The following is a 143,214-nucleotide window of genomic DNA, read 5'->3' as shown; positions in this document are numbered from 1 at the left end:
CACCCCTGTAATTGGAGGCAGGGGTGCCATGACGGCCAACACCCAAAGAAGGAGGCAAGCCTCCAGTGCCTGCTCACAAAATGCTATTGTCTGTTTACAAATGTACTCTGGTTCTGAAAATCTATTATTATTTGTTTGTTTGTTTGTTTGTTTGTTTGTTTAAATTTGTATACCACCCTATACCTGCAGATCTCAGGGTGGGGCACTACATAAAACCACAGTATAAAAACACAAAATACATAATAAAAACAAGAACAACCCAATAACACCCCCTTATGCCTAATGTTAAATAGGGAAGCATTTAGTTGTCTTCTTTTTTTTCCTTTTTTTTTTTTTGAAGAGCCTACCTTATGTGGCAGGTGAGTGACGACCCTCGTTATTGGAGAGCTCTCCTGTTTTAGGTGTCATAGTAGTAAAATATGGAAGTGTGTGTTTTTAGTTTATTTAGCATAAGGAGGTGAACCTGTGGTCTGCTGGCCAGAAGTGGCCCACCATCCCCTGGGAACATCAGTGACAGCTTTTCTTCCTCTTGTGTCCAACCCATGGGCTGAACAGAAAGCCATTAATAAACAGAACACACAAAAATTTTTAGCAGACTTTTGATGCCCACTGCCTTGGTGCTTTCTGTGCATGTCTGAAATCTGTGTTGCCCTCCCTCACCCCGGGCCTCCTAAATCCTCTTTTTCTTCTTGCTGGGGTCAGGACAACCTCAAGCCCTAACCCTTCTGTCTCCACTTCACCCCTCTGCCCAGGTTCCTGAAAGGTCTGGCTGTGGGGTCAGCAACACCCTCTGAGGAGCTGCTGTCAGCTGTGGTGAGGGATCCCACGCCAGGAGCGATCCAGTATATGCTGCTCACCAAGGTATGGCTGGATAAGGGTGGCCTCCTTTCAACGCCCCAGCCACCAGGGATGTGGCCTGACGTGGCTCATAATGCAGCAACGCAAGCTGTTCCTAATCTGTCCCTGGAAGTCTTGTGTCTTTGCTACCGCTATAACTCCTGTCTCAGAGCTCCCTTTGCCCAGTGTGTAGCCACAAGTGCCATCTTTTAAAGCTGGTGCCATCTTTTAAAACTGGCAGCATTTTAAAGGCCGGGCACCTCTCTAAAAGGTTAATTTATGGGTTGGGGGGAAAGTTCCAGAAATAATAAAGTGCTTCTGGTTTCACTGACGCAGCCACCTCACTGGAAATCTTTCTTTATTTTTAACTATGTGAGCTCTGCTATTTGCTGTGTTCTCAAACCAGAAGTACTCCACTCCCTATTAAAAACAACCGTTTCCTTGTCGTTGTTTCTCTTCCTTAAACACATGTGGGCTGGGCTGTTAGCTACTCTCTTTTCCCTCAGGGTGGGGCAGAGAAGGAAAAGGAAGTCTTAACAAATATTGCCCAGCGGTGAATGTCTTGTTTTGGGGCAAGGTGCTTCAGGCAGGCTTGGAGGAAATGGATTTACCTGGACCTACATCCTCACTACATTTAAAGCACTATGATTCCACTTTAAACAATGTGTGGTTCTTGCCTCCTAATCTCTTTCATCCCTTATGTTTTTGTTTTCCTTCCAGCCGGGGCCAGGACCAGCACTGGTGGAAGATGCAAGCTGTCATCTCCTGGGGGCAGACGGGTTGCCCCGAAGCAGCAGCTGAGCTGGGTCCCATATTTGGGGCTGCTCCACTCCCCACTCGGGGCCAAGTGACTGGGCAGGAGGACTGTGGAAACATTTGGGCAGGAAACACAGCCTGAAGACCAGTGGCATTTGTTAGTTGGGGAATGGGAAGAGGCTGTGTCTTTATGGGAAATACGAAATTGATGACTATCTGGCGGTTATTTGCATAGGATACTTTGTCTTGCCATTCTTTCAGCGGTGGTGGTGGTGTTGTCCGTTGTATTATTTCAGGGACTCCTGCAAGCCAAAATCCTCACAGGAAGGGGCAGCACAAGCTTCCTCTTTTCTCCCTGCCCCACAAGCCTTTTTCTGACCTCTTGGGGCTGGAGCTTCTTTCCCTGTAGCTCAGGACTAGGCAGAAGGTCGATTGTGGTAGCTCATTGACCAGTTTCTATTGTACTTCCTAATGCCTGTGGGCACCTGGGATTCTTGCAGAGAATGTTAGACTCTTGCAGGCCTCAGCCCCTGATCCAGCAAGATACCTGTTATCAAGGGGGTATGTACACATTATGATCAATGAACAAAGATGAGTGATGCCTTAACCGCTAAGAGTTTCTGAGGAACTGGAAATGTTAAAGTTACAGATGGGTAGCCGTGTTGGTCTGCCATAGTCAAAATAAAAAAATTCCTTCCTGTAGCACCTTAAAGACCAACTAAGTTAGTTCTTGGTATAAGCTTTCGTGTGCATGCACACTTCTTCAGATACACTATCTGTATCTGAAGAAGTGTGCATGCACACGAAAGCTTATACCAAGAACTAACTTAGTTGGTCTTTAAGGTGCTACAGGAAGGAATTTTTTTATTTTGGAAATGTTAAAGCACAGCTGTGGGCTGTAGAAATTCTAGTAAACGTTAGCCCTTCTTTTGCTAGTCTGTTCTATTACAGCTATGGTTAACTTATGCCAGGGGTTGCCAATGTGGGTTCTAGGGGCTAGATTCTTTCCCTAGCACCCACAAAGCCTCAAAGCCCCCATTCACTACTTGCTTGCTTATGAGTCTGTGGTGGGTGGTTACCTTTTTCTCTCTTGAAAAAAGTACATAAAACTGAAGGAGGAAGTCAGAAGAGTGACAATCTTTCTCACTTCCTCTTTCAGCTCCATTGCTTTTCTAGGCTCCAATTATAGTTCTACTGACTCTTAACCTGGGTCACTTGAAAAAGTGGTGTGTGCCCACAAGCACTCTTTCTCTCACAGGGTGAGGTGGGAAGTGCCTAGAGGGGATGGCACCCACCCAAGCTGCTAAAAAAAGTGGGGGCTTGCTTTTTTAGAAAATACAATTGTGGGGAGAGGTGTTAATGGTTGCCTTGTATTCAGGTAAGCCAAAGTATATCCCCCTCAGCATCTTTTGCCTCTCTTTGTTTTTTTCCCAATCCTGTGGGCTGGTTTTATACCGCTGTCTTTTATACAAGATCCCATTTGGGTTTTTCCCACTAAGGTTTTGCTTTCGTTGCTACAGAATGTCATTTTTAACTTGTGGTTTTAAAGATAAATGAAAGTGATCTTCTGAACTGTGCACGCCATCTTTCTCTCTCACATCTTCTCTGTATGTACCAATTAGCCGTTTGTTGTCTGTTGCCATCTTCCCCAAACTATTGGCTGAGCTGCTAAGCATTCCAACTGCGCTGAGTGAAGCTGTTGGCTATAGAATACTGGCAAACAGTGCAACTTCAGCAAGGGGAATTAGAGGTGAATTGAGCAAGTTGAAATCCATGCAACCTGGGCTCAGAAGGTCTATGCAGTCCTCGCAGGACAGTGATAGTAGGGCACAAGTTGCAGGCCCAGGGGTGGGTGGGTTGTAGGGTGAGATGGTGGGGGCGGAATTGGGATTGACTGAGTTTACTTGTATGCCGCTTTTCCACAATTAGCTGTGCTCAAAGCGGCTAACAACAAACATTACACAACAAAAGACGGAGCACTGGAAATACAAATGTGCAAAATACAGAACATGTCAGCAAATTGAAAAATGGCCAAAGGTAATCAAGCACAGAATAAAGACAATAGTACATAAATACAAGGCAAAACAAGAGTTGACTGACTGTAAAGTTTCTGGAGCTGGTCTTGCTGCACTCCAAGGGTGTGGCTTAAATATAGTTCAGAGGAGACTTTCACCATGCTAGATGACATATAGCTGGCTCCCATCTCTCTCCTCCACAGGAGCTTGACAGCAGCAAAAGGCAAATGTAGGGGAGGGCAGTGATAGCAGGTCTCTCTCCCCACCTCTTGGAAGTACCATCTGCTGGTGCAGGTCTTACAGCACTTAGGAGAGGAGCGAACGAGACAAAGAAGGAAGAAGCAGACAAAAGGAATTGGAACCATTGCCACACATGGAGTAGGGGAGGAGAGAGGCATGTTGTATGGGAAAGAGTGAAGACGCCATGCAGACTTTGGGGCAACTAGAGAGCATTCGGTTTTTCAAATGCAGCCTTGAACGAGCCAGGCAAATTTTGGGCTGCAGATCCCCTGCTGCCTCGCTGGATCTCTTGAACTAGTGCGGTTGCTCTACAACAACACACGTGAAGCTGGCTTTTACTGCACCCAGGCCACTGGTCCATCTAGCTCAGTCTTGTCGACACTGGCAGCAGCTCTGCAGAGCTTCAGATAGCACATTCCCAACCCTACCCGGAGATTCTGCTGACTGAACCTGGGACCTCCTGCAAGCAGAGCAGATTCTCTATCACAAAGCTATGGCCCTTCCGCCTTCAGTGTCCCACAATTCACCCTCCTATTTGGATGCTGCATTTGGAGGTGAATACTGATCTTGGTCAATCCAGGTCCTGGCAGCTGAGAGGAAGTCTCTTTTCCCCTCTGCTTACAGTTAGCAGCAGAAAGTCTCCTCCTTCCCCAAGAGCCGTTGCACAAAATTCCTTTCTTGTCTGATTCCCGTTTATACCTGCCAATTTTGAAGCACAGCTTATGTTCTCTTTGCCTTATCCTGCAGCTTGCAGCACTTGATTCCCTACTTTTGGGGTGCAAAGCTTAGCATCTCCTTTAAAGTTCTTTGTCTGTCCCAACTTCTCATTGTTTATTAAATTCATGTGTCATCTTTTCTCCCAAGGGATAAAACACTTAAAATATCTTAAGTAAATAAAACGGATCCCAATGATGTGATGGGTTCTGGATATGAAGAGGTTAATAAAAGTAGATTATTGGAATGGTTTCAGTTCTACAGTGTTCTCAACTGCATCTAACATCCCACTGCTTTTTGGGGGGCGGGGGGAATCAGTTTTAAGGGGCTGCGTTCACGTGGTGCTTTTACACTATGCTGAGGATGATTAGCGTGAGTTGTGTGAACTTTTTTGGCGCAGTCTTCCCCTGCACGCCTCTTGAGCTGAAGAATCCTGTGTAAGTCGAAAGCTGGCGCCGTTTGGAACTGGAGCGAGCCGTAGCGGCGCTTGGTGGGAATCGGGGCGGGAGGGACGGCCGAGACGCGTGTCTGGAGGGAGACACTGGCGGAGGCCGGGCTGTTGTGGGGCGTTTCTGGCTCAGCCCGCAGAGGAGGAGCAGGAAGGGACGTAGGGGAGTTGGGGGGGGGGAGGTGTCCGCCCAGCAGCCGGCTCCCTCCTTCACTTTCTCGGTGCAGCTGAGCGCGGCGCGATGGGGGGCATCGAGTGGGCCATGTGGGCGAACGAGCAGGCGCTGGCCTCCGGCCTAAGTGAGTTTTTTGGGGGGATCCGAGGAGGGAGGGGGATGGACACCAGCATCTCTTCTTGCCAAGTGGAGCCAAAGGGCCCCTGAGCAAGTGCAGAGTGTCCTTGTTGCCCCATGCAAGGAAAAGCGGGCGATGCCAGGTTAGAAACTGTTCTGAGCCCCATCCCGAAATCTTTCCTTCGCGAAAGGATTCGCGTCCCTCCAGCAGGTTTGTGGCCCGGGAGTCCTCTCTTCCTCCTCCAATTCCCCTCACCCCCACAGTGGTGTGGTTAAACCAGAGTAAATGAAGGAATCTGCACCTTGCCCATTGCAAGGGGCTCCATAGCCTCAGTCCATTTGCTTTGTGCCTGAGTGGGTGGAATTAAAAAAATTGGGGTGCATCTTTTAGTGGAGTAGCTTTGGCTGGGGAAAGCAGGGGGAGCAGGTTAAATGTGAGCGAGAGAGAGCCTGCCTGTGAGTTTTCAGAGCCAAGACTGAAATTCTCAACCCCTTAAGTTCTCCCTTCTTTTAAAAAAATACAGAAATAAAATGTATTTGTTCCTAAACATTGAGCATTCCAATTAAACGTGCTTTTGTGACATTCCCAGTATGTCAGTGGCCAGCAATGATATGCCCTATTCCCCAGTAATCTCAAATTAGTCTTGATGGAACCGAATCTTAAACTTTGAATTTTCATAGTGATGACAGCAGTTTTTACTCGCCTTGCCATCGGGTTTGTGTGTGTGTTGTGACTCTCCTGGAAGTATTGCCTTGCTGTGTGGGAGAGCAGTTCACCTGCCCTGTGGTGGTTATGTTAAACACATAATACCCCCCCCCTTTTTTGATGGGGGCATCCTTTTTAATTGGGGCAGGAAGGAGACTTCTAGATTTTTGGAGGGGAAAGGACTTTAACCTGGCTTGGCTGTGACCATCAGAGCCAATGAGATTTTTGTGCTTTCCTTTTGAGGAAGTGCAATGGATGAAAATAAGGAAGGAAACTTGATGTTGCCATTAGCCCAGGAGTGATCTGTGCAGGCTAGGGCATTTGCAAGCACACAGTCTTCCATTTTCCTGTTAGTTAAGGTGGAGTAATCAAGAGCCATATTGTGTATCCATATTCAAAATCATTAGGGCTGATTAGTTGGCCAGCATCACTCAATAGGACTTCTTGCAATAAGGAAAGTGACGGGGAAAGTGTGTGGTAACATTTGCTTTGATGGACTTCCCTGCACACAGAATAAATGTTCATTAAATAGTCAGCAACATATAATCTTCCTACAAACAAATCAGGTTGATTCCTCAATATATAGGTTGTTTGGAAGCACCCTGAGACTCTTATCAAAACAGACAGTCCACAAACATCCCAAATGAGTTTTGCTTTTTACTGGGCGCATTGCTTAGCATCCTGCATCTGTTTGAGACAGCCCCTATACACAAGCGAAAGGGACCCAGGCATTTGGTGGCTGAAGGATACTGTTCCTGACAACCCTGAGATCCATAAATGAAATAATATTTTTAATTGTAACTGGGGTTTAAAAAAACATTTTAACTATTTTAGAACACTTTAAAAAAATGTGTTTGCCAACCTGGGCTCCTTCAGGAGGAAGGGGGGATATAAATTCAATACATAATAAATAATCAGAACCCAGGGGACTACAGCTGAGCACTCAACAGAAATGTGTAAATGTATCCAACTTGTTGTCATTATAGACTTAGTGAAATTATTTCATATTTTATACCTTTGATAGCACCAATTCTTTTTTTCAAATTTCCGCACCACGTTTAAAGCGTGTGGCTTCCTTCAAAGGATCCTGGAAGCTGCAAATTGTTAAGGGTGCTGGGAACTGCAGCTCTGTGAGGGAAGAAACTACGTTTCCCAGGATTTTTTGGAGGAAGCAATGTGTTTGAAATGTATGGTGTATACGCAGCCCCAGTCTAAACATTGTACTGTTTGCTTTGCATCTGTCAATTGTTATGTACTGTAAGTACATACGGTACCTAAAACACGTACTCTCAACATAATGGATAGTTTTGCCTTGAGGCAATGTGAAAACTGGACGTATGTTTGTGTGCACATACTTGCACTTCTGGCTGCAAGTGCAGTTGTTGAATTTGAGAGACATAACATCGGCACATAGCCTGTGTTGATTTACGTGTGACCCTTAGCCTTATTTTTATGTAAAACAAAAGCCAAGACTCAGAAAATAAACAAATCTAGTTCACAGATAAACCTTTCAATTAATTCTGGGATATCATTTAGCCCCTAAACAGACAGCATCGTTAAAAAGAGAGAGTTTCATGGTACCATAAAGATAAAAAGATTTCTTGCAGCATAAACTTTCATAGTGTAAGTGTAGTGTTTATTTGTATGGTATGCTACAGTAAATCATTTTGTCTCTAATTTCCCACAAGACCCTTCCTTGTTTTCACTGCACCATTATTTGGATCTTTTGAAGCTGGTATCTTAAGATGACGCGGAGCTCGGGCTTCTTTGCCAACTCCTTTAATTCCTGCATAGTTCGGCCTTCGTGCTGTAATCACAGCAGTGCACAGAACATCCCGTTTGCTTCCACAGGCCTGCTGGTTCAAGTGTGCTCGAATGCGTCCATCTGGCGCTCTGCTTGACGCATCCCAGATATCCGCCCAGCTCCTTTCAGACAAGGAGGGCCTGGTGGCACGGCCATGACAAGTTCTTGCTTTTTAAAACTTCAGTTGCCCTGTGAACCAAAACACAAGAGGCAGCAGAAAGGAGCTATTTCTGGCTGCTTTCTCGAAATGACTTTGCCGCTGGGAGCCTCACATGCTCCCTTGAGAAAATAAGAAATGCTGCCCAAGTCAGAGAAACCAGCAGCTCCACCCTTGAGTGCCTTTGCTGCAGAAGTGGGCTTATTGTCCGCACATACAGAGAAAGTTCCTTTAATCTGGGTTAGTGTGTTCACACAGACGGAGGAGGGCTTATGGCCTAGCACCTTGCAAAAACTTTTTCATGAAATCAGTGCTTGCTCCTGTTCCACACCCATCCAGAGCAGTCAGGTGGTGAGGCAATGACAGACTGGGAGAAGGTTTCACTTCTTGGTTCTTCTCCCTTGCAAAGATCTGATGGTGGTAAACTGGCCTTGTAGGAATTTCCCTGCAGTCAGGTGACCTAGTAGGAAGTGAGGCTCTAAAGGAAAGAGGCATATGAAGAGACCTGTCTGCTAGATCAGGCCAAAGGGGACCCATCTAGTTCAGACTCCTTTTTGCACTGTGGCCAACCAGATGCCCCAATTGAAACCTGGTCTTTCACCTGCACCCTGTGCAAGACCAAAATTTGGCATGTCTCCACCCATCGCCTTCCATTCTACACATGCACTACATTATAGCTGTGACTCCCTATGGTGCCCCCTTGGCTCAGCTCTCACTCCGGGGGAACCGGCCGTGCTGCCCTAAATCTACATCTATGGGAACTGCCCCCTCCCCACCCCCACAAACTTGGTTTATCTAGCTCAATATTGCCTACGCTGGCTGGCAGCAGTTCTCCAGGGTTTCAGGCAGGAGTCTTTCCTATCTGGGCTCAGAGATGAAGGGGGTTGAATCTGGCAAGTGCTCTGCCACTGGGTTATGGCCCTTCCCTGAGCTTATATCCGCCCCCTGCACCCCCACCCTAAAGATTTCTTCCACTTTTGCAAACATTGGGGTTTCCCTGATGCCTCCTTCCCTCTTGCCAGTGACGTAGTGTGGGGGGTGCAGGGGGGGCGGGCCGCACCGGGCGCAACATCTGGGGGTTAGGGTTAGGGGGCCCAAATCCACGGGTTAGGGAGCGCAAATTACTTGCCTTGCCCTGGGTGCTGACAACCCACGCTACGCCACTGCCTCTTGCACCAGGAGGGTGACATTTTTGACTCAACAAGCACCAGCAGAAACTAAGGATATGAGCTGATCTCGGAGGCAGTAGCATACAGGCATTGTGTGACTCTTAGCCACTGATAGACTCCTCCTCTGTGAATTAGTCTAATCCTCCTAGAAGGACATGAGAAAAGGGTGTGTGGAGCAAGACTAAGGGAGTTCTTAGTTTTGATCTCATCTTGTCCAGGAACACAACCAGATGACTTCCGCCACAAGGACATAAGAAGAAGAAGAAAACACCCTGTCAGATCAGGTCACCAATGTAAATTAATACAGCCTCCTTCTTCACAAGTGGGGCATAACATGTGGCTAAGAAGAGATGTTTCATTTAGGTCAGACTAGAAGCCTAGCTAGGGAGAAGTCCTGAAGCCCAGCCTCTCACAGCATCCAACCAGATAGATGCCTTTGGGAAGCTCACAAGCAGAGAGTAATGGGATAAAAGCCCTCTTCTGCTTCCCCAGCAGCTCTTTGTGTGTGTGTGTGGGGGGGGGGGTAGCCTGCCCTTGAACCTGGAGGCTCTATTACCGTAGGTTGTGATCTGCAGTTGATATAAGTCTCCCCTGAATTGGCCTCTCCTCTCCTTTTAAAAGTCATTGAAGTGAGGGGCCATTTCCACACCCCCTGTGGTTCTAAATTCCACAAATGAATGACGTATTGTGTGTGTGTGGTGGGGAATCCTGCCTTTTATCTGCCCTGAGTCTACTGCTAATCATTTTCACTGGGCAACTCCAAGCAAGTAATTCTTTCTTAACAAACAGCTCCCCATCCCCATTCAAAGCTGGGCAGTGTGGAGCCTGAGGGAACATTAAGAGCGTGGCTGAGATAATGTGTGAAAAGTGCTGTGAGCAATTAAAGAATGCCTTGCAGCACCAAAGATTATTATCTGCTGCTATGGGTGCTCCTTGCCCTCACACGTTTTCAGTGAAATAGCAAAGACGAAGTTTCCTCTGAACATGCACAGAGTATCATTCATGGAAAGCGAAAAGTTAAGAAGCAGGAATTCTTAAGGTGGGGAACGGCTGTTTCTTTGGGAGTTAATCTCTGCCTCTGTCAAAGGCCCTTCCTTTATTTCTCAACCTGCCTTTTTGCCAAAGAGCATTGTGCATATTTCTGTGCTGCTTTTATCCTCACAACAATCCTGTGGGGAAGGCCACACTCCCTGAGCTGCATGGCTGGGTAGGGAACGGAACCTGGGTCCCTCTGGTCCCAGTGCAACACTCTCTGACGGATGAGTGGGGAACATTCGCCAGTCCAAGGGCCGCATCTCCTTGTGGGAAACCGTCTGAGGGCCGCATGCCAATGGTAGGCGGAGCCAGAGGTAAAAGTGGGCAGGGCAGCAGATGCAGATTTTACTCTGGGCACAGCAGGCTAGTTTTTACATACACACCTACCCATCTCTCTCCATCCTCCATGTAGGCAAGTAAGAGGCATTACTAGAGATCAAGGACACATTGCAGCCACTCAAGGAAGGAGCAAAGCAGGACTGGGGAACGGTGTGGCCTGCAGAGAATGCTAAGGGGCAAACGGAGAGGGCTGCATAAAGCCCCTTGGCCAGAGGTTGCCCACCCTGCTCCAGCCACTGCACAGCATCACACGGACTCTCTAATTTTAAGTGGCTTTTCTGCTCTTTTAATTTATTTTTCTCCCGTAATAAATACATCAATAAAAGTTGGACCATGAATTGTGAGCTGTGGGCTAGTTACATTTGTTGTGCATGTTGGATTTTATTTTTTTTAATGTTGATTTGTGGTGGATGGTAGGTAAGCTTGTCTCCCCCCCCCCTTTTAGTTCTAGTGACTGGTGGGATCGTGGCAGTTGCTGGGCAGTTCAAAAACTGGCAGTTTGCAGCCTATTCAATGTATCCTTCCATGTGATTTCTGTCTCCTTTCTTCTCCCCCCCCCCAAGAAAACCCCTGGATTCTGTAGCCGCAAGATGCCTTGTGATTCTGTTGGTATCACAGAATCAAACAGGTGGGAGGCACCTCAAAATCCATCTAGTCCAACTTCCTTTTGACCAGTTCCCCAGATGGTACAGCATAAATAAATTAGGGTTTTGCTTAATCTGGTTGTGTGTGTGCGCGCGTGCTTGCAGAAGTCTAGTGATTACAAAATTGGAATTTCTGTGACTGAACAATTTGGTCACTTCCCAGCACTTAACAAGAGGTGGAAGCAAGGTTCCATTGGCCAAATGATGTCAAGGAAATAAAAAATAGTCGCTTTGCTTAATGCAGGCGTTCTGCAGAAGTATGAGGATTGCAAAATGTGGAATTTCTGTAGCTGCAGAAAAGAGGAAAGAAGGTAGGTTCTGTTTGGTAAATGGTGTCCAGGAAGTTGCAGTTCCATAGCCAGTCACTGTGGCTGCTGGTGAAAGGGCAGAGCAGAAAGGACTGAGTTGGCTTGTAGGTTGTGCAAAGGAGCAATGTGCACATGGAGTCCCATCCTTCTGCTTGTGGGTTTGAGCCTGCCAGTCAGTGAGATCAAGCTCTCCCCCAGTTCAACCAGAGACTCACCAAATGCCCTTGTGCAGTTTGGTACTTCTCAGACTCCGTTTCCCACATGTAACACAGCAATCAGAGGGGCTTTGTTTGCAGGAGCTGTTGAAAGCGTGAAATGGAAATGACCTTATCCTCCTCCGATCTTTGGGTTATAGTGGGGGGATAAAAGAGAGCAGAGAATTTGCAAAGATTTGGCCTGATGAGTTCAAACCAATATGAAATCCAGCCTGGTCTGTTCTCTCTCCTGTCCCTGGACCATGTGTCCAGTTTTTCTGCTCTTCTACGTCCCTCAAAACTTTGGTGTTTGCTTAAAGTGGTTTTACTCCACTCTTTATCTGAAAAGACTCCCAGAGCAACCTAGGTGTGATTAATAAAAAACACGAGCATCCCTGCTCACATACATTCAATTTAAAAGACATGGCACAAAAGGAAAAGAGGGATGGGATGGGAAAGGAAGAGGGGGAAAGCAAATTTGACAACCAGTTCTTAAAGGTACAAGGGCCATTTTATTCCTTCATCTGATTCCTGGTGCCTTTGTGAGAGAATCTCAGTCTGATCCAGGCTATGCACATACAGTAGTACCTTGGTTTACAACCATAATCAGTTCCAGAGGCCCATTTGTAAACCAAAACAGGTTGTAACCCAAGGTGCACTTTCGCCAATAGGGCCTCCAAAATTTTTTTGTTTGTAACCCAAAAAAAATGGGTTGTGATCCAAAGAAAGGTTTCAAACTGGGACACGCACTTCCGGGTTTGACATGTTTGTAATCCAAAACGTATGCAAACCAAAGTACCACTGTAGTCACATTTTGAAGGCCACACCCACAACATACATTTAAGGCACTATTATATCACTTTGTCAGTCGTGGCTTCCCCCAAAGAATCCTGGGAACTGTAGTTTGTTAAGGGTGCTGAGAGCTGTTAGGAGATTCCATCTTCCCTTCACAGAACTATAATTCTCAGAGTATTCTGAAAATTGTAGCTCTGTGGGGGAAGAAGGGTTCTCCTCACAACTCTCAGTACCGTTAACAAACAAACCTCCCAAGATTCTTTGGGGTAAGCCATGGCTGCTTACGGTGGCATAAAAGTGAGCTAAACGTGCAGGTATGACCCTAGTATTTGTCTACTGTTTTCTATCTGCATGCTCCCCTACAGATAACAGGTCTCGGTCTCAAGGGGCCTACAGCCTGAAATAGCTTGCAGCCGTTTCAGTTTTGGTATTTTGGGGAAATTTTTGTGTTTGCAACCACAGTGATTGCCGAAAGAGATGCAGACTTTACCTCAGCGTACAGACTGCTTCAAACAGATCTCTCTCCATGCCTCTTCCACCCCCTCACACAGAGGAAAGGTTGTGTTGAGACAAACATGTGTGCTGCATGTGTGAACTGGCTCTTTGGGTTAATATTGCTAAGATACAAACTTCCTCCAGGTCACTAGTGGGACTTTGGAAATATTTTTTCTGTTGGAAAAACAGACACACAAATTGTATAACACCATAACATAACATAACATAACATAACATAACATAACATAACATAACATATATACATTTTTAAAAACTCTTCTCTCATTTCCTGGGACTGAGCAAAGGAGGGATTCTGGGCTGTCCTGGATATCAGTGGCTACTCAGGAGAAAGCTTTCCTAGGATAATGGGGCACAAAAGAGATACCCCCCCCTTCCTTAACCCTTTTCCCCAAAGAGCTGCTGGAGTCTTTATATGCCTGCTGGAGTACCCGAGGGGGAAGCGGAAAAAGGGATCTACAATGGAGCGGTGGTAAGTGTCTTTTTTTTAAATGCTTTATTTTTATTTATGATTTTCAGGTTTATACATTTCAATAATTTTACAGTCATTCTAACATTTCAAAACTTGACTTCCTTCCCTCTATTTCTGTGGCTCCTTAAATTTATTTTTAATATCTTCTGCATATCCAAATTAACTTAATTTGATCATTTTTTTATCTACTTTAAATATATGCTCTTATGAAACTGCATTACAATAATCCTGCCAATGTTCTTAACTGTTTACAATTTGTAAATATTCAATAAACCATTTCCATTCTTTTATAAGTATGGTGTCTAATGCCTTTTCATTTTTGACCAAGATTGTTATTGACATTGGCTTTCAAAATAGGCATTCATTTTAGTTATGCAGCCTTGTACCTGGTGTTGCTTGGGAATTCTAAGAACCCAAAACTCTAGCACACTTTTGAAATCAATGGTTACGTTCAGCACATTTCCAAAAGGGTCAGCCTGCCATCTTCCTTCAAAATGGCATCCAGTTGTATCCAAACATAGACAAAACCCTGCTCCTTGAGCTCGGGAACTGGCTGGTTAAAATCAATGTAGTTTCAAAAGGTTAGGTCTGCCTCCTTCGTTCAGTATGGCTTTTGAGCAAGCTTCTGGGTATCACAGAACCCTTTGACAGCTAGAATCTGTGTTTGTCATTGCACTCTCTCTTTTTACTCCCATTCCCAACAGTGGCCAGAAGTGCTTCACAACTGTCGTGAAGGCATTTGGACCCCTCACTAGGAATTACTACGTCCGTGCTTTCCTGCACATATGGTAAATAATTCATTCCACTTCTTGACTTGTCAGCCTTTTCAGTATTTGAGGGGAAAATTAGACAAAACTTTCTGCTTTCTCTCTCCAGTTAACTGATGCTCATGTCTCATGGAGACACCAGTGTGTTTCTGTGTGGCCCACATACATGAAACTCACATGGAAGTCTTAACTGGATGTGGTCGGGGGGGGGAGGGGCATTACAGTGGGTCCCCTTTCCTTGGTTCTGCAATGTGGGTGGGTGTTTTGTTTACTCAATTGAATCTTAAGACGGTCATAAGATGTTGCGCTCGCCTCCTTCCTACAGTGCATTCTCCCTTTTTTAATAATAAAAAAGCAACACTGTATATCTGAAGGCAATGTAGCTTATTTATTTAACAAGATTGATATAGCACTTATTTCCCCCCAAAAAAACCTTTTCCCCCCCCACAATGTTCTGGTTTATGTAAAATAATATAAAATACTCAGAAGAAAATAGCAATAAACTCAGCAGACTTTTTAAGAAGGTGACATAATGAAGCCATCAAAATGTAGATAAAATGGACAGTTTTCGAAACAATATGCATAATAAAATGATCTGTCTTGGGAGGCTTCCCAAACAGAAAAGGTTTTAGCAGGGTCAAAAACTCTACAATGAAGGTGGCTGCCTAATAGGAAGCTCACCAGGTGACCTTGAGTCACTTGCTTCCTCTTAGTGTAACCGACCTTGTTATGTATTGAAGTTCTCACCCTGGCCACCAAGAGTATCATGTATATAGTTTTCACTCAGGTCCACGTCAGTTACTTTAGGCGGGAAACCCTGGGTTGTTGTTGCTACAAGCAGGCCAGCTGAGCTGTTTGCTGTTCAGTTCTGTTCCAGCTTACAAATAAAGAGCTGCTTTGGAGAAATCGCTGCGTCTTCTGCTATGTCTACCCACTATTTAACAGACCTCGCAGGATCATTAAAAGGGGGAGAACCACGTACGCCTCCTTGAACTGCTTGGAAAGAAATGTGGGTTATAAATGCAATGAATAATATTAACAGTTCCTTTTCAGATCCTGGCCAGTCAGCTGGCAAGACTGTTCTTAAAGTAGGAGGGTCGGGCACAAGCTCCTGCTTTAACTTGCCAACTGCATTTATCTTATTCAGAACAAAAGATGTATGTCACAGGTGCAAAACTAACCTCTTGACCTCCAGACCCCACCAGCCCTGGCCAGCATGGCCAGTGGTCCAAGGATGATTGGACTCATAACATTTGGAGACCTGTTGGTTCCCCATCCCTGACATACAATGTTCAGAAGAAGTGTCTGGGCAGAAATCCCTTAAATGTCTGGGGGTGGGTGGGGAGATTTTCACCTTTCGAAATTTGGGAACCCTATTACCAGCATCCATTAGAGCATCACAAGACGGCATTAAATCATTCCACACATAAATCCGGGCATTGGGAGGAGACTGCCTAGCTGGACTGCTGGGATTCTTGGAAGGAATGGCGCAACACGGGTGATGCTCTGCATATTTCATTGGTGGCTGGTGCCCATTGAGACTGATAGGGCAGAAGGCAGAAAGGTCAACAGTAGGTGGCGCCAGAGCCAGCTAATTCTATCTTTGTCCCCATCGTTCTTCTGCTGAGTTCATTGCATTATGGTTTATATGTAAATTGATATGATAAGCTATCATAGAAGTGAGAAGTGGCTTATAGATTCTCTAAAACAAATACAAATAAATCTCTCTCACTTATTCCTTTTGCAGCTTGGCCGTTCCAGCAGCATTTTTACTGGCCACGATCCTCGGCACAGTTTGTCTCGCCATTGCAAGCGGCATTTACTTACTGGTAAGTAGCCCCCGCCACAACCCCCATTTGACTCCTGAATTAACAACAGCAACAGTAATAATATATACAAAGATGTCAAATAGTTAAAATGATTTGTAGCTAATGGATCATCCAGTGTTTGGTAAACTGAATGATTGATGAGTTAAATTTAAATAAATGTGCATTTTACCACAGTGTCACTCTAGGTGTCCTTTTAAGATAGTCAAGGAGAAAATGGAAAAAATATTTGGTTTTTGTGGGGAGGATGGTCTTTGAGGGTTATTAGGTCCTTGTCCTGGGAGTTTCTTGTAAAACAGAGTCGCCCCTGTTTTAAAGCTTCAGTCAGTTTGCACAAAAGTATTCTCCCCTAATATTTTTTGCAAAGATCCAGGGCTCAGCTGTCTGATGGTTTTAGGCTGCAGGATCTGCAAGGCAACCTTTAGTTCCTGCAATCCTTTGCTTCAGAGCCTAAGAATGGCTAGCAGCCCTCTAGCTCCCTCTGCTGGCCAGAGCTCATGCTACCTTTAAATACAAAATATTGTTGTAGCATATTCCAGTATTTCATGTGGAGCAAGAAATGATGTTGTACATCCTGGGGTTTATGATGCCTAGTGTGGCGTGGCAATTAGAGAGTTGGATGAAAGAAACCTGGGAGACCAGGGTTCAAATTCCCACTCAGGAGGCTTACCATGGGCTAGTTACCAACTCTCAGCCTAACCTACTTCACAGGGTTATTGTGGGACTTGAATAAGGAGTAGGAGGAGAAGCATGTGTCCCACTCTGAACTCCTTGGAGAAGAAGGTGGGATATAAAAGCAGTAAAAATATGATGATGATGATGATATTGTATTAGTATCTCATTTTCTTATAAGTTTTTGTAGAATGTGTATAATTTATGTGGTGTAAAAAGCTTGTTTAATCTTAACTGGGCATTTGCTATCACTTATTTGAGTCTAACAAGATATTCAATTTTTAAAAGTGCTGAGGCCTCAGCTTTTTACCCCGGACTTTGGCACCTGGGAGAATATATTTTTAGGACTCACACTCTTCTCTTCACAATGACATTTATTTTTAGATTCTTGTAACCCATCCTGAGACCTTATGGTGAAGGGCAGGGAATAAATCAAGTAACCATAATCAGAAATGAATAGTGAAAATGTTTTGTATCCAACTGACATTTACTCAGAGTAGACCCATTGAAATAAATAGTTACATCCCTTAATTTAAATGGTTGTACTCTGAGCATGACTTACATTGGATACAACATAATAAGTCTCTCCAAGGCAGAAATGTACTCATTTTTCCTCTAGTAAAGATTCAACACATTTTCCCCCTTCCTCTCAAATCATTATTATTTGTTTTCAAACGTGATACAAAAGTAAAAATAAAATAAACATCGAACAAAAATACAATGCAGGTCCATCGATGCATAAAGGGCATCAAGAAAAATGGAAACAACTTTTTTTAAAAAATACACAGTTTCTGTGCAATGAACTCAGTGAGGTCAGCTGGCTGGCTTACATTGCCATCAGACCGACCAACTGGGGTGGGAGGGATGTGACTTGAATGGAGGCTATGGGCAGAATGAGTCTTTGACAGAACAGGGATTTGCATCAGGGTTTAAATTCTGCCTTGAAGTATCAGTCGCTGGGAATTGCTGGTGTAGAAAGCGCTGTTAGACACTCAGGTTGTGCTTGAGGATTTCCCAGTGAGAATAGGATGCAGCAAGGCTCTTCTTAGGTTCTTTATGTTCTTATGCTGAGTCCAACCATTTATTCCTCTAGTTCAGCATCATCTACACAGATGGGCAGCAGCTTTCCAGGGTTTCAGGCAGGGGACGATTCCCAGCCTTACCTGGAAATGCCAGGAGCTTCTGGATGCAAGGCAGATGCTCAACCTCTGAGCTATGGCAAGGTCAATATAGGGAACTTAGGAAGCTTCTTCTGCTGACCCAGGCCATTGGTCCAACTAGCCCAGTATTGTCTACACTGACAGGCAGTGGCTCTCCAAGGTTTCAGGTGGGAGTCTCTCCCTGCCCTACTTCTGTGGTAGATCATCTGCTTTACATACTGAAGTTTCCAGGTTCTATATGTGGCGCCTCCAGGGAGAATTAGGAATGTAGCCTTGCCTGAAGCCCTGAGGTGCTGTTGACAGTCAATGTGGACAATACTGAGCTAGCTCAACCAATCTCGTCTGACTTTGTGTAAGGCCTCAGACGCTCCTGTGAACCTGGGACCATGTGCATGCAGAAAATAAAAATAAAAATGGGGTTTTCCCTTGAGATACCCTTTCCCCCCTCATATCTCTCTGGGCTTTTCCCTCCAGGCTGCCATCCGTGGCGAAGAGTGGCGTCCCATCGAAGTGAGGCAACGGGAAGCGCTACAAATAGGAGCCACAATTAAACACCCTCCAACCAACCCACCCCCACGGCCTCCAGCCGAGGCTCGCAGAAAGCAAGCGGGCGAGGTAGAAGCTGCAGCCCAGGATAACCCTCTGCCTGTTGTCATTGAGGCCGAATGAATGACAGGCCGGGCTGGTGTCCTCGAAGGAGCCTGAGGGGGCTTCTTTTGCTGTGCTCGGAGCAGTGGGGGAGGAGTGGCCATTTTGTGGTTGATCTTCGGATATTGTCCTCCTCTTCCAGCTCTGTTGTCTGCCTCTACAGATGCTTCTCCACAAGCCAGATTCTCCTCAGTCCTGTCACTTCCCCCAGTTTGTTCCTGGCCAGGTAGCTGCCATGCTTGTTTCACGACAGGGCCCAGCGGCGGCCATATTGTTCGTCTCCAGAATACCCATTGGAGAATTGTGAAGCTCCAGGCAGGGATGACTCCAGCCGGCATCCTGAGAGTGGCCATGGCTTTCTCTTTTCTTCATGGGGAATCTTCCGTTCTCTCTAGGATTCCCCATGTTTTTACTTTGTAATAAAAATTACCTGGTTGGTTGGTTGTCTTCTTTGTATGGTTGCGTTTCTTTGCTCTGTTTCACTTTCTCGGGGTTTTCTACATCCGTGGTTTATATATACATATGCATGATCTGGTTGGCTTGACTGACATAAATTGGCAAAGGAGTCTGGCTCTCAAGCGATTACAACTTCAGAAATGATTTGCCTCCTAAATTAGGCTGTGAGAATACCTGGTGAACAGCCACTCAAGTGTAGATTTGTACTTGTATTTCCAGGTCATCTCCGGGTTAATGTGTTTGGGTTTGTTTGCTTTTTTGTGAAGTGAAGGAAGTAATTGGCTTCATGCTTTCTGAACCAGCATTTTGCGACTGGCTCCAGGTTACCGCAGTGGAGGTCAGACTTCAAGCTTGAGGAAACTAATTTGTCTTTTGCTAGATCCCTGAGGTTATTTATTCATTTATTACATTTCTGTACCACCTGTTCCTCCAAGGACCTCAAGGTGGCGTACATGGTTTCCCCCTCCTCACTTTTTCTTCAGAACAGCCTTGTGAGGCAGATTAGGCTGAGAGACAGTGTCACCCAATGAACTTCATGACTCAGGAGGGATTCAAACTCTGGTCTTCCAGGTCACACAGTCCAACACACTTTTCGTTACACCACACAGGAACAAGGTGCAAAGAGCAGAGCGTAAAATTAAAAGAACGTGGTGCTACCAAGCAGTTCCTAAACCCAGACATTTTTTTTTCCAAATACCAGAACTGAGCTGAACTCACACACCTGCCATACAACTATCCTTTATTGGTTAACCCATGTTTTCTTCATTTCAGCAATCTGATTTAAGTCCCTGTGTATCATATTCTTGCTATCCTTTTTGAACAATTGAGTGTCAGAAATCTATCTATTGCAAATAATCCAGGGATCTGCCCATCTCTGAGTTAGTGGACCTTGGCAGATGTAGCAAAATGCAACTTAGCTCTCCATATGCCCAATGTTTACCTGTGCGTAATGTTGGCTACCTGTTGTAAATAACATACTCGGGAGGATAAAGCTATCAGCAGCTATGAGCCATCATGGCTACATCCTCTGTTGGAGGCAGTATGCCTCTGGGGGCTGTTTACTGGGAATCCCAAGTGGGGAAGAGTGCTGTTGCTTTAAGGTCCTGCTTGTGAGTTTCCCATTGGGGCATCTGGTTGGCCACTGTGAAAACAGGATGCTAGATTAGATGGCTCACGGACATGACCCACAAGATTCTTTTTAAGTCCTTAGTCACACAGTGCATAGCTAAAACTTTGACATTCTCTCCCACAAGAGGTAATGGTGGCCAAAAAGGCTTTAAAAGAAGATAGACAAATTCATATAGGAGGAGGTTATCAATAGCTACCTCCAGTATTGGGCAAGAGGCTGCTTAGCCACACCCACACCATTCTTTCAAAGCATTATGATAGCACTTGGCTTCCCCCAAATATTCCTGGGAACTGTTGTTTGTTAAGGGTGCTGAGAGCTGATAGGAGACCCCCTATTCCCCTCTCAGAGCTATAATTCCCAGAGTTCCTTGGGACAAAGGGATTAACTACTTAAGTGTGGCTTAATTTCCCAGGGCAATTTATTTTTGGCGCCTGAAGGTGGTGCTGCAGAATCAATGTGGCTCTATAGCATGCGCCATCTCTACAATTGGAAGCAGTAATGCCTCTGAATACCAGTTACTCAGAATCACAAGTGGAAAGAGTTCATATTCACCAAGTGCCCCAATTTTCCGGGGACAGTTCCAGAATTACAGAAGCCATCCCGGTTTCTGATTTGATCCTGGAATGTCCCAGTTTTCCTTTTTCCTCCTTTCCACATCTTGGAGAACAATCGAAAGCATACCCTCCAAGTGTCCTGATTTTCCAGGGACCGTCCCAGAATTACAAAAGCCACCCTGGCTTCTGATTTGATCCTGAAATGCCCTTTTCCCCCAGCCAGCACCGCAGCTGCCAAGCTCAGAGGGGAGGATGAGCCAATGCTTGTCCCAAGCGACGATGGTGGCGACTGTGGCGGAGCATCCTGTAGCCTCTCCCTGACCGCTGCTGCGGAGTTGAGGAGGGTCAGTTGGGGTGGGGAGTGAGAAATGCCCCTATTTTCATCTGAGGAATGTTGGAGGGTACGGAGAGCTCTGTCATGCTCCTGTCTTGTGTGCAGGCTTCCCACAGTCATCTGGCTCACTGTGAGAACAGGATACTGAGCTAGGCGGACCTGTGGTCCAATTCAGCAGCCAAGCTCTTACATTATTAGATTAGTTAAAGGGAAATTCTCTGGCAGAGCATCTTGGCTGCATGCAGAAGGTCCCGGAAGGAAGGAAGGAAGGAAGGAAGGAAGGAAGGTCTGGAACTCTGGAGAGCGGCTGCCAGTCAGTGTAGGCAACACTGAGCTAGATGGACTGAGCAAAAGGCAGCTCCCTATTTCCCCATGTACCATATTTTCCCATCTATAAGATGCCCCCATGTATAAAACGCCCCCTATTTTTGCGGCAACAACCAGTTGCCAGTCCACCTTCAGCACTATCTGTGTATAAGACGCCCCCTAAAATTTGATATTATTTTTTAGGAAAAAAACCTAGTCTTATACAGTAAAAGTCCAAATTTTTTTTGTGTGTGTGCGTGCACGCGCAATTTACAGGTTTGTGTTTTACCTTGGCTTTTCAGTGATGTAATAAAAGTGATTAGTGCTTTGTGAGTCTGTGCCCTGTGGTGGATGTGGCCAGATGTGTGTGTTCACAGCTGCAGTCAATTCAGGCCACTTTCCCACCATCGAATTGATCAGAAGGGTTGGCACCAGTGGGAAACACTCCTTAGCACACTTTTACTGAAGCATCTCAAAAAGGATGCATAGAAGGGCAGCAAACACTGTGGCAGCTTTCCTACAAGGAAAACTTTAGCTGGACCATAAAGAAGTGAGAGCTGGACCATAAAGAAGGCTGATCGCCGAAGAATTGATGCTTTTGAATTATGGTGCTGGAGGAGACTCTTGAGAGTCCCATGGACTGCAAGAAGATCAAACCTATCCATTCTGAAGGAAATCAGCCCTGAGTGTTCACAGGAAGGACAGATCCTGAAGCTGAGGCTCCAATACTTTGGCCACCTCATGAGAAGAGAAGACTCCTTGGAAAAGACCCTGATGTTGGGAAAGATGGAGGGCACAAGGAGAAGGGGACGACAGAGGACGGGATGGTTGGATAGTGTCTTCGAAGCTACAAACATGAGTCTGACCAAACTGCGGGAGGCAGTGGAAGACAGGAGTGCCTGGCGTGCTCTGGTCCATGGGGTCACGAAGAGTCAGACACGACTAAACGACTAAAGAACAACAACATAATTATGCATACTGTGGATAAAGTAGACAGAGGCACTGTCCCCCCCTTCCCATACTTACCCTCAAGGTCATCTCCATGATACTGATTGACAAGCAATGGTGTAGTTGTGAAAATTTAGGGGGAGCACAGCTCTGGGACTTTTTTCAGAGCAGGAGTGAAGTCAATGATGTCAACTGTCTTAAGTGTCAGGGAAACCGCTCTGGCAAGTGAATAAGGAGGCTTTCAAGTTTGCTTTTCTTTTTTGAAGTTAGTCTGTGGTTCCAATGAATAACTACAGGCTACATGCATTTCAGCTGGCTGAAGACCTTTTCGTTGCAGCTCAGTGTGTGTTTTGCAAATGTAGCCAGTCAGAAGCAAGCATGGCTAACTTCTGTGCAGCTTACTCTTAGGTAATTATGCACAATCATACCAATTCTGAGCAGCTGGGTCTAATGCTTTGTATGTTTACCGTGTGCGCATGTATATAATGTTTGACAAAGCTGCTTCCATTCTGGAGCTTTCCTTGTGGGCGGGGGTTGTTATTCTGAGCTAGTATTTCAAAATTCACCACTGTTGGTGAGAGATGCAGAGTGAGAACAGGTAAGTGATTTGCAGAAAACAAATTCACTGGATTTTCTGTCATAAGATGGGATGGTGGTCAACAGAGGAGAAGGAGGTCTTTCAATAACTATCCGCCATTACTGAGAACATCCGGGTTGGCGCCATCGGCTAATGGCTGAATTCCTCTGACTAAGAGGAATTTGCTCCATGGAAATCGGGTCTGGCCGCCACGACGAAGGCAGAGACCCTTCAGAAATCACAGGCGGGTGAAGCCTGTGAACGCGGGATTCAGCGGGCACCCTCAGCGCCTCCCCTACTCGCGGGGAAACCCGTTCGTGGGATCCGTAGCGAAGTGGGGTGAGCAGCGCGGTGCTGTTAATTGACTGCTCTTTCCACAGAGTGAAGCCGCAGAGCCGTTGCCAGAGAGCGCTGACTTTTTCCTGTGAACAATTGGACTTAAAAAGACACTACCCGTGAGTAGAACAATTGGATTTCAAAGATATCATTTAAGAGCAATTATATTGGAACTTTTAAAAGGAAGAAATTTGCAATTTGGAACTGTAGCGGGGAGGCATAAACAGGAAGTCTGCCTTCCGCTTTTGTAGACAGAACAAAGCAAAGAGGCTGCAAGCTAGAGTCTTGGAGAGCCGACTGGAAAGGATTAAAATCCCAATTTCTAAATTAGAAAACTCCCCCCTGGAAGCAGGAGAAGAGGGGGGAGAAGTTTTGGACTTTTTATACCTGCGAGAGAGAGGGAAGGAAATTAAAACTCTACTGCTCAGACCCTGGGAACGGGCTGCAAATAGACAATAAGGCTGCTGTATTTGGAATGCGTTCTGACTGTTAGCTGTCAAAAGAGAGATACATTCTGCTTAACTGTTTCTAACTGCCCTTCTGACTCTTAAGGGGAAGAAAAAGTAACGGAAAATTGAAACTAAATTTCTTTTTTGAGCTACGTTTCAAAAGGAGTTATTTTGGATAATTATAAGCACAGATTGCAACTGTTTCTCCCTAGAGGCAGTAGTGGAAACTGTTGTAAGAGCCGGGCCAAGGGAATTTTCCATTAGAAAGATAAAACTGTCTGACTGTGGGATTGACCTTGGACTTTTTAAGTGTTATGGCAAATGGGAAAGAGAAAGTAAATTTATCAACAACGAGATCTGGGAAGCCTTGGCAGCGAAGAGCGTCAGCATCTGGTCCTTCTGTACCATCTGCAGCTGTGCCAACTCAATCTAAACAAAGAGGAATGTCATCAGAAGAGGCTTTAGCGGTGGTGCTGGGTAAAATAAATGAATCTTTGGAAAAACTCAGCAGGAAAGTAGATGAGACAAACATAAAAGTTGATGCATCTAATGCGAAGGTGGATGCCGCAAATGCCAAAATTGACATTAATACAGAAAGTATAAATAGTCTGGGACAAAAGGTGAATATTAATATAGAAGCAATACAGAAATTGATACAGGAGTCTGCCTCGACCCGTCAAATTGCAGAGGAAGCAAAGGGAAAAGTGGAAGTTGTGGAAGCCAAAGTAACACAACTGGAAACAAAGAGAGTTCCAGATATTCAGAGACAGGTTGAGGATCACAGGCTGATTCTTTCTATGGTTGAGCTTAAGGAAAAACAGACGAACTTGAGGATTAGAGGTGTACCTGAATTGGAGAAAAATACTTTGATAGAATTTCTTACGCAGGAATTTGCAGAGTTTTGGAAGTTGGACTTGGAACAAGAAGGAGTGAAAATCGTGAGTGCCTTCAGGCTTGGAAGAGGAGGGAAGAAGAATAGAGTAAGAGACTGTTTGATTACCCTCCGATCCAAAGAGGAGAGAGATAAAATTTTGGGCTGGCATTTCCAGAAGCCTTTGGGAATATTGCAGTCAAGAGTGGAAATATTTAAAGATATCCCGAAATATCTTTTGGACCTTAGGGCCAATTACGGACATTTGGTTGCTCTGCTGAGAAGGAACAGTATCATCTTTAGGTGGGAATTTCCTCAAGGCCTATCCTTCAGTTTTAAAGGAAGAAAAATAAAAATAAGATCAGTTGAAGATAAAGACAAATTTTTGAGTACCCACAAAGAGCATCTACAGAAGGGACTTGGAAAATAACCAGGAGTACTGGACAGAAGATCACCAGACAGAGTACTAGAGCAAGGACTACTGGACAAAAGATCACCTATACTGGACTTAGCAAAGTTAAATTTTGGATTGGACTTCCCAGCGCCAGCGCCACTGTCAGAACAAGAAGAAGTACTGGGCGCAGTTGGAGGTGACTTAAAGTAATTACATTATGGCACTGCAAATATTAAGCTGGAATATTAATGGGATGAATTCCCCCGAGAAGAGATGAAGAGTCTTTCATGTATTAAAAAAGGAACAATTGGACTTGATTTGCTTACAAGAAACACATGTGATAAGGCTACATAGGAAATTACTGGTAAATAAAAGATTGGGACAAGAATTTATTTCATCAGACAAAGTTAAAAAAAGAGGAGTAGTACTTTATGCAAAGGAGAGCCTATCACCGAAATTTCTTTTTAAAGATGATCAAGGAAGATTTGTAGCAATTGAAATCCAATCGCAAGGAGAGAAGCTTTTGATATTAGGTATTTATACACCAAACGAGGGGAAATCGGAATTCTTTAAGAAGCTACATGAGACTCTGATGGACTATATGGATTATAATATGATCTTGATGGGGGACAGGTAGTTACTAAGGATGGCAGATTGCCAAAGACTTTCTTTGATATGACTGACAATATGGACTTAGTTGACATTTGGAGAATTAAAAACCCTTTGGGAAGAGAGGGAACCTTCTTCTCCGAGGCCAAAATGACATGGACAATAATTGACCAAATTTGGGTAACTAGAGGACTGGCTCCAAAAACTAGAAAGGTGGAAATATGCCCGAAAACCTGCTCCGACCATAATGCTGTAAAGATGGAATTGAAACTAACACCAAAAGACATTTGAATTGGCAAACAAATGTGGAAAACTGCTGGCTTGGCAAATGAAAAAAAGACAAAAACTTAACACCATCACAAATTTGGAAGTAGAAGGGAAAAATATACAGAATCCAGTGGAGATTAGAAAGTGTTTTCAGAGGTATTTTAAACAACTATATACACAGGAAACTTAGAAACAAATGGACATTGATTGTTTTCTGAAAACAAATGGATTACAAAAAATCTCTCAAGAAAATAAGCTAATGTTGAACTATAAAATAACGGAGCAAGAGATAGAAGGGGCCATCCAGAATATGCAGTTGGGTAAATCTCCAGGTCCGGATGGACTAACTTCAAGATACTATAGATCCCTGAAAGAATGGATAATACAGCCATTAAAAGAAGTTTGTAATGGAATATTGGAAGGGAAAAGGCGCCAGAGTCGTGGAAGGAAGCTTACATTACACTTATACCGAAAGTAGAGTCTGAGAAGACACAGCTTAAGAACTACCGCCCCATATCTTTGCTTAATGTGGATTACAAAATTTTTGCAGATATTTTGGCTAAAAGATTAAAAAAGGTACTAGTAGAAGAAATCCATAAAGACCAAGCCAGTTTTCTCCCGGGCAGACACTTGTCTGACAACACGAGGAATATAATTAACATTATAGAAAAGTTACAAGTGAATATTAATACTAAAGCAGTTTTGATTTTTGTGGACGTGGAGAAAGCCTTTGACAATATTTCTTGGAGTTTTATGAAGAAAAATCTACAGGGGATGGGGGTTGGTCAAGGTTTTGAAAATGGTATAGGTGCAATTTATTCAGAACAAAAGGCTAAATTAATTGTGAACAATGTAGTGACGGAAGAATTTAAGATAGAGAAAGGAACACGATGAGGTTGCCCAATCTCTCCATTGCTTTTTATATCGGTCCTGGAAGTTCTTTTAAACATGATTAGGAGGGACCAAACAGTTAAAGGTATACAAGTTGGAGCTAAACAGTACAAACTGAAAGCATTTGCTGATGATCTGGTATTGACATTACAGGAGCCAGAATCTAGTACCAAAAGAGTACTGGAACTGATCCAAGAATTTGGACAAATAGTGGGATTTAAGTTGAATAAGATGAAAACTAAAGTTTTAGAGAAAAATTTAACAGTGACGGAGAGAGAAAGGTTTCAGAAGGAGACAGGATTAACATTGGTTAAGAAAGTGAAATACCTAGGGGTTAACATGACTGCTAAGAATGTGAATCTGTTTAAGGATAACTATGAAAAATGTTGGACGGAAGTGAAAAAGGATCTAGAAATATGGTCAAATCTGAAGTTATCATTGCTAGGCCGAATTGCTGTGATAAAGATGAATGTATTGCCAAGGATGTTGTTTTTGTTTCAAACATTGCAAATATTGGATAAAATGGAGTGTTTCAAGAAGTGGCAGAGAGATATCTCTAGATTTGTCTGGCAGGGCAAGAAACCTCGAATAAAATTTAAGATATTAACTGATGCTAAGGAAAGAGGTGGATTTGCCCTGCCAGACTTAAAACTTTATTATGAATCAGCCGCTTTTTGCTGGCTGAGAGAATGGATGCTTCTTGAGAACACTGATGTGTTGGACTTAGAAGGCGTTAATAATGTCTTTGGGTGGCATGCATATCTGTGGTATGATAAGGTCAAAGCACATAAAGCGTTTAAAAACCATATTGTCAGAAAAGCACTATTTAATGTTTGGATAAGATATAAGGATTTGCTTGAGAATAAAACCCCAAGGTGGTTGTTACCAATGGAAGCGAAGGCTCAGAAAAAGCTCAATATGGAGGCTAAATGGCCGAAATATTGGGAAATTTTGGAACAAGAGGGAGACAGATTAAAACTGCAGAGTTTTGAAAAATTAAAAAATAGAGTGCGAGATTGGCTTCATTATTATCAGATAATGGAGGCATATAATTTGGATTAAAAAATTGGCTTCCAGGTGGAAAAATCAAAATTGGAAACAGAACTGTTAGATTCCAAAACTAAGAATTTGTCAAGAATGTATAATTTGGTGTTGAAATGGAATACTCAGGATGAAATGGTAAAATCTGTTATGATTAAATGGGCACAAGATGTTGGACATAACATTATGATGGCTGACTGGGAACAGTTATGGACCACAGGTATGAAGTTCACGGCATGTAATGCCTTAAGAGAGAATATAATGAAAATGATATACAGGTGGTACATGACAGCAGTCAAGCTTGCGAAAATTTATCACTAGCCCGATAATAAATGCTGGAAATGTAAAGAGATGGAAGGTACATTCTTTCACCTTTGGTGGACATGCCCAAGGATTAAGGCTTTCTGGGAGATGATCTACAACGAAATGAAAAAGGTATTTAAATATACCTTTCTGAAGAAACCAGAGGCCTTTCTCCTGGGCATGGTCGGCCAATTGGTGCCAAAGAAGGACAGAACTTTCTTTATGTACGCCACAACAGCAGCAAGAATACTTATTGCAAAGTATTGGAAGACACAAGATCTACCCACTCTGGAAGAATGGCAGATGAAGGTGATAGACTATATGGAACTGGCGGAAATGACTGGCAGAATCCGAGACCAGGGAGAAGAGTCGGTGGAGGAAGATTGGAAGAAATTTAAAGACTATTTACAGAAACATTGTAAAATTAATGAATGTTAGAATGATGTTGGAATGAATCTAGGTGATTTTAGCAAAAATGTATCAAAGTTAAGAAAAATAGACTGTTAAATGGTGAAAAGAGGGAAAGTAAACTTATATCAAGATCAAGATAAATTTTCAGGATAAAAATGTTGAAGAGAGGGAAAGGATTTGCTGAAATGGATAATTGACTTAGAATACGAAAAAGGGAAGTGTGAGGAGGTCAGGGAAACAAGCAAATGAAAGATAAGCTATGGGAAGGTTTGATTTGTCCCCCCCCCCCTCTTTTTTCTTTTGTTTTTAATTGTCTTTATTTTTTATTTTTTATTGTGATGTGTTGGTTTTGTTATTGTTCAATTTGGTGTTTTTTCTTTTGTCTTTTTGAAAACTTAAAACTTTAATAAATACTATTTTAAAAAGAGAGAGAGAACATAAAAGAGCTGTGTTGGATCAGTCCAAAGGCCTGTCTGGTCCAGCCTCCTGTTTTCAGAGTGGCCAACCAGCTGGCTATTGAAAGCCCACAAGCTACAGCAATTGCCCCACTTGCAATTCCCAGCAACTGGTATTCAGAAGCACTTCTGCCTGTGAGAATGAAGGTGGAACATTGCCACCACTGATAGCCTTGTGCTCGATTTATTCACCCAATCCTTTTTTTTAAGTCATCCAAGTTGGTGGCCATCACTGCTTCTTGTGGGGGCAAATGACACGGTTTATCTATGTATCGCTTGAAGCTGACCTTTCTTTTGCCTGCCCTGAATCTTCCAACCTTCAGCTTCGAGTGGAGCTTGCAGTTTCATAGGCAGTCTACCTTGTAGTGCCACAATCTGGTTGAGCAACAGTGGGCGAGGGATCTTGTCTTCAAGCGCTGCCTTGGGGCTGTGTGGAGACACCTGACTGACCACTGCTGGGTGGTGGAGGAGGAAGAACCTTTTGTTTTATTTCTGAACTTTCCTTATGTTTCTGATTCCCTATGACCCTATGAAAATTGTGCTTTTCACTACAGCAGGCCCCTTGGTTCACACATACATCCTGGTCGTATGAAGCCATTTGCTCAGCATGGCTTGTGTTCTGGATTGTGTTGCTCAGGGGGCAGGGGACCTTTTTCACTCCAAGGTCCTTCTGGGTGACTTTCTGGGGGGTCACACACCAATGGCAAAAGTGGGCAGGACAACACATGCCAAGCAAGGCCAGTGACGGGTGTAGTGACCTGCAGATCTCCCAGGAGAGACCTGCACTGTAAACAAAACAGCCAAGAGACCCAAATGCTTTCATAGAGAAATAACATTTTATTTTAATGCAATTTATTAAACAATTTCACACTGGAGGAAGCCTCTGCATCCCAGTCTGGGTGATGCCTCCTCCTATCAGGGGTTGTTTGTTTGTTTAGTGTCACAATAAATACATTTGCATAAATAACTTAATAATTTAGACATATAATTAGATATTTAGAGATAAAAACATATCAATTAAAAGCACCACAAGACATCAAATAAATAAGAGCACCTATCCATTAGATATTGAGACCAAAAATAAATTAATTGATTGGAACTCCCTGAAGCAATTCAATAAATAAGAGTTCCAATCCATGGCTGGAAAAGCAAAAACGAATCAAAACCACACAGTATGCATCACTTGTTGTTCCACACACCCACAGCCAGACCGTGCAATGTTGAAACCTGGTGTGGGAGGTGACATCCAGCAATTGTCAGAGAGAAAAGTCACGGGCTGCTGGCACAAGGTTAGAAATGTATAGGCAGTGCCTCCCATCATCTCTGAGAGCAGCACTTTGGGGAAGGGAGCGCAGGGGTTGCTACCCCTGGGAGAGTAATGGTGAAATTTATTGATTTTTAATATTTAAGCACACACAGGTCTTACTGGAAAAGCCAAATAACTTTGGTAGCAACAGCTAAAGCATCTCACCCTGATGATCTGTTGCAGGTTTCCTGAACTAGTAAGGAATGCAGAGCTACTGAGAGTTTCCTCTCAAGCAAACTCCTCACCCAGCGCCTTCCAGCTAAGGAACGCAGCAAGGTTCCTCAAAGACTTGAGTCCTGGGCATGCCACACAGTTGCACAGCAATGTCAAGCACCACTTCTCTTTTTAGTATGATGCTCGGCACTCTGGAATTAGACAGCTGTAAGACAGGGTTGAGCTGGGTCTTCCACCTACAAGGCCCATTTCTGCCACAAGAAGACATTGCGACCATTTCTGTTATGATGAGATTGGCAGCTCAGCATGCTGCACACCAGCACCTAGCTGAAGCTGACAATCGCACCAGGCCACAGGGTTGGCTGTGCTGATCAGCTGCAACAGACAGCCAAGCCATGGGATCCCTGCTGCAGTTTGGCATATTTGGTCAGGCTGTTTGCTGGCACACTTTTGCCAAGATTGTCCCTGCTGTGCTGGGGGTTGGTGCTGTCCTGAAAAATGTCTCAACTAATGGGGGGGAAAAAGATATCACAGTTGAGGTTTTATCAAGGAGGACAGAAAGGCTCAGTGAAATCCTGACAGCCTGTGCTGGGTTTTTGAAGCATTTGCCTTAATCTTTGAGGTGGCTGAGGGGGAGTTTCCTTTCTTTCATTCCACAAATTACCTCAGGAATGGTCTGCACTCTGCAGCCACCCCAGCTGCCAACGTGTCAGTCAAAGCTCAGGAGAAGACCTCATGAGGTAGCTCCTCCCATGGGGCTTTCGCAGATCAGAAAGTGTGGGCAGTTGGTGGGTGCTGAGGAGCGCTGAGGAAACGTTTTACCAGTAAGTAAGAAAGTAAAAATGTAGTGGCCTCAGCCACCTCAGATGGATAAGGTAAGCTCAAAGCCCCACGCCCAGAAAAAGTTCTAAAATGCCCTGAGAACGAAGCAGGAAAATGTAAGCTTCTATTCAAAAGGGAAAAAAGATTTTCTAGGGAGTGGGGGACACATTTCAAGACAGCACCAGCAGCAAGAGATCACAGATATGGACTCAGTAAATTCTCGGCAAAGCCTTGGAGAGCTACTAGGGAACAAAATCAATAAATAACCAGAACAAGCACTTGATAACTTCAAACATAAATAATATAAATACAAACACGAATAAATAAATAGGTCAAAAACAATCATATGGGGAGGAGCTACCAGGATCAGTCCCTTCCATCAATGCACATTTTGCTGGTCCATTTGGGTGAATAGGGCGCTGCCTGCCTACTTACTTGCAATCAATCAGAAAGTGGCTCTGCCTGTCATTGGCACCACCTTCTGTCGATTTCCCTGCCTGCTGCCTCACCAGCGTCAACTGGCACCAGCCACCAGCGCATTCTGCCTGACAGGTAGAGAGTAAGGAGGACTTCAAAAGATACTGTTGCCTTAAGCACCTCTACCACTGAGCTACAGCCTTTCCCCTTATTCTTAGGATGCAAAAGGGTAGGCAATGTTAGTTTGCTACAGCAAAAGCAATGCAAGAGTCTTGTGGCATTAGAAGTGCCCATGGAAGCTACTGCCATTTTTAAAAGAAAAATCTTTAAGGTGCCAAAGGTTTTTTGTTTGTTTGTTTTTTGCTCTTAGGACTGCAGTTTCTCCATTGCTCCCTCCTGGTGAAAAAGTGCTGACATGTCCCAAGACTGTCATCTGATGGGTGGGACCAGGGGCTCTAGGCTATGAGGGGGAGTAGGGATAAGGGAACCTGATTAAAATCCCTTCCTGACCTCCAGGGATGACTCAGAGCTGTTGGGCAGCAATTTTGTTATCATCATTACACTGATACCCCGCCCTTCCTCCCAAAGGGGCAGGACCACAATAATCCTTAGAGTTGAAATGAACAAGTGCTTTAAAACAAACACAATGACTGGGACATGTGATGCTGCTGCATTCAGAAAAACAGATTTAGATTTGGACCATGCTGCATATGAAACTGCTCCATAGGAGCATTGGTTGCGCAGACTGTCACCCGCTCAGCTGCTGTATCGGGGGAGGACGCAGGCACAGGCCACGGGCACATCGATGTACTTCACCTCAAAGGTAAAGCCAGCGGCCTCGTCGTTGTGTTGGCACGGCTTGCGTCGCAGCACCATCATGTTCTGGAACACCGGCACAGAGTTGAGCGAGGTCACCTCTTGTCCTGTCTTGACATCAATGCATCCTTTGCAGAGACACTCTGCAATGGACAGTTTGCGTGGATAGCGGTCCTCATCTTCATCAATACTAGTTAAAAAAGAATGGAGAAAGAAGAGTGAGCGAGGCGAACTCAAAACCACAACAATAGCCTTAATAGCTGTCTAACTGTCATGACTTCTATCTTCCCACCCTCAAGGAATTATGGAAATTATAGTTTGTTGCAAATTCTTTTCCTTGCACGACAAGCCGCTTTTGCTAAGACTTCTCCTTCCTCTAAGACTTCTCCTACATCTCTGGCTCGCTTGTATAAACTTGATCCACCTTCTGTTTCAACTTTTAAACACCTGCTGAATATATTTCTATTCTGTCAGGCTTAATCTGGCAATCAGAATATATATCTCCCTAACAGTTGGCTGATTTCAGATTTTATCATTATAACATTTCATATTTTTATTGTAAAATCTTACATATAATTGTTGTAAACTGCACTGATTTTTTTTAAAAACACACAAATATAAAGATCTTTATAAAATTAAAATGATAGGATGCACCTTATTAGGGGTGTTTGGGAACAGACCCTAGCAAGAGTCAAAGAGTTGCCATGTGGGCTGGGGGACTACCGTTTGGTTGTGGTGTTTAGTACACTCACATTTGTCAGTGGCAGACTTTGGGCTCTCAAATTTCAGCAGCGCCCTGTGTGACACTAAAATCTGGCGCACCCCCCCCTGCACCTTGCGCTCCTTTCTACAGCAGTGTGGTGCCCAGTGCAGCCGCACTGGACATGCTACCCTAAAACTGCCTCAGCACCTGTCCACTTGAGATGCTCACCCTTGCTTTTTATGTCTTGTGCCCTTACCGGTATGTCCATGGTGAGATGGAGCGCTCGTGGATTTCTCTGTTCAGAGTGCCCTGGACCTTCAGATCGGGGCAGGTGGTCTCATGGTGCCTCCGCTGCCTCCGTGGACTGGCCTCTTCACCCTCCACGTAGGGCACCAGCTGCACGGGAGCTTGGCGTTCCCACCGTGTGGCCCTGCTCCGGAACAGCGTGGGCACATACCCTTCCTGCACATCCTCTGCGGCAAAGCAGTTCTGGTGGTGTCGGTGGTGGCCACCCAGTCGCTTGGCCTCTGCCCAGGCAAGGAGAATCAGTGCAAGCAAAAGGGACCGCTGGAAGGGGAAGAAAGAGATGCATATAACTATACAAGAGGGATTGAAGATGGTGGTTGGAGAGAAAACATTGTTCATCCATGCTAGGATTAATTAGGAGACACCCTTAGTTCAACTAGTTTTGAACTTCTTTCTTACAGTACACTTAAAATAGAAGGGAGAGAGCTATAGCTCCATGGTAGGGCATCTGCCTTGTACACAGAAAGCATCAATCCCCAGCATCCCAGGTAGGGCTGGGAGAGACTCCCTGTCTGAAGCCCTGGGGAGCTGCTGCCAGTCAGTGTAGACAATACCAAGCTAGATGAGCAAGGGTCTCACTCGGTACAAGGCTACTCCCTATATTCCTATGTCCCAGCCCAGAGAGAGAACTGAAGTTTTCAGATATTCTTCCTCTTGAGTATTTTTCTGTTTCCCCCCTTGTGTAGAATTTTTAGATTGTAAGCTAGTTGGGGCAAGGACCCATTTCTTTATATTCCGCAGAGCACCATGGGCACAGGTGATGCTATATGTATGTATATGTTTAAAATCATGTCTTTAGCCAAATGTGACACTTCTTTATCTTCTTGGTGTGATGTTCTGTTGGGCCTGTGAGATACTTTCTTTCTGTGTTCAGAAAAAAATAGTAACCGAAAGCTGCAATTCTAAGCACACTTTCCTGGAGTGAGCACCTTAAGGCTTAACTTCCTCTGAGTAAACACACATAGATCATGGAACTGTAGAGCTGGAAGGGATCCCGAGGGTCATCTAGTCCAACCCCCTGCAATGCAGAAATCTCAACTAGGTCACACATGGCAGGTGGCCATCCAACCTCTGCTCAAAAACTTCCAAGCAAGGAGAGCCCACCACCTCTCCTGAGAGTCTGTTTCACTGTCAAACAGCTCTTACTGTCAGAAAGTTATTCTTGATGTCTCCTTTCTTGTCACTTGAATCTATTTGTTTGGGTCCTAGCCTTCAGAGCAGGAGAAAGCAAGCTTGCTCCCTCCTCTGTGTGACAGCCCTTTATTTGAAGATGGCTATCTCCTCTCAGTCTCCTCTTTAGCTGGCTAAACATACCCAATTTCCTCAACCATTCCTCATAATGTTTGGTTTCCTTATCATCTTGGTCACCCTCCTGGGCACGCATTCCAGCTTGTCAATATTTTTCTTAAACTGGAAGTAGTACTCCAGGTCTGAATAAGGCAGAATAGAGCAGGACTATTATTTCCCTTGATCAGGACACTATACTTTTGCTAATGCAGCTTACAATAGCATTAGCTCTTTCTTTTTGCTGCTGCATCACACTGTTGACTCATGTTAAGCCTGTGGTCTACTAAGACCTCTAGATCCTTTTCGTCCAGGTGTCCCCCATTTTATATTTGTGCAGCTGGTTCTTCCTACATTTGTCCCTACTGAAATTCATTTTGTTTGTTTTGGCCCAGTTCTCCAATCTGTTAAGGTTATCTTGACTCCTGATTCTGTCTTCTGCGGTATTGGCTACCACACATAGAATTCACTGCACTTCATTTTATCATCCTACAACCCCATACACACTTCACTGGGAGTAAGTCCCATTGAACTCAGCAGGTCTTACTTCAAAGTAGACATGTACAGGATTTCCCCCTTCAGTCTCTCCTCAAGATCTTCCACCTGTCTTTCTCTTTCTCTCCCCCCTTCCTATTTTTTCAGATGTCTCTTCCACTGTCCCACACTAAGGGAGAATGAGTATGTTCTATTATAACATTACTTATCCACATTTTTAGGTCCAAGGTTATTTACTTTGTGGCCATTTACCAACACACTAGACTTTATCATATTGAAATAAGCCACAAATGAATCAATACAGCATATGCTTAAATGTTACAGTCCTTTGATTTTAAGACAACACTTTCTTGTGAGTAAATCTCAGTTTGAACGGAACATACACATTCTATCGAGATACAGGAACATGCCGCGAGGGTGCTTAGAATCACAGCTTTAAAACAGATATCGTTCATGTACTTGACTGAGTACAAAAGAATAATGTTCTTCAGATAGCAGTTTGACCGCCAGCCCTGTCCACACACAAGTCATAAAAGCACTTTAGCAAATCACAACAGATAAGAAAGAAAAATAGGTCCAGACTAACGCTGAATCCAACCCATCCCGTTTCCTTTCTGAAAGGCTGCTTCTTCTCCCTTGCCCTCCTCCAGCAGAGTGGGAACTGTAAGAGAGTCCCTGAGCATTTCCCTCGGGCACCTGGAGGTGGCAGAGGTGGCATCCTTACCATCTCGGCTGATTCGAAAGAGGCAGTGAGCAGGTGCTGGTGATGCTTAAGGTGGATTGTCCACGAGCTCCTCTTTCTCTGCCTCTTGGGCTTAGCTTCCCTTGGAGGGTGATTGTCAGTTGCAAGGGACAGGTAAACTGACTCCAGCTTGACACCTGTCTCCCATTTATATGCTGGGGAACAGGGATGTTACTTACACACCTGGAAACTCCAAGGCTCTCCCTCCTCCCTCCTCCCTTTAGGGAAATAGTTGAGTCTACTCACTTCCTCCTCCCTTACCTAGCAGGGTTTCTTTATTCTGCAATCCTCTGGCATTCGTGAAATAGTTCTGTTATACTATGATTACTTATTTAACGACAGTGGGCGGGGAGCTGAGTAGTCAGGCTAACCTAGTCTTTTTTTTCTTCTTCTAGCCCCTGCTAATGGTCTATTACTAATAATAGATTTTACTGTAAATATCTAAACAGTTGTTTGATAGGATTTGTAAGGAGGGGGGCATCCTTGGATGACGTGGGACAGGGAAAGGGCATGTACGCAATCAATGATCTTCTGTACACAACAAACATTGTTGACTGATCTTTCTAGTCTTCATCCTTTGTAGATGGGGAAGCGCATGCTCCATTAATTGAGAAGGCATCCTGTATCAAAAATATGAAATTTGATACTCTGTTTGTTCCATTCTTTAATGAAATAGAAATGCAGGCACCCAAGTGCTACATTTTATTTTGAATTATGCAGCAGGTATAATATTCTCTCTTTGCCGGGTGGGGGGGGGGAACTCAGCATATTTTGGGGAATGCACCAGCTGGTGGGTTCCACAGAACTCTCTGTCATATGGAACGGAAACACAGAAGATTGTACAGAGACTGAGAGCAGGAGGGGGCCATACAGATCAGTGGAGGAGAGAGGTCAGTGGAAGTTTGGCTGCTTTTTCATTCCATTCATTGAAGGGTTCTGTGAAACTCTAAAGCTGGCATACTCTGCAGCCAGCATAACTTGGCCCAATAAAGAAATATATACCTGACTGGAAGAGGGGGTGACTTTGTACACACCATACACTTAAAGCACATCACCTCACTGCCCAAAGTATCCTGGGAACTGTAGGTTATGAAGGGTGCTGGGAATTGTAGCTCTGTGAGGGGTAGATATTTTTCAGTTCTTTGCTTGAATCCTTCCCGGAAAATGGTGACAGCTTTGAGGCATCCTACCGTTGTCCAAATCCCATAACATCCTGTAGTGATATTGGGAAATCTTAGCAGGTTAGAACTTTGGCTCATGCAGAAGAGCATTATGGGAGAGCCAAACTCTATAGAATCCTGGGAATGTGCATCTAGTTCTTTAATTTCAGACTTTCTGTCTTTAAGAGTGTGAACTGGTCATCTCCTTCCTACAGGAAAAAGAGTTTCTAGCTGATTTGTGGTTCTTGACACCTGCCTGCCTGGGACACAGATTCAGATTGAGAGGGCTTTCTGGCTAATTTACAACTCAAAGAATCTGGTTTGTTCTGGGGATGCTTTAATCTTCAAGGCCTTTTGATAAACAGGATTCAGCTGTTGAGTCTCCTAACAAGCCTGAGTTATTGTCCCTCTATGTAACCATTGGCAAATTGCTAATTAATCTAAGGAACTGATTGGCTTTTAAGTTTTGAATCCACCTGGGTTCAAAGGGGAAAAAACCTTAGGAAACTAACTTGCAATTCGCAGCCCACCTGGCCTGGCACACCACCTCAGCCGAGAACTTCTTTGAAACTATTATGCTTGTGCTTCTGTTCTTGTTGAGAGTATAGTTAGCGATATTAAATCATGTTTTTATTTTCTGTTTGGGATCTGTAACTTTTGTTTTGAATACCCTTTCTTTTTAATAAATTTGGAAAAAGGATTTTTTGTGCGTTTCTGCCGGGGAAGCTGAACCAGTGCCTAATCTACTTAGTCACCTACCAGAGCCTGTTGGATTTCTGTCTGTGTCACGGTAAAGTGACATAGAGTGGGGTTGTCTGGTAAAGACTGAAGAGTAATCTCCCTCCTTGGGTTACTCTTTGGGGACTGTTCTGGAAATATGGGGGTGGTGGCAGCAAACTACTGTTTGGTTTTGTGTTTTGAAAAAAGCTTTTGCATGCTTTTCTCTCTTCCTGCCGGATTTGGAGGACGGGTTGGAGAGGTGGAGAGCGCGTGTGAATTCTACACATCCTCTTGCTTTAACACTTTAACACTAATCACTGTTCTGTTAGTCACTGTTATGCTTAGTTCTTTAATATCACTGTTATGATAGTCACTGAAATATTTACCCTACTTTTTGGGGCCCTTTCGGATTGGTGTTTTATTACGTGTGTATTCTGCAAAATATTCTTGCCACAAACAATAATTGATGTCCAGAGAGGCTCTAGAACAGCAAAAGTGGGACAAAAAATAAACCAGAACATTTGCGGTATTAAAGTTGTAGGAATTCAGCAGGAAGTTATGGGACAAGCACTGATTGGAAGCAAAGCAGTATATCTGACCCCAACTCCTGAAGGCAAAGACAGTATTGAAAGAGGGATTGCATATAACCACCCTGATCCCAACACGAGCACAATCATGACTGCACAATATTTATCCCTGCAGAAGGAAAGGCAACACATCACTTTTCCTTTTAAAAAACCAGGTGGAATATTCTAAGGGAGAATATAGGAGGATTGAAATAATGTCTCTGCCTTCATCACACATTTACTCCTTTTTTCATTTTTTTTAAAAATATTTATTTATTGCCCACCTTTTTTCTCAAAGGACCTCAAGGTGGCGTTCACAGTTTTCCTCCTCCTTTTTTTATACCCACAACCACCCTGTGAGGTAGGCTAAGCTGAGAGACAGTGACTGATTGAGTAGGGATTTGAACAGTGTTAGAAAATGAGATATGAAAGCTAGCAGCTAAATGGCACCTTAAACCTAGGCTATGGGCGCAACAATAGAATGTCTAAGCATGCTTTTTTATAACGAGAATACAAAGCTGAAAAAGAATGAACTGCAGCTAAATTATTACGTTCATTTTTCACAGAATCTAGTCCTTCCCCTGCCCACCCCCCTAATATTCTTAAGAGGGTCTCTTCTCCAGTCTTCAGATTAGCTGGAAACGGGGAGGCAGAAAAAGATCCTCTTTTCCTTCAACTCTGCAGTTTTAATCTGAAATCTTAGGCACAGTACTGCGCTCAGAGCTCAGAAACTGCTCGCACTAATGAAATTCTCTGTCACATAATGCGCCTGGAACAATGGGAGTTTTGAACACTGGATTTGAACCCTAGCCTCCCAAGTTCTCATCCAACACTCTTACCACTACATCACACTTGTGATAAAAATGCAAAGAATTAATAAATACATTGATCACCCATGGAAAATATTTTCTTCCACTTTCTCATAGATTTTATCCTGATGGTCAGTTCTTTATGCTTCTTTGTAACTCTGAAATGCAAATATGAAAGTGAAAAAAGTTGGATTCGCAAACCAGGGAATTGTGTGAGACTTTCCATCCTCTGGGTGAAAAGGGTTTGTTTTGTTACAGTTTGTATTTTTCCAACAAACCCATTTTCAGTTTCTATATGAGTGTCTTTTTTTTTTTTTTTTTTGCAAAACAGGTTTGTTCATTCATTGATGTTTGATATGTCCATATTTGCTCAGTTAGCTCATTCATTTATTCACATTTTATTCCATTGTTGGCTTGTGTTGTGGGAAAACAAACACATCTGCAAGGACACATGAAAGCCACTGTGGTGATGGGCACTGTCTTTCAGCCTAATCAATGTCGTGGGGCTGCATTGTGAGGTCAGACTTGGGAAGGCAGAACCACATCCACCATTCTGATCTCCTCAGAGGAAAGGCAGGACATAAATGAAATAAATAAGCAAAAGAAATATAGAATGGCCAGGCTAGATTGGAGCAAAGTCCTGCCTAGTACAGGGTCCTATTCCCAACGCTGGCAAGCAGGGCAGGAAGACAACAGCCCTCCCTATTGTTTGCATTCCAGTAGCTGGCATTCAGAGGCAGACTGCTTCTGAGTGTGGATGTTCCATACCCATTGACAGACTTGTTCTCCATTTTTTTTATCCTGGTAGAAAGGATAACCGGGATCCACTTTCCAGTAGCAGGTGAAACCTGACCCACACACAATCACACACTTTAAATACACAAATAATAATACAGAAATAGAAACACATGTATTTATTTTTTAGTAATTTCGCTTGAAGCTCACTTTCCTTTTCTCCAAAGGTTGTAAATATCTGTTTCTTTTTGACATCCATTGTGGTTTGATGTGGTTTAAAACACCTGAGTAAAACACATTAACTCTGAAACGTTACCATATCCAATAACAAGGCAGCCATGAATAAATTCAGTGTTATATAGGTTGGACATGGGACATGGCTAATTCCTTATTCAGAAGGGTGCATTCTATCTAGCTTCATAGGCATTATAAACATCAATAATGTTTCAACAGTAATACATTATAAGTCATCTGGCATTGTAGATTCTCTTTGCTTATGTGGTTCAGTACGCTTCTTTCTCTTGTCTGGGATCTGAAAGCATGACCAGTCGGATCCAAATGTATGATCGTAAAAAAACTAGACAGGTTAAGAGCTAAATCCATCAGGAGTATATTTCCCTCACCTCACCCCCGGTCTGTAAAAGCTCCTATTCTGCTTGCATTTAGTCACTTTAATGCTATTTTCCCCAAATCTGATCTTTCTATCCCAAAAGTTAGTGGTGACCAGATGGGGTTCAGAATGGGTGGGAAAGGAAAACTGAAATAGTATTCCATTCTAAACTGAGGCACTAGTACGTTCTCAGTTTCTCAGTGCTTATCTTGTTTATCAAGGCAGCCACTCTGCAATGTGGGCTGCCAACGTTTCAATTGTACAGATGGAAAAGAGAGGGATATTGGGATTTGTTATCTGCCCTTCAGTCAAGAGTCCCAAGGTGGCAAAAAAATGACATTAAAAATTGCAGTCAACTATGGAAATGTGAGACAAAATTAACCAACCAACATTGTAAAATTGGTAACGGTCACAAATAAAGCAGGTAGCAGAAACAAATATAAAAATGAAAGTGTATGTATAGCTGCAGATTTAGAAATGACGGCTATAACTTAATGGAAAGGCAGAGCTTCTCACCATAAGGCGAGAAAGCCGTGACCAAGAACCCACCTTCACTATACATTTAAAGTGGCGCTACAATTCCCAAAGTGGTTTAACTGTCAATCCCTCTTCCCAATGAACTCTGGGAATTGTAGTTCTGTGAGAGGCAGCCTAACAACACTCAGCACCCCTAACACACTATACTTCCCAGGATTCTTTGGGGGAAGCAAGCAATGCCTGCTTGAAGTGGCATCGTAGCGATTTAACTGTATGGTGTGGAGGCGGCCTTGGCAAGCTATGCCTGTTGCTCACTGCGGATGTGGGCAAGGCGCTTAGGCGGAGTCCTTTGGCAGAGACAGTGTGGTGTAGAGGTTTGAGCACCAAACTTTGGGGAAAGTGACATCACAGGAAGCCACCTTATATCAAGCCCAACCATTGCTCTATACCAGCGGTTCTCAACCTGTGGGTCCCCAGATGTTGTTGGACTACAACTCCCATCACCCCTAGCTAGCAAGGCCAAGCTCAGGGATGATGGGAGTTGTAGTCCAACAACATCTGGGGACCCACAGGTTGAGAACCACTGCTCTATACGCTTCACTGCTGTCTCTCCAGGGTTTCAGGCGGGGGCCATTTCCAGGATGCCACCTGGGATTGACCCTGGGACCTTCCTCATGCAAAACAGGCACTGAGCCACGGCCCTTCCTTGCTTCCTTCCTTCCTGCAACACACCCACCCCACTTCCTCCGCAGCCGCTTGCTTGAAGCGGCTCCCGCATTGCGGTTCGCAGGTGAGCCCGCTCGCCGGCCGTCACTCCGTTTCCTGGATCAGGTTGTGGTGTGGCGTCAGAGAAGAGCCTGCAGAGACAGGCCAGGCCGCTGCGCAAGGGGTTAATGCTGCGCTCGGGCGGTGACGAAAGTAGGTGAGAGTTCGGCTGGAGCCGCAGCAGGTGGTTGAACTCTCTTGGGTCACGGGATCCTCGCAAACCGGCTGCGCAAGGCTAGGCGCACTCTCTCCGGCTGCGTCGTTCCTCGGCCTCGGTGTGTCATTCGCCTCTCCAGTGGGCGCGTCACATGCTCCCGCCAGGCCGGCTCAGGGGAAAGCCCCTCCACGTGGCCCGGCCCCGCTCCATTCCGTCGCAGTTCAGCCCCGAGTCATGAGGAAGAAGAAGGCGTCGAGGGCTCGTGATTGCAAATGATGGCGCGCATCCGAAGAGATTCGGAGCCTCCCAGTTCTAAATATGCTTAACCTTGTGACCTCTTTCCTGGAGGAGATGCTCGCGCTCTCGGCGCCCGCTCTCCTGCGTCTACAAGATGGAGAATGACAACGCAGGCCTAGCTTGCAGGGCTGTTGTGAGCAATACCATATGTGTGAAGTGCTTGGAAGGCTCTCAGCTAAGAACGCGGGGAGAGCCGTGCTGGGCCTGGATCAGGCCAAAGAGGGCCACCCAGATGCCCCATGGGGAAGCCCACAAGCAGGAGCTGAGCGCAACATCAGCTCTCCCCCATTTGTGATTCCCAGCAACATGCCTCCCAACAGTGGAGGTAACAAGTCTAGAAGAATACTGTAATAATAATAGTAGTAATAATAATAATAATTTTGTATATTTATCTATCTGTGCAATCAGGAGGGTCAAAACAAACTACAACTGTGTCACTATAATTTGCTTTTAAATTCTGCTCTTCTTGTTTGATTCTATAAACTGCTCAAAGTGATAGACAATAATTTAAAAAACCCCAGTATAAAGCAAGGGCTAATAAGGAAACAGCAACTACAGTGGTGCCTCGCAAGACGAAATTAATTCGTTCCGCAAGTTTTTTCTTCTTGCGAGTTTTTCGTCTTGCGAAGCACAGTTTCCCATAGGAATGCATTGAAAATCAATCAATGCGTTCCTATGGAGACCGTCCGGGGACAGAGGGGAAGCACACGCCTTCCCCTCTGTCCCCGGACCTGTTTAAAGCAAGGGGCGGGGAGAAGATTGCTTTTCCCTGTTGCTGCCCCTTGGTTCAAAAGGGATCCGGGGAGAGAGGGGAAGGCGCGCGCGCGCCTTCCCCTCTGTCCCCGGAGATTGCGGGGCTGGCAATGGGGAGAAACGATCTTCTCCCCGCTGCCCCTTGCTTCAAAAGAGGTCCGGGGACAGCGGGGAAGACGCGCTGCGCTTCCCCGCTATCCCCGGAGCTTGCAGGGCAAGCTTCGTTTTGCGAAGCAAGCCCATAGGGAAATGCGTCTTGCGAAGCGGCTAAGAAAACGAAAAACTCCTTCGTCTAGCGAGTTTTTCGTCTTCCGAGGTGTTCGTCTTGCGGGGTACCACTGTACTGTACTATCATAGAGAAAAGTACAGTGGTACCTTGGGTTACAGACGCTTCAGGTTACAGACTCTGCTAACCCAGAAATGGTACCTCGGGTTAAGAACTTTGCTTCAGGATGAGATCAGAAATCGTGCTCCAGCGGTGCGGCAGCGATGGGAGGCCCCCATTAGCTAAAGTGGTGCTTCAGGTTAAGAACAGTTTCAGGTTAAGAACGGACCTCTGGAACGAATTAAGTACGTAACCCGAGGTACCACTGTCCAGTGTAATCCCATCCCTGTTTCTCAGAAGTAAGTCCTAGTCAGTCCATCTCAGTGGCTGCTCCCAGACTTTGGAACTCCCTTCTTAGAGAAACAAGACTGGCTACTTTCCCTTCCACCTGCAGATGAAGACTGTTTTATTCCTGCAGGGTATAGTGGTACCTCAGGTTACATACGCTTCAGGTTACAGACTCCGCTAACCCAGAAATAGTGCTTCAGGTTAAGAACTTTGCTTCAGGATGAGAACAGAAATCGTGCTCCAGCGGCGCGGCAGCGACGGGAGGCCCCCATTAGCTAAAGTGGTGCTTCAGGTTAAGAACAGTTTCAGGTTAAGAACGGACCTCCAGAACAAATTAAGTACTTAACCCGAGGTACCACTGTATTGGGAACTGGCTGCTTTTAAGGAAAGGCTTTTAAGAGTGCTGTGCTGTTTTTATCTGTATTTTAATGGGTTTGTTTTTATATCCATTTAACTTTGCTATATTTTAAATCCCTTTTAAGCATCAGCTTTTATATATGTTGTTAGCTTTCTGTGTTTTATTCATGTTTGCTTTAATTTTTGTGAGCCGCCTTGAGTCCTGGTTCTGGGAGAAAGGCAGGATATAAATAATAAAATAATAGTAACAATTCTGTGAGTCTTCTGGGTAAGTGAGGTTAGGACTGTAGCCTTTGCCATGGAGGACGGAGGGAACTTCAAAGGTTACCTTCTCCAACCTCTTGCCAGTGCAGGGAATCCATGACACCAACCTCCCTGATGGGTGGTCTGCCTTAGGCTCTGCTCAACAACTTCTGAGAAAGAAGAGGGCCACCACTTTGGTGGTGAATAAGGGCGAGTTACCCAACCGTTCATAAGAACATTATTTAATAACCACTCAGGCTTCCGCTCTCTCTCCTTTGATGACTTGCAGACTATGTGAGAATAAATTAGCACCTGGTCATGTGGTTTATTCATTCATTGAGAATGTTATCTTGATCACCAAGTACTAATTGCGTATTAATTAGGAAGCAGAGCCATTTGAGCAAGAGATTGGGATGGGCTTTTGTAACGTATCTAATAGAATGTTTTGTAATGTATTTGTCAGAATGTATTTAATAGAATGCTTATTTTGTTTATGTCTCTGAGGCAATCACTGGCTTGAAAATCAGCGAGTTCCACTTGAAAAAAAACTTCACTTGCGCCTTCTGGTGCCACTTCAAATGGATTCTGAAACGTTATCATTTCCTTTCTGTGCTTCTGGCAATCAGTGATCCTGTTCTGAAACCCCACCTGCAGTAGGTTCCATCTTTCAACATGGAATTGTGAATTTCCGTCCTCAGATTTTAGTTTGTTACTGCATGAAATGTTTGAACAGCTATGTTTACTAACGTGCTTCATAAAATAAAATAAAAAAATCGTTTTGCTTCCATAGCTTTCAACTCAGAATACATGTCAGACACAGTAGGCTTTCCTTTTCTCTGCAACCTTATATTAAAGGCATTCAGATGCTCTGTGATATCAGGAAAGGCAAATCAAAAATCCATTTGGGGTCAGAAATTAGTACTTCTCGACCTTGTATTCTGCCCATGAGTAAGACATCAACTTCATAAAAAGACTAAAATACCACCTGAGGAATACTAAACCACCTGACTTCTGCATGGAGCAACGGATCTCCGTATTCTGCTTTTATCTCTGAGAGATTTTTTTTTGAAACTGACAGTAATCAAGGTCATGATGCCATAAGTGATTAACGCTGGATACAACCAACATACATCACACTGGGAGAATCTTACTGCGGAAAGCTTGCTAGTGGATGATGCAGTGAAATTGCACGAGATGTGTGCCATTTAATTTCATTCTCTCTTGACTGATTCTTGCAGCTGCACCAGTTTTACTTTCCACCAAATTTCTTGCACCATCAGTAGCAATGCCTCTCAAGTTATACCAACTGAGACAAGATTTTCTACTGATTCACACACATTCAATAATAGATTTGTTGCAGTGCTCTCAACTCTTCTGTAATTCTGAAGTTGCAAGATATCCTGCTGCTAATAATAGTAGTTGAGCAGTGTCTATAATGTTACAGTGGTACCTCAGGTTACATACGCTTCATGTTACAGACTCTGCTAACAGAAATCATGCTCCGGCAGCGTGGCGGCAGCAGGAGACCCATTAGCTAAAGTGGTGCTTCAGGTTAAGAACAGTTTCAGGTTAATAACGGATCTCCGGAACGAATTAAGTACTTAACCCAAGGTACCACTGTATTGTTCTCAGCTAATGCCAAAGAAAACTATTCAAAAGTTTTTGCCTTGTCCTTGATTTAGCAATAGTTAATAGTCCATTTGTGTGCGATTTTTTGTTTATTTTAAACAGTGCCGCCATTTGCAGACATCTTACAAAATGTTTAACAGAGTAACAGTCGCAGGGGTTCAATATAATCCTTGAATACGTAAAATATAAAAAGTGTAACTTCAGGGGCCAAGAGAATCATAGAATTAAAGAGTTGGAAGTGATACCACGGGTCATCTACCATGGGTAGGCAAACTAAGGCCCAGATCCGACCCAATCGCCTTCTAAATCTGGCCCGCAGACGGTCTGGGAATCAGCGTGTTTTTACATTAGTAGAATGTGTCCTTTTATTTAGAATGTATCTCTGGGTTATTTGTGGGGCCTGCCTGGTGTTTTTACATGAGTAGAATGTGTGCTTTTATTTAAAACGCATCTCTGGGTTATTTGTGGGGCATAGGAATTCGTTCATTCCCCGCCCCCCAAAAAAAATATAGTCCGGCCCCCTCAAGGTCTGAGGGACAGTGGACCAGCTCCCTGCTGAAAACGTTGTTTTGTTTAGTCGTTTAGTCGTGTCCGACTCTTTGTGACCCCATGGACCAGAGCACGCCAGGCACTTCTGTCCTCCACTGCCTCCCGCAGTTTGATCAAACTCATGCTGGTAGCTTCAAGAACACCATCCAACCATCTCATTCTCTGTCGTCCCCTTCTCCTTGTGCCCTCCATCTTTCCCAACATCAGGGTCTTTTCCAGGGAGTCTTCTCTTCTCATGAGGTGGCCAAAGTATTGGAGCCTCAGCTTCACGATCTGTCCTTCCAGTGAGCGCTCAGGGCTGATTTCCTTCAGAATGGAGAGGTTTGATCTTCTTGCAGTCCATGGGACTCTCAAGAGTCTCCTCCAGCACCATAATTCAAAAGCATCAATTCTTCGGCGATCAGCCTTCTTTATGGTCCAGCTCTCACTTCCATACATCACTACTGGGAAAACCATGGCTTTTACTATACGGACCTTTGTTGGCAAGGTGATGTCTCTGCTTTTTAAGATGTTGTCTAGGTTTGCCATCGCCTTTCTCCCAAGGAGCAGGCGTCTTTTAATTTCGTGACTGCTGTCACCATCTGCACTGATCATGAAGCCCAAGAAAGTAAAATCTCTCACTGCCTCCATTTCTTCCCCTTCTATTTGCCAGGAGGTGATGGGCCCAGAGGCCATGATCTTCGTTTTTTTGATGTTGAGCTTCAGACCATATTTTGCGCTCTCCTCTTTCACCCTCATTAAAAGGTTCTTTAATTCCTCTTCACTTTCTGCCATCAAGGTTGTGTCATCTGCATATCTGAGGTTGTTGATATTTCTTCCGGCAATCTTAATTCCGGCTTGGGATTCATCCAGCCCAGCCTTTCGCATGATGAATTCTGCATATAAGTTAAATAAGCAGGGAGACAATATACAGCCTTGCCGTACTCCTTTCCCAATTTGGAACCAATCAGTTGTTCCATATCCAGTTCTAACTGTAGCTTCTTGTCCCACATAGAGATTTCTCAGGAGACAGATGAGGTGATCAGGCACTCCCATTTCTTTAAGAACTTGCCGTAGTTTGCTGTGGTCAACACAGTCAAAGGCTTTTGCATAGTCAATGAAGCAGAAGTAGATGTCTTTCTGGAACTCTCTAGCTTTCTCCATAATCCAGCGCATGTTTGCAATTTGGTCTCTGGTTCCTCTGCCTCTTCTAAATCCAGCTTGCACTTCTGGGAGTTCATGGATCACTTCATGGATCACTGCCTTGCCGTGGCGAAGGGGCTTGAAGAACTCAGAGAAGCTATGAACTATGCCGAGCAGGGCACCCAAGATGGACAGGTCATAGTGGAGAGTTTTGACCAAACGTGATCCACCTGGAGTAGGAACCGGCAAGCCACTCCAGTATCCCTGCCAAGAAAACTCCATGGACAAAGACAACAGGCTGAAAACGTTAGCTGACCCCAACCCCTTGCAATGCAGGAATCACAACTAGATTCTTGGGTTCAGACTACATGTGAGGCAGAAACTGTATTTTAGTGCTCAGATTTACTCTTTCTACCCTGTGCAGGTAGCCTGATGTTGCTCCTGGATGGCTGCTTATGTACTGTCTCTCAAGTTTGAAGCTGATATGTCAAGCCTTGCAGCTGGGAACAGTGGTGTGATGGGAGGCAGGGATTAGCTCTTCCCTTTCCTGATGTGTTCCCAATGAACCCCTCCCCCCATATGCTATCAGCAAAAAAGCACAGGCTAGGAAGAATTAAAAATTGGATAAAAAAAATCTGAGGATCACCTGGCAGAGCAGAGTTGCAGTCCTATGTAAATGGACCTTTACTGGGCTCTATGTGTTTATTCAGAAATGAAGTTTAAATCTACAGGTGGTTAAAAGGTAAAGGGTCCAGTCGTGGCTGACTCTGGGGTTGCAGCGCTCATCTCACTTTATTGGCTGAGGGAGCCGGCGTACAGCTTCCGGGTCATGTGGCCAGCATGACTAAGCCGCTTCTGGCGCAACAAGAGCAGCGCACAGAAATGCTGTTTACCTTCCCGCTGGAGCGGTACCTATTTATCTACTTGCGCTTTGACATGCTTTCGAACTGCTAGGTTGCCAGGAGCAGGGACCGAGCAATGGATTTGAACTGCCAACCTTCTGATCGGCAAGTCCTAGGCTCTGTGGTTTAACCCACAGCGCCACCCGCTGTGGTGCTTAGGTCTCATTAAAAAAAATATTGGGGGTTTCCCTCCATGCGAGAGCAAAAAGGGGTGCATAGGCAGAGCGTGAGTGTGTTGGAAAGAGCAGCTTCCCACTTAGGAAAAGAGGATATTCCATTGCTATAAAGTTGGCTCCAGAAACATATGCAAGGGTATACATATGCAACACTGCCAGCCAGCTCAGTCATGGGATGAGGAGCAAAGGGGCAGCTGGGCAGGCTGGTGGCGGGGACGGCAGGGACAGGACATGAATAGAGGAAGGTGTGGAAAGCGGAATCCCACAAGCTTCCCTGCTCCATAGTACGTTTTCCTATGTACGTGGAAAAGCCAGAGAAATTAATGCATTCTAACCAATACTCTAAAGCCTATAGAGCTCTGAGTATGCACTGGAGCCTGGCGCATCATCAGCTAATTAATCAATCTATTTGTTAATTGGCAATAACCAGCTAGCGATTGGAGTGGTTATGAAGCATCAAAAAAATTATTTGGAGCTTGCATACAATAGCAAGGAGTCAGGGATGCATGAAACACAGGTATTATACCACTTTTTTCAAAAAGGGGGAAAAGGAAAGGGTTGTAACTGGATCTTAAATAAGAGATTGCCCAACAACCTGATTCGGTGCAGTAAATTGCACAGTCTAGCAAGCTCTGAGGGCTTGCACGGAAGCATCCTTCCACCCCACCGCTGCCCCGCCTCTTGACAATTCTTATGCAAGAAAAGGCTCGCCTGGTATGTGGCTGCCTTTTGTTAACAGGCAGAGCACGCCAACGAGTGAACAAAGGCACCTGGGGGAAAACCAAGGCCGGATAGGAGGAAAAGACAGCTCCCTGGGCCATCATCACATGCGCCGTCATGTTGACTCGTGATTTTAAAGGCCGGTGGCCGGGTGGCTTAGCTAAAGCAGTTTGTACTGACTCCATATTGACTTTCTCAGAGTGCTTGGCCAGGGTCAGACCCCAAGGGAGGCCAAGGGAAGTAAGAGACTTCTGAAAAGTGCACTGAGTTTCAAAATCTCAGATAAAAGAAGTGACTTCTTCACTTCATACAGTGTATAGTTAAACTATGGAGGCAGTGGCCAGCTTGGAAGACTTTAGAAAAGGCAAATTCATGGCTATGCTCTGCCTCCACTGTTTGTCAGAGAGAGGAGAGTTCTCACGTTCTGCTTGTTGTCTTCCAATAGGCCTCTGGTTGGCCACTGTGAGAACAGAATGCTGGACTAGATGGCCTGTTGACCCGATTCACTAGGGATCTTCTTAGGGTCTGATTCTGTGTTCCTCGTTGGGATGAGCCCTATAGTAGAGACTTGTTATGCTGATGAACCCTGGTTTGATTTGTAGCATCTCCACATGAGAAGATCTTGAGCAGTGGAGCTTGAGTGGAGCTTGAGAGATAGACAACAGCTTCACAGGTTCAAATAAAAGCATATTGTGTCTTAAACAGCCGTGCAACAGGCAGACACTCAAAGGTGAAGCTTTATCTACCATAGCATCTCTTCCTTGAGAAAGCTGCAGTTCTTTCATTCCCATGCTGGCTAGGGCTGATGAGAGAAGATACAAGCAGGTGTGAGGAACCTTTGAGCCCCCAGATGTTGCTGATCGACAACTCCCATCTTGCCTGGCCATTGGCCATACTGGCTGGGGCTGATGGGAGTTATTGTTCAGAGGCTTTTGGAGGAGAGGACCAAAGGTTCTCTTAACACCTGGTGTAACCCAACAACATCTGGCTAGATGCTCTAGCTCTGCCCTGCTGGAACTACCTCAACTTAAATGTATGCACATTATTCTCCTGCATTATCCCCCACACCGTCCTGCTCACCCACTGTCTCCCCTGTGTTGCATTTGAAATTGCAAGACCCTCAGGACAGAGACCTGCATAAAATGCTATTATGTACAAAGTGTGTGCTACTTAAGTAATAATCCAATTGCTGTGGCCGCCCAAAAGTTATTAGCCCAGAGTTGGAAAGAGGCTAAAAAGTCCCTACCAGAGAAGAATGGCAGACGAAACTGATGGACTATGCAGAGATGGCAAAGTCGATTGGAAAACTCAGAAACCAAGAGGATAAAAACTTTATAAAAGAATGGGGAAAATTTATAAGTTACCTAGGAAACCACTGTAAGCAGAAGGAAACAAGAGCAGGATTTTGACTCACTTTTGGTATAAAAAATACTATGGACAATATGGTTTTCTATAAAAATTAGAATATGTGTGAATATGCAGTTGCAGATTCTTAAAATGAGACCCCATGGAGGGAATGGGGGGGGGAGTCCTGAGATTTGGAGAATTTATACAGGTATGTTTTTACTAATTTGTGTTTATTTGTATGTTGTATTTGTAAAACCAGTAAACATGATTTATAAAATAATAATAATCCAATTGCTGTGGAGGAAAAGTGTCACTTTGATTTAGGGTTGGGGGCAGGGAAGAAGTTCCTGATTACCCCAGGACCTGTTCATCACCTAGAACCTCAGTATTAATGACTTAACACATGCAAAAGTTCTACTTCTTTTTTCAGTATGGTGAACAGGTGAAGAGGACACTGTCCTTGCGTCCCTGTCGTCTGTTGGGGCTGGTGGCCTTTGTGAGTGGTACAGCAGAAGGCAGGGAACCCAAACCGCAGGTGGAGCCAATGACAGGTAAAGCCGACCAACTCTGGATTTGTGCTTCTTGAAAATAAAATTGCTGTTATATAAATTGAGGTTTGGACCACATTCAGAATAACAGTGCATCGTTCTGGTCACCTCGCCTCAAAAAGAATATTGTAGAGTTGGAAAAGGTTCAGGAAAGAGCAATTAAAATGATCGAGGGCGTGGAGGAAAACATTTGGGACTTCTTAGTCTAGAGAAAAGGGGTGTCTAGAGAAGAGGTGACACAAAAGAAGTGTATAAAATTATGCACGGCACAGAGAAAGTGGATGGAGAAAGGTTTTTCTCCCTCAGAATGCTAGAACTAAAAGTGAACGTTGGAAGATTCAAGGCAGATAAATAAAAGTCCTCCTTCACTCAGGGTGAAGTTAAACTACAGAATTTGCTCCCACAGGAGGCAGTGATGGCCACCAATTTGGCTGCCTTTAAAAGAGGAAATGACCAGGGGCGCCGACTTATAAAAAATATTGGGGGGGCCCATACCGGGGTCCTGCCGCTGGTTCACTCGGGTAGCCGGGAGAACGCAGTTCGAGGTGGCGGTGTTGGGGAGAGACCCTCGCTCAGGGCGCCACGAGACTTGGCGGCCGGCGGCCTATCTGGGGGGTTTTGGAGCGTATTTCGGCGGAGCGATTGGGGAGGAGGGGGCTTGTTGCCGGATTCTTCAGCTGAGCCGGAGATCCACTGCTTGGGGTCCCTGGGCCGAGTTGTGAGCACGGCCTGCTGAAGGGAGATCCAGCCGATTGCGCGATGGGGACGGCCGGGGCTCTCCGGCTAGGGCGCGGGGCTGGCTGGCTGGCTGGCTGGCGAGGGAGCAGGTGGGGAGGAGGCGGGGGTCCTCACTCTCTTAGGAAACGCACCCGCGCGCCCGATTGCCACGAAGTCCGAAGGGTGTGTGTGTGGAATTAAAAAGCAAAAACGAGATACGGGCAGGGCAGGCAAAGAGTTTTCTGCAAGAGGATGGAGGGCAGGTTGAAGAGAAAATCACTCAGGATGAGACAGTCAAATCAGCCATGATAAAATGGGCTCAGGATATTGGGTATAACATCATGTTTGAGGACTGGGAAAGGTTATGGACCACCGGAATGAAATTCACGGCATGTAATGCCTTGAAGGAAAATATTATGAAAATGATTTATAGGTGGTACATGACCCCAGTCAAGCTTGCAAAAATATATCACCTGTCTGATAATAAATGTTGGAAATGTAAGGAGGCTGAAGGGACATTCTTTCACCTCTGGTGGACTTGTCCAAAAGTGAAGGCCTTCTGGGAAATGATCTATAATGAGTTAAAAAAGGTATTTAAGTATACCTTTCCCAAGAAACCAGAGGCCTTCCTCTTGGGCATTGTTGGCCAGAAAGTGTTAAAGAAGGATAGAACTTTCTTTATGTATGCAACTACAGCAGCAAGAATACTTATCGCAAAATATTGGAAGACACAAGATTTGCCCACACTGGAAGAGTGGCAGACGCAATTGATGGACTACATGGAACTGGCTGAAATGACTGGCAGAATCCGAGATTTGGGAGAAGAAACAACGGAAGAGGACTGGAAAAAATTTAAGGACTATTTACAAAAACAATATAAGTTGTATGAATGTTAAAAATTTACACGATTCGGAAACTATAGCTTCAGCAATTAGATTTGGGAAACAGGAAATTATATTTTAAGTAAGAAAAGGTCAAAATCTAAGGTAATACTATGTTTAATTTAAGATATAAGTAACTGATGAAAAGTATGTTAAATTTAGAGGTATAGTATTTGAAAAGTACAAAATAAGGTACGAAACAAGGTAATAATTTGCTGATATCTTTATTATAAAGAATGCAGGGTAAGGGAGATGCGAGGAAGTCCAGTTAGTTATATAAAAAATGTGTTGAATGGTTGGTTTTCTTTTCTTCTTTTTCTTTTTTTCTTTTTCTTGTTCTTTTACTTTTTTCTTCAGTGTATGTTTCTAACTTTGTATTTGAAAACTTAATAAAATATTTATTAAAAAAAAGAAGAGAAAATCCTTTCGCTTTTCTGGGGCGCAGGGAAGTCTCAGAGCCGGAGGTTGGGGAAGGGACCCCCTTTGCTCTGCCCTCTTCTCCCGTCTTAGATTCGCATGGGGGTCCCCGCCCGAGCTTGCCTGGCCACCGGGCGCCCGCTGCGCTGCCAATGACAAGCGGGCGACGTTGCGGGCGGGGAAGGCGTCGCTTTCTTTCCCGATCCTTCATCCTCCCAGTCTTCCAGCCCTTTTTTGGGTTGGAAGCTCGTCTCGTTCGCCCTTCTCCTTTCTTCACCCTGCGCGCAATTTTCCTCCCTCGTCTCCCTCCCCATTTCTCCTTCCTTCCTGACTGACTGATGGGCTTGGGCTCGGGCTCAGGCTCGGGCTCGGGCTTCGGGTAGGGCTCGGGCTCGGGCTCGGGCTCGGGCAGCCACAGCGTCGGCGGTGTTGGCGATCGGCGGCGCGGGGGGATGGCCCTCCCGGGGGAGCCGGCGCTGCTCAATGGGGTTGCCAAGGAGACAGGCCGGCCGCCCCCCGCCCCCCGCCCGGCGCCCCCCGCCGCGCCGGTGCCCGTTATCGAGCTGGTGCGCGCCGGGCGCCCTATAAAAGCCGCGGACGCGCCCACCGCCGCCCGAGATTATTGGGGGGGCTGAGCCCCCCCAAACGAATTTTTGAGGGGGCTCGGGCCCCCTCAGGCCCCATGGAGTCGGCGCCTATGGAAATGACAAATTCATGTAGGGCACGGCTATCAATGTCTGTGCATAACCCTTGATGGCTATGCTCAGCCTCCACAGCCAGAAATGCTTCTGAGTGCCGGTTGCTGGAAGCTCCAGGAGGGAAGAGTGCTCTTGTGCTGGGTCCTGCTTGAGCACGGGTAGGCAAACTAAGGCCCGTGGTCCGGATCTGGCCCAATCGCCTTCTAAATCTGGCCCGCAGACGGTCTTGGAATCAGCGTGTTTTCACATGAGTAGAATGTGTCCTTTTATTTAGAATGTATCTCTGGGTTATTTGTGGGGCCTGCCTGGTGTTTTTACATGAGTTTTAAATTTTATTTAAAATGCACCTCTAGGTTATTTGTGGGGCATAGGAATTTGTTCATCCCCCCCCAAAAAATATAGTCCTGCCCCCCACAAGGTCTGAGGGACAGTGGACTGGCCCCCTGTTGAAAAAGTTTGCTGACCCCTGTGCTTGAGGATTCCCACAGATATCAGCTTGGCCACTGCTGGACTAGATGGGCTACTGGCCTGATTCAGCCATTGGCTTTTCCTGTGTCCCCTGCTGAGAGCCATAAGGCCACAGTGAAACTAAGGAGGACAGGCAGGGCGACCCCCTGGACTGGCTGTTAAGTAGGAAGACAGGCAGGTAGGGGAAGACTGAGGTTGGTGGTGGTTGCCTTAATTGACCAGCCTCTGCTAGAAGAAGAGGCTTCATTCCAGTGGCTTTATTTGTCTTTACCCCTGCATGCCCAGCTCTCCTCTTCTGTAGAGCTTCAGAGCTTCTCTCTCTCTCTCTCTCTCTCTCTCCCTCCCTCTCCCTCTCCCTCTCCCTCTCCCTCTCCCTCTCTCCCTCCCCTCTCCCCCCCCATCTCAAACAGAAACTTAAGGAATTGCATGATTGTTGAAGCTGATGAACTGATAAGCACCTGAGCTGAACTTCCTCTTTGGTTTCCCATAGGAAGGAGGGACTCATCCAGGGCAGGGCTCTTCACTGCCAGCCCCTGAAGCTAACAGGCACCTTCAAGTGAGCTATTTCTGTTCACTGCAAGTGTCACTGTTGCAACGATCCAATCAGGGCCCAGTAAAGGCTACACACCTCTTACATAAAGAGACCCAGGGTGACACCGCCAGTTCCCTCTCCAGCACCAGGGTCACATCTTATGTCCTGGGCTAGCTTGACACCTAAAGCCAAGGCCAGAACTCCAAAATTAAGCAAGAATGGAAAGGTCTCAGATAGCTGGCCGATACCTTTTGCCACAATATCAGTTTTTAAAATCATCCTGTAGGCCCTGAGTATGAGGTCTATGCATGGATGTGCTTTAGTGATCAAAACAGAGTCCCAGTTGCACACCTGCACCATCAGCAGGTACATAAAATGCAGAAATTCAGCGGGTGCACATTTGTTGATCAGAGCATCTCCTCGCCAGAAAGTGGGGGAAGAGAGTGCCTCTGCTCATTTAATTTCAGCTTATTAGGTATTGCTCCCAGGCAGGTACTCTCTGGGATAGTGGCAACCCTTAAGACTTTGGTGACATTAGTATTGCCCTACACAGCAAGGAAGGGACGCGGGTAGCGCTGTGAGTTAAACCACAGAGCCTAGGACTTGCCGATCAGAAGGTTGGTGGTTCAAATCCCTGCGACGGGGTGAGCTCCTGTTGCTCGGTCCTTGCTCCTGCCAACCTAGCAGCTCGAAAGCATGTCAAAGTGCAAGTAGATAAATAGGTACCACTCTGGCAGGAAGGTAAACGCCGTTTCCGTGTGCTGCTCTGGTTTTGCCAGAAGCAGCTTAGTCATGCTGGCCACATGACCCAGAAGCTGTATGCCGGCTCCCTCGGCCGATAAAGCGAAATGAGCGCTGCAACCCCAGAGTCGGTCACGACTGGACCTAATGGTCAGGGGTCCCTTTACCTTTTTACACAGCAAGGAGGATCACCTTATGTCCTCCAGATACTTACGGAAGAACATGAGCCTGAGTGGGTGGGTGATAAAAGTGATTCCAAGCAACTGGTATTCAGAGGCATCCTGCCTTCAGCAATGGGGATGGAAAATAGCCATTGTGGCAAGTAGCAATTGATAGCCTTGTCCTCTGTCGCTCAGGTTTTTTTAGCAAGTCCATAATCTTCTGCCCACTGAAAATGCAACTGTTACATAAGAGTACCAGACTATGGGCCCATCTTGTCCACTTTTCTTTTCCTGCAAGGGCCAGCTAAATGTCTCCAATGACACAATATTCTGCCTTTACAAAGGGACATAGAAAGCTGCCTTATTCCAAGTCAGACCACTGGTCCCTCTAGCTCAGTATTGTCTACACTGGCTGGCAACAGCTCTCCAAAGTTGCAGGCAAGTAGGACCCATTGGGGATTAAACCTGGGACCTTCTGGTGCAAGGCAGATGCTCTAACAGTGAGCTATGCCCCTTCCTCCAAATGAATACTGTTTTGTTAAATATATATTACTTATTTCCGGCTGTTCTTGTTTTTAGTGTTTAACTCACTTTCAGTTTAATTATTTTGAGAAGCAGCAAATATCATAAGCTAATTGCTGGTGGACTTTGGTGCCATGTTGCAGAATACCAAAGCTTCCGGAAGAACATAAGGCTATTGTATATTACATCTTGTAAGCCTTGAGTGTGGAAAGCAAGACACAGGAAGAGTGCTTTGGCCTGACCCTACAGGTATTCCTTATATTCCCTTGAGGTATTGTGCTATTTTAAATACATAAGCATTCACGATGTTGTTTTAAACAGCTTTTTATTACAAGTGTCCAGTGTAATTTGGGAAGTCTCTGTAAGTGGCTTGTAATAAGCATAAGAACCAAAAACTGCATAAATACAAAAAGAATGTAGTTAAACCGAATAAAAATATAAAGCCCATAAACATCCACCCAAACTTCAGCACAGAAAATGGCAATGGACAGCTGAGCGTTTAGCAGAATTTGTCAAATTACAAAGACACTTGTAGAACCAGAGGTGGATAGGTGAGTAGTGTGTTAAAAGGCTTAAGGGTACTTGAAGTGAGGTCAGCAGCTTTCTGGTCCCAAGATGTGTGGGTACTGACCTTTTCTCTTTTTTGTGGGGCTGGGTGGGTGGGGGGATTATCACTCTTTGCGTCCCTTTGCTGCGTGACTAACATAAAATGGAGGTGTAACTGATTTCAAAGCACAGGTGATGCAATCTTGCCTGTTGGTCTGGCTTCAGGCATCAGTGACCAGTCCAGCGACTGGAAGTGTGTAAAACACACACACCCAAATTGCTGGTTTGATCAAGATAGGTTTAAAAAACTGACAAAAACCCTAAGATGACACATTTCTTTATCAGTGAAAGTTAATAGGCCAGTGTGCATGTCATGCTGACACGCAAGAGCTTTATTTACGTATTTCTCTGTCCGCCCCCCATGTTTATAGGCCTCTCTTCAATTCAAGCATCAGTTTCTGGCAAGTCAGTAAGACATAGTCAAGGCGGGAAGATGGGAAGCAGAGCCTGGAAAGGAGTTAGATCAGTGGCCTGTGAAATGCCCTCTACAACTAGTAGTGGCCTAAGGGGGAATTGGATGTTAATACTGGCTGCACAGCCAGTAGAAGCTTATGCCCATTAAAATGGGAGGCCACAGCTCCTTGAATAATCTTGCCCATAGAACACCCTGGTTGGATCGAAGTGAGTTGCCCTTCTAGTCCAGTATCCAGCTCCCCCCAGTGAAAAGCCAGATGCCTCCAGGAAGTCTACCAGCAGAGCTGGATGGCATCAGCCTTCTGCTGATGCTCTCCAGAAACTTGCATCCAGAAGTAGCAGACTGCCTCTGAAACTGGAGGTTTTACTTAACCCCCACTTGGCCTTCGTCAAGAATTTGTCTAATCCTCCTTTAAGGCCAGGGACCTATGGCTGCAAATTCCATAAATTAATTCTGCATCACATGACATATATTTGCTTGATCTGAGCTTACTTCTGACCAGTTTTATTGACAATTTTCATAAGCAGTGATGTTATGTGAACAGTGATACTAACAGGTGTTTTATTGTGTGGTGAGCACAAGTGGGCTGGAGGACGACAATGATTCCTGCTTTTAAAATGTAAGGTCAGGGACAAGTGGTTGTCAATCCCAAGCCCTCTTTCTCTTTCTTTTCTGGAGTTCACAGGGGAAGCCAAACCATTTGAATGACCCAAAGATCCAGTTTAGTTAGACGGAAAATTATGCTAGTGTGTCTAATTTGAAAGAGACCTTTAAAGACAGGAGTGGACAACTAGATTTGACTAATGGACTGCGTCTTTTTCTCCTCCACCCCGTGAGCCAAGTTTGCAGGTGCGCTGGGTCTACCATCTGTCAGTCATCTCATGCCACAATGAATTCAGCTGGCCCACTTTCTTCTGCATGTTGTTTTGAAGCCCAGTTGGGTCTTCTGAGCACCTGGCAGGGCTGTCTGCAAGCTCTGGTGATCAGCTCATTTGAGCACATTAAGCTGGGGTGCAATCTTCCTTGCATAGCAAAGCAGGGAAGAAGGCAACTAAAATCTCCCTGAGATTTTTCAATCCCTTTTGAACAGTACTGTATTTTATTGATAGTTTTAATATTTTAAAGTTTTACTACAAAGTGGTATATCATTTTTGCTAAATACAACCAATCAATCATGGAATGCAGCAAAACCTAGTAGCCTGAGGAGAACTTTGGCCTGGCTTAGGTTTCAGCTAGACAGCAAGAGATGCATGTTCAGCTTTCCATCTCATGGGAGAAGGTACCTTTACCCTTAGACATAGACTTTGATTTTGAGGGGGGGAAAGCTCAAACCCACACGTTTTTAAATTCCCTGCAGGAATTCCCAATCCGCTTTTCGTAGGAAATTTAAATGACTGATGGTGGGAGTTTACCAGGCATTCTGAGACAGGACCTGAGATGGCAACAAAGCACATCAAAGAAGAGAAGCTGTTTATCAAAATACTTTATTTTCAGCATAACCCCTCAAAAAAAGAAAAGACCCCTCTTTTTAGACACACATCCTGACGAAACCTTTGCTTTTCCATTTTTTTTTAATCAACGAAAACAATCTTTTGCTTAAAATAAAAAGACACATGGGATCTTCCGACCAGACTTCCATCAAGGATATCTATGCAACTGGTTTAGTTCTTGTGGGGGGTAAGGTGGAGAGGGGTGGGAAGAAGACAAACAAACAGAGGTGTAGTGGGTGGGTGGGGGGACATTTCCGGCAGATGACAGAGCGAGTTTTGGCTCTCTCTCCTTACACAGCATTGTAGAACTGCATTGCTGAAGACACTCAACACACAGCAGGGCTAACTAAGGAAACACAACTTGTAGCTAGCAGTGGAGGACAGAGCAGAGAAGGCATCTGGACAGGGCTGCAGTTAAGAGTCCTCTGTGCATGATGGACATGGAAAAAACATCAACGTGGCTGCCTCCGCCACGGTGCCGGCAACGCGTGGGCTGGGGAGGTAACCGGAGGGAGCCGTCTTAGACCGCCAGAAGGGGCAGGTGGGTGTTCAGCTGACAAAACTCTTCTCTTTTCAATTTATTATTTTTTTAAAAAGGATCACAGCCAAAATAAAACTGAACTGCAAAATCCGAAGTGGCTGCTTGTATGTATGCTATTTATAAAAACACAGAGAGCAGTCTCTAATCCAGGCTGGACCAAGGCAGACTATACTTTCCCAGGGATCTTGGCTCGTTTGCGGGCAATGGCATCTTCCACAGCCTTCAACTGCTTCAGGAGCTCCTCCCGCCGTGACAATGTGCTGGACTTGCCTGATTTCGCAGCAGCAGCTGGGCCCCCGGGCTCAGCTGCTTTGCCTGGGATGCTTGTAACTTTGCTTGAACTCTTGGACTGCGGTGACAGCGGGCGCTTCCTGTGACAGAAAAAAAGACATAATGGTAAGAAATGACCAGGAATGTAGGCCAGAGGCTCCAGAAAGAGCATCCTCTCCAAGTCCGTTAAAAAATAATAATCATTTACTCCTACGCGTATTTTGGACTCACTTGCTGATGCTTATTTATTTTTATCTTTATATCCCACCTTTCTTTCAAGGAGCTCAAGGCATCAATACAGGGCTTTCCCCCTCCCAATTTGTTCCCGGGTTGTAGTCCAACACTCTAACTAACCACTACACCGCTTTTCTGAACAGATACCCATCCAAAGAGTCTTACAATAGAAACAAAAAACAAAATAATACAAAAACTGGGATTTCTTGATGCAGCCTATGCTAACTGCATGCAACATTTGAAATGGCAGCCCAAAAGATCTGAGGGCACCAGGCTGAGGAGGGCTCCTTACACCTCAAGATGGTACGTCAGTCTAGCCCTGCACCCTCAGCTCTGACGGGTAGCAGCTCTCTATGTTCTGAAGCAGAGTTTACCCAGGTCTGCTTCTAACTGGAGAAACCACAGATTGTAACTACATGAAAAGTGGATGCTATATCACTGAGCTAGGGCCCTGCTCTGTCCAGAAAGGAGAGTTGGCAGCTTCTAGTGCTACACTCTCTGTGACTTCACCAGTCAGGGAGTTGCTTGCCAACCGCTTTTCTCCACCAGGCAACCTCTAGTGTCCAAAGTTGTAGACAGTACAGAGTTCTCAGGAAAGGAATGTTTGCAGGGGGAAGCTCTAGTCAAACCAAGGGGACTTTAAAACTTTTTTTTTTTTGCAGCTGGAGAAAAAATGTAGACAAAAGAGCTATGGGACATTTTGCGTTTTGGAGACCAGGGATGCTGTGCTATGACCCCACCCCCAGCATAGACGACTCAGGGTTGTGTCCAATGCTAGTCACATTCAGAGGGAGTCCCACTTAAATTAAATGGCATGACTAACATAGATCGATTAATTTCAGCGCTTCTGCTGTGAGTAAAGCTTAGCTGGGTGTGACCCTCGAGGGCAACAGAGCCACAACATCAGCCATCAGATCCAACCTACAGTCCTCACCTTGGCAATGCAGTGGCAACAATGCAAACAGCTAAAAAGTCTACTTGCTAAATAAGGCCTCCAATCTTACATCTCATTGTCCAGCCTGCACTGGAAACCCAGTTTTTGCAGGAAGTTACTGAGTGTGGGGTGGGTGTAAGATGCAGCAGATTCATGTACAAGCTTTCTGGCATCACAGGAATCTTCGGTTGTGAAGAAAAAAAGCAACCATTTAAAGTATGCCAGTCAGGTGCTCTGACTGGGCATTATTCAGGTCCTCAGATAGTCATCTCCATCCCTGTGGTAATTCCCCACTTTAATGCCCACGCAGCGTCATCCCCTGCCCTTTTAGGTGATGCCCTGTGAGGTTACACCCAAGACATTCAAGATATACCACCTGTCCCATGCCCTCTGGGGTTGCTTCAGGCCTTCAGACAGGTGATCCCCAGCCTTTATGAGTCATAGGGCAAGGGATGACCCAAATGGGCAACTGGGCTCTATCGCCTGTGACTCACAGAGGTTGGGGATCACCCGGGGGTGGCTGCTGCAGCTATCAGTTGCCGCCTGGGCATGTGGGCCCTTGCCTCCTGATGTAGTTAAAGCATGGCAGCCTTCAAAGAGCCGCAGGGAGGAAAAAACCAGGCAGGAAGCCAAAAAATGCAGCAGGCCAAGATCAGGGAGCACAGAACTTACTTGTCTGCCTGAGCAGCTGAGAGCTTCAGGTTAGGACCCCGCTGGCGGTCTTGCTTGGGAGAGGAGAGCCTCCCTGAAGGTTTCCTATCACGGGTACCTGAGGAAGGAAGAATACGTCAGGTAGTCTGAGTATGGTGGTTGTTTTCATATGGTGCGCCCTCCCTCAGAAATCACTGATTGAGGAATGGGGTCAGTATATTTTAATGCAGCCTTTACATAATGCAGCCTTTTAATGCAGTCAGTATATTTCAATGCAACCAGCTGCCCATGAGATGTACTGGAGTGCAAGTTGCACCAGCCCCAGGCAGCACAGCTGTATGATGCTGGGGCTGAGGAGACATCAAGTCCAAAATATATGGAGGGCACCCAGTTGGGGATGGCTGCTTTAAAGGGGCGATTCAATAGCAACAGCAACATTACAATTCCCAACAATTCAAACTGCAGCTGTTATTAATGGTCCCTTAAGTGTTCAAAACATTTCATGTACATTAACTTAGTAGCCCTAACAACCACCCTGTGAGGTAGGTCAGTGTTCTCATTTCTGTGCTGAAGGTGGAAAGCCAAAACAGAGAGAGAATGAACACATGACCATCTGCCATGAGTTCACAGCAGAGGTGAGATCTGAACTGGGGACTTTCCAGCTTCCGGTTTCTTAGCAACACCAGCTTTGATTTGTACAATGCATTTTTTTCAGGTGGCAAGATCAGCATAAGGAATGTGGCTCAGTTACTGATGCTCTCAGGAAAAGTTGTTGCCTCAGCAACAGTTAAGCAACTCCAAGCCTGGCACGGCAGATTGTGCCTCTGGCTGCAGGCACAGTCCAGGCTGAGTATACCGGCAGCAGCAGCAGCTCTGGCATGTCGGCCTTAATGAGCTTGCAACACAGTCAGGGGAAAGCCTGGGATGCCAGCTTTTGGCTTTTATCGTGCAAGAGTCAGAGCTGATCATCTAACAAATACTTGGGTGAGGGCAGGGAGCAGCTGGGGATGTTGCAACTAAGCTCTTTTCAGCTGAGCATCAACCCTGCATTTTTTTTAAAAAAGGTAAATAAATAAAAGCAGAAACTGAACCCTGAAGAAAAAACCCATGTATAAAGACAGGAATGTAGGAAGTTGCTTTAGAGCAAGTCAAGATCATGGGGTCCATTTAGCTCAGGGTTGTCTACACTGACTGGCAGCAGCTCCCCAGTTTCAGGCAGTACCTGGAGACACCAGGGATGGAAGCCAAGATCTTCTGCATGAAAAGCACATACTCCACCACTAAGCTCCTCACTTCCGCTGGCTGTAACAAAGATGGCATTGGGCAACCGCACTGCTGCCCACACATTTTCAAGTTTGACTTTGAAGTCAAAAAGACAGGCAGCTCTCTTTTTGAAGTGGTTCTCAAGGAGCTGACAAGTGCACCAAATTCCACAGCAATGAGCTGTGTGTGTGTGCATGCATGCGCACGCGCACACGGCAGCCGTCACCGAAAAGGGCATCTGTGCAAAGTTCAAACACAGACAAGTGGGTGAGCCCAGCTTGGTGACCAGAGCAGAAATAGACAGCTGAAGTATTTGCATGTGGAGAGGCCTTGCAACAGAGGTCTCCCCTCCTGGTCCCACACACTTCCTCACCTCTGTCTGGAGAAAGGGTCATCCGCTTGGCTGGAGGAGAAGCCTGCCTGTCTTTGTCAGAGGGCTCGTACCTTTTCCTGCTTCCTTTGTCAGCTGCCTGCAAAGAGAATGGAGGGGATCAGAATGAGCCAGGCTCACGCATGGGAACACACACACACACACACACACACACACACACACAGGCTGGCCTGTCAACGAGGCACTCTCCCTGCAGCAGGACATTTGTGCTCCAAGTCTTCACCTTGCTGGCTCTAGCCAGAGGCTCTGTTGCACATTTTTGGAGGAGAAGGTCAGAGTGCGGCTGGAGGCTGGCCCAGAAAAGGTGTGTGCTGTGGCCTTGAGAGCATGCGACTGATCAGGTGAGTGCCTGCCTTGGGCAGTTAGTCAATCAAGCAAGCAGCAGCCTGCTTCCACTTTTAACTGTCCTCTCCCCCTAGAGCAATGACACCTCCACTCCCACCCTTAGCAGAGGTCAACCATTCCTCTTCAAGCTGAAACCAACTGGGAGGCCAGGAGCAGAAAAATCCCTGCTATTTCCATGTGCTGCTTTCCCAGCAGACTATATGCTGCTCAGTCTGTCCCCAGTGCTCTGCTTTCTTGTGTAAACATAAAAGCTGCTTACTGCTGTTCTGTCCCACTCTAGTGTGACTAACAGAGAAATGCCTCAACTACCTGTATGCCCAGGGACAAAAGTGACGAGAGCTTCTGGGTGGTGTGACTGGCAGTGGCCCCTGGGGGAAGGTGTCATGCATGCTGTAAACACAAGAACACCCAATGCACCTTCCAGGTGTTTCAGCAATGTACCACTGTGCCACTGACCTTCCTATTACACATATCTGACCTGTCCTAATGACAGGCAGTTTGCTCATAACAAGTTAACCAGCAGGGCTGCATGGTGGGTGCATCTTCAGTGCTGTTTATGCAAGAGAGGCCCCTGCAGGATTGCAGGGACACAAGAGCAGCCTCTTACTGGATCAGACCAGAAAGTCGTCCAACCCAGCGTTTGTGTTCCACACAACAGACAAACAGATGCCTTCAAGAAGCCCGCAAGTGTGATTTGCCTGCTGTTCCCCTTCCCCAATAAGAAGTCACTGATAAGAGCTCCCATATGACATTGATCAATCAAATTGGATGACCAACTCCAAAGAAGTGGAAACGTGCATTTGGTGAAACAGTTGCTATCTGGATCCCCTATACCTCAAATTTAACTGGCTGATCTTGGGTGTCCTATAATATGAGAGAGGCAGAAAAGTTCCTCTCTTCACCATTCAGAATTCAGCAGGCACCTTCTGCTTTATTCCTTAAGCAGCTACTGAAATCTTTTTATGTGCTGCCAACTTATGCATGCAATTAAGTATCTTTCTCTAATAGTGGATCTCTTTAAATGTGTACATTTTTTATTGCCTATATATAGCAGTATAGACATATTTTTTTGCAAAGAAGTAAGTTCTGCCTGTGGTGGATCAGATCCACCTGCCCGCTATCTGAGCCAGCCCTTTACACCTCACCCTCAAAGCAGGACCCTCATTTGCTTTGAGGACGCCTTGTCGTCACACCTAAAGGCAGCTGCTGGGTGGACCCCAAGTCAGAGGAAGCCTTCTTGGGCCCCTGTGCATATTATTCAACATTATCAATGCCCCAGAGAGAAGTGGGAAGCCCCCTCCCCTCCAACTGCATGCAAGGAAGCTGAGGGACGGCTTAAAATATTTAAGGAGACCCTCTCAGTCCCCCCCCCCCAAAACCTCACCTTGTTCAACAGTGTTAGTTTGATTTCTTTGTGGGCGCTGAAGCCGGCTGGCTGTGGCTGGGGTGGTGGGGGCTGCTGAGGTGGGGGCGGCTGCTGAGTTTTACCCCCTTGCACGGCCTTGGCTGGCTTGGGGGGCTGTGCTGGGGCTTCCCGTTTCCGTTTCTCCTCCTTGATGTTGCCGCCACCTTCTTTTTTGGGCTTTCCTGCTAGGAGCAGAACATGCTTTGGTGATCAAAGAGCCAGAAAGTGCTCCTCCCCTCCCCAGGTTTCTGTAAGCAAGGCCAGGGGACAGTCAACATGACAGCAACTGTGGACAATCTGGGCTGAAAACAAGCAATGTTATATAAGCTATGGAGCATTTCACAGAGGAAATGCTCTGGATACAGAGTTCCATTGGTCTACCTGGTCCAGTACTGTTTAAACCACTGGTCTTCAAACTGGTGGGTAAGGGCCCCCTGGTGGGTTATGGCCTGATCCAAGGTGGGTTGCAACAGAAGCACTACCACCATGCAAATATATGGTAAAAGATTAAGGAATGCGTCCCCAAATGTGTGTCTGAGTTAAAAGTGGGTCCTGGGTCTGAAAAGGTAGAAGACTACTGGTCTAAACTGACCGGCAGTGGCTTTCCAGCATGTCAGAGGTCTCTCCCAGTCGTACCTGAAGATGCTGTTGAGGATTCAACTTGGGACCTCCTGCATGCAACACAGATGTTCCACTGCTGAGCTATGACCCTTCCTCTAAAAATATAGCACAATTCTAGTCCTCATTATTCAGAATAAAGGACTGGACCAGGAGTGTGAGGGAGCAATGCAGAGTAAGAAAACGAATGGCTGCTCATTAAATCTGGCAAAAAGCAGCTGTATTTGAGAAAAAAACTTAGCTGTGCTGAGGAAGAACCCCAGAGTGGAATTTTAATGGTGGAGATTGGACATCTTATCTAGGAGTTATTTATAGCCGCAGCCTGTACACAAGTTGGCGAAGAGAGGAAGGAAGGGAATGGAATGTGAAATTACCTTGTAAACACTGCAGTGAACTAAGCAAAGGAAGAGAACTGAACAAAGGATAGAAATTAACTCTCCCAACACACCAGACCTGAGAACACCGTTTATGAAGGACTACACATGTGAAACAGATTTAATATTTATGAGAATTAACAGTGGTGCTGTATGTAAGGAAAGAATTATGGTCAGCTGCGAGAATGGACTAACATCATGTGAAGGTTTAAATGGCTATTAAAGAAGATATGAAGTGGCCACAAGAGGAAGTGATGGACATATGTTTTCAACAGGAGCGCGAAACCTGATTTTATGAAATTGTATTAAAGTAATTAGGTCTGATTTGTAACAATTTGTAAAACTAATAAAAAATATAAGAAAAAGAAGAAGGGTCTCTCCATGCCCTTCATAAAGATTAAACCCAGGACCTTTTGCATGTAAAGCACTGAGCTCTGCCTCTGAGCTGCAGCAGTGGAAGTGCTGTCTTTTCTGACTAGCAGCAGCTCTTCAAGGCTTCCAGCAGAAAAGGTGGCAGGGCTCTCCTATTACCTGCCACCTGAGGTCCTTTTAAGGGGCGACTCAACCTAAACCAGCCCTCCCCAACCTAGTGCTCTCCAAATGCTTTGAACTACAACTCCCATCAGCCCCAACCACATTTGGAATAAAAGCCGCAAAGCTCAGATTAAGACCTTTGAGATGGTTATATAGTGAAGTTTAAAAAATATTAAAATACATGCAATCCAATCCAAAAATATGTTAATGTCCTAGAGCTCTGCCCCTTCCTACACAGAAGTAGTTCGGATACTGTTACCCATGCCTTAGTAACATCCAGGCTTGAATATGTGGCTTGCGAGATTCACCTTGAAGAAACTTTGGTCGGCTCAAAATGTAGCAACCACATGGGCGACATTTCTCTAGTGCATGCACAAAGAAAGGTGCTGGCAATAACCTTTATGGCTGTTTATGGTTTGGGACAAAAGCCGCTCAAGGATGGCCTGCTCTAATATCAACCCACCTGCGCTTTAAAGATAATTGGTGAGGCTCTTCTCTGGGCTTCCCTTGCCGGCTGATGTTACACTGGTGGAGTCTGGGAAATTGGCTTTCCCTGCTGTTGCCAATGAATTTGCAGTGTATTTCCACTGCTAAAAAAGGGCAGAATTTTGCCTTTAGAAAAAACAGACCACATGCATGGTCTAAACTTGCGTTATTCATGTGCCATGATCGAGAACAGATATGATGAGCACAGCAGAAGGACCCTTCGCCAAAATAATCTGCATTCTGCATCCAGAATAAATAGTGCTAGTGAACTGTGTTCATGAAGATTTCACACGTCTTTCCGTTTGCTAGTGAAGAACATTCCAAAGCAGTCTGCAAATAAGGGCAACAAAAACAGGGAAGTCCGGGGGGGGGGAGGGGAGGGGAAGTGAGCAGCAGAGGGGAATGGAGACTGGCAGTGCCACAGGAGGTGCTTGAAGAAACACAGGCAAATCACATTCTGGAGGCAGAGTGGCCTACCTCTCTCCTTCTTCGGCTGCGCTGGGGTTAGGGATCTGGAGCTGGCCGAAGAAATCGGGCTGGCTAGGTCGGCATACATGTCTTCTGAGTCAGCGCTCCGCACAGAGCTGCTACTGGAGGAGGCACTGGAAACGGACGAGACGCTACTTACACTCAGGGACCTGGGTTGGGTGAAAGGACAAAGATACAAGTTAGATCCAGAAGAACGGGTTGAAACAGCACCCCAGTGGAGAATAGTTTTGCTTATGTAATACAGCCTTGCCTGAGACCAGGGTTCAATTCCCACCACCCCAGTCATGAAGCTCACTGGGTGACCTTGGACCTGTCGCTGCCTGTCAGCCATAGCTACCTCACAGTCATACCTGCTTCATTTAGAGCGGGAGAAAACCATGTGCACTACCTTGGGCTCCTTGGAGAGAAAGGTGGGATGAAAACGCCAATAAATAAATAAGCTGGTGCCCTCCAGGAGTCCCAAAGCATCTGGAGGGCACCAGGTCAATTTAGTACTAGACTGAAAACTGGTTTCTGCCTGTTGTCCATCTGGATACAAGTCGTTCCTCCCCCCCCTCCACTGGCTGAATTGCTGCGATATCAAGAGAACTTTCACAATCAGTCAAGATGCTCATGAGCACTTGTCCGCAGCAAAACGGTGGCCAACTGTGCTGCTCCAGCACAGCCTTTCCTGACTTGGTGCCCTCCAGATGGGACACCAGCTCAGCTGGGAACCTTTTGTATTCATTGATGCGGAAGCTAGAATCTGATGCAGGGAGCCCCAGGAAAACATAACATTATGCAAAACAGACTGTTCATGCCATCATTGTTTTCCCTGCAATCTCCTCCCTACCCTCACAATTTCAATTCCTTCTTGGAAATAGATTTAAGGATGTCTTCCCGCAACAGCTAAATTAATATAAGGAAAGAACTGCAAGGCACCGTAATGAATTAAATGCAAAGTTAAATCAGCTGATGACACATGCTTGATGCTTCTTGCCACAAGGCATGAAGGTAGAAACATTTTCAGAGGGCACAGTTGGGGTTAACCACAAGGAGAAGATTGTACCTAGCATGCTCTGCTTCTGAACCATCCTGATGATTCTGGCTGGGCAAAGTCACAGGATATGCTGCGGAGGCAGATGCTTCGACCCAGCATGGCAATTCTAAGGTCTTTATAAGAAAAGCTGATTTCTGGGCATTTCCCAGTTTTTACTCAAGTAGCCATGAAGGTTGGCAGGATGCTTCCTTCAAACAAATCCTGCTTTAGGAGAAATATGCCTCATTCCGCATAAGTAGCCACATGTTTTACTCTTCCAGCCCAGAAACAGAAGGAAATATCTCACCTGGACTTTCTGGACCCAGACGGTGATGGGGAGATGGAAGCTGAGGAGGACCGAGAATGAGATCGAGAGAGGGATCGGGAGATGGATCTTGAACGGGAGCTGGACCCACTATAGCTGCTGCCGCTGCCACTCACGCTGCAGCTGATGGCCCGCCTGCAACAAGAAACAAGTTCAAGCTCCCTGTTACATACCAGGTGGACATCAGTGCAAGACACTTTTGCTGGTCATTCTAGGGAAACCTTGATGCTTGCCATACAGGGGCACTCAGGAATACACAGCCACCCACAAACCCTTACTTAGGACGGGTGAAAACCAACAATATCAGCAGAATAAATTCTAAACAATAATTAATATTAATAATACAACCTATTAGTGGCTTGCTATGTAAGGCATCTCCAAGTGACTTATAAAATAATAGCTTGCTTCCATGTGGATGTGCTGGGCGCCCAACAGCAGGAGGGAGGAGCGAAAGTGGATTCTTGCAAGTAAGGATCGTAATAGAGTAACTCTGCTTGAAAATCCTTGCTGTGCTGTGGGGCAGTGGAACCTATTCTATGGCAATGGGTACTGCATGTGAGCTGACTTCTGCCACTAGGGACCATCCCCAAGCCCTAACTAGGGATAGTTTGGGTGGTGGGAGAAATAATTGAGTTGGCTGAGAAATACATTACACTCTTTGATGTGCTTGGAATGTGTTTGGAATCAGTTGCTTGGGATTCCAAACAGGAGAGGGCTATTGCGTTTATGGGACTCCCATTGGGGTACCACCAACTGGTTTTAAAAGAGGATTAAACAAAATCATGGATGATAAGTCTATCAATGGCTAATAGCTAAAATGGCTGTGCCTCCACAATCAGAGGCAGCAGGCCGCTAATTACCAGTTGCGAGAAACCAGTCCTCTTGTGGGGCAAAGGGAGGCTGTGCCCTTCCTTCCTCCCCAAAGTGATCACTGGGGAGAAGAGAAGGGATTCCCCACAGATACTTCCTGGCATGGACCTATTTCCCACCTGGCTTTCAGTCACAGAACTCTAAAAACCCATGGTCATGATTCTAATGAGGAATGCTAAGGAAGCCATGAAGGGCAGGGAAGTTTTTCTCTTCTGTCTTCTGGATGCAGCTCCCACAGCCAATGAGGCAAGCAGGGTCAAAAGAGCCCCATGAGAACAGAGGAAACAAGCGGTTTCTTTTGCCTGCATGGAATTAGATCCTTTGGGATGTGGCCCATTTATATTGTGCCAGTTTCAGAAATTCTACACATTTGAATTGCACGCTAATTTCACTTTGGAGAACCCCGCTTTGCCACAGCCAATTTCCCAAGATGCTCAGAAATCCCTTCCCTGGTAACCAGATCAATCATATGATGATGGGAGAGGAGTTGATAATTTCTCCTGCCTGAATTGATCTGCACAGAGAAGCGGGGCATGTGTTTGTGAAATGTGGAGTGGACACGCCCACTTATGGACACAGCTGCTCCTGGAATGTGGCCCCTGAGGACTGGTCAAAGGTGACTGTGGCCCTGTGAGCAAACGAAGTGCTAGCCGCTGGTGCCTTAAGTGACATTCAAAGTAAACAGCTATGTCTTGGGAAGCCCCTAGGCATGAAGCAATGACTTGGGCCGCTGTGCCTCCCCAGGTTCCCAAGAAAGCAGCTCATGCTTCGACTTGCCTATTAGGAGATTGTTCTAGGAAGCTCCCCTGTTCCTCCTACCTCCGGGGTGGCATCCTCATTTGGCGCTCCTTCCGCCTCGCCTCTCTACTGTTTCCTGGCTTGGGTGGCTCCGGGGCAGCTGGGGCAGTTTTAGCGACTGGTGGAGGCGCTGGAGGGGCAGGTAGCTTCTTCACAGGCTTGTCACTGCAAAAGTAAAATGGGTAAGATGACAGGAGCAGGGAGACCGGCTGGAAGAGAAACTGGACTCAAGTCTGTGAAAGCCTGGCCTCAAATCTTAGCAACCATGCTAAAGCCATCTGACACATTCTGGGAGACAGGATGGTGAAAGAGCGCCTTGGGGTTGGATAGCTCAGCTGTCTTTCAAAGAGACAGGCTGCTGTTCATTTAAGCCCAGTATTGCGTACTCTACTGGCAATGGCTCTCCAGAGTTGTCACAGGCCTTTCCTAGCCCTCCTCCCTCAAATTCTTCTAACTGGACATGCTGGAATTGAGCTCCCTGTAAGGCTTTGGGGAAGTTGCTCTCCCACTCTCCTTAATTCACATGAATTGCAAAAGGAGGAATATTCTGGGAAACAAAACTTTTAATGAAATGAATATGGACAGTACAGCAACAGGGTTTTCAGAGTCATTTAAGTGACCGTGCATATATTTATTTTGCATTTCGTATTGGAAGAAACTTTTGCACAGAGCTCCAAAGTGCAGCTCCTGGGACCACAGTGAGTCCTGTTCAGTCTATTTTGGGGTCTCTGGACATTTCACCAAATCTGCCTCATGTTTTCAAGCTCATCTCCATGGCCAAATGCGGTGACTTTCTCTTCCCCAGTTCCACCCCACTGCAAATTATACTGTTAGGGGGCCCGGTGGGGGGGGGGGAGGAAATAAGGCATGGACATTTTGAGTGGAAGGACTGTGAGCTCTGTTCAGTTCTGGTATTTGAAACAAAGGTCTGGGCTTAGAACAGTTTGATTTGAAATGTAACCCCCCCCCCCACTCACTAGGCTCCAGTTGTTGGATCCTGGGGTTTTAGTTAAAAAAAAAAAGTAGATCCCATAAGCCTGAAGTCTGCCTACTGCCCTATGATGACTAACCCAAAGAGTGTATATTTAAATAAACACATTTTATTGCTTTATCATTCATCCAATCAGTGAATGACAGCGTATCAAGAGATAAGCTGCAGGCCTCGCAGAACCAACATTGCTACAAGTAGGTAGACATCCCTCAGCAGAACTGTGTCATCTCTTTAATTGTATGTGAAGCATGTGTCACATGTTCGTGGAAAAGGGAGATGACGTCCATTTAAAAATCAATATTTAAGTACAGACAACTGTTGTGTTTGCTTTATTTCACGCCTGGGTGCCACAATACCACAGGACCACACTTTACAAACCTGATCTGGTGGAAAGTACCTTGCTGGTCTAGTTCTAAATGTGACAAATGCAAAGTGCCCCTGGACCTTTATACTACTATAGAACCTCAAAAGGGAATGTCCCAATGCCACTTTGCCCAGAGCGGACACAGCATCTTACCCCTTTCCAGCAGGTGCTGCAGGCTCTCCTTTAGCTTTGGGAAGAGGTTTGTGTGGAGATGGCGTTGGAGAAGGAGATGGGGAAGATGAGAAGGACCGTGACCTGAAAAGTCAGACAACAGAGAGAGAGAGAGAGAGAGAGAGAGAGAGAGAATGAGAATGAGGGGAAAGTCTAGATACACCCTTTAAATACAGCAGAAGCCTCATTGAATTTAGGGTGCCTCTAAAAAAGGTAAAGGACCTCTGACAGTTAAGTCCATTATAAAAGTCCATGCTAAGTTCCTTCTAAATGCAAACAATTCACTGAATATTCTTCCATTTGGTTTTTATCGTGAAACATGAGGATCAGTCTACAGTTTTTTTTTTGTTTTTTTTGGACTGAACCAAAATAAAGTGAAGTAACAAAGGACTCGATGGCCCTTGTGGTCTCTTCCAACTCTATGATTCTATGATTCTATGATTCTATGATTCAACTACTGAAAAGCAAAAGACAGTTTTTAAAGGCAGATGGATGTGCTAAGTAGGCAACAGGGCCAATTCTTCAAGCATGATGGCTTCATGGAATATTTTACAATATATGGGCACAATCAAACAACAGGTGGCCAACTGGTGACATTTGAATGGCCTGCTAACCCTGGAAGCAGCACTTGCAGGGCTCCACTCTGAATTGGCTTTTAGAGGATCTGTTGACCGCAAAACTGGTCCCCCATCTGCCATTGTGGGGGGGAAAGCTCTAAGCTCATGCAAGCCCTCACCTCCAATGCCACACTTCTGCTGTTATCTGTGTAAAGCAGGCTGATATGAATCACTGAAGAAAGTTCAAAAATGGTACCAATTTTTCTTTTACAAAACTCTCTACTATCCAAACTTTTTGGAAGCATCTTTTGGATAGATGATGGCTTTCGACTTTTCAGTGCACCAAGCGGTGCCCATGCCACATTCAAGGCTGTGAGTGATCTGTGTCCGCAGGACTCTTAGATCAGAGGTACTGCGGAGCAGTGGCGTAGCGTGGGTTGTCAGCACCCGGGGCAAGGCAAGTAATTTGCGCCCCCTAACCCGTGGATTTTGCGCCCCCTAACCCGTGGAGCGCGGCCCCCCAGATGTTGCGCCCGGTGTGGCCGGCCCAGCCTGCACCCCCCATGCTACGCCACTGTAGCACAGAACACCATCCCTAATCCTGCAACTGCAAAAAGTTCTGCAACACAGCACAACAGACCGTGCAAAAGGATCGTTGTTGATGCTTTTATTAAAAAAATGTAAACAACAGCCATCTTTATTTACACTATGAGCTAACTGTCTGAGATGGGTAAAACCAATCCCAAAGGGCCCTTACAAACAGTAGATTATGCTACATTTTCCTTGTTTAAATCCACAATGTTTTGGTTTTTTTAAATGCACTCTACCTCCCCACCCTTATACCCTTTCCACCCAAGACGTACACCTGATGCCTTTGTCACACATTACATGCACCCAACCCCTTCCCTGCAGTCAGCTAGATTTCCCTCGCAATAAACGTGGGTGGGCAGGTACCGGAGAAGGGAAACCTGAAAAGAGGAAGTGGCTGCTTTCCTGCATTCTGCCTCAGGGTCTTACTGCCCACCCTGCTCTCTTTCGTTGCTGTGTTTGCTCAAACGGAACAAAGAGCAGGGAAAGCCCCTCCCCTCCAGGGAGAGAGAGAGAGAGAGAGAGAGAGAGAGAGAGAGAGAGAGAGGCGCCCTCCACGAGTTGTTGAGCTTGGGCTATGGCTGCGCGGCCGACGGCGAGGCGCTAAGGCGCCGGCTCCCCAAGCTGCAGCGCTTGGCCAGGCGCTGCGCTTGCATGCCTGGCCACGCCCAGCTCGCCTCAGCGCAGCGGAAAACAGAAGCATGGCGGAGACGACGACCCCCCACCCCAACCAAGCCTCGATTGCTTGTCCCTTCCCTCTGGACTCGCGCCCCCCCCCCAGGTGTTGCGCCCGGTGCGGCTGGCACCCCTGGCACCCCCCACGCTATGCCACTGCTGCGGAGAAAAACCAGCACCCAACGTCTGTTGGTGAAGTGGGGCTGGGTGTGTAAAGAAGACCACCCTTGAAGGGAAGGAAGCTTTAGCATGGGTGGGTGGCAGAAATGGGCCGCCTGAAATGAGAAGCCAAGCAACACACCCGGCAGGACTGCCAGTAACTGGGGGTGGTGCCTCACCACTAACTTGGCTCTTTGTCCCAACAGCTCTCAGATTCCATAACCGCCCCTCTTCCCATTCCCTCCAGGCTCTTGCCCTAGTGCAACTTCTCTGGGGAAAAGGACCCATATCCTGGAATTCGAATTGATCAAATGACACAAGAATTTAGTTGCCTAGCTTCTAATCTGCAGAATTTGGAGCAGGAAAAGGAGGGATGCTGAACTGCCCCATAGGATGGGCCTTTCTCCACCCACATCTCGGTACGGGGCCAGAAAAGGGCTGAGCTCTACCCTGGTCAGAATCTAGCAACATGGAACTCCCTTTTCTTCAGGGTCCAAGCAGATCAGAAACGGTTCCATGCCCCATCATTTTAAGCCAACGGTTACATCTCCTGGTAGAGAGAAAGCTAGCACATGGACTGGGAAAAGGAACCCTCCCAAGCAGGCAACCTCCAGAAAGTGGAGAAACAGCAGCTCCCCGACTGGTCAGGGGCTGAAGGCATCATAGAATTATTGGATAGTCATCCAGATCTCTCTCTTCCCCCCCCCCCCCGCCATACTCCTCTGCTGATCTGGAAGAGAAAATCATCTCCACGGGTCACAAGATTGCCACCATTTGTTTACACAACTTCCTTCTCTTCTGATAACAGATGATCGTAAACATGTTGTACCTGGATATTTCATCACCGTTTCATAACTTTTCAGTAGCAGCAGCCAACCCAAACACGCAAAGTAGTTTGGCGGGGTGCCCATCTAGGAAACTGCCTCTTTCCAGTGCAGGTGGCAGTGGCAACTGTGTCTATTTGAAATGCCATTGCAGGGTCACAACCATAAACACACTTACTCGTGCGTAAATTGTGCATAAGTCAGCAGGCCACACCTGTGAGTTTGTGAGCATGGAAATGGGGTCCAAATTTCAAGAAATCCCATGTCAGCCTTCTGCAACCTGGTGACCTCCAGGTACCATTAGGCTGATATGAGAAATTGTGTGAAGAGGAGAATAGAGCCGAATACTGGTGAGCATTTTATTTGCGGGTGCAAGAATGCTCCTTGCAGTAGGAAAAAATGCAATAAGCAAGCAGCAGTGGGCAAATGGGCCTGAAAAATATGGAATGCAATATTAATATGTAAAGTGCTCTCAAAGATGCAATGAATTAACGACTAAGGTATGATTTATTTTGAAGAAAAAAATAGCAATCCAGACAAGCATTTTAGGTATTTTAATTTTTAAAAGGATTGTAGTAAAACTACTTCTAGGCAGCTAAGCTCCCTGAATTCTGAACTTAGTCTGTGTCTTAGATTCCACTTCCAGGATTTCCAGCAGCACCTTAAAACTGGCAAGTGTCTGTCCTGAGCTTTCCATGGGGTACTGCCCAGACTCACCTAAAAGAACCTGTCTTGACTCAGGGAGGCTCACTATGGGAGCCCAAGAACCTGCCAGCTAACACATTTGGAGAAACAGTACCTGGATCGACTGCCTGAGAAGGAGCTGTGCCTGGAAGAGCGACTAGAGTAGGAGCTGTATGAGGAAGATCTGGATCGTGACCGTGAAGAACCGGATCCAGAATAGGAGGAGGAGCGAGAAGATGACCTGAAAGGAAATAAAAGGTATGTGTACATATGAGGGAACAGCATTTCGGCAACTGGAACATTATTTGTATGAATTCTTATTTTCAGTTCTACTTGCTTTAAGAAGCTCCCTTATTTCAAAATCCCCCCGAGATTCTAGTAGGTTCACACGAGGTCTACGTCCTACTCTGCTGTAGCCTGCCTTTAGAGGCTACCTTTCCAGGGGCACAGGCTGTCACTCTCTGCCATTCAGTCTCAACAGGTCACAGTATTGATTTAAGCTCTCTTTCCATTGACTAACACCAGAGCAATCTGCCCTAGTGCATCCAAGAAAGGGCTGGATGCTTATTCACAACAGAATCCCCTGGCCGCACAGCCTATTCTCTTTTGTCTCTGGCTCACATGTTCCTCCCACCAGCAGCATTGCTCTTTCGGCTAGGACTGAGTCCTGGGAGCCATCTGGAGTGATGCTGATTGTAAGAAATCCCCTTGCATCTGTTGCTGCCCATCTCGGGTTCACACCTTGATGAACCTGAGCCGGAGGCTGAAGAGGCAGAGGTTTTCCGGCGCCTGCGAGCACGGCTGGGTGAAGCAGACAGCCCATGCTTCTTTTTGGGGGATTTTGATCGGCGCCAAGGGTCCTTCCACTCATCTGCTCTCTTGGACTGAGAAGGGGTGGTCGTAGTTGCCTCTTTCTCCTTCTTTGGTGGCTCAGGTTGGCGGCTGGAAAATGAATAAAAAATGTAATTAGCTGGAGAGAAGGCTCTCTCTTGGGCCATCCAATGACCTGAGTCCCCACTCCCAGTTCTTGGAATGCAATCAAATGCAAAACATGGCTATATGCAAGGGCCAAACTGCACCTATTTTATAACTTGTGTTTCTGAAAATCAATTCAGCTTACAAAAATACAAACAAAAGTTACAAAGACACTGCTAAAAACCAAAAGCAATTCATATAACAGTAAAAACAATAAAACATAAAAGCAGCCAATATTTAAAACCCCCACTAAAAGCATCAATTCCTTAAAAGTACCATGTGTTTCCATCTATAAGACGCCCCCTATTTTGGAGGACTCCGATTTAAGAAAATAGGGGGAGAAACTATCCGTGTATAAGACAAGCCCAGATTTTGAACATTACTTTAGAGTAAAAAAACATAGTCTTATACACAGAAAAGTATGGTAATTAAAATACTGAAAGCCTGTTGATATAGAAACACCCTCAATAGGCATCCTAACAGATCTCCATTGGGAGTTGCAGTCCATAGTTTGGGTGCAATTACCAAGAAAGGCCCATCTATTGTACCTGACCAAGTGATCTCAGGTGAGTTGGAGTTTAAAGGTTGGGCAGCTTCAGATGTACAAAGGCAATCCTTAAGGTAGCCTTTAAAACCATAAAGTCTAGAACCAGTTTAATACCAGTTATTTAAACTGAGCCTGGAAACGAATTTACAACCAATTGTACCAATGATTAACAATGCAAGCTACCATGGATGGGTTGTACTCAGAAACAATTTTTAAAGGCAGCCCCATCTAAACAGCATTGTAGTGGTTGACCCAGCAAAGTAACTAGGGTAGAGATAGCCAACGAAGAGACCACAAGATGACCATTAGCCTCAGTGGACATGGCCAACGGTCCGAGACAGCTAGTGCCAAGAAACGTCTGGAAGGGACTGTGTTGGTTACCCCTGAACTATAGATTCAAACTAGAATCTAACTGACAATACAGGGGTGCAACCTGTCCTTTAGCTGGAACAAGGGATACAGGGGTGTCCCAACTGCCCCGCCCTGCCTGCTCTGAACAGGCAGTCCACTTGTTGCAGAGGTAGGAAATTCAGGGCAGCAGTAGTGGTGATGTAGACTAGCTCTATACAGGGTGGCTCAATCCACTCTCATTTCTGAGAGCTATGGCAGCAGCACTTTTCTGCCAGTGATCTACCACCTCAGTGGTATCAGACCCAGCAGTGGCAGGCACAGGCTCTAGACATTGGGGACGCCAAACTATAGTCCATGGCATGTCTGTGGATTCATGGGGTAAGATAGGAGATGGCACGTCCATTGCATTAAATACTCATGTGGACTTAAAAGTGTGTTTTATTGCTTCTTTTATTCCTTGGATTGCATTTTATTATATGACAATTTGAATTCTATGGAAGCAAATTCTATGGAATTCAAATTGTAAAACAACATAAGGGGGGGGGGGAGCAATTAAAAAGCAACTAGCACAGAACATTACCATTGCTACAACAGGCAGAAAAATCATTAAATGGTCTGCCAAGACCCCCAGCAATTGTCAAGTGGACAGCGGGAACAAAGGTTTTAGAATCACTGTTCTAGAATATTAAAAAGTTTCCTGCAAAGGTATTTGGAGGTGAAGATGACAACACAAAAGCACAAAATGCAGAACAAAACGTATTACACTTATCCAGGGTGCTTTTATTACTTGAGCTTTTCAGAGGAAATCAACAGATCATATCACTTTATTGTTTACTTAATACTGCAGAACCGTTTTACTCCTTTGCTTTCAATAAGGCAACAAAACCCCCTTGCAGCTACATTACCCATATAGGACTAGATCTGAAAGAGAAAGCGTCCTCTTCAGGTGGGAAGAAAATCAGCATGACGGTATGGCTCTCAAAGAGGGAGATCTGTTGGGTGGGGTGGTGGTTGTGGGAATCATTGTGGAATACGGATATAAAATTTACCGCATGCTATAGTTTAAGAGAAAATTATATGAAAATGATATATTGATGGTATCTAACACCAAGTAAACTGGCATAAATGTATAAAACTAAATCAAATAAGTGTTGGAAATGTAAAGAGAAAGAAGATTCTTTTTATCACATGTGGTGGTCTTGTAGTAAGGTTAAGGCTTACTGGGAAATGATATACAATGTAATGAAAAGGATGTTTAAAATAATGTTTGTAAAAAGACCAGAAGCCTTTCTTCTGGGAATTATAGGGATAGCACTACCTAAATTGTATAGAAATTTATTCATGTACATGACTACAGTGGCAAGAATGTTACATGCCCAAAAATGGAAAGAAGAAGTCCCAGCAAAGGAAGAATGGATACAAAAACTAAGGAACCGCAGAAAAAGGGGGGAAGGAAGTCAAGCTTTAAAATATCAAAATGAATATAAAATCAGTGAAATGTATATATCTGAAAAGTATAAATAAATATATTTTTAAAAGGGAATGATTCTGTCACCTGGTCAGGGGATTTGGACTTTGCCTGCTGAAGATTGAGAAACCCAAGGCGAGGGCATGGGGAGAGGAGGAAGTAAGCATAAATGGCAATCAAGAGATAATGATACTAAACTCTATGAAGTTTGGTACTTCCCCACATAGCTTCTACAATTAAACAATTCCAAGCTCAGATTTTCAGACTTTCTGCCCTAGCCAGTATCATCTTTGCAATCATGGGTGCTACACATGCTGTGTCACCTGCAAGTCCAGATCCCAGGGTGCAGTTTCAAATCCGGTATCATGCAATCCCCAGATTCCAGTTACAAATATCAAGATTCCCGCCCTCACTGAAGCTAAGGAAAGCCTGAAAGCATGTGTGCGGCATCCTAGAAGGGCTTGCAAAACAGAAGGGGACTGGAATTGCAGTTGCTCAGCAGTGTCGCCAGTTGTGCTAGCAGAATGACTTGAACAAGAGAAGGTGCCAGAAACTAGTAATGGCTCTTGTGGCCAGTTGCGCAACGGACTGCAGGGGTCCCGATACTTCCTGCTGCGCAACAAGGTGCTGCTAGCACAACTGCTGCGCTGCATTTCATACTGCGCAACCTTTATTTTCATTCTTGCACTAGTGGTCAGGGAATGTTGAATCTGGACCTAATTGCTTTCTATAGAATATTGGTCGTTTTCGAGTGGCTTCCATTGATTTCTTCTTTTCTTTATCTTCCTAGCCCTAGCAACAATCTAAACAGTATCTTCCCATCTTCCTCTACCTTAGCTCTTGCTTATTGTGAGGAAACCCAGGCTTCTTTGTACTGGGCTTTCTGTGTTGTTGTTTTTCTTGCAGAGATTCTTAGGATTCTAACAGAAGTCAAGAGGCAATGCATACCTGCCCCAGGGCCCAGTGCTTCCTAGAGCATCACCCAGAAATGTAAAGTCTGAAATAGCTGGTGGTTCATTGCAGGAAAAAAACATCAGAAATACTCAGTCTGGGCGCATTTTTGGGGCTTGGTCTCTGATTGCTAGGAAATTTGTTTAGCCACGCCAAGTTCCCGTTAGAAGGGAAATCACAGCATAATTCAACACACCACTTGCTGTGGAAATTTGCTGCGAACAAATCATTCTCTGCTTTGTTTAGACAGGTTGTTTCGTTTTAGGAGGAAATCAAGAAGATTAAATGTGGAACTCTGCCAGGGCATTGAATTCGAGGGGGGTAAAAAAAATCCCTTGGAATGTTTAATGGAAATGATCATGCAACCTTGTTATGCAGCCTGAATTATCTTCTGCTCAGAGAAAGTTAACTTTCCCCCCTTACTTCCCATTCTTCTATACATGACATAAGCAAGCATTTTTCACTGATGATCCAATCATATCAAGCAGGAAAGCTCTTTGCCATTAAAGAGCATCAATGACATCAAGCAGGAAAGCTCTTTGCCATTAAAGAGCATCAATGACATCATTGCAACTCTGAAAGTCCATCTAGCAAGGAAGTTTTTTTAAAAAAACACCCCAAAAACAAAATACATTTTTTTTTAAAAGAAAGGTGTAACTCTGACATCACTGTAAATTTCCCAGGATTGACAAGAGGAAATGAAAAGGCCTGGAAGTGGTTACTCAACTGCCACCAGATACAGCAGGTTAAGCTGAACAGAAACACATGCCTATCTGAGCGACAAAAATTGCACATCTACTTAGAAGGAAGTCCTATCAAGTTCAGTGACTTATTCCAAGGTATGTGCATATAGTACATATAGGACTGCAGCCTGAACATGTTTCAGAAGTTTGATGCTTGTAATGATTACAAAAACACATTACTATTCCTAAAAATGTGAACAATTCACTGGACGGTTCTCTCTGGCTTTCATTCAGGAACATCAGGGTCTGTCTACAGTTACATTAAAAAACCAACAACAACTGAACCCAAAGCATCCAAAAGAAATAAAGCAAAGAACCAGCTTTTAAAGGTGGTTGTGCCAAGCAGATTGCTGGCCAAGTCGGAAGCATCAACAGTATCATCGTTTCACTGACCAGCTGACAACATTTGACTGTTAAACTGAACTGGGTGCCAACCCTAACTAATTTACTCACAAGGGCAAATAATTCTACTATCATTATAGTTCCAACTTAATTCTTCACATTGACTTATTGCAATATTGGAGCTGTCAATCTAAAAGGTTCCTTTTGTATTATTTCATTCCTGCTACTTTATGAATGGCTTTTGATAAGCTCCTTGCTTTCAAAAACAGCTTGTCCACGTGCAGCATGATGGACTCCTGTCTGAAAATGGGAGTCCAAAGCAGACACCCTGCATGGATCTTGGAATCATGGCGCAAAGTGTCCCTCTTGAAACTGTAAGAGGTGGTGTAGTGGTTAAGAGCAGTGGAATCGTAATCTGGTGAACCAGGTTTGATTCCCTGCTCCTCCACATGCAGCTGCTGGGTGACCTTGAGTTAGTCACACTTCTCTGAAGTCTCTCAGCCTCACTCACCTCACAGGGTGTTTGTTGTGGGGGAGGAAAGGAAAGGAGATTGTTAGCTTTGAGACTCCTTAGAGTAGTGATAAAGCGGGATATCAAATCCAAACTCCTCCTCCTCTTCTTCTTCTTGGTGGAAATCACTGATCTAAAGCTTGGTGAAATGTTGCAATGACAGGTGGTAGAGGAAGATGTGTTGCTGTATGGACCTTCTCATGAAATGTGTGGGAAAGCTCCAGCAAGTAAGAGAACTCTGCATATGTGCCTGTAGCTCATGTGATAATCATGAGGGTGGAGGAGGCCCCATCTAGTCCAACATTCTGTTATTATGGTGGCCAACTAGATGCCCTATTGGGAAGCTAGAAAGCAGGGCCTGAGTGCAAAAGCAGTGCTCTCCCCACTTACGGTATCCCCAACCTCACAATACTTATGGGGAAAGAAGAAAAGGGCAAACACTTGAATCCAACTAAGTTCTACTCCAAGTAGGTCTACTGAAATCAAGGAACCTGTTAATCATGCCCATTTGTTTCAATGGGTCTACTATGAGTAGATTCAACTCTTAAATTTTATCCTATATACAGACGCATCATGTAAAATTTTTAGATTAATCTCAGACTTGCTCAATGTTTGGGTGCGTCATGGCTAATACACCAAGTTGTACTTTCATCCTTTGATTTATGCTGACAGCGTAGCCATAATTAAAAGCTTTTAATTGAGAATGAGGTTTTCACATACATTCTATTTAGCATGATTTTTGAGTTAGAGATTGTGCTGCATTTTCATCCTGCTACTTGCCCTGGGGACTAGGAAACCAACATTATTATTTTTTTGGGGGGGGGGGGAGGGAGAAGGAGCAGCAGTACACACATTATGCTGCTTTATGCAAATGAGTATATTTGCATATACTTCCCAAAACCTGGATTCTTTGGGCTCAGAACCTTGAACAGCTCAAATGGGATTTCAAGCAGTTATTCAGAGTCAGCTGCAACCCTTGTGCAATATATGAAGAAAAAGACGGTTACTCACTATAGCCTCATATTTCCGGTAGGTTAGGGATATTTCTTAGCATCATTGCAAGGAAGAAAACTGGACCATCAAAGGCAGCAAATGTGACTAAGCATTTAGATTTTCTTGGACATTTTGCAACCAACTTCAAAGCTGCCACACTTGGAATGTTTCTGAAGGGAGCGTCAAGAGGCTGAGCTGGAATCCATTTGCAAATTTGACACTATCAGACTGCGGCTCAACTAGGCGTGGCTTGAACACTACAGAAAGTAATTGTCCCTCACTGGGTGTTTATTCATCCTGCACAGATAGTTTGTCACCAGCTTGGAGTGGGCCACACCCACTGACTGGGTCTATTAGCCTTTTGATGTGGTTGTCGTTTTTCATCCATACTCTGCGAAGTTCTCTCTCTTACTACTTTGCCTGCTGGCAGAAAACATTCTCTCCACTCCTGCTTCCTCCTGCCCTTACAGCATATACATCTACCCACTCAGATGACTACATCTTGCATCAGTCAGCAAGCGCTTAAACCACAATAAAGTTAGTCCTCAGCAGAGGGATAGGGGAACCTGCAGCCCTCCAGATGCTGTAGGATGCCAACAGCCCCAGTCAGCAGGGCCTATGGTCAAGGATGATGGAACCTGTAGTCCAACAACATCTGGAGAGCTGCAGGCTCCCCATCCCTCCTTGGGGAGAGAGAGTTTTTGATGGCAACAGGCTATTGTGGCTAACCCTCTGGAATACATAAGAACAGGTGGCAATTTATTGTTTGGCTCATTTCCCCCATTGCTAACCTAAAAAGTGTATATGCGTGTCTAAATGGGTTTCTGGTCAGTTTTGTAGAATCTTTGATTTAGTTAAGATTATCTTCAAATAAACCATAATCTGACCAGAACAGAATTGCCTTTGATCTCTTCCCTGCTGGATTCAGTTCGAATTGAATAGCAAATACTGGTGGGCTGTTTTGTTTTTAACTTTCTTTAGCCTGAGTCACCTTAATAAGTTGGCAGCTTTCCCACTGACTGAGTGAGAATGTTCATTTACGCTTTTAACTCCTCCTCCTGCTGCTGCTCTTGCCAACTCCATTTCACGGGTTCCTATTTGGTGTTAGGGAGGGAAAGAATTCCCTCAGGGGCCAGGTTGGAATCCATTTAGATGAAATCACAGCAAGCGTGAACAATACCAAGAAGCAATACCCTTTGCATGGTGAAACAGTCACATCGCAATACAATATTTCCGGGCATCAACTTGTTCTCAAGTTCAGTTTTTGGAACCAGATACAAAAGGCAAAAGGAGCAGAAAAAGTCCTGTTTCTTATCACATTAGTATCTTACTCTTCCTCCAGGGAAAGGGGTGGGGGAAGGATTTGGCATTATATTCACAGCTATCCTAGAAGGTAGGTTAGGCTCAGGCATAGTGACTTGCATAAGGCGGCAGCCGTGAGCAGCACAGGAACATAGGAAGCTGCCTTAGATAGAAACAGACCCACTGAGCCTTCTAGACCAGCATTGTCTACACAGACAGAGAGCCTCTTGCAGCCCTACGTGGAGATGCCAGGGACTTTCTGCATTCAAGGTAGATGCTCTACCACTGAGTTACGCCCTTCTCCAGCATGCTTGAGAGGAGTTGAAACAAGCCCCACTCCCCAGCCCAGAATGTGCAAGAGAGAAAACAGAGCAAGTACGCCCTTTGCCAGAGGAAGAAACAAATATAAGTAATCAGTATCTATGATATCTACACTGCTAGGAGTTCTGCTATGAGTGAAAAGTGCTTTATAACAAGACAGTTGCTTCAGGCTACATTTGTTATGAGAGTTCAGATCATACGGTCCACCTAGCCCAGATATACTGAGCTATATCTCCTCCTAGATGGTATGTCCCTTCCTTTCCCCACGGACTGGGAGAGCCCCCCGGCGGTAGCAGGCGGGGGGCTTGAAGCAATAGCTGCACAAGTGAAAAGGCCCCCTTTTGTTGGCTGGCACCACTCAGAATGGACCACATATGACTTCCTTTATTCCACTTATAAAACATCAAATATATATTTAACTGGTTAAAATGCATTTTTGGAAGGCATGTATTTTTTTAAAACACCAGGCCTATGCAACCACTTTTTGTTCTGCTCTTGCGATTTTAAGACATCCCACAAGGAATGTTAGTTCAAGACAAAAATCTCTGTTATACAGAAACACTTGTTATCTGGAAGCTGCCACCAGCATGAGGCTTTTCAGACTTGGAAGCCTCACCAAAGCCACATGAGCAATTTGGACAGCGTCAGCCCAAAACTACGCAAGAGGCTGAAGTTGCCAAGAGCTGAGCTAGGATTTAATGATTAGGGAAAGCACAGGAGTCTATAAATAAACCCAATTAATGTGAAGTCACTCCCCACTGCCAAGGAAAAGGCCGACTAGTTAAACACGAAGAATTCCTAAAGGTGCTACGTATTTAGCAGACCTGCAAATTATTGCCCTTTTCAAGCTATAAATTTATATTTAGAACTCAAGAACTTCTATAATTAGAACTCAACTTCCAAGGAGAAGGAAATGTGGAAGCAAGCAATTTGCTGTTTTGACCATATCATAGTTACACAGGATGTCATATGCTGATTGAAGTGGCTAAACCAACAAAATAAATATAAATCGAATTACACTGTGTCAAGAAGAATATCATAAAAGCAGAAAAAATACATAATAAAATTCTGTTATCCATACAGCAATCTTCATCATAGGTTTGCAGACGTGACTGACGTAGTTTTGCTGACAGGGAGGTAGGAAGTGTGGTGTAGCAATTAGAAGTGCTGGACTAGTGGCTGAAAGATCAGAGTTCAAATCGCCACTCACTGGGTGACCATGGGCCAGTCACTGCCTCAAAGCCTAACCTATCCCAGAGAGTTATTGTGGGGATTAACGGAGGAGGGGAAGAACTGGGGACACCACCTTGAACTTCTGGGAGAAAAGGTGGGACATAAATGTAATAAAACAAACAGATAATAAATAAAATCCTTGCACATTGTCAATTGAGATGTTGCCACCTAAACCGCTTCCACCCAGAGTGACATGGCGGATATATCCCTCGGATACCCATAAAACTGATCATCATTGTGCTTCAAAAAACACTCAAAACCTCTCTCCAAATTCAGCTGAGCCATAACAAGGAAACAGAATGAGATGACGTTGGCCCAATTAAGGGCAAGTGTGGAAAAGGAGCCTCCGAATGTTTCAGAGAGAAAAGAATGCATTCTTCTTGCAATAGGGAACCTGGTCTGCATTCTTTATAGCAGTGCTGGTGAGCTGGGGAAACCTGGCTTTTAGCAACCAGTGAACATTTCGGTCTTACATCACCCTTACTTCACCCTGCTTATTCATCAGCCGGGTGAGTTATATAATGAATGTGAAGAAGCAGTTGGGACACATCATGCCAGCCTTCCCCAACCTCCGGATGTTTTGGACTACAACTCCCAGCAGCCCCAGCCAGCATGGCGGCATGCATTCTGGGGCTGATGGGAGTCGGAGAAGGCTGCATTTTGCTATCTATATTAACTAAAGACTCAAGGAAAGGCAAGCTGAAGCTGGCATTTAGACTCAAGGCTGAGAATTCTAGGGAACAAAGGTTATACATTGGGGTCAGGCTTTGTGACCTGGGCCCCATTCTCATGCCCAGCATGGAAAAAAACAACAACTGTAAGTTAGGTAAATGAACTGCAGAAAGGGGGAGGGAACTCCTAAAAAAATGCTCGCTGGCTAAGTTTAAGAAATAAAATCTTCAGCAGGGGTGAGAAACATGTGGATCTGCCGATGTTGTTGGATTTGACCCCCTCCCCAGTCTCTGACCATCATTTGCTATGCTGAGTCGTGCTGATGGGAGTCCAATAACATCTGGAGGGTTACAAGTTCCCCAAACTGGGTCTTAAGCCAGAGGCCACTATACAAGGAGTGCCTTCTTTTGGATGAGCAGGCACTTCCCTTTGCCTTCTCTCCCATCACCCCTTAATCTGCTGAGGGCTGCATACACACCAAATGAACCCCTAACTGAACTCAGTGCCAAAAGGAACCCAAATTCTGTACACAGAATTATGCAAGTTACTAACTTTGCATAATCTGGTCTATGTGGCTTGGGAAGCCCAGCCAGATGGGCGGGGTATAAATAATAAATTATTATTATTATTATTATTATTATTATTATTAGTAGTAGTAGTAGTAGTAGTTTATTGCCAAGAACTGGAGTGGAAAGAGGAAGAAGTGGGGGTAGAACAGGCAAGGAGAATGAGGCTTACTGATGTGAGGTGAGAATATTCTCTGCTAGAAAATTATCCAGAGAATATTCTCCACAAACTGTAAATTCTAATGTAAGAACCAGTTTTACAACCCACATTTAAAAAATCTAGTAAATACGTCAAGCTGTGATACTGCCAGTGTAAGTAATGAATACTGATTTTTTTTTTATCCAGTTACATTACTGGGCATTGTGTCATTCACCACTGGCAGTTCTGAAATGTGAGCTACAGAAAACATTTTTTTAAAAAATAGTTTTAAAAATGCTATTCATTTAATTTGATGAACATCTAAATTTGTATGTATTTCAACTATATATAGTAGCCTTTTTTTCTATTTTGGTGTGACCTTATTCTTAGCAATTCTATACCCGTGGCCATACAGTGTGGTTGTTTTTTTTTTTTTTTTTTACAGAAAGTAGCTTTAATGCTTTATACACTTAAAGTACCTAGGCCTATACAATTATGTGTAACAGCATGTGAGGTGGCCTTGATTTAAACAGCTGACATTTCTATATTTTTATTTAGTGTCAGTAACTGGTTTTTGCAGTGCTATTCAATGGTACAAGGTGCCATTTACCAGAGACTGACATACTGAAATATATTATCATATAATGATAATATATTTAATGTTAATGGCTTCTTTTTGGTATGTTTGCATATATATAGTTTTGTTTATCAAGGTGTGTTTGAGTCACCAAAACAGTTATTGTTAGAGCTATTAGAAGCACAATATAGCCTATTACTGAATTTACTTGTATCAAACCTTAACATGCCAATTGTATTTTTTTACTTGTCTTATAACATGTACATGTTCTAATGGAAGAATAATATATGATTTAACTACTGAGTTTCCTTATACCAAACCTTAACATGACAATTACTGTTGCCATCACCTTAGAATGGTTTAACTTTAACTATAAAGTATGTTTTATTTTTTAATTTGATACGTGTAAGTGACAAGTTGTTCCTTTACTAAATCAAAGAACATGAATTCACTGCATTGCCCCACTAAATAAAAGTATCTGTACAGTTTTTGGTTGCCATCTGAACAAGTTTACCCATGAATAAACATGTATATTAACTAATTATATCATTTTCAATGCATTAAAATTATATCATTTTCAATGCATTAAAATGAACAGTCTCCTATTTTAAATGAAAACTCTCTAATATTCTCATTAATCGAGAATATTCTTGAGAATATTCTCCAAAAGATTATTCTTGAGAATTTAACATCACTAATGGGGCTAAGTGGTTATTAAGAGCTTGAAAAAAAGGACCAGTAGCCTTGGAATGGAGACATGGGAGAGCAGATGGGAGAAGCTCAGTTAGCACCAGACTACCTCTCTAGTAGTTTAAGGTGATTAACAATCAACGTATAAAAGAAACAGAAGTGCCAGTTCATGCATGGAGTCCAAGAGCAAAAAAAGAGGCTTAAACGTAGACAGTAAGAAACCAGATGCTGCTTGTGAACCCAAACCCAAAGCTACTGAGAACAAAGCAGAAGCCAAGATGGCTACTGGCTCACTTTAAAAATAATAATAAATGGAGCAGGGAGTCTCTCATGAGGCTCCATTCTGACAGATTTTACATTGTAAAACACGTTGCTTACATAGATTCCCGACTTTCTACAGTGCAAAATCTTCGAAGAACATGTCTGAATCAAACATACAACACTTTTTGCTTCTGTTTGATGTGAGCGAATACATTTGCCACCCAATTTCCTTTGCTCTCCCATATAAAGAGCCAATGAAACCAACATGAGAAACAGTTTCCCTCGACATGCTGTCTCATGCCGTTGTAAAACATCAGCTTCTCAGAGTTGCCAGCCAGCAGGGACTAAACCTCCTCACACCCTTCCCTGCCACATCATCAACAGCATGAAAAAAGTATAGCCTGTACCTTGGTGGCTGTGGCGATCGTGGTTTTGGCTTCTCCTTCTCCTTCTCCCGCTCTCGGTCCCGGTGCTGCCGGTCCTTCTCGTCTCTTTTGATGCGTTCCCTCTCTCTTTCCCATTCCTCTTTTCTTTTCTGGCGCTCCTTGTCACGCTCCCGTTCTCTCTCACGCTCCCGTTCCCTCTGCCGCCGCTCCCGTTCACGCTCTCTCTCCCTCTCGCGTTCTCGCTCGCGCTGCCTGTTCTCCCTCTCCCTCTCTCTTTCCCTTTCCTTGTAAAATAATGGTTAAGTTGCGTTAGGAGTTTTGACCCACATGTTCATATGATGTTCCTTCAATAATCTAACATGGCATTTAAATTCCCCCCACCCCCAACTAGCCACACATGCCGTGATGGAATCCTTGAGATAACCTTTATTCCAATGGTTTCTCTCTGCGAGGAGGGCCAGTTCTTGAGTTATTTGAGCAGTGTGGTTGTATCCCTCCCAGCATGAAACAAAGAAACCACACAAGAGGCTTCCATGAGCTGGTTGCTCCCCATGTCAGCAGCAAGGACTGATGATTCCAATTCTCAATACGACCTAGGACCCTATGGGACCGCCTCACCTGGTATGCCCCACGGAGGACCTTAAGGTCTGCAAATAATAACACCCTGAAGATCCCAGGCCCCAGGGAGATTAAACTGGCCTCGACCAGAGCCAGGGCCTTTTTGGCCATGGCCCCGGCCTGGTGGAATGTTCTCTCACAAGAGACCAGGGCCCTGCGGGATTTGACATCTTTCTGCAGGGCCTGCAAGACGGAGCTGTTCTGCCAGGCCTTTGTTCGGGGTTCAGTCTGATTCTCTTCTTTCTGTATAAGAACAAGCATTAAAGAGGCCTCCTAGCCCACTCACAGGTCCTGTTACTGGTGGTAACAGCTGGCCTGGAGAATATTAACCACTCTCAATTTTACCCATGGATTGCCATCTGTCCAGATTTTAATTTGCTCTGAACTAATTTTAAGATGTATTTTAATTAATTGATTGCCTGTTTTTATGTTCTTATGTTCTTTGTATACTGTGTTAGTTTTATGATGTTAGCAGCCCTGAGCCCGGCTATGGCCGGGGAGGGCGGGGTACAAATAAAAAAATATTATTATTATTATTATTATTATTATTATTATTAAATGTTATTGGAACAATATGAGATGCACACACTAAAGTTGTGAACACGGCACTCAGGTAACACAGGAACTGGGTCAATGACTTGGGCTAAACTGTCTGGATCAACCTACTGCAGAATAAAAGCTCAGCTCGTGAGAAGAGGATGCATTTACCTACCTTACTCAATCTGTAGTTCCGGTACGGATCTGGGTCTGTGTACTGTACCCTGAAGTTCTCATACTGCCCGCCTCGCCAGAAGCGTTCTATATCATAATCATAATAAGGATCCGCATAAGGGTCAAGCCTGCAGAGGAATCAAGAGAGGGTAAACATTCAAATGAAACAAAACTACTGTTATTGCCATCACTGCTTAAAAGAAAGAACTGACTCCCGTGCCACATTTAGCACACAACATGTGCTATCTAATAAATATTTTAAATTTTATTTTAAAGAGTGACCTCTTATCACCAAACATGGCAGCAACCATGTTTATATCCACCCAGTGTCTTTAAAAAACCCCCAACACAAACAGGCACAGGTGTGCATGCCTAGCATCAGAACGTAAGATAGCAGCTGGAGCTGGGCCCTCCTCAACCACGGAAAGCTCAGAAAGCTGTGAGAGCCCTGGTCAAGGGAGAAGAGGTGAAGCCTCTGCAAGTTTGGTAAATAAAGGTATTGGGGCATAGAGGGGACTTCACCACAACCATGGCTGTGGTTTTACTTGATGACCTTCCTTCTGAGGATGTCATCAGAAAATGCATACCGCTGACCAGATGTCAATATGCATTTCATTATTTAGGAATGCTGCAGTTACTATAAACTTTCATGAGACACTGCCAGCACCTGGAAGCCTCCACACCTGAATGCACCAAGTTAAGATTTGGTCAATTGGAAGCCAAGCCTTACACAGCAGCTGGTATTGACCGAAGAATTTCAAAGAATTGCAAGGGATCAAAATGAAAGCAACATGGGCCAGCTGTAAGCACAACAGAGATTAGGGACTGCTTACCCATAGTTAGCGTTCTCTTTGATGTCCACCTCACTGGAGTTTTTCAAGAAACCAAGGGGAGGAGGGAAAAAAGAGGAGATTTATGAAGCTCTCAGCCATCTTCACACATCACAAGCCATTCTCAATGCATGTTAAAATTGTTTTGTAAAAAAATAACTCTTAGGGGAAGGGCAGTGATGCGAGTCTTCTAGAAAATTTTGAGCTGGAAATTTTTTCAGTGCTCTAAACTGAGGTTGGATTTAGTACATTTGACCTATTTAACAAGCAAAAACTATAGACAAAGATGCATATTTGTGTTCATTTTATGTGCTATATAAATATCAAAGGTTCTTCTTCCACCTTTAGCCAAAAGTAAACTATCTGATTGGAGAGAAGCGATCAATAATACATATTAAAATGTGGCTTCAATGATTAAATTCAAATCTTTATTTGGAATTTTGTTGTATTGGAGTATTTGCTAATATTTTAAGACATGATGACTCACTTGCATAGTTTCCTAATTTTTTCCCCATTTTGAGTGGGGAACTAAAGGCACAGAAAACTGTTTTAGCACTGGCATCATAAAATTTATTACCAGTGGGTCCCAGGGCAGGTTGCAAGAATTTAAGCATCAAAATTTAAAACAGCTGAAACAGATCATAATAATGGGAATAGGGTGGACCCTGAAAACACACATCTCAGCTGTCAAAGGTCAGCAAAAAGATGCTTTATCTTAAACATTCATCACATCATTTCCAAAAGAAAACACTTCCTTATGTAACATTTTTTTCAAATGGGGGGGGGGGGGAGAGAGGTTTTCCTATTTTGTTCTTTTTGTGTGGGTCTTCACACCTGGGGGCGGGCATCCCCTGTCAATCACTCGATAGCACAATGATGTCAGGCGAGCTGTTTTGTCTTCACTGAAAAAATGCTACATAGTGGTGCCTGCAAATCCCCTTTGGCCCAGCCGCTTATTTTCTTGCCTCTCACCTGATGCCATATATGGGCATGGCTTGGCCAAAACAGCCTGGAAAGCCAAACGAGAAGGCCTGGTGGGCCTAATTAGACATGTGGGTTGAAGGTTCCCCATCCCTGGGGGAGTATATTAATTAACATCCTAATTTTACCTGCCTCAAGAGCACATGAGCTAACAGCAAGCACTCAGTTTGACTGGTATTATATCCATGCTGTTTTAGAAAGAGAAAACTTTCAGTCCAAAAATAGAGGGTCAGAACCCTTTTCCGTAATGGAAACCTGCCTGTTTTCAGTGTTGTGGGATATTTATTAAAAACCGCGTGCAAAGAAAAGCTGAATTCTGCATCCTGAACAAAAGATGAAAAAGGTGCATCTTTGTAGAATTCATTTTACACTGAACCCCAAAGCTCCCCCAACAGACAACCTGACCCACTTGCAGCCCTGCTCAACAAGGGTTCACAGTAACTGTTTCCAGGTTTCTTTTCACAACCATATGGACCAGAACCTTGATTTAAAATATGATGATACCAAATTTAGCACTTGTGTGTGATGCAACTGAGGAAGCAGGGAAGAGACATCTCCCTGTCTGGAGGGCATCATTCATTATGCTAGAAATGGAAGGTCTCTCTATCCACCTAGGCTCCCTTTACTCAATGCACTGCCTGTACTAAGTAGGTTAAGCTTTGTGAGCTAGTGATCCATTGGGGTGACTCATGAAGGCTGGGATCAGCTGTCATGCCAACCAGGACTGTGATCCGTACACAACAGCCCACTCACGGCTGCTGGATCGCCAGAGAAGCCTGCTTGACCTACTTTTTGCAAATGATGGGGCCCACCTTGCAACACAATAATGTTAAAAAAAAACCCTTTAAGTATTAGAAGCATGAAGCTGGGATGATACTGGGAATTGCATTGGGGCAAGTGCAGGAGGTCATGACTGCCTTAGCAACATAGCACACCAGGAAAAGGCAGGCTTGTGTGATTGTTTTCAGTTGGGCTAAAACAGAAGACAATTGATGGAAAGAAATATAGCTATCACACTTCACGTGTGCCCCTCTATATGGAGAAGAGTGTTGCACAGAGGAGAAGAGCCCCCCTTGAATACCAAGGAAGGGCTCTTGAAGCGATGAGAGCAAGTGTGTGTTGCTACTGAACAACACAACAGAGTGCTGGATAAGCCAACACTGCCCTCTGGAGGGCTGCAGTCAGATCCACAGAAGCCAGACTGCTCAAGTCCGCATTCCTGCCACAAGACAGAATTAGACAGTTGCGTCTTACGTTGAGTCCCGAACATCCCGAGTGATACGATAGTTCCAGTCCCGGAAAAATTCATTCTCTTTGTCAAACTCGCGCTCGTCTTCTCCGATGGTCACCGTGAACCGTTTCTCCTCAAAGTCGGGCTCCTGCTCCTTCCTCATTGTGGCCTTCTTTAACACCTAAGCGGGCGAGAGGTAAGGAGTCGTCCGTCTAGAACAGCCTTTGCCAGCCTGGTGCCCTCCAGATGTTTTGGACTACAGTGTCTATCGGCCCCAAACTGGTTGGCCCCCAAACCCTGTCCAGCACCAGGGCTGTCCTAGAGCAGAGGCAGCAAATCCCATTCTGTGGCATAATGACCCACTGCAGAAGTGCTAATATCCCAACAATTTATTTCTCATCTTTTCAAATATCAACTGCAACCTACTTTTGTTTTTTTTTAAATAATAATGGATCATATGTTAAAACACATTACAATTTTGAGGTAACATTTAATTCTCTGTGTTTGTTTGTTTTTTAGAATCATAATGACAGAATCTCAGACCACATGCTAAGGCTGAGCTACACAAACACACTTTTTCAAAAGCTTAAGCTGTTTCCTTTTGTTTTGAAAAGTTGTCACTTTTTATTCTTTTGGAATAAAAGCAGCTGCCATCTCCCAACTGGAAATGAGCACTATTCATTTCCTAAAGAACACTGCCCTTTGCTATTTACTGCAGCCTTCTCAACCCTGGTGCCCTTCAGATGCTTTAAGAGACTGTAAGTCCCATCAGCCCAGCCAGCATTGCATGGGAGTTGTAGTGAAAAAGATCTAGAGGGCATCAGGTCAGGAAGGACTGGCTTACTGCAAATAGCACCTTCAGAGGCAGAGAGCAGCCAGGGCCAGAGTAAAGAATATATTTTTGGAAGGAAGCAAGTGCAAGACCCCGATCCAGATTGGGACAGGTTTTCTTCAAAGTAAAAGTAGCCACTGAAACAGGATTTTTAAAATGTGCTTGGTCCTTATTAGTTGTTTTAGCCTTGCTTTTCTCACAGCCACTCACTGCAACAAACATCACCAAGGATGGAAATGAAGCATTTTGAATACGAACTGATAAACCAAGAATGCTGGGTATCCTTCTGTTTGTTTGATGATGATAATAATGATGATTTTAAAAAGCACCATCTTGGAATGGGGAAACCCAGCCAGATGGGTGGGGCAAAACAAACAAAATTATTATTATTATTATTATTATTATTATTATTATTATTATTATTATTTCTTCACTGTGTTGCTAGCTGCTTTTAACAGGCTCCAGAGATTCAGATTATCACTATTATAATTTATTACATTTATCAGTTGCTTTATACAAAATAAAAAGTCTCAAGGTGATTCAGCAAGGTAAAATACAACAAATAAAAGCAATTTTAAAAAAGCCATACTAAACACTAAATACTTTTACTTGAGTAAAAGATGAACACCGCTGCAGGAGACAACTCTCATTAACTAAAGGCCTGAGTAAAGAAAGAGGTTGTAGCAGTCCACTCTTACCAATTTCATTTATATGTATAAAAATAAGTCTCATCATCCTGAGTACAATAATGGAACTGGATATGGAAAACTCTTGACTCAGCCATGCGGGCTCTTGGTGGCCTATCACATGCTGTCATGCATAAGTCACAGTGAACGCAGCTTTTGCTTTTGTGTTTTGAAGAGTAACCTGCGTGGCAATCTCAGCCTTTTCAAGAAAAACACACACTTTTGTTGTTCAACTCAATATTTAAAGAGGGTTTCCTAGGGAACTTGCCCAAAATTTGAGAGAGAGATAAGATTGCACAGCGCATGGTCACTGAGGAAACAATGTGCTTCCTATAAGAATGGGCAATATACTGTTCACTGGCGGAGCACGTGTTTTGCATGAGATGCAAACACTAAAGGGGTGAACTTTAAAGTGGTGCAATCTTCCATCATAGAACCTCAAGCAGCCGAGCCGTGTGTGTGTAGATATATCACTGCTGGATAACTTGAAGAGCCACTCAAGTCAAGAGTTGATACTCCTTAGCAAGGCAGATCAATTGCCTATCTCTAGGGCCCCAATTCCAACATAATGAGAACAAGCAAGTGACAGCCTTGAGCTTGCATGCTCTCTTTACTCCTCCAGAGGTGAGACACTTTAGGTCACTAGTCGCCAGAAAGAGCAGAGCAGAGTTTCCCTTTTTGTCTGGATGGGGGAAATGCCACCATCAGAAGCCTCCCGTTTCCTCCCCTTCTGCATGAGCAGACAATCCCAAGGCTCATGTCTACTCATTCCTAATTATCCAAGTGTTGATTTGGAGGAGATTCTGAATACCTGTGAACAGCAGCCTAGTACATGCTCTTGGTTCAAATGTATTTTTCCTGTTTGTCCCCAGACAGCTGCTTTACCTCTTTCGCATGGCGGAGTCCCCGTTCCCAAGCACTTTCTGCTGGAGGGTCTGGAGGCGGAGGTGGCAATATTTCATCAACTACAGGGGCTCCCTTTTAAGAAAAGAGAAGAGGATGGTTTCAGAATGAGGTGACACACATTTCCATTAGGCCCTCTTTCCCTTTCTCCCGGCCCATTGCTTCTGTTCTGTTCAGGGAAGTTAAATGAATTTGCCCAAGGGCGTAAAAATATTTATTTTTAAAGAATAATAAGAAATTGGACTGTCCTACCTTAGAGAATGCTTTATCTCAAAGTCTCTGCCTTCACCAAGGGAAAGGGGAAATCTTTAAAAGGTTTTTGTTTTAACTTTAGTCCTTTAAGTATTGGCAGTATTTGCACATGAAAATGAAACATCCTAGAAAGCTAATGACAGGAAAAATGTATGCCTTTACAAATAACTCAGGGGAGCTTCTTGCTCCAAATGTGCATGTTACTGCATACTCAGACTGGTTTGCTTTAGGATTTCAGCAAAATTAAGAGTACGTTCCTTCACATGGCAGCTGCACTCTCTCAACACAAGGAGAGTTGTGTATCTTCCATAAAATCTGGTCAGAAGGTTGTGTTCCAAGAATCTTAACAACAATGAAATTTGTTTGCATGAAAGAGTTTTGATGAAGGAAATTGGGTTTTCAAGGGAAAAACAGGCATGATCTGGAAAAGGGGTGAAGGGGTCTTTAATGAAGCTTCTTTCTGGAAAACAATCTTAAAATTTAAGGAAGGACTGCAGCCCCCAACCTCCATACAGAGGCTTGCAGTCTACTTATTCCAACATTCAAAATCAGATACTTCAACAAGATTTGACTATAAACATAAAGCTAGCCCCTGCCCCCCTACTGTCTGGGTTTTCAGGGATGGTGAAACTGTGGCCTTCTGGACGTTGTTGGACTCTCGTCAGTCCCAGCAAGCATAGCCAGTGGGCAGGGATGGAGGGAGTTTTAGACTAATAACATCTGGAGGGCCACAGGTTACCCAGCTCTGCTTTAGGAAACAAATCATCATGCTTAGAGATCACTTTATTTGCAACCTCCACTGTTGGAGGCAGTACCGTATTTTTCGCTCTATAGGACGCACCGGACCATAGGAGGGGGAGAACAGGGAAAAATCCCCCCCTTGTTCTCCCCCTCTAAAACAAGGTGCGTTCAAGGTGCATTCACCCATGTGTGTGGGGCTGGCGGTGGGGGGAAGCGCTGCTTCCCCCCACCGCCAGCCTCAAAGATCCCTGAAGCTTTTGGAGTGCAGTGCCCCACTGCCCTGGAGAGTCTTTGCGCGCAGCCACCCCCAAGCTAGAAGAGCGAGACAGAGCCCTCCGTCTCGCTGTTCTGGCTTGGGAACAGCCTTGCTAGCCTCTGCAGGACAGCGGGGTGAAGGCACCCCGCTGCCCTGGAGAGGCTTTGCACGCAATCGTCCCCAAGCTAGAAGAGCGAGACGGAGCCCTCCGTCTCGCTGTTCTGGCTTGGGAGCAGCCTTGCTAGCCTCTGCAGGAGAGCAGGGTGAAGGCACCCCGCTGCCCTGGAGAGGCTTTGCGCGCAGTCGTCCCCAAGCTAGAACAGCGAGACGGAGCGCTCCGCAGCGCTCCGTCTCCCTGTTCTGCCTTTGGGCTTAGCGGCGCAGCCTGCATTCGTTCTATAGGATGCACACACATTTCCCCTTAATTTTTGGAGGGGAAAAAGTGCATCCTATAGAGCGAAAAATACGGCATGTTTCTTGAGCAGCAGTTGCCAGGTAACACACCTGAGGACTCATTGGAGTATCTGCTTGTCCACTGTGAAAACAGGATGTTGGACCAGCTGGGCCTCTGGCCTGATCCAGCAGTCAGGCTACTCTTATGCTCTTATGACCATGCTTATATGCAAGTGGCTTTAAAGTTGTGGCTCAGTGGCAATGCATGTGGCGTCAGAATTTGAGGTCATTACACTCTGAAACATGGTACATGCACAACTAAGTGATCTCAAATAATGGGGCTGAAAATGAGCCCTTGCCACCGGAGGCTGGTTGGTGTGGGGTTTTTGGCCAATCCAACCAGGGCTGACAGTATAGGGCTAAGTGAACCATTGCTTTTGGAACACAAGAGCTGAGATTTTCTAAAATAAGAATCCATAGGCCAAACAAAAAGGCACTGAAGCTTGCACATGACCCAGAGGGGCAGCACTGTCCCCATCTCACCCACTCACGGTTTCTGCAAGCATCAACAGACAAACACAAGAAAAGGTGTAGAACATGGAAATGCCAACTTGATGCTCCTCACTTGCTCCAGTGTTTGCATATCTTCCAATGCAGTGTAGCCTGGTCAACCTCTTGGCATTTTAAATTAAACCATGAATGATAATGTATTAAAAAAGTAATATTACCATACCCAAGGATTGGCTGGCATCAGAGGGTGAGGCCCAGGGCCAATGGGTGGTGCGCCATTTGGAGAGAAAGGATCTGGCTTGGAGATCAAAGAGTAGTTTCCTTTGTCATTTACACCAGGATGAATGAACCGACAGTTCATACCCCAAGTACAATGCCCTATGGGGGGGAAAGCACACAGAAGGTTTAAAATCTCCATGAATGGAAAAAGTAAAAAAACAAAACACAAAAAAGTGACTGGAGCATATGTATATCTTTGCAGAGATGTTCAAATCACTTGAAAAAGAAAAAGAAAAAAGAAGGCAGAGCATTCATCAAAGGAGAAATCCACTGCTGATGCTTTACATTTTATTTCTTGGTTGCTGCTTCTTTATGAATTGCCCAGGTCCTAAGAGAACTTTGATGAACAGCTTTTATTAAAACCTAGCAGAGCTCAGAGAGAGAGTTGTATCCTTGACCCAAGTGCCAGGAGAAGCTCATCTTTCCATTACCATATAAGTGTCCATCTAATCCCACCCCTGAACCTGGAAGGTGGTTAGCTTAAACAAGTTATCTCAGAATAGTTCAATCAATTAAAAACCTTCCGAGCAACTTAAAATGTGCCACTGATTAACCGCAAAGGCATTTTTAATTAACTAAACATTTTTAATGAATTTTTTTTAGCACAAAGTACTTATAAAAATTACGGATGGAAAGTACCATCTTGAAAGTATTTTGTATGCAAAATAAATGCCTCTTTTACAAGGATGCCTACCTCAACACAAGCATCTCTCTCCACCACCTAAAAACAAAGCAAGTCTGCTTCTTACTTCAGAAATATATTTATCCAGGTTCCAATTTAATTAACTAATTAATCAAGTAAAACACATAGGATTTCTTTAGTTTCTATTTAAGACTGGAAATGACATGCATTTTTAATGTCCTTGTTTTTATTGTCAAACAGCATTAAAACCAACCAATTAAACATATATTTTAAAAGGCCATGGGAAATCTGACTGCCACCCACTGTAGCCATGATGGTGGGACTTGAGATCCAGATATAATAAAAAATGGCTTCTGAGTTGTAATTACTGAATGGAGTGTTCATATAAAAATGCAGGATGTCTTGGAATACCAAAGACCATGGATGTGGGTTCTTTCCTCGTGCTCAGCTTCTGGCTATCCCAAATATCTGAGTGGTTACTGCTACAAACATACCAAGTGGCCTTGCCAGGATCTGATCCCAAAGGATTCTTACGAAGGCCTTTTGTGATGCTTGCTGTGACAACATTTGAGAACGTTTGATCTGATGTGACTTGATAACATACAAAAATAAACCTGGATAATGCACTATGTTCAGAAGCCACAAGTCTCGGGAGGCAGGATGGCAGAGGCAATAAGTCCTGACAGATGCCTCTGCAAGCTCCAGGAGAGAGGGAGCACTTGGGCATGGCTCCTACCTTTCATGAAAAATCGACAGGTGAGACGCGGCCTCACTTTCCTGTCATTTGGGTCTTTTACCTCTCCCTCTTCCAGATCGTCATCCTGAAAGACATAAAGAGACAGGTATGTTAAAGGCAGATGCTGCTACAGCAGCAATGCTGCCAATAATAGAGTATTTGCTTTGCTACCCTTCAATCAAGTTGCACATTGGGAGACAGGTGAAGCCGAACACTTTCTATCCACCTGCTCCTGAACAGGTGGACGGTGAGCCACGTTCCACCAGCCATAACAGGTCCAACTGAGTCTGTCATTCTCTTCCTCCTTTCTCTGCTACGTGTGGCTCTTAAGAAAAGTCAAACATTTGTAAACGTTCAGCATGGCAAGGGCAGGGCTTCTCTGTGTTACAGAGTACTCTCACCTGCCAGTTATCTTCCACTATTAAACATACAGCTCTATCTCTTCTCAGCTATCTATCCCTTTCCTCCAATTGCTAAACTGCCAAAATATGGCAGATTCAAGAGCTGGGCTCCAAGCAAATCTTGTAAGATTTAAAGCAAGTGTACAGACACTTTTTGATTTGCACAAGGTAACTTTGGTGAATGATAAATTAACCTGGAACATATCTTTTTTTTATCTCTCCACCCTCGCTTCCTGCCTCCCACTTGGGCACAGAACATTAAAAGTGCTTTATTTTATTTCTGGGTTTCTCCTATTCATAGATCTGCAGGATGCCAGGTATGCAGATGAGGTTCCACCCTATTAAGTTCAGAGGCAATCTGTTTACAAGCAGCTCTTAAAGAGAGCAAATAAAACCATTTCACTGTTCATTGCTACAAAATCCAACTCTCCCCGTTTCAGGAAGAACAGTGCAGAATTACAATGTGGTACAGCTCTTACATAGTCATAGAAATGAAAAGCCACACCACAGCACAACACAACATGTGGAGAGAGAAAGCTGCGTGCTCTTTATGACAGTCTTCAAAACTAATAACTCGGAAAAGTCAGACAGTAAAAGCAAGATTGCTTTTAACCAAATGAGGGACCAGAGCTCAGCAGTACAGCATATGCATTAGATGCAGAAGGCCAGAAGCTGTGTCCCTGGTATCTTTTTTGGGGGTGTGTGGGGAAGGTGGGAGAAGTTACTTCAGTGGTGGGCTACATACTCTGCATGCAAGAGATGCCAGCTTCAATCATTGGCCATGCTGGATGAGCTTTTCTGTTTCTTATTTAATTATTTTGTTCAGTTTTATAAATAAATAGTAAATACAAAGTAATTCATCACTAGGGCTGGGTGATAGATATATCAATATATTGTCCAAAACTGGTTTGAAGTCCATATAGTGATATTGGTTTTCATTTTTGACCTGGCAATATATCACAAATCATGGTGTGTGTGTATATGCGCACTATGCAAAAATCACAATATGGGAAAAACCGTGAAGCCAGCCAATGCTTCTTTCAATTCCTGCAGTCCCTGTTAACTCTGCCAGCTTAGCGCTTCCCTGCCTCCTGCAGGGGGCAGCGAATCACAAGAGGAGGAATGGGCAAAAATCACGATGCAGGGAAAACTGTGAAGCCAGCCAATGCCTCTACATAGCTCCATCCTTATTTCAGACATTGTGATATATTGGTATATTGCAATGTTTAGCTGGTGATATATCACAATGTTTAAAGCCAGTTATCACTCAATCCTGATGTTCACCTCAACATACCGTATTTTTCGCTCTATAAGACGCACCAGACCACAAGACACACCTAGTTTTTGGAGGAGGAAAACAAGAAAAAAAATATTCTGAATCTCAGAAGCCAGAACAGCAAGAGGGATCACTGCACAGTGAAAGCAGCAATCCCTCTTGCTGTTCTGGCTTCTGGGATAGCTGCGCAGCCTGCATTCCCTCCGTAAGATGCACACACATTTCCCCTTACTTTTTTAGGAGGGAAAAGGTGAGTCTTATAGAGCAAAAAATACGGTAGTTCTATCCTTATTCCACACATTGTGAAATATTGGTATATCGGGATGTTTAGCTGGTGATACATCGCAATGTTGAAAACCAGTTATCACCTAGCCCTATTCATCACACCTCGTTATCATCCTTATTACAATGCTAACAAATATGTTATTTGACTCTGTCTCACTTTAGAATTGATGGAAAAAGAACATACCCTCCATGGCCCCACCACTCTCAATGGAAGCAGTTATACAAGCACCTACCTGTAAGTGAACTGAAATGCAGGGAACTGGTCCTGCACTACAAGCAAGTAGAGGATGTTACATAAATGCCATAAACATTCAGAGTCATCATATACCTTGCAATACATTTACCCGTATGGTTTGAGGGATGGGAAAGACTAGTTGGCAATTTTACACAGTCACATAAAGCGAGCCAAGACAGAGGATTGTTAAGAAAGAGATCATGCATTCCAGATTCTGGCATAATGGGAAGGAGGCTGTCAATTGTGATTTTGTCATTAACATACATAAGAAAAGGGTACCAAACTGAAATGGTTTTTTTTCTTTGAAATGCCATAGGACTCTTCCGTTGAGTGTCAATTTTAACACAAAAGCTAAAAGTCACACTTTGTGCTACCAGTAATCTATTGTAACCCCTTATAAAGTTTTCCAGCGTTTAGCCATTCACCATGCTGGCTGTGCGGATGGGAGTTGTTGCTTGCAACACCTGCAGGGTACCATGTTGGTGACCCCAACCTAAAAAATTCTCAGACAGCAGGGATGGGAAAGGGCTCTGGGCCTAAAGTCAAAATAGCTGACTTGGTATATGGCAGCTTTCCATGTTCATATGGATAGCATGAAAGAGCAGGCCTTGTATTGCATTTATCAGAGAGAACCTCAGTAGTGGATTTTAAAAAGAAACCTTCCAGGATGAGTAACGCTTCTGCTATGCTCTTTTTTAAGAGACTGACTGGCATCCATTTCCAGAAGCAGGTAGGTTTTAAGGCTACTGATAATGCAGAAATGCCAAGCTTACATGAATAGGCACAGGTTATGTGTATGCTTCAGACAGTCCACAATCAAATTTCCTGCCACCAATAAGCAGATAGAAGGAAACTGTCAAATGATATTTACTTGAGCTGACAGGCCTCACTAGACTACATGGAGATGCAAACCTAGGTATCCTGTTAACACATGAAGCTGCCTTATTCTGAGTTACACCACTGGTCCATCTAGCCCAGGAAGATTTACTCTGGCTAAGGGTTCTTCCCTAAGACCACAAGCAAAAGGAAGCCCTTCCTAGCCTGTCTGTCTTCTACCTGGAGATATGCAAGGGACAAACTTGACACTTCCTACATACCAAGCATGCACTCCAACTCAAAGTTGTGGACAGTCCCTTACTATTTCCGGGAACCAGGAGGAGAATGAACCAAAGTAAAGGGGAAACTCCCCTGCCGCTACTCCAGCGCTGCATACACTGAGAATGTGGGGAAGAAACTCAACACTACAGTCCCTCCCAAGATTCTGCAAAAGAAGATCATGGGCTCTGTCTAGATGCTTCTCCATCTCTTTGTTCCTAGGTTTTCTATTTCTGAATGAGGGTGCTTAGAAAGAATGGCCTGATATGAGATTGACTGGCATCTGGAGATTCCAATGATGATAGTGCTGTGAGACGCATGTTAGGATTCCTCTAGCTGAAAATGTACCTATGAAAACAGCCCACAAGAGGTCCTTTTGCATATGCAGGAGATCTAGGAAACAGAAGTGGGAGGGGGAGTGCTGTGTAAATCCTGGTTTCCAGGGACACTGGCTGGGGGCAAAACCTGAGATTGTGGGAAGGAGGTGAACTTACATCAATCTCGCCATCATCAATTTCTCCGTCTTCCTCTTTCTTCTTCTCTTTGATAGGCTCCTGCCCACCTCTTTCGTCGTCGCTCTTTGTGCCAGATTTTTTCTCATCCTCAGGTGGTTCATTTACCTTCTCTTCCTCCTCCTCTTCCTCTTCCTCTCCCCCAGCCTTGTCAGTCTCATCGTCAGCCGCAACGGTGCTTGGCTCCTCGGGAACCTCCTCATCATAGTCCAGTTCATGTTCGTCTAGTTCCCGAGTGACTGAGGAGGCTTCATCACCCAAGTCGTTTGCCTGTTCTTCCTCATCCTCCTTGACAGAGAGAGAGCCCTTAAGCTCCCTGCTTTGCTCATTATTGTCGGAGTCCTGAGACTTGGTTTCACTTAAGCAGTCCTCTTCACCTGAGTGGTTCTCTTCTTCTTCGTCCTCCTCCTCCTCCTGACTCAATATTCTGTCAGCATCTTCCTTGCCTTCTCCCAAAGTGGTGCCCTGCCCGTCCTCTCCATCCTCTTCTGAGCCGCTCTCTCTGAGGATTTCGTCATCAGACAGCAGCTGGTCCTCGTCCTCTTCCTCCTCTTTTTCGTCGGGAGAGCGGGGGTTTTGCTCAGGGCTTTTGGAAACATCCATCAGGGCCTGCTAGTCTGTAATGGAGAAAAATAAATAGCTGGATGGGATAATGTGTAAACATTCAGCCTCAAGCATTCCTACATTTCTCAGCTGTCAGATACAGATACTCCTTAAAAATGAATCCTCAGTTTACAATCCAAGCAGAGAGACTGGGCCTGTTTGCCTAACAGTACCATTTAAGACCGCAAGTGTTCAACCAGAATTTCATCTGCTCCCAGTTACACAGAGTAGACTATATATGACAGTAACTTGTGAACCATAGTAGGTGTATGTGAAAGGTGAGGCCCACAGCATTTTACCAAGTACAAGCTTCTGATCCTTATGGAGGAGAATGTGTGCAGTTTGCCTGGGGTTGGGGAGGCACCTAGCACCAGGTGTTCTGCACACATAACTCTTAAAAAGGACATAGCCAGTTATTTCCCATGTCCTCTGCACAATACATCTAACCTCTTTCCCCATGCGTTACCTTTATTCTCCTCTAATTTCTTCCTCTCCAGCACTACCATATCTAAACATAGCAGAAAAAAAACATGTTTTCTGAAAGCCCAAAACATGCAAGGATAATTAATGTGAGATCAATAGATTTGTGTAATTCTCAAATTCACTCAGAATGTAGACATGTAAATTAATGACACAATGGTATGCACACAGTCCTCATTTGAATTTTTATCCCTAGGATTTAGAACAGATTACAACCCCTAGACAGTAAAAATTCTGGGGCAGCAGTCTTAGTCTGTTGCAGCAAAATCACAGAGGATCTTGTGGCACCTTAAAGACAGGTGGCACCTTAAAGTGGCAGAAGCCCACTTCACCAGAAACCCTTGTGGTATCAAATTGGATGCAAAATTATGACACTTGCCAAGATTGTGGGTGGTCTTAATGCCCCAAACTCTTCAGCTAAACAAGAGAAGGCTGAGCAGATGGATTTTAAAGACATAAGGCAGCAGTCACAGCTACACTGAGAGGAGGACAAACACAAACCCCTATGTTGCAAAATGTAACAATCTACAAAAATGCAAATGCAACACGCTGGCTAATAACTGTTAGTGAATATATAATCGGTTATGATGTCATTCAAAATATACGAAAAAGCCACTTCAAAATGATGTATATATTATACAACACATCTCACAAAACATACAAGTAACTAAAAGTTGTTATATGCATCAGAGTCAAAGAATCAATGAATAGCAAGGAATGCCAAGCCATCTCTCAAAGGAAGACGTCTCACACAAGTCTCAAAGGAAGACGTCTTTCCAAAGTTTCAAAAGGACAGTATATCCGGAACCATTCAACTGTTTCCTAATACAGTGGTACATTGGTTTAAGAACTTAATTTGTTCTGAAGGTCCGTTCTTAACCTGAGGTACCACTTTAGCTAATGGGGCCTCCCACTGCCGCGCCGCCACCACGCGATTTCTGTTCTCATCCTGAAGCAAAGTTCTTAACCCGAGGTACTATTTCTGGGTTAGTGGAGTCTCTAACCTGAAGCGTCTGTAACCCAAGGTACCACTGTAAAGTCTTCATCAGCTGGAAATGGAATATAAGGCACTGCAAGCAATGAATGACAACAAAACTGAGCAACCTGCATGTAAGTTACACAGTAGAACAAAATATATAAAGAGATACATACCGAATAATTATCAATGAAATATTCATACTAGTTGGGATCATGCTAGTGGATCAGTGCTCACTGGATAGTGTAGCTGCTGATGCTTAAAACACAAATGCACAGGACATATAAAGTTGACCACTGTATAACTTACATGTAGGTTGCTCAGTTTTGTTGTCATTCATTGCTTGCAATGCCTTATATTCCATTTCCAGCTGATGAAGACTTTATTCTGAAACAGTTGAACTATTCCGGATATCTCCTTTTGAAACTTTGGAGAGATGTCTTCCTTTGAGAGATGGCTTGGTGTTCCTCACTATTCATTGATTTGTTTGATTCTTTGTTTGACTCTGATATATATAACAACTTCTAGTTACTTGTATATTTTGTGAGATATGTTGTATGATATATACATCATTTTGGTGGCTTTTTCATGTATTTTGAATGACATCATAACCGATTATATATTCACTAACAGTTTTTAGCCAGTGTTTTGCGTTTGCATTGTTGCACACTGACAGGAGGAACAGGGGTACATCTATGGTGCATATAACAAAAATCAAGAGTAGCAACAATTAGGGGGTGGATGAGGAATGGTATTCCCAGGCTTGGGATGTGGGATGCAGGCAAGAGTGCAACATCAGCCACCGGTAGGTCCCAAACAGCCTGCTGGAGTGAGAAGCATGATGGAGAACAGCAAGCAATGGAAAGACCAAGCTGACATTTTAATGCCATGGCTTTCACTTCTACCATTATTTATCTATTGCCAACAATTCAGCCACAAAGGAGAATTAGCTAACCAATTAGCTAAGGGAGAGAACAATATTGAAGGCAAAGCAGTGACAGTCAGATTTCCTGCAATTGCTGTTTCAACAGCACCATCTTTTTCTCTCTTTCCCTCTGAAGCTCTCATTGTATTGCTTTTCTTATCTTACCTCACAGGGTGGGAAGAAATTAAAATTCTGGGATGAGTTATCAAACAAACAGTCAGATAGCTGGAGTTAATTAGAATCCACTGCCCCTTTACATATGTGCAGAAGTAGTTAACCTGGAGGTTGTTGCCAAATTCTAGAACACCTAGTTGTTTTCTGCCCTTCGAACCCTTTCCCCTTATGCTTCCGCTGATATAATTAGTCTTACAAAAGTCAAAGGGCAAATAGGAAGGAACACCCTAAGAGTGTTTTGCAGGTCTTTATGAAAGGGAGGAAACATGTGAATGCAATAGTTTTGCCCCCTCCTCCTTACTAGGCTATAATGGATAGAAAAATGACACTCCAATCTAAGTGCCAACAGCCAATCAACGATGCTGGTTACTGCCAAACCTGTGTGCCATGAACAGCAGGAGACCTAACCTTTTGCCATCCAGATGATGTTGAACTAAAACTCCCATCAGCCATCAGCTGGATGGTTCTGATGGTAACTGGAAGTCCAAAATATCTAGAAGGCAACAGGCTAGCCATCACTGGTGAACATGGATATCCTGATGCAGATAGGTAGCCGTGTTGGTCTGCCATAGTCAAAATAAAAAAATTCCTTCCAGTAGCACCTTAAAGACCAACTAAGTTAGTTCTTGGTATGAGCTTTCGTGTGCATGCACACTTCTTCAGATACCTGGTATGGATATCCTGAGTACAAGCAAAACCACTGAGCCTTCAGGAAAGGTAGGTTGACTTTGAGTTTTCAAAGTGACTGGAAGAGTTAGCTGCATGTTGGGTTGTTTAGAGCCCTCTGCATATATTCTGCCTTAAACATAAATAGACTATGTGTAATATATATGTAATATTTAGGCTTCGTAATGGCAAGCACTTAAAAAATAGTATGTACAACTTTGAAATAGCCCATTTTTTCTTGTGCTGAGTACATTCAAAAAGCAAATTAATTCATTTTATGGAACAGTACATTTTTAGAAGTTGTTGTTTTTTTTTTAAAAAAAAAAATCCATTCCACACCACTATATTAGACCCTATGTATTTTCTTTAGAGAAGTGGTAATTAATTTGCAGTCCTCTAGATGTTGTTGTATTCCTGTCAACCCAAGCCAGCATGACGGGGTCAGAGATGATGGGAGTTACAATCCAGCAACAACTGGAGGACCAGAGATACCCAATACTTGCTTTAGAGAACGAAAACCTTCCTCCATATTGCACAGTATTATTGCGTTTCTCCCTGCACTAGGTGTAAAGTTTATACAGCTAGCCTTGATTTGGGCCTGTATATGTCAACCTTCTTCATACAGGCACAAAAACAAATAGCTAATATTCAAAAAGTAGACATAAGACACAAAGTGACAAAGATAAAGTGATATTAGTAACACATAGAATGTCCAGGTAGGTAATAAACTCCCAACTTTAAGACCTTTAACTTTAGAATGCTGCAAGAGTGTAATATATGCCAGGGCACATATGTATTAGACTGGAGGAATAAAACAGGACTTATTAAAAAGAAAAGTAAAATTAACTGAAGGAGCCCTTAGCACAGTTTGATTCACTAGACTCTTACTTTGAGAATACCTGTACATCAAATTTTGGGACAGATTTGAATTTCCAACTGAGAGAATGTTATCAGGAAGCTTAAAGAATGCTACTAATTGACTTCTATTAAATTGTGGCTCAGGGCAATAAAGTGTAGCTTGGAAGAGCGACCCATAAGTTTGCCATTTCAAAAGCACTTAAAGGCTAGAGATCAGAAACATCTATGACCAAAAGCTTGTTGTGCTGGCCATTTTCCAATTATGATTTAAAATGGTTTAATTACTTCAGAAATTATACCCTGCTGAAGACAGGCCCAGAAGTTTGTTTTCAATCTGAAACACCCAAACTTAAAGGTCGGCATTAACAGGCTTACAGAAATGTAAAGAGTCAGAGGAAGATGAGCTGGAATAACTGATTCTAAGGCCAGCTGAAACAGCCAGCTTAAAAACCAAATAAGATTTGAGAGGTAGTGACAGAGATACTTTAGGTAATGCCTAGTTATATTTCATCAGCAAGACTAAAGGAGGCGAAGGTATTTTGCTCACTGACTGTTTAGCTCACAGAATTCCATGTGTGCAACATTGCCCCATGACTTCTCAAGTGACATAAAAGTTGTGCAGACACCAAGAATATCCCTTGTACCTGTGACAAAGCAACAGAAACACTAGAAACATTATCACCTTCCAAACAATAGTTACGTTTTATACAGCACCCCTCTTAAATTCATGATGATAACAGTGTTAGAAACTCAGATATATAAGCTAAGCACCAAACAGTTCCTTAAACTAAGGTTACAGTCACCAAAACAGAAGGTCTAGTTGTCATTTTGGGGTAAGACAGCTCTAAAGACTGTGACATCTGGCTATTTCTGATGACAACCTTGAGCTAGGTTAAGAACTTCGAGAACTTAAAGAATAAAAGTCACTTGATCCAGGGACAGTCTATATATATTGCCCTATTTCTATCTCTTTCTGTTAATGGTGACATGGACCATTCATAACATAAGAATGTTCTTCACAACTGTAAGCAGGGCAGTGGGGTGGTGTAAGTGAAGACAAGCTACAACAATTAACTATAACACCGTTCACCACTCCTGCTCGGGCTGCATAGAAAAAGCATTTTGGTTCCTGAAGTTTGTTCTAATTGTGCAGATAAAATATAACTGATAGAATTCTACAGAATGCGGTATTAGTGTGTGAAAACAGTCAAGAGCCAATGAATGGTACAGATGCAGGCACCATCCTGGTGCCCAGTCATCTTCACTTGGTCACAAGTGGCTGATAGCCAGGTGCAAAATGCACCAGGTGCCTGGCTAATTTCAAATACTGGATGAAAGGGAATTGCATAAGAAGAAAGAATGAACAGGGGAGAAAGCTGTGAACAACCATGTCAGTCTGGAGGAAGATCTTGAGTTGGTATACGTATAGGGCTTCACCGATGGATTAGCAGATGGACATATTTGAGCATAGGAAGACATTATTCCTCCCTCAGTCAAATGGCTCCCAATCAAGGTGAGTGTGTGTATTTGTGTCCTCCCTTGGCATGTGGCTCAGCTAACTTTAATCTGAAATGTAATTCTGTCCCACTAAAAAGATGCCCCATACCATGTCAATTGCAGCCAATCCTTACTAACAAAGGATAAAAGACAACTATTACCAAGCCTGGAGAATGGAGGACAAGTGAATGAATATCTTGTGCCACAGAAGCCAAATGAAACTAAATAAATGGGTGAGCTAAAAACCAGTATTTTCAAACATATGTTATTATGCTCATGACCAAAGATTTTGAAAGGTCTAACAAGAGAAATGTTTCTCTCTATTGTGAATAACATGGGATTTTAAAGCGAACAAGATTTAGCCTTTGTCTCTGTGTTACCATTCCCCAAAGGAATTTTGCCTGAAGATGGTAATTTGCTTCTCTAGTTAGGTCTCAGATGAAATAGCATTTTTCTTCCATTTAATTTAATCTGTTTGTGGGAATAATATTTAGGGAAAGGAAATCTTCTTTTCACCCCAGAAAAATCTAACCATGAAGTGCTCATTTTAAAGGTTAAACTTGGAATAGACGGAATGTTAAGTGATCAATGAATAAGACCCCAAAATCATTTTAAATACCTATTTGCCACATTCAATTATTTCCATAACAATCATCAATTTTTTAAAGAAACTGGCCTTCAGCATGTTCCCAGGTGCCAGCATCAAATTCCTAGGTGCCTTTAATTTTTATCCAGTGCTGGCCAAGAATGAAGGAAATTCTGCTATATTATTGATTACATAATGAGTATTACTAAAGCTCGCTCTGAGAAAATCAATTCATGGTCTGTTACTTTTACAAAGAATTCCAGAAGAACCTCCTTCTAATTTAAGCATGGTGTAGTGATTACTAGCTAACTAGGGCCATGGAGATGTAGGTTTAAATCATCATTCAGCCATGAAGCTCGCTGGAAGACCTTAGGCTAGCCTATCTCAGATTAATGTATCTCAATTTAATCTACCTCACAGGGTTGTGGGGAGAATAGCACAGGGAGGGGAGAACTAGGTATACTGCCTTGAGGTTCAAAGTATAGGACAAAAGTAGAATTAAAAAAAAGGAAATACTTGGCCACCGTTGAGAACGTAGTTTGATCACTGTGAAGTCTACCCAATGCTACCTATCCATGGTACTGACTATGAAATGGTTTAGAGAGGAAGGGTGAGCAACATCTAGTCTCATGCCAGATGGGGCTTTGGTGATCAGGGACTGAAATAATACTGGGTTTGCAGTTCGCGGAGTATTTTGTTTGACAAATGTCACACCCACTCTATTCCTGCCCAGTTACAGGGACAAAATGCAATTGGTGCTTATACATTGAAAGTAATTTGTTTAGCAGAACTAAAGCCCATGCTTTTAGTGTATTTTAGGTTGCAATCATATTCCCATTTACCTAGGAGCAAACCCTGTTGAACTCAATGGGACTTACTTTTGTACAGACCTGTAGAGGACTGTGCTGTTAGTATGATTAAATTTCTTTTCTGGCTTAGACTTTCTTTCTGCTGCTTCATTTGATTTTTATTTATGGTCATTTTATGTAAACTGTTTTCTGACGTTTTAAGCTTAAAACCAGCAAATAAATACTTTAAAGACCAACCAACAGCAACCCGCCTTTAGCAGTGCTGTTCTTAACAGCCTGGCAATGAATGGGCATCTATCACAAAGTCTGTTGCTCTAGCCATAGGTGCTTGAAAACAATAAGACTTACCAGCTCCTTATACATAGATCCACATAATACAATGGGATCTTATACCACATATCTATGCAATGCCAGGAGAAAATGAAACTAAGATGGAGAAGTGTCATTAAGAGCCTAGAAGGAGTATGCTACCTTTTTAAAACACATTTCCTCAAAATGCAGAGGGCTGATGAGTGATTAAACATGATTTATCTTGGCTTTACTTAGCTCTCACTAATCCACAATGCTTAACAACTTGTCAGGAGTTTTCTTTAAAAGATCCTCCTCCACTGGCAACCACAAGGGAGGTGATATAATGCAATGGCCCAGGAGGAGAGTAAAGTTTTGAATTTTGCCTCTGCTATGCACTTGCAAGGCGGCTGTAGGCAAGCCATTCTCTCTCAGCATCAGCCTCTTTCCTTATCTGCAGTATGTTGATAATACTAATTTACCCTCTAAACTTCTTATAAGGATGACAAGATTGGTTATTTGAAGACTGAAAGCACTCTGAAAATGCTAAGTATCAACAACAAATCCTAGTTATTCTTCCCAAGGTACCAAAGAGCTCCCTGTTAACAGAGCTTATCTTTGAGATATCCAGGAGCTACCAGGCCACTTAGGAATACATGCAGAGTCTTCACCAGCTAAGACGGGACTAACAAAAGTCTTGATCTTTCATATTTCCTACACCCTATCCCTTCTTCAACACTCACACTTCCTTCTGCTCCCTAACACAAATCACATTTTGAACTTTCGCATCTTAAATTAAGACCCCATTGTATTATCTTTCCTCACTTCAAGCAATCCCTCAAGCCTTTCAGTATCTCCATCCATACAAAGCAACACCCAATTTCTTCATTTAATTAATTAAAGAATAACAATAATTTTATTATTTATACCCCACCCATCTGGCTGGGTTCCCCCAGTCATTCTGAGTGGCTTACAGCATATATATAACACAGTAAAACATCAAACATTAAAAACTTCCTGATACAGGGCTGCCTTCAGATGTTGTCTAAAAGTTATGTAGTTCTTTATCTCCTTAACATCTGAAGGGAGGGTGTTCCACAGGGAGGGCGCCACTACCATTGTGCAGTCAGGGGATGTGTGTTCCCACCTTCTCCCTTTGTATGAGAAACCAATGATAACTTCATGTTCATTCATGCAAAACTTAACTTGATCAGGTATCCTTTGCATGAACCTCAAATCTTCATTTCAGTTAAACCTCCCCTTTGAATTTTTACTTGCAACTTCAGAGCACCTCCTGTCTCTGTGCTGTCCACAGATAAGTTAATGTCCCTCTTTTACCACTCTCTTTTCAGTAACCAAATCCATGTTCTTAAGCCTCCCAGCAGAATCAGTGTCAACCTACTCAGTCTTTTCCCATCTGAGCTGTTGCCTTACATACCCTAACTGCAGCATTGGCCCCTGTCAAATCCATCCAGAAAAGAACCTGTAGCCAGCTAACGAGGAACCCAAATTGGCACTTGTCATCACAATTTGCTTTCCATTCACTGAGGACTCAGTCTGTCCCAGTACATCCTTCAAAGCAGGAGCAGCCATCAACCTTTTACTATACCCTCCTCAATTTACCACCACCAATCCCAGAGGCCATAACTCAGTGCATTGCATGCAGAAGGTCCAATGTACTATCTCATGTCAAGGAGAGAGTTCTCTGCTTGAAACTGCCAATGACAGGAATGAGACTGGGCTTGTTGGAGAAGTCATCCAACTCAACTCTTATAAGGCAGAGATAATCAACATGGTGCCCTCCCAGATGTTGGTGAACTACAAGTCTCATTATCCCTACTATTTGGCTATGCTGCCAGGTGCTAAAAGGAAATGGAACCAAAAAATATTTGGAAGACACCACATTGGCTACCCATGTTTTAGATGTTCACCATCACTCTGTGGTAAAGCACATACTGAAGCTCTCAAATTCATTTCTGGTTAGAAAAGACAGCAGCTAGGTTGCACAGGTTTATCAGAAGCATCCACAGCTCAGTTGCAGACCACCTACTTTGCTTGCAAAAGGTCACAGGTTAAATCCCCAGCATCTCCATCAAAAGGATCACTAGTAAGACTGCTAGGAAAGGCCTCTGTGTACCTGGGAACATGGAGAACTGTTCAGATGACAACAGCAGTGCGTCTGGGTCAATGACCCAACGCATCTTAAGGAAGCTTAACATTCACAAGGGTAGCCAACATGATGCTCTCAACTCCCATCAGGCCCAGCTAACATGATCAATGATCAGGGATAATAGGAGTGGGAGTCCAAACATCACGGGGGGGGGGGGCTCTGGATGTAGCAATCCCATCTTTTACCGGCAGTACGAACCACCTCATGCAGAATGGGAGCAGCCTCAAACTTCAGAAAGATGCTTCCAGGCAGAACAGGGCTGGTCTAGGTTGCCTGATGCTCAGACCGCTTCAACTGTTAACACGGAACGTCCCTCTTACCCCTCTGCTCGAAGCCACCTTCATCCCCACAGAGCAACGCCGACCTCCCCTTTTCCCGCCTCCTTGTGGGATGCCCTGGAGGTCACCCCTTTGACACCCCGCCACCCTCAACCAGCCCTCCTGGGGGGGGGAGTCACAGCCTCCTCCCCCTCCCCAATAACGTCATCCCCGTTCAGGGCTGGGGGAGAGGCCTACCACCCCGCCCTCCGAGGACCCAGAGCGCGATAAGTTGAGGTGAGGGAGGCGCCCCCCCCCAATTCCAGGGCGCCTCAGCCCAGCTCCCTTATGACCCTCCGCCCACTTCCGGGCCTGGAAGCCGGGCCCGTCTCTCCTCACCTGACCGGACGGGAAGGGGACGAGGAGGGAGGGAAAGCGGCTCCGAGAAGCGGCAGGGCGCGAGACAGGGCCTCTACTGGCGGCGTCGGAGCAAGGCGGCCATGGCGTGACGTCATTCGAGCGCGCCGTCGGCGGCGGCGACGAGACGGCTAAAGAGAGTGTGTGACGGGTTTGTGGAAGCGCATGCGCAGAGGCGCCCCGGGCAGCGAGAGATTAAGGAAAAAAATAGAAAGGGGTGTGGCGGCGCATGGTTAAGCTCCAGAGAAGTAGTCGGAGGGCGGGGACCGCCCCTAGAAGGTTTAGCAGCCAATCAGACGACCTAACCTAGAGATGGGGCGGGAGACAGAGCTTTATTGCGCTTGCGCACTGAGTCCTTTGAGCACTTTTACTGTCCAGAACTTGTTTCACGGTCACTGTAATATAAAGCATGAATGGTTCTGAGCACGTGCAGAGTGCCTAGAGCGCCAGCGTTGCAACTCTTGTTTTCCCCGCCCCAGCACACATCCCTTGTGTCAGACATCCGTCTACCTAAGAACGACACAAGGCTCAGAAATTCAAAACCTGAAGCTTCCACCCAATGTTGCAGCAACTGATTTCCTACGAAACTAAGCGCAGCAGATGGTTAGGGTTGTTGATTCCAAACCCCACCCTTTGGCAGGCCAATGGTTGCCATCGTTGCTGGCAGAAATTCAAGAGGTGAAGCTTTCTCCCAATGCTGTATGTAGAGTTTGATGAAAGCTACACCAGTTGATTTTGACAGCACAGTTTGAGGAAGCTCTACAGAAACTAATCAACCATTTTGCTCATCAGCCTGACAAAGACCAACATCCTGTGTCAGGACGACTCCAGCACTTCTTGCCTCAGTATCGGTGACCACTTGCTTGAGGTGGTAGATGATTTTGTCTTCCTGGATCCCACCATAACCAGCAACTTCTCCGTTGATGCTGAGCAAGGCAGCTACGGTGATGGCTTGCCTCTCCAAAAGTGTATGGGAGAATGTGGTGCTAACGTCCAATACCAAGATGAATGTCTACCAGGCTTGCTTGTTGAGCATGCTGCTTTATGGAAGTGAATCATGGGCAACTTACAACCGCCAGGAGCAATGCCTCAACACTTTCCACAGGCACAGCGTCAGGAAGATTTTGGCCATCACATGGCAGGACAGAGTCTCAAACAATGATGTGCTCTTCCAAACCCACATTCCCAGCATGTTTGCACTCCTGTCTGAGTGATGTCTATGCTGACTTGTTCACAGAAAAATGATTTTCTAGCAAAAACAGGGCAGCAGATAGGGTGTTTATCCACTGTCTGTCTGTTCCCCCACAAAATTCAAGAAATGACAAATAGAAAAGTAGAAAAGTAGAAAAGGGAAGGAGAGAACGAATTTAGAAAACCCAGGTTCAGATCCTCACTCAGCCGTGAAGCTTGCTAGGTGACCTTTGACCAGTCACTGTCTCTCAGCCTGTTGTTGTGAGGATAAAATGAGAACCATGTGTATCACCTTGATCTCCTTGGATGAAAGGTGGGTTGTAAATGTAATAGGTTAATAAATAACAATAGTGATCAGTTGTGGGGAACCTTTTGCCCTCAGGTGTTGCTGAACTACAACTCCCATCACACCCAGCAAGCATAGCCAGGGATGATGGGAGTTGCAGTTCAGGCTTCCCACAATTGATATAGATCTATAAACAAGCAATTATAAACTGACTCAAAACCTTAAGATGGAGATAATCAAAAGCAGGTTGGAACTAAGGAGGAAAAGTTGTAACTGGGAAATGCAATTGCCAAATGCAACAGAAGAGGGAGCTCACACCCAACAACAATGCATAGTTGAGGACTTGCAGCCTTTTGTCTCTTAAGCAAAAGGACAAATGTATACAAATCTGACATCATAAATGGCCAGACATTCAAAAGCCAGCAGGGGAGCATTTCCACCTCCCAGAACTTTCTGTAATGACTTTAAGGGATACTGGAACAAAGGAATTTCATAGACTGCAGCCTGAAACTGCTGGAGGTTCAGTTCACTTGTGGATTGAACCACTACCATGGATTTACCCCCTGCAATACTTGTGCTAATTGGTGTACCAATGCCAGGATGTTTGTGTTATCAACACAACTAAGTTAAGTTTTACTTTTTTAATAGTCACTGTTAAAAATGTTAATAAGGGGTAAATTCATATCTGTGTGTATATATGTGTGTGTGTGTGAGAGAGAGAGTTTTAGATCTGTTGTTGGAAACTGCCTGATAAGAACAAACCAGGCTAGAGTCTCTCTTAGAGCTGTGCTGGACATATGTTTCCTCCTAAACTGTACCCCTGCCTTGCCCCTCCAGTTTCCTTCTTATTTCACATTTCTGCTTTATGGACGTGCCCTTCCTCCACCTCTTTTTGTGGGCATATTGCACATATGTTGATTTAGTCATGGTCAGAGTCATTTAGCTAATTTCCCCAAACTGAAGTGATTGATACTGACAGTTTAATGTAGCTAATTGCTGAGCTAATTGCTGAGCTATTCCTCACTGCAGAAATAAGTAAAGCTGCATATTTTGATTGTGTGTTTAATAAGTATTATCTCTGTATTCATATTGGTAAATACTCACATGAGTAGGAAACAATATGGCAGACTATGGCAGCATGACAGGTTGCTGGCGGTGGGTCCTTGGTGGGTCAGCCCCACAGGAGTGATACCAAAGGGGCTTCTCTTATTCAGATTTTTAACTTCAGGGGTCATGGTGAGGGTGAGGGCACTACCCAAAGAACTTGTTTATGTCCCCCAGCCTAGACAAATGTTTATTGTTTGGTGGAAGAGTGTGGAAGGAAAGTTATTGGCTGCCATGTGGTGTGATAGCCCATAACAAGGGTGGACATAGGGCCCCTCCAGGTAAGAGCCAAGGTGTGGGTGTTTGTAGTTGTGTGGATCCAGGTGTATTGTCTGGAGCATGGTGATATCTTCCATACTACTAGTCAATGTTTTGTGTTGTTGTTATTCTCCCATCTGTTTAGTTTACACTGTTAAATTAGGTGAAACTGCTTGTATCATGTCATACAAATGCTTTCTTTGTTTTTCCTTATGATATTATATCCAATTGTTTCCAATATGTTTCTTGAAGTGTCATACTTCATTTATTTGATAACATTGCAAGCCACTTTGGGCACAAATAAACATGATGACAACGATGATGATGCTCTTTATCCTAAGGGCCCAGGGCGAGTTGCAGCCATTAAAACACAATATTAAAAAACAGTTTGGAACAATTTAAGATTACGGAAATAAGATGGGTCCTAAAAATATACATCTTGGGTGTCAAAAGAGGTGTGTCTTCAGCACTCACCCAAAGCTGTGTAAAGAAAGTGCCAGACACACCTCTGTGGGGAGGGAGTTCTGCAATTTAGGAGCTGCCATAGAGAATGCCCCCTCTCAAGCCGCCCCCTCCCGATCTTCTGAGGAACTATCAAGAAGGCCCCTCTGCCAATATTAGGAACCAAGAGCGCCTGGAAGGTTGTTGTGATCTAGTCATTCTCCCAAATCAGCTGAGACCACAAAATTATTAGGTAACATTTAATCCAGATTTATTAAAGCAGAATAATACATTCTGGGTTATTGAGGCCACCCCTGAATGCAGGTTTTTCCCACATGAGGGGAGCTTACTGTACATCTTGAGAGAGGCAGAATCTTCAAACTGAATGAATCCACCATAAATCAAAGGCAGCCTGCTGAGAATTACCTACAGGCCCCTCTTCCTGACTCACCAAGGAAAGCTGAAATGAGCATTTTGAATAAAGTATTATACATTAGAAGTCAAGCCCAAATGTGTCTGGGGTTGGGATGGCAGTGCCATTTCAGCGGTTTGATGAGCATGAAATGAGGTACAAGAGCAGGGAGGCAAGATTATGAATTTGTTAGTGAAATATGTAGACAAACAGAGCCAAATTCATCACTGAAGTCAATCAAGGCACTTCTTATTCTTAAAACAAACCAACCCTGAGACGAATGTTGATTTTACACCAGTTTCAGAAGACTGGATACTGCAAATTCTTGAGTATTTCCCGGAGATTTAACAAGGTATGCTTGAACTCAATCTTATGTTGCTGAGTTTTCCCACAGACCACAACAGAAATACTTTTCACTGGTTTTAAAGTTGTATTTTTATATTACTATAACCTGCCTTTGGACCTTATGGTCGAAGGGCTTTTTGAAAAAAGAAGTCTTCCTAGTAGCAGTAATAATAGCAGTATTAATAGACTACCTGGAAATGCCAGGGATTGAAGCTGGGACCTTCTGCATGCAAAGCAGATGCTCTGTTGTTGAGCTATGGCCTTTCTACCACAGGCGAGGACTGGTGTCTTCAAGCCCTGCTTGTATAGCTCCTCATAGGAATCTGCGTGTTACCAGTGACTTTGCCTAATAAACCTTTGCTTCCGACAAAGGAGAGCCATCTGGAAACATTGCTGAGGCCTAAGCAAAAGCAGATCTAGCACCCCCTCCTATTCCAAGCAGAGAAACTAACTGAACTGGCAGTTCCGTCTTACTTCAGCACCGGTGACAGGACAGCACCCTACATCACACCAGACATCAGGCTAGCTTAAAGGGCACAGTGGCCAGGCCACGTGACACACCCAGCTCTGTCCCCCCAACACTTTGGGAAGATCTTTGCCATGCATTTAAAGCACATGGCTTCCTTCAAAGAACCCTAGGGACTATAGTTTGCTAAGGATGTAGGGAATTTTAGCTCAGTGAGGAGGAAACCACAGCTCCCAGGATTCTTTGAGGGAGGTCATGTGCTTTAAATGTGCACTGGATGTGCTTAAAAATTACAGTGTGGATCTATTATTTGCTGCTGATCCCAGTTCCCCTGTATATGCCAGCTGAGATAGCTGCCTCAGGGCCCCTTGAGACTTGTGGGTTGTGTGTGTGTGTATTCTGAAACATGCCACTGACGCAAAAGTCATTTACTTATACAGTGGTACCTCGGGTTAAGTACTTAATTCGTTCCGGAGGTCTGTACTTAACCTGAAACTGTTCTTAACCTGAAGTACCACTTTAGCTAATGGGGCCTCCTGCTGCTGCCGCACCGCACAATTTCTGTTCTCATCCTGCACAATTTCTGTTCTCATCCTGAAGCAAAGTTTTTAGCCTGAAACACTATTTCTGGGTTAGCGGAGTGTGTAACCTGAAGCGTATGTAACCTGAAGCGTATGTAACCCGAGGTACCACTGTACTGGACTGTCCACACATCATGTTAACACATTATTGCCCCCTGAGGGAGCACTCATGCACTATAGCACAACAGAAGCAGGACAAAAAACAAAAACTGAAACCTTTGTGGTTTTAAAAGTGACAGTATTTCAGTGGGAAGCTATGGGACACACACTGGTTGAAAATGAAACATATGTCCACACAAATGTGTTTTCAGCCAAAATCATATTGGAAATAGAATGGCATATAGCCATCCCAACACAATCTTCAAGTCAAATAAACATGAATGCACAATAGAAAGGACCCTGCCTAGTGGTAGGACTGGTGCCCAGTGTAAAACCATACTAAGGCATCTCTGAAACCTTTGGCTGAGCAGATGAAATGGCTGTGGCTTAATGGTTTGAGGACTGGGCTGCTTGCTGGGAAAACTGCACAGAGACAGAGGTGAGGTGGGGGATGCTTGATGATGAGTGATCCACCATGGAAGCAGACAAAATCTCTTCTCTCCCCCCCTCCACCCCCTCATAATAGGCCTGCAAGTGAGTCACCCTCACTGCCACCTCAGCTCTGCTCTGATTTTATGTTAATCCACAGAAATCTTCCCTTCCAATCTCCCAAGGCAGAACTGCCTCAGTACCTCTCAGCTCAAACTATTACCCAGAACAACAGTCGAGTCTTTCCTGCTCCTTTGGCTGCTGCAGAAATACAAAATCAACTTCTTGGTCTTGGGTCTTCTGACAGGTTGAAACCCCCTCTGCTTTGTGGGCCCTAACAACAAGGTGTGGATGAAAGCACGAGACTCCCCTTTCCTCAGCCACCACCCCATGCTGCTCTCAGAGCTAAATCTGGAAAGAATCACCAGAGCTTAAACCAGGGGTGAGCAACCTGTCACCCTCCTGATGTTGTTGGATGACAGCTTCTGCCATCTTTGGCCATTGGACATGCTGGCTGGGGCTGAGAGGAGTTGGGGTTCAAGCCTACCCCCACCCCAACCTGTAGAAAGCAACCACTGGTTTAAAGCAGCCTTCTTATTTTCCATAGGTGGTGTTTTCCATAGCGCAGGGATTGGCAACCTCAGACCTGAGAGCCAAATATGAACCTCTGTCTTGCCCTCAGAAGTTTGCCCAGTCCACACCCTTTGTACCAGCACTGCTTGAGTGCATTTGCCTGGCTGGGATGAGTTCTTGAACTGTGAGGATGCCTCTTGCTTGCCTGGATGGAAGGTGGATAGAGAGACAGGCGTGTGTTTAGAAATCTCTGACTTTGACATGGTTGGAATGTAGCCTACTGTACAAAGGTAAGAGTCATGGCCATCATGCTGGCCACACCCACTTTTGCCTCTGGCTCCACCCACTACCAGTGACTTGTGTCTCCTAGGAGGTTCCACCCAAAGGGAACTTTGCCTTATATTCAGACTGTTGGTCCATCTAGCCCAGTAATGTCTACACTGACTGGCAGCAGCTCTCCAGGGTTTCAGGCAAGGGAAATTCCCAGACTTGCCTGAAGATGACATCAGGGACTGAACCTGGGACCTTCTGTATGCAAAAATGTGCTGCAGGCATGAGCTTCAGCTCTTCCCCAAAGTACCAGGGACGTGCAGCATTTTTATCCCACTGCTTTACAATATCATTTGAACCACTTAAGGTGAAAGTAAGATAGCAGGCTGTTCCCACGGTTGTTGAGCTAGGATCATTCCCAGAAAGCAATAACTTCATTTTCTGGCTAAGGAATCCCACAATTCCTTGTTCACTTTTTGTGTACCAAAAAGTAGTGTCCAGAAATAAATATGGGGGTGTATCTTACTTGTATACTTACACTTATGCAGTGTAAATATTTGTTCCTGTGGAAAATGAAATGTGGAGAGTCTATGCAGTCTCCAAATCTCTTGTTGTGTTGCCATTGAACTGTGACTGTTGAATTAATGTTCCACACTGCTTGCAATAATGTAAGCAATTTCTCCTGAGAGAGAAATCCTGATAACACTTTACGGAGGAAAACTAAACAAGATCAGTGTATAATATGTGGAGAAATAAACAGAGAAGTTTTGTCTTTCTCATATATTTGTGTGTGCGCGCGCATGTGTAACAATTAAAACACACAACATCATTAACAATAACATAGATAGACCTAGGGAAAGGAGTTGTAAAGTTTGAGACATTACATTTTGGCATGTAAGTCCATTTCATTATTATTCAAATTTCCAGGTTCCCAAGTGTAGTTGTCCAAAATGTTTCATGGGTTTACAGAGCTGGATTGTGAAGACTTTTTTCTGACATAGTCACATATTTAATACATTTATACCACACAACATGACATTTGTCAACTTATGGATCTTTGTGCTTTCATTTTATCGAATAAATTTCCCATGAGGGAAATCTGCCAAACTTCTTGGCACCAAAATTTAAATAAATTAAAATGAGAAGTTTTCCAATGTTTTGCTATTACCAATCTAGCTGTTGTTACCAAGAAAATAATAAGGCTGTTAAAAACTATATTCTGTCCTGAGTTATCAAATATTATCAATAAAGATAATTGTGGTTTAGATTGAAGATTTTAGTTAGCAATTTTATAAATATCATCAAAGATTTCAGTCCAAAATTTAGATATCACTTTGCATGTCTACCATATATAACAAAATGTTATCCTTTCACTGCATTTTCCCCCCAACTTACTGAGGATATATTTGAATTTATTCTATTCTATTTAGAAGGGGTCAGCTAGATTTAAGAAAAATTCAGTTAAAATTATACTTCTCAGCTTTGGTCTTTCTTACTTCAGGCCTTGTATATAGCAGGGGCAGGGAGACATTCACCTAAATATATAGAAGAAAAACTCCTTCAGTGAATTGGACACATGCTACTTAAGCAAACATCATGCATTTTCACCTGGTTGCTAAGCAATACCTCCATCCATCCCTCTCTTGGCTAGTTCACAAACAGAATTTACCCCTAAGTTGTACACAGAATGCTGTTGTACTTCCAAAAGGTGCATAGGTTTGAAAACAATATGGTACCAGCAACTTAAATTGAAAGATATAGGAGACTAAGTGATGTTTAAGAAAAGGTTAAAATTTGAAGTAATATTATGTTGAAATTAAGTTGATAAGTATTTGACAAAAATCGTTTGAAGTTCAGAGACATAATATATGAGAAGTACAAAATAAGAACTGAAACAAGGTAATAAATTGCTGTTTTTAACTTTATTGTTGAGAATGCAGGGAAGGGAGATGTGAGGAAGTCCAGTTAGTTATGAAGAAAGTTGTTATGAATAGCTATGATTTCTTTTATACTATGTTTCTGTTTCTGTTTGTCTATGGTTTTCTTTGTTTGTTACTCTTTGGTGAAGGTATCATATATGTTTGGTGTTTTTTCTTTGTTTGAAATTTGCAATAAAAATATTATATATAAAAAAACAAAAGGTGCATAGGTCATTCAGTATGTGTGAGCACAACACCCTGTGTTGGTTGCTCACCTCTATCACCATCCTATACACAGGGGTTCCCCATCTTGGTGGCCCCCACTACATAGCTGGACTACAATTCCCATCATCCCTGACCACTGCTCATGTTGGCAGCAGCTGCTGAGAGTTGCAGTCTGAAGCATCTGAGGGCACTGGGTTGAATGCCATAATATACCACTAGTAGACTCAATCTCTGAATGTAGATTCTTATGTAGCCAAACCAGGTGCCAGAGCATAGGAGCCAACTCCTAGGGGCCATGGGAGCTTCAGTAAATAAAATATTTGAGGGGGCCGGGCCCCCACAAATTAGATGGGCAATACCATTTGAATGGTGTGCGTGCACTGCATCATCTCATTGATTATGCAGGGCAGGGCTTACCTTGGGCCCCACAATGTTTTATTCAAGTTGTCACCCCTGTGCCAGAGAGGGGTATCAGCACTCAGCAGGCTTAGGGGGACTGCAAGATCTGCAGGAGTACAGGCGGGTAGGGGGACTCTGTTCCTCTCTTTGAAACAATTTGCTCTGGAACTCCTTGAATAACCCAGGAGCTGATAGCAAGAAGGGGAAAGAGAGTCTCTCTCTTTCTGTCTGTCTGTGTGTAATTGATATAATTTGCTTTCAAATATTAAGAAGGATGATTGGCAAAGACATAAAATGACACGTTTCTCACTCACAGAGCCAGAGTGGCTATTTTTGCAAAGCCTAGGCAATTTGCTCAAGGTCACTGAGAGAATCTGTGGATGGACAAGGAACTGAACTCAAGCCCTTTGGCAGATGCATCCATTCTGAAATAACTGTGTAGGCCAGACCCTACAAAGAGGTCAAAACACTGAATCCCCATACTGTCCACAGAAGATGTAACTGACACTCTCTGCGTGTCCTAGAGAAGGTCACATATCAGGATTCACCAGTGGTTACAAAATTCTGCCCTCAGAGATGGTTCAAGAGCAGGCGCCACCAAGCTGATACCCTCAGCTTGGATGATAGCTCCTGATAGCATAGTCTATCAGCCTTGGAGAATCTCTGCCAGTCAGAGTAGGCAATACTGGGTTAGTTTTACCACAGGTCTGACTCAGAACCAGCTTCATATGCTCAACTTGGGGATGAAGATAATTCTGTAAAGTGGAGGTGGGGAACCTCAGGCTCTGGGGCTGAATGTGGCCCTCAAGGCTTCACTATCTGGCCCTCAGGACTCTCAGCAGGCCCCTCCCCTGGTCACGCCTCCTGTCTGGACTTGAGTGCTTTTCCACTTGGTGACAGCTGTCAAAATATCCCTCACTTGGCCAACAGAACAAGCAATAAAAACAACTGATGAGCAGTGGCCCTTTTTCATTCGCTCTTCCTACACTCCCTGATTGTGTGTTAAACAATGCTGATTGCAATTTATTCCAGGGAAGCAACAAAGAGAGGGTCTCCTCTCATACCGTAGCCCTGCCAGAGTGGAGTTACATCAGCTGACGAAGGGTCCCCCTTATATCTGCCAGCAAAAACTGCATGAGCCACACAGAAAAGGGAGGGAGAGAAAGAGAGAGGCAGGCAGATGCTGTAGAAGAGGCAGGAGATACAGAGACTCCGGCAAAGCAGGACGGAGAGGAGAGGAGGTGAGGGACAGGGACGCTGCATGCCTTTAACTCTCCTTCCTCTGTTGCCTCCAGTCTCGTCCAGGATCTAAGAATGATGCAAATAAAGAAGGTAAGTTTTGCAGGAAAAGTTACTTCCCGGTTTTGTTTTGCTTTTTAAAAAACCAAGGCAATAGGTTTTGGAAAGAGGGAGGAAAGAGGGTGATCTCCTAGGTGGTTACTTGTCTGCTTTGGAGAAAGTCTTTACCAGACCATTTAAGGTATTGCCTTATACCAAGCCAGGCAACTGGTTCATCTATCTCTGCATTGTCTTCACAGACTGGTAGCAGCTTCTCAGGGTTTCAAGCAGAGAGCATTTCCCAGCCCCACCTGGAGATCGGAACTGGGTCCTTCTGCATTCAATGCAGGTGCTCTACTGCTGAGCTACAGCCCTTCTCCCTAAATGAGACGATCGTATAGATTTCAATGTGTAAAGGCATCTGCAGGGACAGGCTCAATTGTGGGTATAGTTTGCCTATCCCAGAGAAAGAAGCAGAAAAGATCTGGGGATTCTTGAATGATATGGAGGAGGAGGAGGAGCAAACAGGTTTTAGGTGACAGGACACAGAGCCAACAAACATCAGCAGCATCAACTTTTGCAGTAAATGTTTAGGTAAAGCTCCGTCGGCAAGGTAACCTGTCATGCTTTGCACCTTTAAGATGCCTTGGCAAACCATGGAGTTAATCTCCTATTAGAATTCTCCCCTTTGACACTTTGCCTGTGAGAGACACCTTGCATGCATCCTTCCTGCATACTTTGCAACCTGATCTGTGGCACACACATTGCATTCTCACCCAGGCTTCCTGCTTAAACCCTTCCTTCCTCCCCCCCCTCCCTCCCTCCCTCCACTCCTTATATTTTTTCAGGCATGTCTGAGTGGTTTATTTTTCAACCCTTGAGTGTATGTTATGTTTAACAGCAAATATTACTTACGGAATAATGAATCTACAGAGGTCAAATAATAGCTTTCACAATAATGTTTCTTTTTGGCAATGTGCTGGCTGTGTTGACCTGTCTTGATGAGGCTGCCCCCCCAAAAAAAAAAAAAAGAGAGAAAGGGAACAGAGAAGAATCCATCAACAGCAGGAAGGATGCCATTTGGGCAAATTAGGCCAATATAGGGTTAATGAAACCAAATGTTTGGCATCTTTTGACCCCATTCTTGTCTTTCCACCACTTCCATGTCCATCTACCCTTCTGATGGCCACTCTGGGCTCCTTGGGGAGGAAAGGCAGGGTATAAATTTAACAATAAATAAATAAATTGCTGGAAGACAAGGCAATGGTTTGATTTCAGTGAGGATTCGTGTGCCTGTGTCTCCCTTTCTCGGCCATGGCATTTTATCTCCAAAACTCACATTGTGGGCACTTGGAGAGAATAATACAGGTTGCTGTAGGAATCTGTGAAGTGGCTGGTCACCTGGGTACCAGAGGAAGGGCAAAGATGACACAAAATTAGATCAAATGGGAAAGCCCAGAGGGCCAGGGTGTGCCTGTGGGAACGGGCTGGCATCTACTGACTTCAGCCATGTTTTGCACCCTTTACGCTCAACAGCAGCAGAAAAAGGTTTAGTTAAGATCAGGGGGAAGCAGCCGCTCTGTTCAAATCCCTCCTCAGTACACACTGAGTGTAGCATCCTTCCAGATAAGGCAGCGTATCAGGGAAGGAGAGGCTGTAAGCGGAGAGAAAGAGAGAGAGAGCAAGAGAGAGGGAGAGCGAAGGAATGCATCAAAATCTAATAAACCTTCTGGCGGTAAACCGACAGAAGGTTTCTAAATTGGTCAATTTCCAGGGTTTTTTAAACAGATTAATCAATTCATTATTCAATTAAATGCAAACACATCAATGCACTGCAATGTTCCAGCTCAGGAGCACCAAGCATAGACCCCCTCACCCCTGGCTCTCCAGGATTTCCATTCTCTGGTGGTGGTAGTGGGCACCTCCAGGAGGGCAATCAGTATGCAGAAGCCTGTTCCCCTGCTCTGATGGCTCTTGCTAAAATCAAGCTGATTGACTAGGTCAGTCAAGAGCTGCACTGCTCACTATATGTCTGGCAATTTTTTTGGCACATTCTTGCCTCCCCAACACTTCCATGCTCACCTATGCTTCTCATTGCTGTCCTGGGTTCGTTTGTGTCATGGCTGGTGGGAAGGCAAGAATAGGCATTTCGTTATAACAAGGCAAACACTGAGATCGTTATGGGTATACTCTGGAAGTAAAAAGCTCATCTTTAGGTTTCCTTTTCATTGAAGCTGGTGGAAAAAGAAGGCAGCCCTGATAAAGTGTGAATGGCAAGGGGTCCTTTAAGAGCCCTGCATCGCAGAGTCAGCATTTGAGTCATGGCCCCTCTGTTTCAGTGGGGGACCACATTTTTACATGAAGGTAAAGGTCTATTTATGGACTGATCAGATTTCTTCTCTTTCCAGGCTAGCAAACAACAAATTAGCAAAACAATACAATTCTTTTAAGCATTAAAAGCTTTAAAAAGCAGTGACCTGGAAACTACAACTAATCCAGAATGTGGCAGCTAGACTGGTCACTGGGAGCGGCTGCTGAGACCACATAACACTGGTCTTGAAAGACCTACCTGGCTCCCAGTATGTTTCCGAGCACAATTCAAAGTGTTGGTGCTGGCCTTTAAAGCCTTAAACGGGCTCGGCCCAGTATACTTGAAGGAGCATCTCCAGCCTCATCGTTCTGCCCGGACACTGAGGTCCATCACCAAGGGGCCTTCTGGCAGTTGCCTTCTCAGTAGTGGCGCCCACCCTGTGGAACACCCTCCCATCAGATGTCAAAGAAATAAAAAAACTAACTGACGTTTAGAAGACATCTGAAGGCAGCCCTGTTAGGGAAGTTTTTAATGACTAATGTTTTAATGTATTTTCAGTCTCTTGTTGGAAGCCACCCAGAGTGGCTGGGGAAACCAGTAATAAGTAATAAATCATTACAATATTATTATTATAGTGAAGAACATCTATTAAAAAAACAACAGTCACATACCACCACATAGTTTCAAGGTTACTTGGAATAGTATCTTTTAGCCATAAAGCCTTGGGTGAATGGGAATGTTTTAAAATTGCTCCTGAATGTTAATAAAAAGGAAGACAAACACATTTCTCCAGGGAGGGCATTCCATAAACAGAGAACTACCAACAATAAGACCCTGTCATGGGACAATGCCAACAAAGCAACAGCCAGTTAATTAGTTAACAGTGAAATCCTTTTAATGTTTACTTGGAGTTAAGCCCTGGGAGAATTATTCCCTTTTTTCTGATGTTCAGGCTGCGGGTGAAATCTGGCTAAAACAGCACCAACCACACAGAAACAGCCCGCCGGAACAGGCTGGAAAGGGTGCAGAGAAGGGTGGCCAAATAACCAAGGGGATGGAGCAGCTCCGCAATGAGGAGAGTTTACAAAATAAATGTGGAAGAGGGGAGATGATAGAGGTGTGAAAATTAGGCATAGTATGTTTTGTTGTGCATTTAATGTTGTATTTTTAATTACTGTGCATTTTAAAAATATTGTGTAATTAGTTTCTATATATTTTTAAAACTGCTTAGAAGCCTACTTTGGCATTAAGTGGTATATAAACATAATCCCAATTATTATAATACCACACCACCAATATAAAAGTGAAACAACTAACATACAGGGACCATAATACCTGCTAGTAGATCCAAAATATGGAAATACAGCAGTGACAACTAGCCCCACACACCAAATACGCAAGTGTGCTTTTACTGATAGCAGCAATGCTGTCATTTCTGCTGCTCTCTCCCCAACTTAAGCTAATACCAGCAAAACTACACACTAACCACACCTGGAACTCACTGCTGTCATTATCTGCTTTCTCCCAGTGCTGAGCTACTGAACATTTTGTTGCCACCAGACAGTATAATATTTTTTAAAAATCAGAGTTTGATTCTCTTCCATGTACCCCAATAGAATTCTTAGGCCACATTCACACTATACATTTAAAGCCCTATGATACCATTTTAAACAGTCACTGCTTTTCCCAGAGAATTCTGGGAGCTGTAGCTTGTTAAGGGTGCTGAGAGTTGTTAGGAGACCTCTATTCCCCTCATGGAGCTACAGTTCAACGAGTTGCCTGTGACTGAATATTATGCCACTCTGGGAACTACAGCTCTGAGAGGGGAATAGGGGTCTGCTAACAACTCTCAGTACCCATAACAAACAAACAAACTCCCAGGAATTTTTGGGTGGTGATGGGAAGCCATAATGTTTAAAGTGATAACATAGTGCATTAAATGTGTGGTGTGAATGTGGCATTATAGAATCTAATTTAATTATACCTGCGGGTGGCGCTGTGGTCTAAAACACTGAGCCTCTTGGGCCTGCTGATGAGAAGGTTGGTGGTTTGAATCCCCGTTACGGGATGAGCTCCTGTTGCTCGGTCCCAGCTCCTTTTTTAATTGTCTGATCTGTTTACTATTCAGGGCTTCCCTATCTGACTAAAGGAAAGTGCTGATGGAGTTGAATGGGAATGAGGAGACCTTCCTCTGTGAAATCTGATTCTGTGCTTCTCTTGACCCAAACCTTCCTCGCTTTCATCCTGGCCATGGAGAACAGCAGCAGCAAGTTTGACAGTCCCACCAACATATCCCTGGTAGGCAGTGATAGTCCACTGGATGTTCTCGAATACAAGGTCATCTCCGTCTTCCTGGTGTTGGGCATCTGCGGAGTTGGCATCATCGGCAACGTCATGGTGGTGCTGGTGGTCCTCACCACCCGTGAGATGAGGACTCCCACCAACTGCTACTTGGTTAGCCTGGCTGTGGCTGATCTGATGGTTCTGGTGGCTGCTGGCCTGCCCAACATCTCTGACAGCCTGGCAGGAACATGGATCTATGGATTTGCCGGGTGTCTTGGCATCACCTTCTTTCAGTACTTGGGCATCAATGCATCATCCTGCTCCATCACTGCCTTCACTGTGGAAAGGTAAGAAAAGATTCTTAGGAGTAGATCTACTAGATTGGGTATCCAATGCGTTACCCTTGAGATGGTGTTGGACTCCAACTCCCACCAGCTCCAGCCAGCATGGCCAATGGCCAGGAATGATGGAAGTTGTAGTCTAGCAACATCTGGAGGACCACAAATTCCACACCCCCAATTTAGACTCTAGAGCAGGGATATCCATCTATTTTATTTCTATCTTAAATTTATATGCCACTCTTTGTCAAAGGACCACAGAGTGGTTAACAACACAGAATTAAACAGTGTACCCAGAGAAACCTTAAACAGCAGCAGCCTAAAAGGTAAGGGAGGAGGAAATCAGTCTAAGATGCAAAAACAATGTACAAGTATACAATCTTCTCTCTATGCAAAAGCAGCTCTTGATCCCCACCCTCAGAGAAAATGACAGCCCCTCCCAGGTTTTCTTTCTCTCCCAGTCTCTCCCCCCAGGAGATCTTCACATCCCTGCCCATCATTCAGGGTATTTCCATCCTCATTCTGCCACTTCATACAGATGTGGTCCTTGGCTCCCAGTGGCATCCCAGTGGCATTGGACCATCACTGGGCAGGCCTGCTGCCTGATCAGCTTCTCTCTCCATCTTGAAACATGCCCTTTGGGTGGGTCTGATTTGACTGTTTCTATGCAGTAGCAATTAATCAACATCGCCCCAAATCAGTGTTAAATAATAAGTGGTATCCCATGTAGGGCAAGTGCATGTGGCTTAGTCAAAGCAACCTGGCAAGTTGAATGGGGAGGCCAGGTGGGCCCCCTGAGGTCCATGGGTTAGAGGTTCCCCACTGCTGTTTCAGCACAGTGTTATGTCTTTGCTCACAAATAACTTCCTCCTTTTCATCTCTCCCAGGTACATTGCTATCTGCCACCCAATGAAAGCGCAGGCGATGTGCACGGTGTCACGGGCCAAGCGCATCATCACCTTTGTCTGGATCCTCACCTCAGTGTACTGCACCCTGTGGTTCTTCCTGGTGGACATTGCTGTCAACAAAAGCCAGCAGCTGGAGTGCGGCTACAAGGTCTCCCGCAACCTCTACCTACCCATCTACCTCCTCGACTTCGCCCTCTTCTTCGTCACCCCTTTGCTCCTCTCCACGGTGCTCTATGGTCTCATCGGGAGGGTCCTCTTCCGCAGCCCCATCCCACACCAGCCCACTGCCTGCACCCAACGCTGGCAAGACCAGAGTTGCAAAGTAAGGATTGGCAAAGAGAGGAATGGCACAGAGGCCAGCCGGAGCAAGGCCAGCGGCTCAAGAACCAGAGTGCCCGTCTCCTCCAGGAAGCAGGTAATGCAGAGCCCTCTGGAGATTGTCAGGTGCTGCCGAGTTCAGGCCAATGGGCAGGCAGGTTCAGCCTTTCAGGGGGACTGGAGAGAACAGTGTCGTGCTGGCAAGAGGTCCAAAAGCTCAGCAGTGTATTCTGTGATTGACACAATCATAGTGCGTTAGTGGCGGATTTGTTCTGGACCATCCACACATCATTTCACTGTCTTATTTGTTCGATGCTCCCCCAGTGTTATTGATTGATGGATTAAATATATTTATATCCTGCCTTTCTCCCAAGATGGGATCAAAGGCAGCTTACATTTAAAAATATTGATTATGAAAAAGAAAAAGAAAAACAAACTAGTTAAAAACAAAAATTAAAACCCTTTTAAACTGAGCATCTTTGCATCCAGATAGGTTCATATAGGAAAATATATTACTTCATAATTGCCATCTACTGTAAAAGGGCATATTTGCATGACAGCACAACAGAAGTGGGACAAGTAAAATAAACTGGAACGTTTATAAGATAAGAAGTTAGAGGGTTTCAGAGGAAGGTTATGGGGCTTGCACAGACTGGAAACCAAGCAGTATGTCTGGCACAAAGCTTTTGCAGGTGGAAAGAGGTTTGAAAGTGGAATTGCATGTGACCACCCCAATACCATCATGAGCAGAAATCATGATGAATGTGCAATAAAGGGGGGGGGGGGTTGGAGGGACTCATAGATAACCTTGAAAGGCTAAAGTCTGCCCTGCCCTGATCTTTGGTGAGGTAGGGATATAGAACTGCAGGAAGCTGTCATGCAAAATACACCCGCTGAAATCATCTCTTTAACCCATCTATTGTACAGCATAAAACCATGATACAAAAGTAGCAATAGTAAAAACACCAATAACTTATCAATAAAAAACAGTTGGTTTAAAAAACCACACAACCCAGCACATTCCAAAACGCTGTCCGAATGATGCAGTTTTTAAAACATGTCCAAAAGAATGCAGAATTGACTTTTGGACAGGATTAGCTGACCAGAACTCAGGGACACAGTGGGCCACCAAAAGTGTCTCATCAGAAGATGTTGGTGGCCTATATGGAGCCCAAGGAATCAGGATGTGCTTCTGTGCATGTGCAGAATGCATTTGCTTCCCCAACTAACAAACAAATAAATCCCAAGCTGAGCAGGGAGGGACGAAGGGTTTCTAAATAGTAACGTGAATTTCCAAGCAGATCCAAGTCCTTTTTAAAGAATCACTCATATGATGTGTCACCTTCCCTTTGCCAACATTTGTCTTGTTTGGCATGCCAACACGTTGGCTTTGCATGGAATTGAATTATCACCACCGCCGTCTGCCAAGCAAGGAGCCAGAAGCATTCTCAGAGCCTTCATCAACATTGCACGGTGGCGATGGCTTTGACACTGTTTTGTTTTAATTCTTTGGGAAGAGTCCTGGTACAAAAAGGGCAGGCTGAAAAGAGAATTCTAAAGTGAAGCTGCACAATAGACGGTGCCGCTCCCACCCCACAAATCCAGGGCTGATGATGGCTCTGGGCAATGCTTCTCTTGTTCCTACCTGTTCGTTGGTGGATTTGTAAAACTGCTCTACATCCAGAGAAACACCGAGCGGTTTAGAGAAATTAAAAATATATATTAAAAATACAGATCATAAACAACGAGAATTAAAGATGACAGAAATAAAGCCAGCTAATTTGGGAAGGCTTGGGAGAAAAGCTTTTGACAAACGTTGAACATGTCACGATGCTGGGGCTTGCTTCACTTTTGGAATGAGAGAATTCCAGAGAACTGGTGTCATGATGCTAAAAGCATGTGTTGGATTTAAAGCACTTTTATTCCACACTTCAGTTGAAAAAGCCTTCCGGATACCAGTGATAGGGCATCCCCTGCCCTTAAGAGACATAAGAAGAGCACTGCTGGATTGAGCCAATGACCCATTGAGTCCAGCATCCTGTTCTCACGGTGGCCAGGTAGATAGCTGTGGGAAGCCCTCAAGAACATGAGCACAGCAGCACTCTCCTCTCCTTTGGTTTCCAGCAAATGGTATTCAGAAGCACCACCATCTCCTTCAAACCTGAAGGACCTTCAAACCTATAGAGGCATGTTCTCAGTCTCAGTATGGCTCAATTTCTGCACAGATATCCATCATCTGCCAAATGCAGGTTGCTCTTAGATGCCCATTAAACATACAAGGTTGCAGAAAATTTACTTTTGCTGCATAAATCTTGTCAACACGAAGAAAATGTATGCAATATAAAAATGGCCTATCTGTCTCATTCCTACACCTTTCTGGAACAGATCCTGGCAATATGTAGAATTGGTGTAGAATTTTCTGATCTATGACATCCCAAACAGGCAAGCAAATGGAAAAAGCAGCTGAAAACCTGCAACTTGTTAAAGACATCCAAGCCACCCACCTCTCTCTCTTTTTTGCTCCTCTGCAGGTGACCAAAATGCTGGCTGTGGTGGTGGTCCTCTTTGCCCTCCTCTGGATGCCCTACCGGACTCTGGTGCTGGTGAACTCCTTCATGGAGCACCCCTACCTGAACCGCTGGTTCATCCTCTTCTGCAGGGTCTGCGTCTACGCCAACAGCGCCATCAACCCCATCATCTACAACCTCATGTCCCAGAAGTTCCGCTTGGCCTTCAAGAAGCTCTGCAAGTGTGGGAAGGTGGAGCAGCAGCCAAGGCACAGATTCTATGCAGCCTCCAGCATGAAGAAGGAACCTGACGCCCACCCGCATGGGGACATCAAGGCTAAGGGGCCACCGTCCCCAGGAGGAGGCGAAGAGGAGGACTTGCCTGCTTCGGAGCAGGTGCCTGCATCTGAGAAAGAGAAGGAGCCGTATTTCAGCGTGCTCTAAATGCCCCAGTTCCCCTTGCCTCGCTCCTTTCTCACTTCCCAGTAAAGGACTTGCTTTACTTCTCCTAGTAAACTAGATCTATAGGAAGGGAGGAAGCTGACTTAGACCTAGTCAAACCACTGGTTTATCCAGCTCAGAATTGCCTACACTGACTCGGTTTCTACCTGGAGATGCCAGGGATTGAACCTTCTGCATGCAAAGCAAGTGATCTCACTGAGTCATGACACTTCCTTTAAATATAATAAGATCTCGTGGTTCTTGTTTAAATAGGAAGAGAGGCATTTGCCTTCTACTGAGTCAATCTGTCTCAGGATTGTCTTCACTGGCTGGCAGAGGCTGTCCAGGATTTCAGACTGGCGACATTCCCAGCCCTATGGGGATATGCTGGGGAATGGGCCTGGGACCTTCTGCATGCCAAGCAGGTGAGCTATGGTAACTGCGATATAGGAAGTTGCCTTACTGAGTCAGACCCATGGCTCAGTCCTGTCTATGCTGACTGACAGTGGCTCTTCAGGGCAGGGGGCAGGGGGGCTCTTCCAGCCCTGCCTGGAAATGCCAGAATCGAGCCTGGGACCATCTGCAGGCAAAACTGGTGCTCTGAGCAACCCCTGAGGAGCCCAAATCAGTGTTCACCCGCCATTTTGAACAGGATTGTGTTTCTGACTCTGGGAAGGAGTTTGTCAGGGCTGGAGCCCTGCTACAAGTTCTGTACTCAGGACCTAAAGGATGCTGGGCCAGAATCAGGACTGTGTACCAGCTCCACCCCAGCTCCAGGGAAACGAGAGAGAGCTGCAAGGGGACAGACCACACCAGCCAAGAAAGCCTCTTGGCAGTGAGAGGCCAGGGCAAGCCAGCTGATGCTCCTGGACCCCTATAAAAAGCTGGCATCTTTAGCTTGTGCACAAGTCTGAGCTGAGTACCTAGAGACAGTACAGTTCCCCTTGCTGCCCAGGTATGAGAGAGCTGCAAATGGGGGAAGAAGATGGCACAAACCCCTCCTTGAAAAGGGTCACTGACCATGACTTGCTTTGCTTTGGCCTCTTTGATATACAGTAGTGAGAGAGAGAGAGAGAGAGAGAGAGAGAGAGAGAGATACTTCTCCTTTTTATTTGCCTTGCTGCTCCAGAAGCAAGGGACAAGGTGCGCTTAACTCTCTCTGCTCCCATCTCCCTGAAACTGGTGCCCTCCAAAGGTTTGGGACTCCAGTTTTCATCAGTCCCTGCCAGCATAGTCAGTGGTCAGGGATGCCAGTGATGTGTGGAGGGCATCCCAGGTTGGGAAAAGCTGCTCTCAAGGCTGCAGACAGGTTGTGCTGGAATGATCTTGCTGGTCTTACAATGGGCAGAAACACAGTTGCATCACAGGCCTGAATTGTGATTCCTACATGGCAGGGGGTTAGGTTGCATGACCCTTTGGGGTTCCTACAATTCTATAAGTGCAAAGTCACCCAGAAGGTGCTCAGTTCAACAGGGACAAGCTGTCTGAAACAGCAGCATCTAAACCTTTGTAACTCAGCCTTTGAACTGATATGTACCCTTTCCCACCCACATCTAGGAATGAGTCAAGGGTGGCCTTTAAGAAAATGTTTTATGAGATGTTTGGTGACTTGAATTCGGTAACTACTGGGCATAGCATTGCATGGCAACAGACACAGAATAAAATGTTACAAGGCTTCAGTGGTAGACTGTAGCATCCATGGGGGGCAGAAATCCATTGGGGGCACCAGGTGCCCTGGTGCCATCTACATGTTGCTGGACCACAACCCCCATCAGTCTCAGCAAGAGATGATGGGAATTGTAGTCCAACATCTGGACGACCTCACATTGGCTTTTCTGGATCAGGGGGAAGGTGTACACATGATGATGGCAAAGTAGACTCTGGAAAGTAAATGCTATTGTGCAAGTTGCCGGTGACTCATTTCTGCTCACTTTGAGCTATGTGGCTAGGCTCCCCTTGACACTGGAGCTGTCCAGTTGGACACAGCAAAGGAACTAGCCAGCCAAGGACAGCTTTATAGAGCTGCCCCAGCAGCTTGTGCAAACCTAGCTTGGGCAGCAGGTGTTTTCAGTGCTGCTGTCTGCCCAGGGTCCTAGTCCCTGGATTGGAAATATGACCACCCTGGGACCTGCTGGTGAAGGGAGGGTAATAAAATTAAATATAATTAGAATGATGATAATGATAATGCAAACATGCCCAGGCTGGAAGTTGCCTAGAGTAGGGTGTGTGTGATGGGACAGGGAAGGAAGCACTGGCCCCACCTTATATAAACAGGCAAACCAATAGCTAGAGGATGAGCAGCAGCCTTGTAATTGGAAAAGCTCCACAGCCCATGAAACTTTGAAGCCCTTCGTATAGCATGGGAGGAAAGCTAAACAAAATAGATAAGTATTTCAGAATTTGGAGAGAGAGACCAGGTAAAAACTGTGAGTGATGTAACTCTGTACACAGAGAGAGGTGGATAAGAGAGAATGGAACCACGGAGAGTATATAAGATTTAATTAAATGAGGTGGAAAAACAATTCTCATTTGAAACTTGCAATTCTGGGGTTAGAACTTTGTGCAGGAATAACATCCTCACTGGGTCTCCTCTAAAACCCAGAGGCTGACTCAGGATTCTGAAGGAACCTGCGTTGCTGCAATTTGCTGTCCACCTCTTAAAGAGAAAGGTAAACTGGCAACCAAGTTCATGGAGGAGGGGGCTGTCAATGGCTGCTAGCCAAGCTGCCTATGTTCTACCTCCAGTGTTGGAGGCAGAATGCCTAGGAATGCCAGCTGCTGGGAATCCCAGGTGGGGAGAGGCTCTTGGGCTCGGGTCCTGCTTGCATCTGGGTGCCCACTGTCAGAATAGGATGCTGGTCTAGATGGGCCATTGGCCTGATCCAGAAGGCTCATCTTACGTTCTAAATGACCACCCTGTCTTGAGATCACAGTCAACAGCAAGTAGAAGGTGGGTGTTCTAGAAAAACTAGGGTACCACTGGGAACAACCTGTCCCATTGCTTAATTTCAAAAGAGTAACGCTGCAGAGTAAAAAATGAAGGAAAGCATCAAAAGATGCCCAGGAGAACAGTTTTTTTGTTTTTAAGTTTGCTAACCACTACTCTTTGTCAATGGGATTTCCCCACCTCTTTCAGAAGAGAAAAGTTCATCTCTCATTGTCTGCTTTCTGTCCTTTGGTAAGGATCCCCTGCCCCCACGCAAAGAAATCCAAAGACTCTCAGAATATACTCCCAACGGTTTCTAAAATGTCAGTCCTCAGACCTACCGAATCAAAACAGCATTAAGCATGCTGGCTCCAACACAGAAGCTACAGCTGATGAGCAATTTATTCCTCCCAGGCATAATTCAGTATGGAAGTTCAAAAGAAAAATCACTTATTTACACCTCCCTCCCACAAGACTGGAGAGAGACAGAGTGCTAGCTTATGGTCTCCAGCTCAAAGTTGATTTCCGTTGTCACACTCGTGCGTGAGCTTTATTTGAAAATGTATAATGCTCTTTAATCTTGGTTATTGTAGGCCAAATGATTTATGCATACTAAATATGCGAAGTGAGTTCTCTTTCTCTTCTCATTGCATAGATGAACGTATCATCTTAGAAACGGCCATTATGATGGGCTTTCTATTGCTCCATTGGTGGGGATGTAGGAGAGGTGCACAGCTTGTTTGTTTTTTTTAAATAATATTTATTACTTTTCCAACAGTTTAAACACAACAAAAAACAACAATACAATACAATACAATACAATACAATACAATACAATACAAAGACACTACATAATGCTAACACATTAAATTAACAAAACAAAACAAAAACCGTTTAAAACACATCAAACAATTTCAATATCTTATCTTTCATTCACTTATTTCAACGACCTCCTCACACCTCCCTTTTTGTATTCCACTTCTGTTAATTGTTTCAGCAATTCCTTTCCATCTTCCTCTGTTTTCTATCCTATAATTATCTTGACACATTCTAACCTTATTTTTTCCTTTAATACTCTATTAATCTATTTATACTTAGTTCCTTATAACATTTCTACTAAAGCCATATAACTTCATTCCAACATTTTTCTAACATTCATTAATTTTACAGTATTTCTGTAAATAGTCTTTAAACTTTTTCCAGTCTTCTTCCACCGACTCTTCTCCCTGGTCTCGGATTCTGCCAGTCATTTCCGCCAGTTCCATATAGTCCATCAACTTCATCTGCCATTCTTCCCAGGTGGGTAAATCTTGTGTCTTACTTCGCAATGAGTATTCTTGCTGCCGTTGTTGCATACATAAAAAAAGGTCTATCCTCCTTTGGCACCATTTGGCCAACCATGCCCAGGAGAAAGGCCTCTGGTTTCTTCAGGAAGGTATATTTAAAGATCTTTTTCATTTCGTTATAAATCATCTCCCAGAATGTCTTAATCCTTGGGCATGTCCACCAAAGGTCTCATTACACCAAAGGTCTCACTCATTACACCAAAGGTCTCACTACATTACATTACATTCAGTCTCATTACATTTCCAACATTTATTGTTGGGCAAATGGTAAATTTTTGCAAGCTTGACTGGTGTCATGTACCACCTATAAATCATTTTCATTAAATTTTCTCTTAAGGCATTACATGCCGTGAATTTCATACCTGTGGTCCATAACTGTTCCCAGTCAGCCATCATTATGTTATGTCCAACATCTTGTGCCCATTTAATCATAGCTGATTTCACCATTTCATCCTGAGTGTTCCATTTCAACAGCAAGTTATACATTCTTGACAAATTCTTGATTTTTGGATCTAGCAATTCTGTTTCCAATTTTGATTTTTCCACCTGGAAACCAACTTTTTTGTCCAAATTGTATGCCTCCATTATTTGGTAATAATGGAGCCAATCTCGCACTTTGTTTTTCAATTTTTCAAAGCTCTGCAAATTTATTCTGTCTCCATCTTGTTCCAGAATTTCCCAATATTTTGGCCATTTAGCCTCCATATTGAGTTTTTTCTGTGCCTTCGCTTCCATTGGTGACAACCATCTTGGGGTTTTCTTTTCTAACAAATCCTTATATCTTATCCAAACATTAAACAATGCTTTTCTAACAATATGATTTTTAAACACTTTATATGCTTTTACCTTATCGTACCACAAATATGCATGCCAGCCAAATGCATTATTAAAGCCTTCTAGATCCAACACTTCAGTGTTTTCAAGAAGCAGCCATTCTCTCAGCCAGCAAAAAGCAGCTGATTCATAATAAAGTTTCAGGTCTGGCAGGGCAAATCCACCTCTTTCTTTGGCATCAGTTAATATCTTAAGTTTTATTCGAGGCTTCTGGCCCTGCCAAACAAATCTGGAAATATCTTTCTGCCACTTCTTGAAACAATCCATCTTATCCAAAATTTGCAATGTTTGAAACAAAAACAACATCCTTGGCAACACATTCATCCTTATCACAGCAATTTGGCCCAACAATGATAACTTCAAATTTGTCCATATTTCTAAGTCCTTTTTCACTTCAATCCAACATTTTTCATAATTATCCTTAAATAAGTTCACATTTTTGGCAGTCATGTTAACCCCTAAATATTTCACTTTCTTAACCAATGTTAGCCCTGTCTCCTCCTGAAACTTCTCTCTCTCATTCACAGTTAAGTTTTTCTCTAAAACTTTAGTCTTCATCTTGTTCAACTTAAAACCTGCTACCTGTCCGAATTCTTGAATCAGTTCCAATACCCTTTTAGTACTAGATTCTGGCTCCTGTAAAGTCAATACTAAGTCATCAGCAAATGCTTTCAGTTTGTACTGTTTAGCTCCCAGAGAGGTGCACAGCTTGTTGTGTGGCAGTGGAAATCTCCCCTGGCTTTAGGAACGCTCCAGCAAAATTGAGGTCAAAATTGTAGCCAAGTGCTAAACTAGTTATGATGATATTAATTGTGGTTAATTAGATGAGTGTAATGAATGTGAACTTTTTTGGGGGGGTCATGTAAATATCAGCCACCAGGAAATCTGAACAACCTCAAGATCATGAGGAGTATTATTAAAAAAAATTATTTTATTATTGTGGAGGAAAAGTGGGAAATAAATGCAATAAGAAACAAACAAACTCCCATCATCCCCAGCTAGCATGGACAAGGGTCTAAGGAAGAGGGGAGTTGTAATCCAACAACATCTGAAAGGCATCACTATGACTGCATTGTGAACATCCTTCTTTAGTCTATCCATTTTCAAGGGCTATATACCACCCACTAGCAAGAGTGCTCCAGGCATATCTTTAGGACATGGGCCACAACAGAAAAGGCCCTGCCAATGCTTATTTTGTCTTGCTTGAAAAGATTTCTACCCTGTCTTTCCACCAGTAGCTCTTCAAGGGAACTAATTTGTTTTTGTATTATTATTTATTATTATTATTATTATTTATTGAATTTATCTACCACCCTATACCCAAAGGTCTTGTAGCTTTTCTCTAACATCTATAAGGTATGCACAAGCGAGACTCACCTCAATATCTGATGGGAAGGTGGGGAATACATATGGAAAATCTAGTTTTCAGGGTCAGTGTTGTCTTGGGAAGAATGCCAGGGGAATCTACAACACCTGAGTGAAAATCTGCAGGAGGAAGAGGAATGTGAAGTTTGCTAGAACCAGCACAAGCTGAGCCTGCCCCATGTCAGACTCAGCAGGGCCCCCAAAGTTCAGCAAGTTCAGAGAGTAATTGGGTGTATAATAAATTTAATAAATATGCTTACTAAGACATTACACATAGGTTAGCCCAGTGGTGTGGTGGAGCAGGAACAGGAACAAGGAGCACCAAGGTAACTGATGGATGTTCCTTGCTCTGGCAAGTGGATGAGGTAATAACGCGGCTTTCAAGCTTTGCTATTGTTTGTGACATGTAGAGGAAGAGGAAGAGGAAAATAATCAAGCAGAGGTTGGGTACTTCTTCTTCTTCTCTTCAGTAGTGTCCTGACTTCAGCCCAGCTTAAAAGGTAACACTTCTTTGTAAGACTGTATCTTGAATTAAAAGCTAAAGGTTGCATTTCATGTGGCTGAAGACCTTTTGCTAAAGATAAATGCATTTTACAAGCTGAAACTATACACAACCAGAAGGACCACTGGGTCCAAAGGAGCTTACTCCCTGGAAACTACAGGATTGCAAGCATGCCAGATGACACCACTTATAATAGAAGAATGTTAGAAGATCCTGTCTGCTGCACCAGGCCAATGGTCCATCTAATTCAGCATCTCACAGCAGCCAACCAGAGGCCCCAATGGGAAGCCTGCAAGCAGGACCCCACTGCAACAGCAATTCTCCCCACTTGTGATGGGTATTCAGAGGCACACTGCTTCTGATTTTAGAGGTGACATAGCCACCGTAAATATTTCATTTTGTTTCCAAGACAATTTCTAGCCTGCTCTTTGTCATATGATCCCAGGACAAGTTGCAACACAATAGAACAGTAAAACAACAACACAGCAATAAAAGCAAATCAACATAACTCATAAAAGCAAATAAAAACCCAACATCATTAAACACTCCTGGGGAGCCACAACCAGAACTCATCACTTGTAGCTGCAACAGAATTCCTAACTGTGCCCCCTGCCCAAAACACAGGCATACTGGTGAGTTTTCATCTGGCTCTAAAATGGCAAAATTCTCTGTGCCAGTCGTCCTGGGGTTTAAATGTTACTAAACTACAACTCCCATCATCCTTAGCCAGCTTAGCCATCATCAGGGATGATGGGAGCTGTAGTTTAACAAAATCTGGAAATCCATGGTTGAAGAACACTGCTTTGTGGGAAGGGTGTTCCACAGGTGGGGCTTCATCAGGCAGGAAGTCCTATTATATGTCCATGCTTAATACTGTTCTCCCAACAGTATTAAGATCGAAAACACAGAGCGGCTGGTGCAAGGAGATGTGTGCATTCTGGTATTTGAGTTCCAAGGGCTAGTAGCTACAGATAGCTTGAATCCCTATGAATTTGTCTAATCCCCCTTTAAAGCCATCTGGTCTGGTAGCCACCATGACATTTTGTTGCCAAGTGCATCACATTTCTTAAAGGCCATTCTAAAAACGAAGGGTTTTTACACTGCCTTCTAGAACATCCGCACAGCTGGGCTCAAGGGAGACGAGGAGCGAAATTGGTGCTACTGCAGTAAACATTGGCAGTAGGAGAGCTCAGGCAAAGGGCACCGGGGCCTGAAGGCCAGAAAGGAACTGCTCCTTTGGCATTTCAAAAGGTGGAAGGAGTGTTTTTGAAAAAGCTTTGCCATGGTTTGACAAAAATATAATCCTTTGCTGAGAAAAGCTGTTCTGGAGGATTTTGCACTAAGTTATAGGCTCTGAGATGTCGCCAAGCTGGGTTTCCTGTTTGTTGGATGTTAATTAGTGGGATGCACAAATCTTCTTCTGCAATTAACCTAGAGCAGCCTCCCCTGACCTAGCACTGCCTAGATGCTTTGCCCTACAATTCCCATCTGCCACAGCCAGCAGAGCTTACAGGAGGTGTATTCCATTTGATCCAGAACACAGTTTCCCTACCAAATGAGGAAGACACCAAACTGCGCTTTTGTAGCAAGATCTGCCATTGGGAGCAGGATTTTGAAAAGACAATTCCCTACCATGAGCATTCAAACTCTCTGCTAAAAAAGTTAGTGGAAATGTTTCTCCTTGAAACACAGCAGCAAAGACGTGCAACTGTTTCGCAGAAGGGTTTTTAAAAACCATTCTAATTACCAGCAGCTGGGCAGGATATGTTTGTGGAAAATGTTCCAGGCTGAAAAGGTTTAAAAAATAATAACCAGAAAGTATTTACATGAAGCTAAAAACCATTTGAGACATTTCCTCACCACTTCCTCACCAACCCTTTAAATACTGTAATTTAGTGCTTCGTTTTCAGTAGGTCAAAAAGAAATTCCAGCTGGCTTGCTCCTAATGTATGCCCTGTTCTTCAGTCAGAAAGGCCCTCAGAGTGGTTTACAGATGAACAAAAACAACACAGTCCCTTTGCTGAGGCTTACAATCTGAAAAGGCATGTCATGAAAGAAAAAAGGGCTGAGGAGAGGAGAACAAGCAAATTTGGCTACCAAATTATTGATTTTACAAGGTTCTATTTCATGACCGAAAGGGACGTGGGTGGCGCTGTGGGTTAAACCACAGAGCCTAGGACTTGCCGATCAGAAGGTCGGCGGTTCGAATCCCCACGATGGGGTGAGCTCCCGTTGCTCGGTCCCTGCTCCTGCCAACCTAGCAGTTCGAAAGCACGTCAAAGTGCAAGTAGATAAACAGGTACCACTCCGGCGGGAAGGTAAATGGCGTTTCCGTGCGCTGCTCTGGTTCGCCAGAAGCGGCTTAGTCATGCTGGCCACATGACCCAGAAGCTGAACGCCGGCTTCCTTGGCCTATAGAGCGAGATGAGCACTGCAACCCCAGAGTCGGTCACGACTGGACCTAATGGTCAGGGGTCCCTTTACCTTTATTTCACGACCAGCTCAGATGGAAATGGGCTCTTCATAGCTGAAAAAAACAGGACTTGAGACACAGCCTGGTGTTGATCCATCTGTTCCTGGAAGTGACTGTAGTGCAGCCAGAAGCTGCTGGCCTTACAGAGTGGGGCCTCAGCCTTCTGAGGTCCAGCTGGAATCTGCTGCCTTCTCATCAGTCCTGCTGTGGATTGTGACTGTATCATAAGGTAGTCACAAATACCTTCATCATCCCATGTATTAACAGGCCAGAGAATAATATAATCAAAAGTTCTTCCACTTTGTCTGGTTCTCTACTCTGCACCCCAATGCTTAGCCTAATGCTTAGGCTCGGCTTGCCTGGCACATCCAAAACTGTGCATTACTGCCCAGAGGTGCTGGCACAAAGCTGCAAATGACAAGGCTGTGTGTGCTTTTCATTTACAGCCAGAAACAGGCAAAAGAAAATGAGTTGTCATACTGTCTCACAATCCCAATTAAGCAGAGTGGCTTTTCCTGATGAAAACTGTAATTAGCAGCTGCTGACGATGGCAAGAGAGGTAAGCCCAGTTGTATTGTGGTGCATCCAGTGGAGGCAGGGACAGAGAGGGTGGGTGGTCTGTAGCAAAACTGATTTCCGTACAGAAGGGCTGTTATGTGTTGATGAAAGAGGCCCCTCATCACTCAGAGAGAGCCAGCCAGCGCTGAATGTGTCTGCTCCAGGGATGGCACCCCCTCACAAAGTGTAATTATTTGCTTGTCACCACCGCCTGAGCCGTGGCTCTCGTGCGAAGTTTGAGTACACTCAGATAATCATTTCCCGTGTTAGCTGCCTGCAGAAGGCAGAAAGGCAGGGGTCATCCGTGGTCAAGGATGCT

The 143,214-nt window shown here is 44.4% G+C and overlaps 5 protein-coding genes across 8 annotated transcripts in view; 3 read left to right on the top strand and 2 right to left on the bottom strand.

Annotated features, from left to right (window-relative positions):
- The window catches only part of MVD (mevalonate diphosphate decarboxylase), a 10,612-nt gene extending 7,447 nt beyond the window's left edge, over positions 1 to 3,165 (top strand). The window contains exons 9-11 of the mRNA XM_082229216.1: positions 753 to 861; positions 1,558 to 2,229; positions 2,478 to 3,165. Of these exons, the coding sequence (XP_082085342.1) occupies positions 753 to 861; positions 1,558 to 1,638 (190 nt within the window). The 3' untranslated portion in view covers positions 1,639 to 2,229; positions 2,478 to 3,165. The remainder of the gene's footprint in view (positions 1 to 752; positions 862 to 1,557; positions 2,230 to 2,477) is intronic.
- A 2,001-nt stretch (positions 3,166 to 5,166) lies between these two features.
- CYBA (cytochrome b-245 alpha chain) lies at positions 5,167 to 18,958 on the top strand. Its single transcript, XM_082232455.1, has 6 exons — positions 5,167 to 5,309; positions 10,958 to 11,027; positions 13,364 to 13,438; positions 14,143 to 14,226; positions 15,953 to 16,034; positions 18,338 to 18,958. Exons 1-6 carry the CDS (start codon positions 5,252 to 5,254, stop codon positions 18,530 to 18,532), a joined length of 564 nt encoding a protein of 187 aa, XP_082088581.1. The 5' UTR covers positions 5,167 to 5,251; the 3' UTR covers positions 18,533 to 18,958.
- An 11,500-nt stretch (positions 18,959 to 30,458) lies between these two features.
- Positions 30,459 to 36,096, bottom strand: IL17C (interleukin 17C). Its single transcript, XM_082229440.1, has 3 exons — positions 35,890 to 36,096; positions 33,337 to 33,647; positions 30,459 to 32,567 (listed from the first exon to the last, which is right to left on the bottom strand). The coding sequence occupies exons 1-3, from the start codon at positions 35,890 to 35,892 to the stop codon at positions 32,318 to 32,320; spliced, it is 564 nt and encodes a 187-aa protein (XP_082085566.1). The 5' UTR covers positions 35,893 to 36,096; the 3' UTR covers positions 30,459 to 32,317.
- Positions 36,097 to 58,788: 22,692 nt separating this feature from the next.
- Positions 58,789 to 113,623, bottom strand: ZC3H18 (zinc finger CCCH-type containing 18). 2 transcript variants are annotated; one of them, XM_082229192.1, is made up of 19 exons: positions 113,492 to 113,623; positions 102,786 to 103,420; positions 99,000 to 99,084; positions 97,565 to 97,719; positions 95,172 to 95,264; positions 92,792 to 92,949; positions 90,560 to 90,592; positions 89,728 to 89,854; positions 88,419 to 88,681; positions 76,111 to 76,311; positions 75,485 to 75,610; positions 71,865 to 71,966; positions 70,378 to 70,521; positions 68,671 to 68,823; positions 67,334 to 67,494; positions 64,824 to 65,029; positions 63,077 to 63,173; positions 61,462 to 61,558; positions 58,789 to 59,722 (listed from the first exon to the last, which is right to left on the bottom strand). In XM_082229192.1, the coding sequence occupies exons 2-19, from the start codon at positions 103,404 to 103,406 to the stop codon at positions 59,518 to 59,520; spliced, it is 3,027 nt and encodes a 1,008-aa protein (XP_082085318.1). In that variant the 5' UTR covers positions 103,407 to 103,420; positions 113,492 to 113,623; the 3' UTR covers positions 58,789 to 59,517. The 2 variants fall into 2 exon arrangements, with proteins under 2 accessions (XP_082085318.1, XP_082085319.1); XM_082229193.1 differs by having other exon boundaries at positions 64,824 to 65,026.
- A 9,886-nt stretch (positions 113,624 to 123,509) lies between these two features.
- The window catches only part of LOC309535789 (thyrotropin-releasing hormone receptor-like), a 21,434-nt gene continuing 1,729 nt past the window's right edge, over positions 123,510 to 143,214 (top strand). The window contains exons 1-4 of one of the 3 annotated variants that reach the window (XR_014221403.1): positions 123,510 to 123,843; positions 128,225 to 128,726; positions 129,605 to 130,040; positions 132,475 to 133,098. Coding sequence is in view for 2 of the 3 variants with exons in the window: in XM_082229173.1 (XP_082085299.1) it covers positions 128,266 to 128,726; positions 129,605 to 130,040; positions 132,475 to 132,894 (1,317 nt within the window). In the remaining variant the exon portion in view is untranslated. Of the gene's footprint in view, positions 123,844 to 128,224; positions 128,727 to 129,604; positions 130,041 to 132,474; positions 133,960 to 143,214 lie in introns of those variants that run through there. The other 2 variants (XM_082229173.1, XM_082229172.1) reach the window with 2 other exon arrangements.

This window comes from Podarcis vaucheri, assembly GCF_965113315.1.
Source record: "Podarcis vaucheri genome assembly, chromosome: 7".
Classification (NCBI taxonomy): domain Eukaryota; kingdom Metazoa; phylum Chordata; class Lepidosauria; order Squamata; family Lacertidae; genus Podarcis; species Podarcis vaucheri.
This window is presented reverse-complemented; position numbering and strand designations above follow the sequence as displayed.

Bases quoted from the DNA above. Each gene is read 5' to 3' on its own strand.
- IL17C (XM_082229440.1), bottom strand. The intron at 32,568-33,336 runs GTAAGGGCACAA...TTTTTTAACTAG, and splicing joins ATCTCACCATGGACATACCG to TATTGATGAAGATGAGGACC.
- ZC3H18 (XM_082229192.1), bottom strand. From the start codon at position 103,406: ATGGATGTTTCCAAAAGCCCTGAGCAAAACCCCCGCTCTCCCGACGAA. The intron at 90,593-92,791 runs GTAAGACGCAAC...GAAAAACTCCAG, and splicing joins CGGGATGTTCGGGACTCAAC to TGAGGTGGACATCAAAGAGA. The intron at 61,559-63,076 runs GTGAGGAAGTGT...TTCCTTCCTCAG, and splicing joins GACCCTTTCTCCAGACAGAG to GTACCCGTGATAGGAAACCT.
- CYBA (XM_082232455.1), top strand. From the start codon at position 5,252: ATGGGGGGCATCGAGTGGGCCATGTGGGCGAACGAGCAGGCGCTGGCC. The intron at 13,439-14,142 runs GTAAGTGTCTTT...CATTCCCAACAG, and splicing joins GGATCTACAATGGAGCGGTG to TGGCCAGAAGTGCTTCACAA. The intron at 14,227-15,952 runs GTAAATAATTCA...TTCCTTTTGCAG, and splicing joins CGTGCTTTCCTGCACATATG to CTTGGCCGTTCCAGCAGCAT.